Here is a 135601-nt window from a genome sequence, read left to right as displayed (position 1 = left end):
GGTCTAGGTGGGGGTGAGGTCTTCTTTCTCATTTTATATTCAGTTTCCTTTATGACATAATGCCGAACATACGTACATCTCTTCAATAAATATCTGTACTTCCTGAAAAACAAATGCAGAACATACAATTAATTTATAATAAAGACATACCATTTATGTAGTATCCAAGTTCACAAAGAAATGATTATTTAATTGTCACCGAAGTGTTAACAATATTTCAATTGGTTTCATTTGGTCTGCTTTAAAAATGTTACAACAAATTGTAATGAATTAATATTTGTAGGGGGACTACTTTTCATGAATTTCATGGCTGTGGAAATCCACAAAATGAGATCCAAATTAACAGTATAAAACAAGTAAAAATCTTTTACTGTATATTCAAAATCTGAAATCCACAATTTCAAATCCCCATGAAATAGGCTGTTATGGTCTAAACCATGAAATCTCATGGCTATGAAAATGGCATGTATTCAATTTCTTAAGTCATATGCCTTCGTGTGACATTGCATTCAGCTAAAGGCTTGCTGAGATTAGCAACAGCTGAAATAAGCTTTTATCTCCTGAAACATTTGTCAAATATTTCCCACTAAAATGATAATTAATTTAAAAGATACTTAAAAGTGACACGTAACAGGTGAAACAGATATGTCACATGAATTGTAATTTAATAAAGTTTGAACAAAATCAAGTTAAACCTGCTCTTGCATCAGGGTCCAAGATTATCCAACTAACACTGAAGATCAGTCAAAGACCTGAAGCTTTGCCATTGGTCATTTTCAAAGTTGAGCTCAAGAGTCAACCAGTCAGAAGCTCGAGATTTCAGACTGGTCTCCAATTTCAACTTTTTAACCTTGGACCCTGATGGCCAAATATGCATTATGTTTACAGCATCTCATTTGGATTATGAGCGTAACAAGTAGGTTAGCCACAAGACTGAAAATCAGAAACATTTCTTTTTTTAAATATCTTATTTTAATATATATACTTTCATAGGAGTCAAATTTTAAAGCAATTTTACTAGAGAACAGTTGTAAAATTATTATACTGGAAATAGAAAAAAGACTGGCTCAATTCAGTGTGACAATATGACTGAAAAATATACTATAGTCTAGGAACTAGTCTACATAAAAAGCTAAACACTGTATAAAGACACTTTTTTTCTACACACTTCATATTAACACACACCTTCATCACCTTAACATTCATTTTTAGTATTTTTACATAAGGAACAGTGTGATAAATAACTTTCACTGCATAGAAATCAAAGACAAATATCAAAAGGGAATGCCACGCACCAAAAATGCAGCCTCTCCAAAACGAAACCCACAGCACGCAGACGTGCACACCACAAACACACACACAAACACACGCGCGCGCACACACAAAGCCAACACATGAGGACAAAACGAACAAACAAAGGAACACAGTTGGGCACCGACTTGGAACGGTCGGTGGTAAAAACATCACTGGGGAGCTTAAACCGGTTTATGGTGCGCACCCAACCTCACTCTTACCCACACCATGTTCCAAAGACACGGGACAGTGTAAATAAAAGTAATCCCCTCCAGGTGAATCTCTAACACACGTAAAGGAAACGAAAAAGGCATGGTATGTAAAACACAAAAATGCTCGTGTATAAATATATGAAAAGCAAACCTTTAGAACCAAAAACATATGTACTCAATGCCTTTTCAGAAGACAGAGCAACAAGAGAAAACCCTTAAGGGCCCGACGAAACAGGCCAGACGACAGATATCAAAACAGTTCAGTCCTGGTTTGAAACAGCATCTGGAAACATATTGGATTTATTACATAATGTAAATTCTGCATATTAGAGCAGTGTTGACATTCCAACTGCAACATTACATTTGCATTATTGACGTTTTGCAGTTCTCGTTGCAGTCAACTGGAAATTTATCATTAACAGTTTTAACCCTTGGACTGCTAAATTTCTGAAATGGACTAGTCCATCATTCGATTTGGGCAATACCATTTATTATTTGAAAGGGTATTCACTGAAAGTTTACCAACTGAATAGCGAACAGTGCAGACCATGATCAGCCTGCATGGATGTGCAGGCTGATCTTGGTCTGCACTGGTCGCAAAGGCAGAATCACTCGCCGCCAGCAAGCTAAAGTTTAATACCAAGAGCTGTTTATTAGACTGCTCACTTGTCTATTCAATTATTTCTATGTCAAACAAGGGCCATAACTTTAATCAAAGTCTGACAAGACTAATATGACTTAAGTTATTTTATTACAAATAAGAATATTATGATGGCAATGATAATAAACAACTTGCATGCAAAACTTTATCTCGAATTTCTAAGGAAGTAGGAGGGCCATGATGGCTCCTTTATTGCTCTCCTGACTCTAATGGGTACACACTTTCTTGGTAGAGGACCTCTACACAATCCTTTATGCAAAATATCAAAGCTCTAAGTCGTCTTAAGGATTTACACTTCATTTAAATATAATTAAATGTAAAACAAATGACCAACATGGGAAGGGCCAATGATGACCCCTGGGGCAAGATTTGAACTGACTTGGTACAGGACTTGACACTGCAACATACCAATCATCATCATCACCATCATCACCATGAAAATTATCATCATCATAATCATCATCATACATGTACTGCTGTCAGATAAATATGCATGCACATTCCATACATGTGTGTATGCGCATTTAACAACTGACATGCAAGAATTTCAAAGTCTTCAAATTAAGAAATATTTGTAGAATACTAAGTAGCTAGATCTATGCACCAGTTCATAGAAATACATATGTACCACTACATGAGTAACTATGCTGCCAATGAAACTACTCTTTACACAAATACACAACTCTGGGCATAAAAAAAGCCAAACTGCTGGAAAATCTTTAACAGAATTCGAGAAAAACAATTAAAACAATTAAAACAAACAGTCTGCGCAAAATCCGGACCCCTAGCTCAGAGGTCAAGGTCACAATTGGAGGTCAAAGGTCAACAGGGCTTTTTTCCTGTCCGGTCCATAACTCTCCCATCCACGAAGGGATTTTAATATTACTTGGCACAAATGTTCCCCATGATGAGACAACGTGTCATGCGCAAAACCTAGACCCCTAGCTTAAAGGTCAAGGTCACAATTGGAGGTCAAAGGTCAACAGGGCTTTTTTCCTGTCCGGTCCATAACTCTTCCATCCATGAAGGGATTTTAATATTACTTGGCACAAATGTACCTCATAATAAGACGATGTGTCATGCACAACTTTCAGACCCCTAGCTCAAAGGTCAAGGTCACACTTAGCAGTCAAATGTTAACATAGCATGAACAGGGTCTGTTTCGTGTCCGGTCCATAACTCTGACATTCATTAAGGGATTTTAATATTACTTGGCACAAATGTTCCCCATGATGAGACGACGTGACATGCGCAAATCCCGGACCCTTAGCTGAAAGGTCAAGGTCACAGTTGGAGGTCAAAGGTCAATATGGTTTTTCCTGTCCGATCCAGAACTCTGTCATCCATCAAGGGATTACAATATTACTTGGCATAAATGTTCCCCATGATGAGATGACGTGTCATGCGCAACACCCAGTACCCTAGCTTAAAATTCAAGGTCACACGTTGAGATCAAAGGTCAGTAGGATTTTTTTCCTGTCCAGTCTATAACTTTGTCATGCAAAACAGAATTTAGATATCAGTTGGCAAAAATATTCCCCTGGATGAGACAACATGCTATGCGCAAAACCCAGGCCAGGGTCTAATGTCAAGGTCACACTTAAGTGACCAAAGATCAGACACAAGAATGACTTTGTCTGGAGCATTTCTTCTTCATGCATGGAGGGATTTTGATGTAACTTGGACCAAATGTTCACCACCATGAGGCACCCTTGTTTTTAGAATTACGTCCCTTTGTTATTACTATAAATAGATTTTATTGTAACTTTTTTATTTCTGGCCGTAGAGAAAAATCGAGACCACTTTTCTGTGGTACAGCATGCATGTTACATCCAATTTTTAGGTGTATTTTGACCTATCTCTACCTGGTTAAGAGTTTCTTGTGGACTTATATTATATAGATCTTTTTATTTTTTATTTAAGATTAATTTCCCTTTGTTGGTACTATAAATAACTTATATGATAACTTTTTAGAATCTGCAAAAACATTTCAATATGAAAACAACTGTGGGTTTTTATATATGCACATTTTAATCCAAGCGTGTTGTTATAACATATTGTATATACATGTATAGTACAATATTGTTTATACATCATTGACAGATTCAGTTCATTATGTTATACTGCAGTAGAGAAAATTAGGTGCCTTCCAGTAGGGGACTTTGTATTGCGTGGCAATACTTCATTCACTTGTTTACACTGTCCCGTGTCTTTGGAACATGGTGGGTGTAAGAGTGAGGTTGGGTGCGCACCATAAACCGGTTTAAGCTCCCCAGTGGTGTTTTTACCACTGACCGTTCCAAGGCGGTGCCACACTGTGTTCCTTTGTTTGTTCGTTTTGTCCTCATGTGTTGGCTTTGTTTGTGTGTGTGTGTGTGTGTGTGTGTGTGGTGTGCACGTCTGCGTGCTGTGGGTTTCGTTTTGGAGAGGCTGCGTTTTTGGTGCGTGGCATTCCCGGTTTGATATTTGTCTTTGTTTTCTATGTAGTGAAAGTTATTTATCACACTGTTCCTAAAGGAAAAAATGCTAAAAATAAATGTTAAGGTGATGAAGGTGTGTGTTAATATGAAGTTTGTAGCAAAAAATGCCTTTATACAGTGTTTAGCTTTTTATGTAGACTAGTTCCTAGACTATAGTATATTTTTCAGTCATATTTTCACACTGAATTGAGCCAGTCATTTTTCTATTTCCAGTATAATAATTTTACAACTGTTCTCTAGGAAAATCACCAGAGTAAAATTGCTTTAAAATTTGACTCCTATGAAAGTATATATATTAAAATAAGATATTTAAAAAAAAGAAATGTTTCTGATTTTCAGTCTTGTGGAACACAATGCATATTTGGCCATCAGGGTCCAAGGTTAAAAAGTTGAAATTGGAGACCAGTCTGAAATCGCGAACTTCTGATTGGTTGACTCTTGAGCTCAACTTTGAAAATGACCAATGGCAAAGCTTCAGGTCTTTGACTGGTCTTCAGTGTAAGTTGGATTATCTTGGATCCTGATGATAGCAAGAGCAGTTTTGACTTGATTTTGTTCAAACTTTATTAAATTACAATTCATGTGACATATCTGTTTCACCAGTTACGTGTCACTTTTAAGTATCTTTTAAATTAATTATCATTATAGAGGGAAATATTTAACAAATGTTTCAGGAGATAAAAGCTTATTTCAGCTGTTGTTAATCTCAGCAAGCCTTTAGCTGAATGCAATGTCACAATAAAGGCATATGACTTAAAAAATTGAATACATGTCATTTTCATATCCACGAGATTTCATGGTTTAGACCATAACAGCCTATTTCATGGGGATTTGAAATTGTGGATTTCAGATTTTGAATATACAGTAAAAGAATTTTACTTGTTTATATTGTTAATTTGGATCTCATTTTATGGATTTCCACAGCCATTAAATTCATGAAAAATAGTCCCCCTACAAATATTAATTCATTACAGTTTCCAAGAAAACAATTTGTTGTAACATTTTTAAAGCAGACCAAATGAAACCATTTGAAATATTAGAGAGTTTGAGATTTCAACCTTCGCCTTCCCCTTCAACGTCTCTCATATATATTTTGGGTAAAACGTCACCGATATGCGTGCATTTTATTTATATCCGACGTTGCTACTAAAGTTTTCCATGTTATATCAAGTAAGTCTAAGACTTCTCTTTATTACTATGTGAAATAAAAAGCTTTGTTTCAGGATTTCTACTTATTAAGTTATTCGATTATCCATAAGTATAATTAGACTAGATTTGATGCGGAACACTATCAATAAGTATAAGAATAATGAAGTTTTGTATTGCTAATAATTTTAACTAAATACATTGAATTGAACCTGAAAGTATGAAGTTATCAACTGATTTTGAGAAGCATTGAGATTTTGTTTAATCTTTAACTTATACGGCATATTTGTGTCCCCAGGCGGTATCGATTATACTAGATTGGCCTTTTTGTCGTATGAAGTGATTTTTTGAACGTCCGAAGATGTGATATACGAAAGTCAAAACTTCAGTCTTTTTTTAACTACTCTGTCCACATACTAGGCACCAAAGACTGAAATCTGGATGGAGGTACATGGCATGACAGTCATTTTACTTGAAAAATAAATAATAACGCGCGATTATCATTTGGTGGAACATTTATTTTCACTACCAGATAAAAAACAATCCGTTTCTGTCTGACACTTTATACCACTGTGATGCGAGAAGTTTCCTGTATCAGACGTATGGGATAACTCCATTCTTTACATGCACGGACCCAGAGCCTGGCAGAGGGCCATTGTGGGTTAATCCCCCTTTGATTCTTATATTTTACAAAGAAAATCTGTCTTGAAACACGGTATGACCCCGCCCCCACCCCTTAAAATGGGTGACCCCCTGTTTAAAGTTGGTGTCTCCCTAACCGAAATTCCTCGATTTGCACATGCTTTACTTATAAAAATAGTATATTCAAACAAATACATGTATATGCCCATATGTTATTTTGTGCGACAATTTCCGTCTCCGCCTAACATTTCTTGATTGTTTCGCTAGACACATGGTGACTTAGCAAGATTATATTGTGCTGTCAGGGAGTTTGGCATTATACAGAGTCATTTAGAGCGTCATGATGCCAACACGTATAATATCACGTGACTATCTTACATTTGTTTTAATTCGCTTGTTAAATGTGTCCATAACATATGTATATTAGCTCATGTTATCAACATAGGTTAGATTTTCATCAGGTACATTGTTTATGAGCGTTTACAAGTAAAACGCGTCTTTTAAGTAATTTTAAACTTTTGTGTTTGCTTTATCGCATATATTTAACTTAATTTCAGTATTCGACAAATGCATTTGTAACAGTCGGTGTTGCATGTTTTTGTTTGAAAAATATTAATTGTATACTGTCATCATTTTACAAAAAATCTAAATGTTTGGAGCAACACCAACGAGTTTTAACATTGTTCAAATTGTTTCGCTTTTTATCGTAATCGCACTAATATCCATGTGATAATTATACTAATAGAAATGTTTTATTTAATTTTCATTTTTAAAACCTCTTGTAAAATCCCCGCACTTCTGGACAATTTGTATCAAAATGCACGAAAAAAAAAGAAACGATCATAATTACGGATAAATTGAATAGGCGGATTAAAAAAAGTAAGGTCCATTTTAAACATTGAAATCTCAAGGAATTTTTATCGAACTTCAACTTCATACGTTAACTTCGCAAGAAACGTTGAAGGGGAAGGCGAAGGTTGAAATCTCAAACTCTCTATTGTTAACACTTCGGTGACAATTAAATAATCATTTCTTTGTGAACTTGGATACTACATAAATGGTATGTCTTAATTATAAATTAATTGTTTGTTCTGCATTTGTTTTTCAGGAAGTACAGATAATTATTGAAGAGATGTACGTATGCTCGGCTGTATGTCATAAAGGAAACTGAATATAAAATGAGAAAGAATACCTCACCCCCACCTAGACCTCCCGCCCCTAAGGTAGGTGGTGGCGGCATGAGCTTCAGCTTTAAAGCTCTTGAAGAGGAGGACGAAGAAGAGCTCACATTCGTAACGGGACGAAAGTTTGACAAGCAAGTGCATGAGGAAAAGGAGCGACATGCACGTTCTTTGGAAAGGGAAAGGTAAATGTCAAAATCTCCTGAAACCAGGCCAACTATAGAGGAGCACATGGAAAAATCTCCATCCATAAAAAGTCAGAATTCCTTTGAAAAACTTAAAGACTTCAAAGATAAAATTCAATCAGAATCCAAAAAAAGAAAAATGAATTTTTTACTGATTCTACAGTAAGTAGTCCAGCTACAAATGAAAATCAAAGGGTAACTGTTATAAAAGAGAAAACTCTTCCTCTTGGAAATATGCCAGAAACAGTGAGGGGTGAGGTGGAAAGCTTTGAAGAGTCTGGATAATTTGAGAGTGTAAATGAACAAGATACTAATGATGATACAGACTAAGTCAGATGAAAAAGATGATTCAGCTCCTTTCGCTGATGCAGAGCCTGGTGACCATTTAGAAATCAATGAAGAATACTAGTATTTTAAACCAACTGAAGAAGATTTTTCAGATCTTCCCGATGTTGTGCCAATGGTGAGACAAAGAAAACGCTTCCAAAAACATAGAAAAATAAAACCAGTTGTTCCAGTTGCACCAGTGTCAATGGTAAAACTTAGTCAGAAAGTACCAGAAGATGAAACTGTTCCTGATAAGTTAGCTTCTGCCCAGAATCAAAATGATAAAAAAGATGAAGTAAATTCTGACAACAGGGCAGAGTCGGGGATAAATATCCATGGAACAAACGTTCAAATGAAGTCAGTTTTTGGAGGTGTTATCATTCTCTTCCTATTTTTTATTATTCCTTTGCCGTCCTATTTAAGTGGAATGGTTATTGGGATGGTTTTGATTTCGGCTGGCTGGATGCTGTATCTTTGGGTGAACAGACCAGCCAAACCAAGGGAGCCTATTCCAGAGGATCCACCTCTTGACAAGTTGCCTCCCATGCCTGCACCAGAAATGAAGGAGCACAAAGGAGAGGATTGTGTTTACAACGTTAGCATAATAATTTATGTAAAGTGTTGAGAAACTGTCAACCAACAAAAAGTTCAGCTAATTTCATCCATTTTATATTGAGGTTACAGACTCTAGAAAAAAATCTGTTTATATACCACAACTACGATGTTTTTGGATGTCAAGCATTTTTTGTTTAAGCTCTCCTAAATGATTTGAAAAGCTTGTGCACGTAATACAATTTTTCTTGCATTTGTAATAAAAGTCATTTCTAGTGTATGTCGCTGCTACATCTTGGAACATTAATGTCTTGGTCATTCTAATTCTAAAGCTTGATAAAAATCAATAAATTATTCTTAGTTTGTTAGCCAAAAAGAAAAGAAAAGAGAGTTAACTTATATTTACTATAATTTAGAACCCTAGCTCGTCTAAATGCCAGTCAAACTTATGCTTAAAGATGCTTCTGGACAGAGTCCATATCAAGTTTACCACTGCTAGTGTCTTTTCAGTTTAAATTTCCATGGTATTTTAACCCATGAATACAGCCTTTTTGCCTCCTATGTATAGTCTTGTTATATTGTTTTGACTGTATGTTTTGAAGAGATATCACCAGCAACCAGTTATATAGAACATTTGCAATGACATGTGGTTGTTTTGTAAAATGTTTTAGGAAAAGTTGTGGCATTTACATGGTACAGTTACAGCATTTTGAGCTTGACTACTGTAAAATCATTAAATTTTGTGGGCATGAAATTTCGTGGTTTTGGTCAAAACGGCAATTTCGTGGGAATATGAATTCGTGGATTTCAACTTTTGAACTTAAAATGAATGGGAATTTTACTTGTTCGTTGGGATTAAATTTCGTGGATTGACTCAACCACGAAATCCACGAAAATTAGCCCCCCACGAATATTAATGATTTCACAGTATATGAAGTAAATGGAGAGCTGTCTTAATATAAAGCTTATCCACCTCTACATGTGCATCAGCATCTTCATGCACTCTTAATTTATTCCTTGAATTACTGAATGGATTAGCTTCCATCATCACCCACAATAGATGATACAAATGTCATAACTGATGCATCAATATTTCATGAATTATGCCCTCTTTTCACTTTAGGTTTAATGATGTTCATTCATTTTTTCTCTTGTTATTACTGAATGGATTTGATTCATACTTAAATAGTTGTTCCACATCACCAATTGTATCAATCTAGACAGGGTCCAAACCTTTGGCACCAGTTCTTAGCTCAACTGTTCGAAGGATAGGTAGAGCTATTGGATTTACTTTTGTGTTGGCATCCTTGTGGGTGTCAGTGTCCTAATTTGGTTATTACAAAAGTTTTTGTATGTAAGCTGGTAGCTCACTACCCGCTAATAGGAATGGATTGAAACTTCACATACTTGTCCACTGTGATTAACTGATATGCATTGTACACAGGCTCCATAACTCTGTTTCACATATTCACAAAATTGTGCCCCATTTTGGACTTTAATATTCATTCAATTGACAAGGCTGTTCAGTAGTAAAGCGTTGCTGGCCTCTAACAGCTCTTGTTATTTTTAAAATTTGTAAGAAAAAATGCTGCCTTCCTAGTCAGATTTTAAACCATATAGTATGATCATTGTTTTACATAAACTTGTAGCAGTGAAATCTATATAAATAGAGTTAAATAAAAACAAAATATATCAGTCAAACAAAAATTATGTTTTAAAAACAGTCACTGACTGATTGTAAGTCTTGAGTAAAAACAAACTGTATTTACACCGAAACTTGACCATACTTCATGTTGTATTTTACAGGGTTGGATGAAAGAAATTCTAGATTATCAGCCAGAGACTTACTCAATCAACAACACACATTCTGTTTAAGTTCACTTGGATGTCAGAACTCTTAGATTACGCAGACCTAAGGTCAATATGCCAAGACGTGCTATGTTGGATGAGCCAAGCAGCAACCCGCAGTTCATTCATCAAAGGCATTATATTGTTGGAAGTAAAGTGCTATTGCTCCCATCAGGACTTGTGAAAAAAAGACTTTGGAGCAAAAAGTATCCTCTTTGTGTAGGCCTTGCAAATGATGGCAAGAAGCAGAATGTAAAGCCAGAGACCAGTTCTGTATCTGGCAGTAATGGGAACCAGTCAGCAGGAAAATTGAGTACCAATAATAGTGCTGATTCAGTCCAAGGATTTGAAATGTCAATTAACAGAAGTGCGATTCTTCTGTTCTATTCTTGTTTGCAAGAACTTGTCGTGAAAAAGAACAATGGTATAGACGTCTTGTAGCTACTACTAATGGAACGCCATTGAAAAATCACATTCGAGAGGTTAAAAGATTAATAGAAAGTTCTAAATCTTCCAGTTATAAGCGTTCAAGTAGCACAGATAGTTTAAGACACAAACGTCAAAACTCATCAGATTCAATATCATCTATCAGCACTACAGCATCTAATGTTAAAGACTCTGGTGAAACAGATCTCAAGAACTTTGTGATGTATATGTTCAGGTTAATTCCCCGTGATAAAGACAGCAGTCTCCCTTCAAGTCCTGTCCATGGTGTTAGCGGAAAGGAAAAAGACATGAAACATAGTGATTCAAAATCAAGTATTGCGGGAAGCCCTGGCTGAAAGGGTGTTGTTTGTGAACAAGCTTTACTACCCTCTTCATGCAAGATGTTTCTGGGATTTCCTTGGGGACCAGTATTGGGCCAACAAAGTCAAGGAAAACTTGCAGAAAAAGCTGTCTAAAATTCATGTAAGTAAGTTATAGCTAAGTTACTGCACTTGGGGCATTATAGTCTTGTTCATGCAGTAGCAATATTAATAAACAACCTTCTAAATTAGATCAAAGGGGAATGTCTCTTTTGTTAGTCCATCCCAAGACCTCTGGACAAAAATCTTTATTTTCAGTTAAAACTCAAATGTAATGAAAAATTATATTGAAATACATTCACATCCCTGTAAGCGTGGTAACGGCAAGGTTTATTATATATTATTATTATTTATTTTGTTTTGTCTGTCAGCGTGTCTGTCAGACTTTCTGACACAAAAATTTAAAACTTCTGATGGGATTTAAACCAAACTTTGTAGCGATGCTCAGTACCATGTCTAATTTTGCATTAATTGCCCTTAAAATGCATTTTGGTGAAGTCATACCCGCTACAAGGTCATTTTTGCTACTGATAGTAATAGTCTATTTTTAGCTCAACTACTTAAAGAATAGGTAGAGTCAGAGCTATTGGACGCACCCATGCGTCGGTGTCCGCGTCGGCGTCCAGATTTGGTTAAGCTTTTAGCTCGACTATACGAAGTATGGAGAGCTATCCTACTAGACCTGGCGCCGGCGTCCTTCCGCGTCCGCACTTTGGTTAAAGTTTTGATGCACTTTCTCTTTTTGTTACTACTCGATGGATTTACTTCGAACTTAAAATAATTGTTCCTCATCGTCACCCACATCATATGGCACAAGGTTCATAACTCTGGCACCAATATTTCATGAATTATCCCCCCTTTTTACTTAGAATTTCAGGTTAAAGTTTTGGTGCACTTTCACTTTATTTCAGTTATTACAAAATGGATTTGATTCAAACTTAAAATAGTTGTTCAACATCATCACTCACATCATATGACACAAGGACCATAACTCTTGCACCAGAATTTCATGAATTATCCCCCCTTTTTACTTAGAATTTCAGGTTAAGTTTTGGTGCACTTTCACTCTATCTCAGTTATTACTAAATTGATTTGATTCAGACTTAAAATAGTTGTTCAGCATCATCACTCACATCATATGACACAAGGGGCATAACTCTTGCACCAGTATTTCATGAATTATTCCCCTTTTTACTTAGAATTTCAGGTTAAAGTTTTGATGAATTTTCACTATATCTCAGTTGTTACTGAATGGATTTGATTCAAACTTAAAATAGTTGTTCCACCTTATTACCCACATCAAATGACACAAGGTCCATAACTCTGGCACCAGTTTTTTGCTCACCTGTCACGGAGTGACAAGGTGAGCTTTTGTTTTCGCTTTTCATCCGTCATCCGTAAACTTTTACTTAAAACAACATCTCCTCATAAACCGCTAGGCCAGTTTCATCCAAACTTCACAGGAATGATCCTTGTATGGCCCCCTTTCAAATTGTTCAAAGAATTGAATTCCTTGCAGAACTCTGGTTGCCATGGCAACTGAAAGGAAAAACTTTAAAAATCTTTTTGTCCAAAACCACAGGGCCTAGGGCTTTGATATCTGATGTATAGCATCATTTAGTAGTCCTCTACAAAGATTATACAAATTATCCCCCTAGGGTCAAATATGGCTCCGCCCCGGGGGTCACATGGTTTATATAGACTTATATAGGGAAAACTTTGAAAATCTTCTTTTATAAAACCACATGGCCTAGGGCTTTGATATTTGGTATGTAGCATCATCTAGTGATCCTCTACCAAGATTGTTCAAATTATCCCCCTGGGGTCAAATATGGCCCCGCCCCGGGGGTCACATGGTTTATATAGATTTATATAGGGAAAACTTTGAAAATCTTCTTGTACAATACCACATGGCCTAGGGCTTTGATATCTGGTATGTAGCATCACCCATTGAGGTTGGTAATTGATCTAGAAAAATAAAATGTAAGTTTCAAATATATATGCCTTTAAGTAATAGCTGTATGTACTTGCATGCAAAACTTTAACCAGGATTTTGTAAGTCGAAAAGGGGGCATAATTTGGCGAAAATCAGGTCAGAGTTATCGGACTTGATGCTATCAGCTAGTTTTATAACCCCGAAGACACATGTGAAGTTTCAATTCAATATCTGTATTAGTTTTGGAGATAGTAACTTGCATGTAAAACTTTAACCAGGATTTTCTAAGTCCAAAAGGGGGCATAATTTGCCCAAAATACATGTCAGAGCTATGGGACTTGACCCAGTGAGGTTGGTAATTGATCTAGAAAAATAAAAAGTAAGGTTCACATATATATGCCTTTAAGTAATAGGTGTATGTACTTGCATGCAAAACTTTAACCAGGATTTTGTAAGTCCAAAAGGAGACATAATTTGGCCAAAATCAGGTCAGAGTTATGGGACTTGATGCTATCAGCCAGTTTTATAACTCCAAAGACACATGTGAAGTTTCAATTCAGAATCTGCGTTAGTTTTGGAAATAGTAACTTGCATGTAAAACTTTAACCAGGATTTTCTAAGTCCAAAAGGGGGCATAATTTGTCTAAAATACATGTCAGAGTTATGGGACTTGATCCAGTAAGGTTGGTAATTGATCTAGAAAAAGAAAAAATAAGTTTCAAATCTGTATGCCTTTTAGTAATAGCTGTATGTTCTTGCACGCAAAACATTAACAAGGATTTTCTAAGTCCAAAAGGGGGCATAATTTGGCCAAATGCAGGCCAGAGTTATGGGACTTGATGCTATCAACTAGTTTTATAACCCCGAAGACACATGTGAAGTTTCAATTCAATATCTGCATTAGTTTTCGAGATAGTAACTTGCATGTAAAACTTTAACCAGGATTTTCTAAGTCCAAAAGGGGGCATAATTTGCTCAAAATACATGTCAGAGTTATGGAACTTGACCCAAGTAGGTTGGTAATTGACCTAGAAAAATAAAAAATAAATTTCAAAGCTATATCTCTTTAAATGATAGCTGTATGTACTTGCATGCAAAACTTTAACGAAGGTGTGACGCCGACACCGACGCCGACGCCGACGCCAGGGTGAGTATTTATTTATTTTATTTTGTTGGGTTTAACGTCGCACCGACACAATTATAGGTCATATGGCGACTTTGATGGTGGAGGAAAACCCCAGGTGCCCCTTCGTGCATTATTTCATCACGAGCGGGCACCTGAGTAGAACCACCGACCTTCCGTAAGCCAGCTGGATGGCTTCCTCACATGAAGAATTCTACGCCCCAAGTGAGGCTCGAACCCACATCGATGAGGGGCAAGTGATTTCAAGTCAACGACCTTAACCACTCGGTCACGGAGGGCCCGCCAGGGTGAGTAGAATAGCTAGACTATTCTTCGAATAGTCGAGCTAAAAACCATTTAAATGTATTTCTATTTTTAGCTCACCTGTCACGAAGTGACAAGGTGAGCTATTGTGACCGCTTGATGTCCGTCGTGCGTCGTCCGTCGTTCGTCGTGTGTCGTCCGTCAACAATTTCTAAAAAAATCATCTTCTTGAAAACTACTGGGCAGAATTACACCAAACTTCACAGGAATGATCCTTGGGTGGCCCCCTTTCAAAGAATTGAATTCCATGCAGAACTCTGGTTGCCATGGCAACCGAAAGGAAAAAACTTTAAAAATCTTCTTGTCCAAAACCACAGGGCCTAGGGCTTTGATATCTGGTGTGTAGCATCATCTAGTGGTCCTCTACCAAAATTGTTCAAAATATCCCCCTAGGGTCAAATATGGGCCCGCCCCGGGGGTCACACGGTTTATATAGACTTATATATGGAAAAATTTGAAAATCTTCTTGTACAAAACCACATGGCCTAGGGCTTTGATATTTGGTATGTAGCATCATCTAGTGGTCCTCTACCAAGATTGTTCAAATTATCCCCCTAGGATCAAATATGGCCCGGCCCGGGGTCACATGGTTTATATAGACATATAGGGAAAACTTTGAAAATCTTCTTGCACAAAACCACATGACCTAGGGCTTTGATATCTGGTTTGTAGCATCATCTAGTAGTCCTTTACCAAGGTTGCTCAAATTATCCCCCTAGGGTCAAATATGGCCCCGCCCCGGGGGTCCCAAATTTTACATAGACTTTTATAGGAAAAAAAGTTTAAAAACCTTCTTGTCTGAAACCACAACACTTAGACCTTTGATACTTGTTTTGTAGCATTGCCTTATAGTCCTCAACCAAAATTGTTCAAAGTGTACCCCTTTGGTGAAAACAGGCCCTGCCCTTGGGGTCCCAAGTTTTGTATAGACTTATATAGGAAAAAGCTTTTAAAATCTTCTTGTCTGAAACCATACGACCTAGGCTTTTGATATTTGGTATGATGCATTGTCTAGTAGTCCTCTACCAAAATTATTCTAATTATGCTCCTGGGATTAAAAGAGGCCCGGCCCTGGGGTCACTTAGTTATTATGTGAGTTATGTAGGAAAAATACTTAAAAAATCATCTGATTGTATTTCCAAGACTGTTTAATTATAATTACCTGATGACCCCAAGTAATATGATGTCACTTGACTGTGACCTTGACCTACTGACCTACTTTCTTGTTTTTTTTAAGATACAGCCTTGAAATTTTGATGACGTACACAGTTTTGCACAGAAATCGTAAAACTGAATTTCATTGACCATGAATGTGACCTACTGACTTTCTTAAGGTATAAGGCCCATAATAGAGTATCTCCTTTTTAGCTCACCAGAGCACAAAGTGCTCAGGGTGAGCTATTGTGATCGCTCACCGTCCGGCGTCCGTCCGTCCGTCCGTCCGTCCGTCCGTCGTCCGTCCGTCCGTCCACACTTTCCTTTAAACAACATCTCCTCCTAAACCAACAGGCCAATTTTGATGAAACTTCACAGGGATGTTCCTTGGATGGTCTTCTCTAAAAATTGTTCAAAGAATTGAATTCCATGCAGAACTCTGGTTGCCATGGCAACCGAAAGGAAAAACTTTAAAAATCTTCTTCTCAAAAACCAGAAGCCCTAGAGCTTAGATATTTGGTGTGAAGCATTGCCTAGTGGACCTCTACCAAGTTTGTTCAAATCATGACCCCGGGGTCAAAATTGACCCCGCCCCAGGGGTCACTTGATTTTACATAGAAAAATCTTCAAAAATCTTCTTCTCGAAAACCAGAAGCCCTAGACCTTAGATATTTGACATGTAGCATTGCCTAATGGACCTCTACTAAAGTTGTTCAAATCATGACCCCGGGGTCAAAATTGACCCCGCCCCAGGGGTCACTTGATTTTACATAGGAAAATCTTCAAAAATTTCTAAAAATAAAGCAGAAGGCCTAGGTCTTAGATATTTCACATGTAGCATTGCCTAGTGGACCTCTACAAAATTTGTTCAGATCAGACCCCCGGGGTCAAAATTGACCCCGCCCCAGGGGTCACTTGATTTTACATAGGAAAACCTTAAAAAATCTTCTTCTCAAAAAGTAGAAGCCCAAGAGCTTAGATATTTGACATGTAGCATTGCCTAGTGGACCTCTACTAAAGTTGTTCAAATCATGACCCCCGGGGTCAAAATTGACCCCGCCCTAGGGGTCGCTTGATTTTACATATGAAAATCTTCAAAAATTTTCTTAAAATAAACCAGAAGGCCTAGAGCTTAGATATTTCACATGTAGCATTGCCTAGTGGACCTCTACAACATTTATTCAAATCATGACCCCAGGGTCAAAATTGACCCCGCCCCAGGGGTCACTTGATTTTACATAGGAAAATCTTCAAAAAATTTCTAAAAATAAACCAAAAGGCCTAGGTCTTAGATATTTGACATGTAGCATTGCCTAGTGGACCTCTACAAAATTTCTTCAAATCATGACCCCCAGGGTCAAATTGGCCCTGCCCCATGGGGTTACTTGATTGTACATAGAAAAATCTTCAATATTTTCTAAAAATAAACCAGAAGGCCTAGAGCTTAGATATTCGACATGTAGCATTGCCTAGTGGACCTCTACAAAATTTGTTCAAATCTTGACCCCCCAGGGTCAAATTGACCCAGCCCCAGGGTTTACTTTATTGTACATTGGGAAATCTTCATAAATTTGCTTAAAATAAACCAGAAGGCCTAGATCTTAGATATTCGATGTGTAATATTGCCTAGTCGACTTCTACAAACTTTATTCAAATCATGACCCCCGGGGTAAAATTGGCCCCGCCCCAGGGGTTACTTGATTGTACATTGGAAAATTTTCCAAAAAATTTCTAAAAATCATCAGTTTGACATTTGAAACATATTACTCTGGTGAGCGATCCAGGGTCATCATGACCCTCTTGTTTGAAAAGTATTCAATTTCTACCATAAACCTACTTTGACTGCAATTTTCAGGGGGCGTAGGTTCAAGCCTCACTGGGACCAATTTTTTTTTTCCTTATTTTTCTTTTTTTCTAGTAAGTTTTTACTTCTTTCAAGACTTGTTATTGATTTATGGTACAAAAGTGGAAAATATTCATTGGATAAACGATTTGTTGCTGTTCAAAGTGAATTTACCTCTGAAATAGAAGGGGTAGAGTTAGACATCTTTAAAAATACTGAGTTACGTGTGGTAAAAGTTCTCTATTTTGCCTTCCTTCTTTAGATTACATATTGTGGAAGAAATGTAGGTAGGTTTAAATTCTGCCCCACAGTTTTTTTTGAATGAAGTGAGCAAAATTCAAAACAGACCCGCAGGAATCGACCTTATTTTTTCAATGTTGGAGATAGAATTCTGTCTCATTTAATCCGTTTATTTGAGGCACCCTAGAACAAATGATACTGACACTTCTTTTTTTTAGTTTCATAATTGTTTACCAATAGTTTGATGTTTCTTTCATAAAAAATAATGGCATAATGAATTCCCTGCAAACGTTTTGGATAAAGGCCGCCACTTTGAAATTTGTCTCTACTTGAGCTTGAGGAAATACCATAAATTAAACAAAAATTTTAAAAAACGACACGGTAAAAGTTTTTAAAAATTTGCAACAAAGTGCGAAGCACGGCCAACTCTAAGAATATACCAAGCAAATGCCATTTTTTAAACATTACTATTAGGGGCCTAATACCTTAATGTTTTATCAGTAGATTAACATTTGAAACATGTAGCTCATATTACTCAGGTGAGCGATCCAGGGTCATCATGACTCTCTTGTTAGCTTTAGCAGCCCCTTGAAGGGGCCATGTACCTACATTTGGACAAAATTGAGAGGACCTTTCAATGGTGATACAGACCAAGTTTGATGAGGAGTCATTTAAAGCTATTTGTTTTTTTAGTACTAGCGGCCCCTAAATGCGACCAAGCTCCCCAATTTTACCCAAATTTTAAATGTGAATGAGAACCTTAAAATGATGCTGCAGATAAAGTTTGATGAAGATCCATCATGCGGTTCATGAAAAGTTGTTTAAATGTGTTTTAAAACTCTAGAGGCCCCTAAAAAGGTCCAAGCATTCACATTTGATCAAAATTTTGAGAGGACCTTATAATGATGCTACAGATCTAATTTGAAGAAGTTCATGACAAGAATTCATTTAAAAGTTTTTTTTACTTTTAGCTCTAGTGGCCTCTGAAAGGGGCAATCGCACATATTTAAAACAAAAATGAAAGAGGATCTTATAATGAAGCTACTGGCCAAATTTGACGAATATCCATCAAGCAATTTATGAGAATAAGTCGTTTAAAGGTTTTCCTACTTTTAGCTCTAGCTGCCGCCTTAAAGGGGCCAATCAATGTTAGTAGAGGATCTTATAATGATGCTACAGACCAAATTTGACGAAGATCCAGATCCATCATGAGGTTCATGAGAAGAAGTTGCTTAAAAGTTTGCGTACGTTTAGCTCTAGCTGCCCCTGAAAGGGGCTAAGCACCCAAACTTGAAGGGGTGGGAAGGGATCCTATCGTGTTGCTACAGACCCAATTTAATGAAGATCCATTATGCAGTTCATTAAAAGAAGATGTTTGGAGTTTTTTCTACTTTTACCTCTAGAAGCCCCTAAATGGGACCAAGCGTTCCCATTTGAACAAAATTATTATAAGAGAAGCCTGGAATGATGTTACAGATAAAGTTTTACGAAGATCCATTAAGCTGTTCATGAGAAGTTAACTCAAGTTTTTTCAACTTTTACCTCTAGCGGCCCCTAAAAGAGGCAAAGCACCCCCTAATTTAACAAAATTGTGAGAGAACCTTGTAATGATGCTATAGATTAAATTTCATGAAGATCCATCAAGTGGTTCATGAGAAGAAGTCATTAAAGGGTTTTTCTATTTTTAGCTCTAGTAGCCCCTAAAAGAGTCCAAGCTAAAACATTTTAATTAACTTGATAGAGAATCATGCAAGGATGTTACTGACCACGTTTGGTGCAATTCTGACCTGTAGTTTCAGAGGAGATGACACCTTAAGAAAATTGTGGATGGACAGACTGACCCCAGACTGTGAACAATGACTATAGCTCATCTTCAGCTCTTTGAGAAAAAAGGACCATAAATCTTCTCCACCTTAGGCAGGTTGACCGAAACTTGCAGAAGGGGCATTTCCCTATAGCAGTTAACATTTATACCATGTTTATTTAAAAACTCAGATATACTTCAATTAATGGACAAGCCAAAACCTATATACTTCCATCTTTGGGTGGGGGGGGGGGGGGGATATACTTCAATTAATGGACAAGCCAAAACCTATATACTTCCATCTTTGGGGGGGGGGGGGGGGGGGGAATAGTAATAACGCTTCACTGAGATTGATCTCTAGTCTCAGTTTTATAACCTTAAACAGCACTCCTTCTTCTTGTTGCTTCATTTTCTTGATACTAAGACTTTCAAACATGAAATAAAACTGTTTTTTTTCTTCTTTTTGTTGGGTTTAATGTCACCTGGCTGATACAATTATAGTTCATATGGCAACTTTCCAGCTCTTGATCGTGGAGGAAGACCACAGCTTCCCCAGAGTGCATTATTTAAGGCACAAGCAAGCACATGGGTAGAAACATTGACCTTCCTTAGCCAGCTGGATGGCTTCCTCACATGGAAGAATTCTACTGCCCTAATCAAAGTCTTGAGCCCACAGCGCTGATGGGTAAATGATCCAAGTCAGTAACCTTAACCGCTCAGCCATGCAGGTCCCTTAACTCAATGTGTACTAATGTCTGCATTAATTTGTATAGATGATTGTGCATTCTATTGATTGCACATATTATGCAATAGTAACTAATCAACATTTTCATTTCACAATTGGGGATGGGGCATAGGTTCGAGTGTCTGACATTCTTTAAATGAATTTTAAAGATATTCCTAAGTAATAAATAACAAACCTTTCCAGAAAATCAACATTTATTATTTTGACAACTGTATCAATAATGACAATGAAATCTCACAAACATATCTTTGAAAGCTATACATTACTTGTCCCTGCATACAATACATAATTCACTGAATGTTTTAAACGTCACTTTTAATTTAACAGAATTTGTTACAGATTCATTACACATTGGTATGATGAAGATCCATCAAGCAATTTATGAGAAATCGTTTACAGGTTTTTCTACTTTTAGCTCTAGCGGCCCCCTTAAAGGGGCCAAACAATCTTAGTAGAGGATCTTATAATGATGCTACAGACCAAATTTGACGAAGATCCAGATCCTTCAGGAGGTTCATGAGAAGAAGTTACTTAAAAGTTTGCGTACTTTTAGCTCTAGCAGGCACTGAAAAGGGCTAAGCATCCCAATTTGAAGGGGTGGGAGAGGATCCTATCATGATGCTACAGACCCAATTTGATGAAGATCCACCATGCAGTTCGTTAGAAGAAGTTGTTTAAAGGTTTTACTATTTTTACCTCTAGAAGCAAGCGTCCCCATTTGAACAAAGTTACAAGAGGACCATGATGGTCCTGAATCGCTCATCTATCCCCACATGACCCAGTGTTGAACTGAGTATGACGTCGTTATTTCTACTATTTGACATAGTGACCTAGTTTTTGAGCACATGTGACCTAGATATCATCAAGATAAAAAATTTTGACCAATTTTCATGAAGATCCATTGAAAAATATGGCTTCTAGAGAGGTCACAAGGTTTTTCTATTATTTGACCTAATGACCTAGTTTTTGAAGGCACGTGACCCACTTTTAAACTTGACCTAGATATCATCAAGGTGAACATTCTCACCAATTTTCATGAAGATCTCGTGAAAAATATGGCCTCTAGAGAGGTCACAAGGTTTTTCTATTTCTCGACCTACTGACCTAGTTTTTGACCACACATGACCCAGTTTCGAACCTGACCTAGATATCATCAAGGTGAACATTCTGACCAATATTCATTAAGAACTCATGAAAAATATGGCCTCTAGAGAGGTCACAAGGTTTTTCTATTTTTAGATCTACTGACATAGTTTTTAACCCCATGTGACCCAGTTTCGAAATTGATCTAGATATCATCAAGGTAAACATTCTGACTAATTTTCATGAAGATCCATTGAAAAATATGGCCTCTAGAGAGGTCACAAGGTTTTTCTATTTTTAGACCTACTGACCTAGTTTTTGACCGCACGTGACCCAGTTTCGAACTTGACCTAGATATCATCAAGGTGAACATTCTGACCAATTTTCATGAAGATCCATTGAGAAATATGGCCTCTAGAGAGGTTACAACGTTTTTCTATTTTTAGACCTACTGACCTAGTTTTTGATCCCACATGACTTAGTATCGAACTTGACCTAGATATTATCAAGGTGAACATTCTGACCAATATTCATGAAGATCTCATGAAAAATATGGCCTCTAGAGAGGTTACAAGGTTTTTCTATTTTTAGATCTACTGACCTAGTTTTTGACCCCACGTGACCCAGTTTCGAACTTGACCTAGATATCATCAAGCTGAACATTCTGACCAATTTTCATGAAGATCCATTGAGAAATATGGCCTCTAGAGAGATCACAAGATTTTTCTATTTTTAGACCTAATGACCTAGTTTTTGACCCCACGTGACCCAGTTTCGAACTTGACCTAGATATCATCAAGGTGAACATTCTGACCAATATTCATGAAGATCTCATGAAAAATATGGCCTCTAGAGAGGTCACAAGGTTTTTCTATTTTTAGACCTACTGACCTAGTTTTTGACCCCACGTGACCCAGTTTCGAACTTGATCTAGATATCATCAAGGTAAACACTCTGATAAATTTTCATGAAGTTCTTGTGAAATGTATGGCCTCTAGAGAGGTCACAAGGTTTTTCTATTTTTAGACCTACTGACCTAGTTTTTGATGGCACGTGACCCAGTTTCGAACTTGACCTAGATATCATCAAGGTAAACATTCTGACCAACTTTCATAAAGATCCCATGAAAAATGTGACCTCTAGAGTGGTCACAAGCAAAAGTTTACGGACGGACGGACGCACGCACGCACGCACGCACGGACGGACGACGGACGCCGCGCGATCACAAAAGCTCACCTTGTCACTTTGTGACAGGTGAGCTAATAAAAGGAGCCTAGAATGATGCTACAGATAAAGTTTGACGAAGATCCATTAAGCTGTTCACGAGAAGGTATAAAGTTTTTCTACTTTGACCTCTAGTGGCCCCTAAAAGAGGCAAAGCACCCCAAATTTAACACAAGAGGGCCAAGATGGCCCTAGGTCTCTCACCTGAACAACACACCATAACAGTGTAAACATGTTTGACCTAGTGATTTCATGAATAAAATATTCTGACTAATTATCATTAAAATTGGAGCAAAAACATTGAGTATAAAAAAGATTTTCTTTGATTTGACCTAGTGACCTAGTTTTTGACCCAAGATGACCCATATTTGAACTTGACCTAGATTACATCAAGGCTACCATTCTGACCAAATTTCATGAAGATCAATTGAAAAATACAGCCTCTATCGCATACACAAGGTTTTCCTTTGATTTGGCCTAGTGACCCACTTTTTGAACCCAGATGACCCATATTCGAACTTGACCTAAATTTCATAAAGGCAATCATTCTGACCAAATTTCATGAAGATCAATTGAAAAATACAGCCTCTATCGCAAACACAAGGTTTTTCTTTGATTTGACCTAGTGACATACTTTTTGACCCCAGATGACCCATAATCAAACTCACCCTAGATTTTATCAAGGCAATCATTCTGACCAAATTTCATGAAGATCAATTGAAAAAAAAACAGCCTCTATCACATACACAAAGTTTTTCTTTGATTTGACCTATTGACTTTGTTTTTAACCCCAGAAGGCCCATATTCAAACCTGACCTAGATTTCATCAAGGCAATCGTTCTGACATAACTTCATGAAGATCAATTGAAAAAATTAGCCTCTATCGCATACACAAAGTTTTTCTTTCATTTGACCTTATGTCCTACTTTTTTACCCTAGATGACCCATATTCAAACTTGACTAAGATTTCATCAATGCAATCATTCTGACCAAATTTCATGAAGATCAATTGAAAAATACAGCCTCTATCGCATAAAGAAGGTTTTTCTTTGATTTGACATAGTGACCTAATTTTTGACCCCAGATGATCCATATTCAAATTTGACCCAGATTTCATCTAGGCAATCATTCTGACCAAAATTCGTGAAGATTAATTGAAAAATACAGCCTCAATCGCATACACAAGGTTTTTCTTTGATTTGACCTAGTGACCTATTTTTGAACCCAGATGACCCATTTTTGAACTCTGCATAGACTTCATCAGGATAATCATTCTGACCAAAACTCATGAAGATTAATTGAAAAATACAGCTTCTATCGCATACACAAGATTTTTCTTTGATTTGACCTAGTGATCTAGTTTTTGACCCCAGATGACCCATTTTCGAACTCGGCTAGATTTCACCAAGGTAACTATTCTGACCGAAAACTCATGAAGATAAATTGAAAAATACAGTCTCTATCGCATACACAGGATTTTTCTTTGATTTGACCTAGTGACCTAGTTTTTGATCCCAGATGACCCATTTTCGAACTCGGCCTAGAATTCATCAAGGTTATCATTCTGACCAAATTTCATGAAGGTCAGTTGAAAAATATAGCCTCTATCGCATAAACAAGCTGAATGTTGACAGACAGACAGACTGACGACAGACGCTGGACATCGAGCGATCAGAAAAACTGAGCATTGCTCAAGTGAGCTAAAAACTGGGAGAGAACCTTATAATGATGCTATAGATGATCCATCAAGCAGTTCATGAGAAGAAGTCATTAAAGGGTTTTTCTATTTTTAGGTCTGGTAGCCCCTTAAAGGGTCAAAGCTTAAACATTTTAATAAACTTGATAGAGAATCATGCCAGGATGCTACTGACCAAGTTTGGTGCAATTTTGACCAGATGTCGCCTGAAGGAAAGTGTGGACGGACAGACTGACCGCCGACTGTGAACGGTCACTATAGCTCACCCTCAGCACTTTGTGCCCGGGCGAGTAAAAAAGGACCATAAATCTTCTCCTTAGGCAAGTTGCAGGGGACATTTCCCGTAGCAGTTAACAGTACTACCATGTTTTATTCAAATACTCCAAACCATGTCTCCGATATACTGGAGGTGGGGATATTGATAATGTTTCATTGATCTCTAGTCTCAGTTTTATAACCTTAAACAGCACTCCTTCTTGTTGCTTCATTTTCTTGATACTAAGACTTTCAAACATGAAATAAAACTTTTTTTTCTTTTTGTTGGATTTAATGTCACCCGATTCAATCATAGTTCATATGGCAACTTTCCAGCTATTGATCGTGGAGGAAGACCCGGCCCAGTTTCGCAAAAAGGGCATTATTTAAGGCACAAGCAAGCACATGGGTAGAAACATTGACCTTCCTTAGCCAGCTGGATGGCTTCCTCACATGGAAGAATTCTACTGCCCTAATCAAGGTCTTGAGCCCACAGCCGTGAGGGGTTAATGATCCGAAGTCAGTGACCTCAACCGCTCAGTCATGGAGGCCCCTGAACTCAAATTGTATTAATGTCTGCATTAATTTGTATAGAAGATGACTGTGCATTCTATTGATTGCAAATATTATGCAAAAGTAACTGGTAAACATTTTTACTTCAAAATTAGGGATGGGGGCCGGCATAGGTTCGAGTGCCTGACATTATGTAAAATGAATTTTAAAGATATTCTTAAGTAATAAATAACAAACCTTTCCAGAAAGTCAACATTTATTATTTTGACAATTTTATCAATGGAAATCTCATAAACATATCTTTGAAATCTACACCTCACATATTTCCTGCATACAATACCTAAATCACTGAATGTTTAAAAGTCATTTTTGATTTAACAGAATTTGCTACATATTCATTACGCGTTGGTATGTACTAGTACATCTGTGAACAAGAGGACCATGATGGTCCTGAATCGCTCACCTATCCCCACATGACCCAGTGTTGAACTGAGTATGAAGTCGTTATTTCTATTATTTGTCATAGTGACCTAGGTTTTGAGCATATGTGACCTAGATATCATCAAGATAAAAAATTCTGACCAATTTTCATGAACTCCATTGAAAAATATGACCTCTAGAGAGGTCACAAGGTTTTTCTATTATTTGACCTAATGACCTAGTTTTTGAAGGTACGTGACCCACTTTTAAACCTGACCTAGATATCATCAAGGTGAACAATCTCACCGATTTTCATGAAGATCTCGTGAAAAATATGGCCTCTAGAGAGGTCACAAGGTTTTTCTATTTTTCAACCTACTGACCTAGTTTTTGACCGCACATGACCCAGTTACGAACTTGACCTAGATATCATCAAGCTGAACATTCTCATTAATTTTCATGAAGATCCATTGAGAAATATGGCCTCTAGAAAGGTCACAAGGTTTTTCTATTTTTAGACCTACTGACCTAGTTTTTGACCGCACGTGACCCAGTTTCGAATTTGATCTAGATATCATCAAGGTGAACATTCTGACCTACTTCCATGAAGATCTCTTGAAAAATATGGCCTCTAAAGAGGTCACAAGGTTTTTCTATTTTTAGATCTACTGACCTAGTTATTGACCGCACATGACCCAGTTTCGAACCTGACCTAGATATCATCAAGGTGAACATTCTGACCAATTTTCATAAAGATCCCGCGAAAAATATGGCCTCTAGAGAGGTCACAAATTTTTTTATTTTCAGACCTACTGACCTAGTTTTTGACCGCACGTGACCCAGTTTCAAACTTGAGCTAGAGATCATCAAGGTGAACATTCTGACCAATTTCTATGAAGATCCATTGAGAAATATGGCCTCTAGAGAGGTCACAAGGTTTTTCTATTTTTAGACCTACTGACCTAGTTTTTGACCCCACGTGACCCAGTTTCGAACTTGACCTAGATATCATCTAGGTTAACATTCTGACCAATATTCATGAAGATCTCTTGAAAAATATGGCCTCTAGAGAGGTCACAATGTTTTTCTATTTTTAGATCTACTGACCTAGTTTTTGACCCCACGTGACCCAGTTTCGAACTTGATCTAGATATCATCAAGATGAACAATCTGACTAATTTTCATGAAGATCCATTGAGAAATATGGCCTCTAGAGAGGTCACAAGGTTTTTCTATTTTTAGACCTACTGACCTAGTTTTTGACCCCACGTGACCCAGTTTCGAACTTGACCTAGATATCATCAAGGTGAACATTCTGACCAATATTCATGAAGATCTCTTGAAAAAAATAGCCTCTAGAGAGGTCACAAGGTTTTTCTATTTTTAGATCTACTGACCTAGTTTTTGACCCCACGTGACCCAGTTTCGAACTTGACCTAGATATCATCAAGATGAACATTCTGACCAATTTTCATGAAGATCCATTGAGAAATATGGCCTCTAGAGAGGTCACAAGGTTTTTCTATTTTTAGACCTACTGACCTAGTTTTTGACCCCACGTGAATCAGTTTCGAACTTGACCTAGATATCATCAAGGTGAACATTCTGACCAATTTTCATGAAGATCTCATGAAAAATATGGCCTCTAGAGAGGTCACAAGGTTTTTCTATTTTTAGATCTACTGACCTAGTTTTTGACCGCACGTGACCCAGTTTCGAACTTGACCTAGATATCATCAAGATGAACATTCTGACCAACTTTCATAAAGATCCCATGAAAAATGTGACCTCTAGAGTGGTCACAAGCAAAAGTTTACGGACTGACGGACGGACGGACGGACGGACGGACGACGGACGCCACGCGATCACAAAAGCTCACCTTGTCACTTTGTGACAGGTGAGCTAAAAATGCCAAAACATATTATATTCCAACAATCAAACATTTTTAAAGAATACTTCTAAATTGTCTGAAACATGAAATCTGTTCACACGAAGGTGTGTAATAAACTACAATGATTAAAACACTTTACCTTCTACTTGCTATTTTGTCAATAGCTAAAATACTACCGAGAGTACTCTTGCAATTTTTGAACAACATAATGGTAATAACACATCATAAATCGAGCAATGATATAATTTTGATTATTTTATTACCTCACCACATTTTTTAGAAGTCAGATATATCTAGAAAAAAAGTTGTGCTTTTATATGAATGAGTGTATACAGTTTAATTTTGGCATCAGAACAATGTTTTTTTTCTACTATTTGTCAAGTTCTTACCTCATTATCTGTTTCACTTGTTTGATTTTTAATCCCCCGCCACAAGTGGTGGGGGGTTATAGGAATGGTCTCCGTCCGTCCTTCCTTCTGTCCTTCCGTCTGTCCGTAACACTTTCGTGTCCGCTTCATATCTCCTAAACCCCTTGAAGGATTTTCATGAAACTTGGGTCAAATGATCACCTCATCAAGACGATGTGCAGAACCCATGAGTCAGCCTTGTCGGCTCAAGGTCAAGGTCACAACTCAAGGTCAAAGGTTTGAGCCTGCCATTTTGTGTCCGCTCTGTATCTCCTGAACCCCTTGAAGGAATTTTATAAAACTTGGGTCAAATGATCACCTCAAGACGATGTGCAGAACCCATGAGTCAGCCATGCCGGCTCAAGGTCAAAGTCACAACTTAGGGTCAAAGGTTTGAGCCTTCCATTTTGTGTCCGCTCTATATCTCCTAAACCCCTTGAAGGATTTTCATGAAACTTGGGTCAAATGATCACCTTATCAAGACGATGTGCAGAACCCACGAGTCAGCCATGCCGACTCAAGGTCACAACTTAGGGTCAAAGGTTTGAGCCTTCCATTTTGTGTCCGCTCTATATCTCCTAAACCTCTTAAAGGATTTTCATGAAACTTGGGTCAAATGATTATCTCATCAAGACGATGTGCAGAACCCATGAGTCAGCCTTGTCGGCTCAAGGTCAAGGTCACAACTCAAGGTCAAATGTTTGAGCCTTCCATTTTGTGTCCGCTCTGTATCTCCTAAACCCCTTGAAGGAATTTTATAAAACTTGGGTCAAATGATCACCTCATCAAGACGATGTGCAGAACCCATGAGTCAGTCATGCTGGCTCAAGGTCAAGGTCACAACTTAGGGTCAAAGGTTTGAGCCTTCCATTTTGTGTCCGCTCTATATCTCCTAAACCCCTTGACGGATTTTCATCAAACTTGGGTCAAACGATCACCTCATCAAGGCGATGCGCAGAACTTATGAGTTAGCCATGTCGGCTCAAGGTCAAGGTCACAACTGAAGGTCAAAGGTTTGAGCCTTCCATTTTGTGTCCGCTCTATATCTCCTAAACCCCTTGAAGGTATTTTATAAAACTTGGGTCAAATGATTACCTCATCAAAACAATGTGCAGAAATTATGAGTCAACCATGCCAGCTCAAGGTCAAGGTCACAACTAAGGGTCGAAGGTTTGAGCCTTCCATTTTGTGTCCGCTCTGTATCTCCTAAACCCCTTGAAGGATTTTCATCAAACTTGGGTCAAATGATCACCTCATCAAGAACTCATGAGTCAGCCATGTCAACTCAAGGTCAATGTCACAACTAAGGTCAAAGGTTTCAGCTCTGTATCTCCAAAACCCCTTGAAGGATTTTAATGAAACTTGGGTCAAATGATCACCTCATCAAGACGTTGTGCAGAATTCATGAGTCAGCCATGTCAGTTCAAGGTCAAGGTCACAGCTAAAATAAATAGTTTACCCTTTCACTATCCATAGCAGTGGCAGGGGATTTAGCTGTCTTTCAGACTGCCTTGTTCATAACTAGAATGAGGTCAACAATGAATAAAGTTATATGACAGTATACTTTGATTATTAAGTTCTGATTTGTCATCAACAATATAATCTTTTACGTGTATGCTAGCTAAAATTTAAAGTAGATGGCTCTGAAGGCACTGTATTTCTCACATGACCTAGTTCTTCCCCAAGACAACCTAGTATCTAATTTGATATAGAGTCCAATAAAACAAACATTCTGACCATGTTTTATGTAAATCAGGATGATCATTAACCAAGTTTTTAAATGATTTGGCCTAAGAACTACTTTTGACCTACGACAACTTTATCTTAATTTTAACCTTTAGCCCGCCAGTGGCAAGTGATATTGTCTTTGCCACCAGTGCAGACCAAGATCAGCCTGCACATCCGCGTGCAGGCTGATCATGGTATGCACAGTTTGCTATTCAGTCAGTAAATTTTCGGTGAACACCCCTTTGAATAATAAATGGTATTGCCCATCATTCATCTAGAAATTTAGCAGGCTAAGGGTTAAACAGACAATCATTTTGACTCATGATATCAGGTAGAAAATATGGCCTCTTGAGTGTTAACAAGTTTTCTAGATTTGATCCAATGACCTAGTTCCTGAACTTAGATGATCCACTTTCAAACTTGACCTATAGATTTAATGGTGGCAAACATTCGGTTGAATTTTTATGAAGATCAAGCACAAGATGTGGCCTTTAAAAAGTTAATAATTTGAATTAATGACCCAATTTCTAAACTTTGATGATCAAGTTTCAACTTCATCTAGATTTCATAGAGGCAATCATTAGAGTTTAGAGTGGTAAAAAATTGTTTCTATTACGTTACATAGGTACCTATTTTTTTTTTACCTTAGATACCTCAGTTTCAAATTTGACCCAGATTTAAGAGACAAATATTCTGACAAAGTTTTATGACGACCGTCACTTAGAAAATGTGGCCTCTAAAGTGTTATACATTTGTAATAGTTTTTTTATAGTTTGACCTTGTCACACAGTTTAAGACCTACTCAGGTACCAGTAACTTAGTTTTAAACTGAACCGAGACTTCATAACTGCAAAACTTGTAACAAAGATTTATGATAATCAAGTAGAAAATATTGCCTCTACAGTGTTAACATTACTTTTCTATGATTTGATATAAAGATCTACTTTTTGACCTTTGGCAGTTAACTTAGATTTCATGGAGACAAAATTCTAAAAAAGTTTTATGAAGATCAGGTAGAAAATGTGGCCTCAAAAAGTTAACAAAAATTATCTATGTTTTAACCTGTTCACCTAGTTTTGGACCCTAGATGATTGTTTCAAACACATGCAAAATTATACTGTGGGAAATATTCTGACCATGTTTCATAAAGATTGGGCAAAAACTGTGATCTCTAGAGAGATTTAACCATTATCATGCTGGACACAATTGATTCTGCCTTTGCGACCAGTGTAGATCAAGATTTGCACTGTTCGCCATTCAGTCAGTATCTTTTTGGTAAACACCTCTTTTAACGGTTAATGGTACTGTCCAAATTGACAAATGGACAAGTTCATTATAGAAATTTAGCAGGGTAAGGGTTAACAGTAATCTGTTGCTGACATACGACAAACAACATAAAGCAGACACAGGAGTATCACAATAAAAGTACTTCGAGTATTTTCAAACATATCTATAAACAAATTGAGGACTAGATCTTTTGATCAATTTATAATTAGGATATAAATCTTAGAAATACACACCAAAGTATGAAACCTCCACTTCTTTAATTAAGCCACAAAAATTGGGCTCTGAAAGTTTCAAAGGAAAACATCCTCAGATTTTTTTTTTATTTACTTGAAAAATGACTGAATAAGGGTTCTTTGTTGCTTTTTATTCAATAAAAATAAATCATGTACTTTCTATACTGAAATGCAATATGATGCTGTGAGAGTGAATACCTTTTAAACTGTATTAAGAGGGCCAGCATGGACCTCAGTTGCTCACCTAAACACTTGTAAATTTTCAACATTACTCAATCAAGGTGGTGTAAACAGTTTGTTAATTTTGAACTACAATATATCATCAACTTATACATTCCACATAGCATAATAACACCGCACAATGAAAGCAACATCAGTACAATGTACACCAAATTCCATTTAATACTGTGAGTTACTAAAGCAGCTTTAAAAGGCAAATTATATAAAGTTAGTAACGCCCAACTGTTCTTATTCAAAAACAGAATTGAAATGTGATTGAAATTGTTGCAGTACTGCTCTCCATATATTTCGTATATCTGAGCTAATAAAATGACCAAGTGACATAGTTTTTGACCCCCAGATGACCCAGTTTTAAACTAGATGTGTGTCCATAGGACACAGGTGGCCCCACTCCTGCCACTGTAACATGGTTTAATGACTCAGGTTAAACAATTTTAAAGATGTTTGCAACACAAACTGTTAAGAACCTTATGTGTATTTTTCACTTAGTTGGCCATAACTCTGGCCGAGTAAAATCCTAAAGAGAACACTTCATAGGCTATAAAACAATCCTCTAATGTTTTATGATTCTAGGTCAAGTACATTTTAACATACATGTTTCACAAACTTTTTTTTTTAAGTAAGTCTGGACAAGAAGTCTGGTCTTGTGTAGTGAAATAATGACTGAAGGTAAAATATTTTCGGAGCTACGCGTGACAAAACATTAAAATGACAATTTTTTCCTAGGTCAGGGGCCATAACTCCTACAAGACTGAATGAATCCGGACGCGAAACCACAGGTGCACAACTGCACATGCTGACCAACATTCCTGTAAACTTTGGTAACTCTAGGTCAAATACTTTTGGAGCTACGCGCAACACAACATTAAAATGACCAATTTTTAACTAAGTCAGGGGCCATAACTCCTACAAGACTGAATGAATCTGGATTCAAAACCCCATGTGCACAACTGCACATGCTGGCCAACATTCCTGTAAACTTTGGTCAAATACTTTTGGAGCTACGCGCAACACAACATTAAAATGACCAATTTTTAACTAAGTCAGGAGCCATAACTCCTACAATACTGAATGAATCTGGACGCAAAACCCTAGGTGCACAACTGCACATGCTGACCAACATTCCTGTAAACTTTGGTGACTCTAGGTCAAATACTTTTGGAGCTACACGCGACATAACATTAAAATGACCAATTTTTTACTAAGTCAGGGGCCATAACTCCTACACGAGTGAATGAATCCGGACAGGAAACCCCAGGTGCACAACTACACATGCTGACCAAAATTCCTGTAAAGTTTTGTGACTCTACGTCAAATACTTTTGGAGCTAGGCGCGACACAACATTCTCGGAAGGACAGACAGACGGAAGGACAGACGGACAAGAGCAAATCTGTAGGCCCCCATCACTCATATTTCAGAGACTAACATTCTGAAAAAAGTTCATGTTAATCACGTATAAAATATGGCCTTTAGAATATCCTAACTTTTACCTTAATTGGTGAACTAATAACATTCAAGACATTTCTCATACATACTTTAACAACTATACAGAAAAAGTCTATTTTCTGATTATTTCATGTAAAAATATGACATTAACATTAACAAATAACAAAAGAGAAATCAGATAGTATGCAATATAATACCTCATCCCAAAATCAACAACAAGAGGACCATGATGGTCCTGAATCGCTCACCTCTTCCCACATGACCCAGTTTTGAGTATGACGTCGTTTTTTCTATTATTTGACATAGTGACCTAGTTTTTGAGCTCATGTGACCCAGTTTTGAACTTGACCTAGAAATTATCAAGATAAAAATTCTGACCAATTTTCATGAAGATCCATTGAAAAATACGGTCTCTATAGAGGTCACAAGGTTTTTCTATTATTTGACCTATGGACCTAGTTTTCGAAGGTACGTGACCCTGTTTTGAACTTTACCTAGATATCATCAAGGTGAACATTCTCACTAATTTTCATGAAGATCTCATGAAAAATATGGCCTCTAGAGAGGTCACAAGGTTTTTCTATTTTCATACCTACTGACCTAGTTTTTGACCGCACGTGACCCAGTTTCAAAACTGACCTAGATACTATCAAGGTGAACATTCAGATCAATTTTCATGAAGATCCATTGAAAAATATGGCCTCTAGAGAGGTCACAAGGTTTTTCTAATTTTAGACTTACTGACCTAGTTTTTGACCGCAGTTGACCCAGTTTCAAACTTGACCTAGACATCATCAAGATGAACATTCAGACCAACTTTCATACAGATCCCATGAAAAGTTTGGCCTCTAGAGAGGTCACAAGGTTTTTTTATTATTTGACCTACTGACCTAGTTTTTTAAGGCACGTGACCCAGTATCAAACTTGACCTAGATATCATAAAGGTGAACATTCTGACCAATTTTCATGAAGATCCATTCAAGGGTATGGCCTCTAGAGAGGTCACAAGGTTTTTCTATTTTAAGACCTACTGACCTAGTTTTTGATCGCAGTTGACCCAGTTTCAAACTTGACCTATATATCATCAAGATAAACATTCAGACCAACTTTCATACAGATCCCATGAAAAATATGGCCTCTAGAGAGGTCACAACGTTTTTTCATTATTTGACCTACTGACCTACTTTTTGTAGGCACGTGACCCACTTTCAAACTTGACCTAGATATCATCAAGATGAACATTCAGACCAACTTATATACAGATCCCATGAAAAATATGGCCTCTAGAGAGGTCACAAGGTTTTTCTATTATTTGACCTACTGACCTAGTTTTTGATGGCACGTGACCCACTTTCAAACTTGACCTAGATATCATCAAGGTGAACATTCCGACCAATTTTCATAAAGATGTTGTGAAATATATGGCCTCTAGAGAGGTCACAAGGTTTTTCTATTTTTAGACCTACTGACCTAGTTTTTGATGGCACGTGACCCAGTTTCGAACTTGACCTAGACATCATCAAGATGAACACTCTGACCAACTTTCATAAAGATCCCATGAAAAATGTGACCTCTAGAGTGGTCACAAGCAAAATTTTACGGACAGACGCACGGACGGACGACAGACACCACGCGATCACAAAAGCTCACCTTGTCACTTTGTGACAGGTGAGCTAACAAAAACAACAAACAAATAACAGAATCAAATGCATGTATATATAATATTTATTATTAAATAACATTTAACTCATAAAATAAATGTGTTTTTAAAGGCTTCCTTTAACCAAGAGCTATAAATAAAAAAAACAACAATATCCTACCCACACAAATATACTCAGCTTTGTTTTTGCAAAGCATTCTGACTTACTTGGAACATATAAACATGTATCATATTATTTAAGTTTAAGCCTATTTAACAATTTGCAGTTTCTCGTCCTTTCCAGTTATAAACAATGTCAGAAACTCAATGCCAATAAATACCAATTTTCAAGCTGTTTTGGATACAGATATATACAGTACTAGATAAATGGACACAGCTTAAATAATTGATGACTCATGCCTGGTTTCATCAGTATTAAGGTAGTTATGCACATTTGGATCTATTTTTAAAGTCTGATTTTTCAAAACTTTAGAATATATTTAGAAAATCCAGCAATTAAAAAGATAGGGTCATGTACTTGATTGTTTTTTATAGACTTGATTTAAAAAGAGTGGACCTCAAACAAGTTTTTATAATGGGAGTCTATGGGAAAATCACAATTTTGATGATCTTTCCACAAGTATAATTTTTTCTACCACAGTTGTAAATTAACATATGGGCTGTCATCAGGTGAACAAAATGTATAGTGTGCTTGCTTTTGAGAGATTGCCCATGATTAAAGATGAACATTTTAATATCATATTTATCTTCAGAAGGATAGTAAGGCTTTATTCTATGTTACCTGGATAAACAACATTAAGCTATCACTTTCAGTTCATCAAACATGCAGAACTACCTTAAACACTGAACTGCAGAAGAGAAATGAAAAATATTCAGTATCTACGAAAGATTCAAAAACCTGTGGATTTCAGTACTGGTAATACAGAAATAAATTACGTATAAAAAGGATCTGATTTCTACAAAAATACATAAAATGATATGAATCAACAAGAGGGTCATGATGACCCTGGATCGCTCACCTGAGTAATATGAGCTACATGTTTCAAATGTCAAACTGATGATAAAATATTAAGAAAGTCAGCAGGTCACATTCATGGTCAATGAAATTCAGTTTTACGATTTGTGTGCAAAACTGTGTAAGTCATCAATATTTCAAGGCTTTATCTTAAAAAACAAGAAAGTAGGTCTTTAGGTCAAGGTCACAATCAAGTGACATCATATTACTTGGGGTCATCAGGTAATTATAATTAAATAGTGTTGGAAATAGGATCAGATGATTTTTAAGAAATTTTCCTATATAACTCACATAATAACTCAGTGACCCAAAGGCAAGGCCTCTTTAAACCCCAGGGGCATAATTTGAATAATTTTGGTAGAGGACTTCTAGACAATGCATCATACCAAATATCAAAAGCCTAGGTTGTATGGTTTCTGACGAGAAGATTTTTAAAGCTTTTTCCTATGTAAGTCTATATAAAACTTGGGACCCCTAGGGCAGGGCCTCGTTTCACCCCAGGGGTACAATTTGAACAATTTTGGTTGAGGACCATAAGACAATGCTACAAGCCAAATATCAAAGGTCTAAAAGTTGTGGTTTCAGATAAGAAGATTTTTAAACTTTTTTTCCTATATAAGTCTATGTAAAACTTGCAACCCCAGGGGCGGGGCCATATTTGATCCTAGGTGGACAATTTGGACAATCTTGGTAGAGGACCACTAGATGATGCTACATACCAAATATCAAAGCCCTAGGCCTTGTGGTTTTGGACAAGAAGATTTTCAAAGTTTTCTGTATATATAACTCTATATAAACCAGGTGACCCCCGGGGCAGGGCCATATTTGACCCTAGGGGGATAATTTGAACAGTTTGGTAGAGGACCACTAGATGATGCTACATACCAAATATCAAAGCCCTAGGACTTGTGGTTGTGTACAAGAAGATTTTCAAAGTTTTCCCTATATAACTCTATATAAACCATGTGACCCCCGGGGCAGGGCCATATTTGACCCTTGGGGGATAATTTGAACAATCTTGGTAGAGGACCACTAGATGATGCTACATACCAAATATCAAAGCCCTAGGCCTTGTGGTTTTGTACAAGAAGATTTTCAAAGTTTTCCCTATATAAGTCTATATAAACCATGTGACACCCGGGGAGGGGCCATATTTGACCCTAGGGGGATAATTTGAACAATTTTGGTAGAGGACCACTAGATGATGCTACACACCAGATATCAAAGCCCTAGGCCATGTGGTTTTGGACAAGAAGATTTTTCAAAGTTTTCCCTATATAACGCTATATAAACCATGTGACCCCTGGGGCGGGGCCATATTTGACCCTAGGGGGATAATTTGAATAATTTTGGTAGAGGACCACTAGATGATGCTACAAACCAGATAACAAAGCCCTAGGCCATGTGGTTTTGGACAAGAAGATTTTCAAAGTTTTCCCTATATAACACTATATAAACCATGTGACCCCCGGGGCAGGGCCATATTTGACCCTAGGGGAATAATTTGAACAATCTTGGTAGAGGACCAATAGATGATGCTACATACCAAATATCAAAGCCCTAGGCCTTGTGGTTTTGTACAAGAAGATTTTCAAAGTTTTCCCTATATAAGTCTATATAAACCACGTGACCCCCGGGGCAGGGCCATATTTGACCCTAGGGGGATAATTTGAACAATTTTGGTAGAGGACCACTAGATGATGCTACATACCAAATATCAAAGCCCTAGGACTTGTGGTTGTGTACAAGAAGATTTTCAAAGTTTTCCCTATATAACTCTATATAAACCATGTGACCCCCGGGGCAGGGCCATATTTGACCCTTGGGGGATAATTTGAACAATCTTGGTAGAGGACCACTAGATGATGCTACATACCAAATATCAAAGCCCTAGGCCTTGTGGTTTTGTACAAGAAGATTTTCAAAGTTTTCCCTATATAAGTCTATATAAACCATGTGACACCCGGGGAGGGGCCATATTTGACCCTACGGGGATAATTTGAACAATTTTGGTAGAGGACTACTAGATGATGCTACACACAAGATATCAAAGCCCTAGGCCATGTGGTTTTGGACAAGAAGATTTTTCAAAGTTTTCCCTATATAACGCTATATAAACCATGTGACCCCTGGGGCGGGGCCATATTTGACCCTAGGGGGATAATTTAAATCATCTTGGTAGAGGACCAATAGATGATGCTACATACCAAATATCAAAGCCCTAGGCCATGTGGTTTTGTACAAGAAGATTTTCAAAGTTTTCCGTATATAACTCTATATAAACCGTGTGACCCCCGGGGCGGGACATATTTGACCCTAGGGGGATAATTTAAACAATCTTGGTAGAGGACCACTAGATGATGCTACATAACAAATATCAAAGCCCTAGGCCATGTGGTTTTGTACAAGAAGATTTTCAAAGTTTTCACTATATAACACTTTATAAACCATGTGACCCCCGGGGCAGGGCCATATTTGACCCTAGGGGGATAATTTGAACAATCTTGGTAGAGGACCACTAGATGATGCTACACACCAGATATCAAAGCCCTAGGCCATGTGGTTTTGTACAAGAAGATTTTCAAAGTTTTCCCTATATAATTCTATATAAACCATGATTGTGACCCCCGGGGCCGGGCCATATTTGACCCTAGGGGAATAATTTGAACAAACTTGGTTGAGGACCACCAGATGATGCTACATTCCAAATATCAAAGCCCTAGGCCATGTGGTTCTGTACAAGAAGATTTTCAAAGTTTTCCCTATATAACACTATATAAATCATGTGACCCCCGGGGCGGGGCCATATTTGACCCTAGGGGGATAATTTGAACATTTTGGTAGAAGACCACTAGATGATGCTACCCACCAGATATCATAGCCCTAGGCCCTGTGGATTTGGACAAGAAGATTTTTAAAGTTTTTCCTTTCGGTTGCCATGGCAACCAGAGTTCTGCATGGAATTCAATTCTTTGAACAATTTTAAAAGGGGGCCACCCAGGGATCATTCCTGTGAAGTTTGGTGTAATTCTGCCCAGTGGTTTTCAAGAAGATTTTTTTAGGAAATGTTGACGGACAGACGACGCATGCCGGACATTGAGTGGTCACAATAGCTCACCATGAGCTTTTGGCTCAGGTGAGCTAAAAAGTAAAAAGAAAACTTCCTTTTTGATAAACAAGCCTGATCATTTTATGTCAATGGGTCAAAAAGTGTCAGCAAAATTATTATGATGTTATAATACTTCAACCAATGTAAGGCAGACTAGAGGTCTCAAGTCTGTATGTGACAACAGGAAAAGTCATCAGTATATGTTACTACATGGTACGGGAGTGTAAACAGAAGGTAGATGGTATGGGAATGTAAACAGAAGGTAGATGTGCAGGATATGTAACCTATCTATCTGTACTGTCAGGAGTCATTCTGTTAGGAGCGCATGCCTGATTTGTGAAAGGAAATATTGAAATACTACTGTGAAAGTTCCCAGTAGGTAGTGAGACAGTGAAATAAAAGCAAATTGCATGCTAGGTGTAAAATTAAGATTGAAACGAGAGTTTAAAAGCATTAAAAACATTTCCTGATAACCAGATAGTTCAATTCTGTGATAGTTTGCATGAAAAAGAGTCCAAGCTAAGCATGGTGGCATTGTGATGAGGCTGTGTTGTTGCCTGTTGTACTGACTTTACTGATGTATTTGTTCTCAAATGGTATGGGGTTTATAAATAGAAGACAGAATAACACGAAGTAGGACATGCTACTTGATAAAAAGGGATTGTAACTGGAGTGTGAATAATAAATTTGTAAAACAAGGGACAAAATGACTATGTATTTACTTATTATACAACGGATATAATCAAGAAAGAACAGAATGATGCAACCCTTGGCTACATAAAAATATATAAGGCCAGCTTTGATCAAACTGGTCCCAAAAGTACACTATTACAATTAGCAATTTTGACAAGACATGGAAGACCAAGCCTATACTTATTGCACAATAAAGTACACAAGCTACAATATACATAAAACTCCTATTAACCTTTATTGATGCTAGCCTTACATTATAAAAACTTATTGGCTACACTAAATGTGTTTCCCATAACATACTCAAAGAATTACCCTTAGTATGAAAAGACCAAAATCAAATTGTTTTTACTGAAACATATTTAATACTTTTTTTTGTTGGGTTAAATGTCGCACCAACACAAGTATAGGTTATATGGCCCCTTTCCAGCTTTGATGGTGGAGGAAGACCCCGGATGCCTCTCCGTGCAATATTTCATCACAAGCGGGCACCTGGGTAGAACCACCGACCTTCTGTAAGCCAGCTGGATGGCTTCCTCACATGAAGAATTCAACGCCCCGTGTGAGGCTCGAACCCACATTGGTGTGGGGCAAGTGACTGTAAGTCAGGGACCTTAACCACTCGGCCACGGAGGCCCCTATTTAATACTATGTCCTCAGTTTTCATAGATGAATGATAACACATTCAAACAATACTACACTTTGTATACCATAAACAAACAACAAATAAGCATTAAACAAAATAAATATGAATAATGCTACAAAATTACAATGGAAAAATATTTATCAGTATAGCAAAATACAGGATATGACAAATATAATACAGTTTTTTTTTTCATTTAAAAGGTTTACCATCACACCCACATGATCACTGCTAATATTGTTACTTTCTAGCCTTTTATGGAGAAAAAAAACCCAGGTGTCCCTTTATGCAATACTTCAGGCATGGGTGGGCACTAAGGTGGAACCACTGACCTTCCATAACTAGCTGTATGGCTTTCTCACATGAAGAAGTTTTTCAAACTCACTGTGGTTTTGAACCCACAGCTGTAAGGGGCAAGTGAATCAAGCTTTTATGCTAGAGGAAGAATATGGTTGCCCTTACAGCATTATTTAACACATGGGTAGGCACATAAATAACAACCTTATGAAACATTCAGGAACAACATATAAACACAAGGCCTGAGCAAGCAAACTAAGGCATTAATATGTCTGTGTAACTGAACATACTTTACCCTAGCTGTCTGTCAGAATGATTTGTTTTTTTACATACTGACTCTGTTAAGTATTCAAGAAGCATATGCTATTCTGTAGGGCATTTTGCAAACAAACTTCATTAAAGATCAATTAAACATTTCACAAAAATTTGTCTAAATAACATTTCCATTTAACGTTAGGGCAGTTCTATTGTATCAAGTGAAAATTCTTGATAGCCATACATTGCTATGCGTAATTTTGAAGATTGAAATGCAATATATCAGAAATATTTGAGCAACTAATTTTTCTGCTTTGAGAAAAAATATCTATTTTCAAAAAAAAAAAAAAAAAAAAAAAAAAAAAAAAATGAACATAACAAAACTTTAAGCAGTCTCTAACACACAAGTAAATAAATTCAAATAAATTAAATTAACTAATGATAAATATATATCTCTTAACATTTCAAAAAAAAATATGCACCACAGCAAATGTTTATCACATATCAAAAATTTATACAAATTATTGCGAGCCTGATCTGTGAGTAGCCATGATTTTATGTAAAGTACACTTTTTCTTTACTCATGCATTTACAATACTGTGAAATCATTAATATTTGTGGGGGACTAATTTTGTGGATTTCGTGGTTGAGTCAATATACGAAATTTAATCCCAAAGAACAAATAAAATTCAAATTCATTTTGTTCTAAAGTTGAAATCCACGAATTCACATCCCCACGTAATTGCTGATTTGACCAAAACCACAAAATTTCATGCACACGAATTTAAAACTTTTGTAACTTTCAAAATCAAATGGTGAACAACTTTGTTCCTTTCAAAATCAAATGGGGGATAACTTTTAACGACTGAAACATATCTTTTTTGTCAGTTTCACTGCATTTTAAGCAAAATAAAACTAGAGTTGTCACAGGAGTGAGGAATTATACCCCCACAATATAGCCTTGTCACAGAATTAAGCCAATGTTAAAGCCGAACTTGCTTGACCTCTGACCTACTGACCTCAAAATCAATACAGGTCATCTGCTGGTCATGATCAACCTCCCTATTAAGTTTCATGATCCTCGGCCCAAGCGTTCTCAAGTTACTGTCTGGAAAATGTTTAAATGTTCTGGGTCACTTTGACCCTTTGGAACTCAAAATTGATAAGGGTCATCTGCTGGTCATAACCAATCTCACTATAAAGTTTCGTGATCCTAGTCCAAAGTATTCTAAGTTATTGTCCGAAAACCATTTTAAATGTTCCAGGTCACTGTGACCTTGACCTGTGACCTACTGACCTCAAAATCCTAAGGGGTCATCTGCTGGTCATAACCAAACTCCTTATCAATTTTCATGATCCTAGGCACAAGCGTTCTCAAGTTATCATCCGGAAACTGTTTATCTGTTTCGTGTCATTGTGACCTTGACCTTTGACCTTCTAACTTCAAAGTCGAACCTGACATGTATTTTATCATGTTACACCCGTGTACAAAAAATTATGATCCTAGATCAAAGAGTTCTCAAGTTATCAACCAGAAACCGTATAACTGTTACGAGTCACTGTGACCTTGACCTTTGACCTACCAACCCCAAAGTTGAACCTGACCTGTATTTTATCATGTTACACCTGTGTACAAAAAATCATGATCCTAGACACAAGCATTCTCAAGTTATCATCCGGAAACCGTTAACTGTTCCGAGTCACTGTGACCTTGACCTTTGACCTACTAACCCCGAAGTCGAACCTGACCTGTATTTTCTGATGTTATACCTGTGTACCAAAAATTATTTAAATCGGTCATGCCTTTCATGAGTTATCGTCCGGAAACCATGAAAACCAACGGACCGACCGACAAGCTCACTCCTATATACCCCCCTCAAACTTCGTTTTGTGGGGGTATAATGAACTTGAATGTTGAATATTGTATAAAATGCTTATTCAAATTCAGAAGTCATTCTCGGAATGTGGTACATCTGTAGTGGCAGCGTCAACTTCAACACCAGGCATTAGAATAGGAATTACAAGGTCATCCATGTTTGGCATCACAAACACATGCTGAAAAATGTAAACGTTTGTACATTTCTTGGTTTAAATTTCACTTCAAAAGTATTTAATAGGGAAAATTTGGCCTACATCTCCAGACTAAAAGTGAAATACTGACCATACCATGAGGTCTGGTGTTGCTAAAACTATATTACAATTAGAATGTTTAAGGTACAAGTTCTGACTTTCTTTAAATCAATAATAAAATCAAGAAATCTTTCTTTTAACCCTTATCATGGTGACAAGACTGATTCTGCCTCTGTTGAACAGTGTAGATCATGATCAGCCTGCACATCTGTGCAGTCTGATCATAATCTGCACTGTTCGCCATTCAGTCAGTATCTTTTTGGTAAACACCCCTTTTAACGGTTAACTGTACTGTCCAAATTGAAAGATGGACAAGTTCATTATATGAAATTTAGCAGGGTAAAGGCTAGAACACTAAAGTATCTTTACTATTGTACAGAAAGCCAAGATACAAACCTGAAACTCCATAGCCAGTTTTTTCTCAATCCAGTCTGTAATATGACTCATTGTTACCTCCCTTTCACCAACCTTTGGTTTAGCAACTAGCCATAGCTGTGGATTACCACGGAAACCATACCTAACAAACAGAAGGCCAATGACATACTACATTTTGTTACAACAGTAATTCAGTAGAGTATTGACATATTTCAAAGGATTAAGAGTTGCAAAAACATTTTACCCGATAGAACTTAAAAGGACTAGACTTCAGATAAAATGATACAAAAACATTTCAGTATAGTTTGTCACAAATCAAAATCTTATATTTTTAGTAGGATTGTGACAATGCTATAAAGACCATTTAAATTCTAACTATATTACATCAATTCTTTTACTGTGTTTCTAATGCTTTTGAATGTTTTCTACATACTTACACACTTAGTCTAGATGTTTTTTAAACAGATACTACTAAAAGCTCCCCAGATTACCTCGTCTTTTAATTTTACATGTTAAATTTTTCTATCATAAATAAATATTGTCCAAAGTGCACCAAATTATCTTATGTTCAGGTTCAGTAAAACTAATGGAAGTGTCTTCTAAATTTCAAAAATTTCGACATAAATCTGGCGGCATGCTTCTCTCACTTTGTCTACAAAAAAATAGTCAAACAGTAGACAGATTCAAGAATACTGAATGAGTTATACATAATGCTGATGTAATGTATAAAATTCTAACATGGCTCAACTCATCTGCCAGTTAAACAAAGAAGAAGGTCAAGCTCTGTATATTCTGCGATAAACAACTGTTAATGCACAGAACCATACAAGACCATTATACTGCATGACATCCAGTTCATCATTACACAGTTAAATGAAGCCCAGCATAATTTTCATCAAGGAATTTCAGTGAGCAGGGAAGAATGGAAACAATCAAGGCCTTCTTGTCATTTATCGTCTTATCTACCACGGCGCATCATTCAGATGCTTAAATATTAAATCATCCTGAACTCTGAACTGCGATAAATCAGTCAATGAACTACTCGAAGGCCTAGTTTATTTTTTTAAATCTAAACTGTCTTCCTCAACATCAGCTCAGGCACCTCTTGTCATAGAGCTAGAACCACAAATTTTCTGAAGTAGAAGATTTCAGCCATTCAAAGATAAGAAGCTTTCATAGTCACTAAGCCATGCAGTCCTCCTTAAATTATATCTAAGTCAGCTGGATTGCAATTTGTTACAAGTAAGGAATTCTACACCATTAGGAGAAATGAACCAATACTGTTGAGCAAAAAGTGACTAACATCCTACCATTTTCACCAGTCAGACCCATAGAAAAGTTTATTTATTTAAGGATGACCTGATTGGCCTTAATTTTAACTACTTACAAAACACATTGAACATGTAAAACCTGAGTGACTTGTAATATGACTAAGCAATATTTTTCATCATAAATTATGATAAAGTATTGCTTATGTATCATTCTTGTCCTCGTCTAGCCATGCATTAGGCAATCTGGCATTCTGCACTTCATAATTACTTTATTTCATTTGTGCATCTACTGGTGGATACAGGACACCATAGTACAAAGTTATACTGCTGTGAAGTCATTACATTTTGTTGGCATGTACTTAAATGGTTTTTCCTAAGACAGCTATTTGGTGAGGGCTTCTATTTGTTTGTATTAAATTTTGTGAACTGACACAACCACAAATTCGAATTAGTTCCACACAAAATTTATGATTTTACAGCAATAGCTCGCCATCTCCTGTAAGAATACATACCACAGTCTATCTGATGGTGGAGGTGGTATATTCACAGCAAGTGTTCCACTCAGCTTCTGTACCTCCACAGTGAGAATGAGAGGTGTGTTGGAGACCCCTGTCATTGCTTTCTTGATGTATTTGTTCTCTGTTGCACTTTGGAAATATTTAGATGCAGCAATCTTGTTGATATACTTCATAATTTTCTTACCAGTTCCACCAGACTGACCTGATCTGTAAATTCAATTATTTATACAATTAAAGCTGTTTGTAAAACTTACCAGTGGGCTATAGTGGCCCTAAGTTGTTTTCCTTAAATTGATTTTTTGATCTTGAATATATGTATGACCCTCTGAATCATATTATGGTAACAACTGTGTTTAGTATAAAAAACATAAATCAGGTCATGTGCCCGCATTTGAACAACAAGAGCATCGCCTTGCGGGTGCTGACGCTCATCTGATTTTTTTTGTGTAATAGAAATATTGTCCTACCCATGATTTTCTAAGTCTAAAAAGGGCCATCATTCTTGCAAAAAGCAGGATAGAGTTATGTTTCTTGATGTACAGTGTCCACTTATGATGGTGAAAAACTGTTGCAAGTTTTAAAGCAATAGCTTTGATAGTTTATGAGAAAAGTTGACTTAAACATAATACTCAACCAAGAAAATGATTTTCTAAGTCCAAAAGGGGCAATAATTATTGCAAAAAGCAGGATGGAGTTATGTTGCTTGCTGTACAGGGTCAGCTTATGATGGTGAACAAGTGTTGCAAGTTTCAAAGCAATAGCTTTGATAGTTTAAGAGAAAAAGTTGACCTAAACATAAAACTTAACCAAGAAATCTGATATTTTCTAAGTCCAAAAGGGGCCATAAATCTTGCAAAAAGCAGGACGGAGTTATGTTTCTTGCTGTACAGGGTCAACTTATGATGGTGAACAAGTGTTGCAAGTTTTAAAGCAATAGCTTTGATAGTTTAGGATAAAAGCTGACCTAAACATAAAACTTAACCAAGAAAACTGATTTTCTAAGTCCAAAAGGGGCAATATATCTTGCAAAAAGCAAGATGGAGTTATGTTTCTTGATGTACAGGGTCTGCTTATGATGGTGAACAAGTATTCCAAGTTTCAAAGCAATAGCTTTGATAGTTTAGGAGAAAAGCTGACCTAAACATAAAACTTAACAAGGCAACGCCGACGCCGACAACCACTCAAGTGATGACAATAACACATCATTTTTTTTTAAAAAATCAGATGAGCTAAAAATAAGAGGCCTAAATACTTGGATGCTACTAGGGGTGTAACAATACATCGAAATATCGATGCATTGCGATACTGAGTGTCCCCGATGGTATGAATCGATAGAAAAGTCACGATCCAATAACAATTGCCCATAGTTCCTTCAACAATCGAGTTTCGAAATTTTAGTAAATACAGAAATAATTAATAATTTATAAACCAAGATACAGAGCCAGCTTTCATTTGCACCTCGGAAAATGTTTACGTCTCCCATTACAATAATTACCCTCATGGAATTAAAATACCATAAAGGACTGAGAAGTCTGGGAGATAATCAATAAATTTAGTTTCTTAGAAACTTTGATTATATTTAAATAACATGTCAATCTTAAATGAGAAAAAGTACTATGGACATGGAGAAAGTAGGCTACTTGTATGATATAGCAAACTGTTCGGTAGGACCCTTCATTTAGTGCTGGTACACCTTAGTCCGATCCGTCAATTTTCGTCTTTTTCGATGCTTTGGGTTATTTAACATGTTGACATTCGCAACAAAATGGCTGATTCGTTTGAGCATACCGTGCATTGGTTTATTGTTTTACTTATTGTTTCAAAGCCAAGGAAGGCAAGAAATAGAAAAAAATGTTAACAATATTTATGTTAGGTTTATTTCTGTCCATTTGGCATTTCAGTTATACAAACATCTCAATGTGTATTATCAGCAATTATAAACAGTGCCGTGTCTTACACTGTGTAATAATTCCAGTTGGTAGTTTTACTGTATAAAACATGGTGGCCAATAACTATTGCAATAGTATCGCCATAGTAACCTGCAATAGAATAGTATCGCAATAGTTTTTCAGCAATATCAATAGTATTGCAATTGTCAAAATTGGCCTCAATAGTCACCCCTAGACGCTACAGACTAAATTTAATGAAAATCCGCCAGATTAAGTCATTTTAAGATATTTTTACTTTAGCTAAGATGTCCTCTTAAATGCCCAGGTGCCAAGATTTAATAATAAGAGGACCATGATGGTCCTGAATCGCTCACCTGTTCCCACATGACCCAGTTTTGAGTATGACGTCGTTTTTTCTATTATTTGACATAATGACCTAGTTTTTGAGCTCATGTGACCCAGTTTTGAACTTGACCTAGACATTATCAAAATAAAAATTCTGACCAATTTTCGTGAAGATCTATTGAAAATATGGTCTCTAGAGAGGTCACAAGGTTTTCCTATTATTTGACCTATTCACCTAGTTTTTTAAGGCACGTGACCCAGTTTCAAACTTGACCTAGATATCATCAAGGTGAACATTCTGACTAATTTTCATGAAGATCCATTCAAGGGTATGGCCTCTAGAGAGGTCACAAGGTTTTTCTATTTTAAGACCTACTGACCTAGTTTTTGATCACAGTTGACCCAGTTTCTAACTTGACCTATATATCATCAAGATAAACATTCAGACCAACTTTCATACAGATCCCATGAAAAATATGGCCTCTAGAGAGGTCACAACTTTTTTTCATTATTTTACCCTACTGACATACTTTTTGATGGCACGTGACCCACTTTCGAACTTGACCTAGATATCATCAAGATGAACATTCTGACCAATTTATATGGAGATCCATTCACAAGTATGGCCTCTAGAGAGGTCACAAGGTTTTTCTATTTTTAGACCTACTGACCTAGTTTTTCACCGCACATGACCCTGTTTTGAACCTGACCTAGATATCATCAAGATGAACATTCAGACCAACTTTCATACAGATCCCATGAAAAATATGACCTCTAGAGAGGTCACAAGGTTTTTCTATTATTTGAACTACTGACCTAGTTTTTGATGGCATGTGACCCACTTTCGAACTTGACCTAGATATCATCAAGGTGAACATACTGACCAATTTTCATGAAGATATCATGAAATATATGGCCTCTAGAGAGGTCACAAGGTTTTTCTATTTTTAGACCTACTGACCTAGTTTTTGACCGCACGTGACCCAGTTTCGAACTTGACCTAGATATGATCAAGGTGAACATTCTGACCAATTTTTATGAAGATCCATTCATAAGTATGGCCTCTAGAGAGGTCACAAGGTTTTTCTATTTTTAGACCTACTGACCTAGTTTTTGACTGCACGTGACCCAGTTTCGAACTTGACCTAGATATCATCAAGATGAACATTCAGACCAACTTTCATACAGATCCCATGAAAAATATGGCCTTTAGAGAGGTCACAAGATTTTTCTATTATTTGACCTACTGACCTAGTTTTTGATGCCACGTAACCCAGTTTCGAACTTGACCTAGATATCATCAAGGTGAACATACTGACCAATTTTCATGAAGATCTTGTGAAATATATGGCCTCTAGAGAGGTCACAAGGTTTTTCTATTTTTAGACCTACTGACCTAGTTTTTGACCGCACGTAACCCAGTTTCGAACTTGACCTAGATATCATCAAGGGGAACATTCTGACCAATTTTTATAAAGATCCCATGAAAAATGTGACCTCTAGAGTGGTCACAAGCAAAAGTTTACGCACGCACGCACGCATGGACGGACGCACAACGGATGCTGCGCCATCACAAAAGCTCACCTTGTCACTTTGTGACAGGTGAGCTAAAAATTAAGAGGATTTATAAGAATGCTACAGACCAAGTTTGAGGAAGAGTGATTAAGCACTTCATGGAAAGAAGTTCTTTAAAGGTTTTACTATTTTCAGCTTTAGCAGCCACTAAAAGGCCCTCCCGCTCCCGCAGTGTACACCCATTAATATAATTTTGAAGAGGACCTTATAATGATGCTATAGACCAAGTTTGATGAAAACCAATTGTACGGATCATGAGAAGTTCTTTATAAGTTCTTTCTATTTTTAGCTCTAGCGGCCCCTAAAAGGAGCAAGAACCCATTGAATAAATCTGGGAGAAGACCTTGCAGCAATGCAACATACCAAAGGTGATGAAGATCCATCAAGCTATTCATGAGAAGAAATCTTTCAAAGGATCTTCTATTTTCAGCTCTAGCCATTCCCTAAAAGGAGCCAACTGCCCTCATTGAACAAACTTAAAACAGGACCTTGCCAGGATGCTAGAGGCTAAGTTTGGTGTAATTCTTTCTTTATTTCTTTATTTATTTGCATTTAAGGCCACCGGCCCATACACAATAGTATAATACAAGCATAAATAATAAAATATGTGTATGTTGTCATGACAAAATGTTCAGGTAAAGGTATATGGTAATACAAAACTAAATAATTAAACAAAACGTAAGTGATGACAAGATGTTACATCTAAACAAAATTACATGACATTATAAATATACACTGTGCTAGGTCACATTGCATACCTAATAATTTAAAGTTACGATATTATTTCAGAGCGTAATTTCATGGCATAATATATAAACTGTGAAAGGTTACGCAGTAACAAGCAATTCTTGCTAGACATTAAAACATTAAATTTGTGTATAGTTGGATGGCGCCAAAACTTATCAGGTATATATCTTATGCGAATTATCTCATAAAGTGGACATTCCAGCAGGAAATGAAACTCGTTCTCAATAACATGATCACAATGAATGCAAAAACGGGTTTCTTTTGATAAGCCCATATATCTACCTTTTTCAATCATTAATTGATGAGATGATGTTCTAAAAGACACAATACTACGTCGGAATTTAACAATATCTATGTGTTCAAGGTAATCTTCAAAAACAAATCTTTGCTTAAACCCTTTATATAATACCAGTTTCTTATTGTTAACCATTTCAACGTTCCAAATTTGTAAATATTGATCTTTTAATCTAGTTGTATATTGTTTTAAGAATACATTTGGATTATCTATTGCTTGTTTCTCCCATATATATCCAAAGCCATTACTATACAAATTATTTCTCAATGTAGTAACCCAGTTTTTATAACCAAGATGGTCCCAGTGTTTAAGCATATTGTAACATTTCTTAACATATCTATCTTCAGGCATATTAACAATACGAATCCAAAATTTTATACATCTCTTTGAAGCCCATATATACATAGGAAATCTGGCACAATCACCTAAAACAGCAGCATTGCAAGCATACAATGGTGCATTCATATACCTTTTACAAGCATATACATGAACACGTTCTATACAATCCCTGACTTCTAAGCCCCAAAGTTCTGAACCGTATAGTAAAACCGGAGATATCTTAGCATCAAAAATCTTAAAGAAAGTTTTATAAGACATTGGTAACAAATTATACATACTCTTTAAAAGGGATACGAGCACTTTTTTTGCTTTAAGTGCCATATGTTCAGACATTTTATACAATGACAATCTGCAGGTAAAATTTAAACCAACATAACTAAAAGCATTTACAGTTTCTATGGTCTGGCCATCATACATCCAGTTTTCATTTTTTGATAAAGTACCACCATTTTTGAATACAACAATTTTAGTTTTGTCAACATTAACCTTTAATTTCCACTCTAAACAGTACTGATGTAAGACATTAAGTTGCCTCTGTAATCCATTAACAGTATCAGCTACTAGGGCCACATCATCAGCAAACAGCAACAAGAAAATTTCAACATCATTTGGTAAAAGTTGTATGCCATGAATTCCACTACTTCTGATTACATTATCTAACTCATTTATAAATAGACAAAATAAAATTGGACTAAGTTTACAACCTTGTCTTAAACCAAGGGGGCAATCGAATGTTGCAGTTGATGATGCATTACTTCTTACACATGCTTTTACAGAATGATAAATACTTACAATTGATTTCAACAGATTACCCTTTATACCATTTTGAATCAATGCTGTTTATAATTTTGATCTATGAACAGAGTCAAATGCCTTTTTAAAGTCAACAAAGGCCACATACAACTTTTTACACCTCATACTTAGGTATTTACTAATTATAGAATATAAAACAAAACCATTATCAATAGTAGAGTATCCAGAGCGAAAACCAGCCTGTGCTTCGGTGATTATTTTAAATGCATTACAGTAAAAAGTTACTCGTGTAGTCAATATACTTATATACACTTTACTAAAAATATCAACAAGAGCAATTCCTCTATAATTATCAGGATTATCAATGTTACCTTTTTTATGCAAAGGAATTATTATAGACTTAGTCCAAGTTGATGGGAAGTGACCAGATCTATATATTTTATTAAAAAGTTTCCTTATATATGGTAATAAGATTTCTATTCCATAAATAAAATGTTCTGCTATAAGATTGCCTGCCGAAGCTTTATTTGGATTAAGAGATTTAACTGCTTCAATAATTTCATCATCAGTTATATCGTTATTAAACAGTATATCTTCTACTTCATTCATAGTTATATTTTCAACAAATATCTCTGCATTTACATCATTTTCTTCTGGATCACAGCTAAACACTTGTTTGAAATGTTCAAACCACTGACTAGAAGTAATATTCGGAGTATGACTCCCACTGCCTACATTACTCCTGAGCTTATTCCAAAACAATTTAGAATTTTTGACAGAAGCTTCAAGTTCATATAGACACTGATTTTTATACATTTTTTTCTTTTCTTTACATAATGCTTTATATTGTTTTTTACAGCCCATGTATAAATTAAGGTCATTAATGCTTCTACTAGTGCGGAATTTTCTTAGAAGCTTATTCATTTTGAGTTTCAATTCACTGCAATCTTTGTCATACCAAGTATTTTTGAAAGACATTCTATTCGAAGATTTACCCTTTCTCCTTTTAAAAGGATCGCTACAAGCTAGTATAGCTTTTTCAAAATTCAAAACAATGTCATCTATATCAGCATCTTCATCAATTTGCAAGTCTATTGCGTCAAACATACCGCTGATTGCATTTTCACGAAGAACATTTTTAAAATGCTCACTATTTTCTGTGTTTATACTTATTCTTATATCTACATTTGAACTTTCATGGCTTGTATTCACATCTTGAAAATCTGGGTATACATATTCATTCACTCTTAAAAATAAACAAATAGGTAAATGATCACTTTCAGACCGAGATGCTATTGAAAAATTACAAACTTTGTCAAAAATATTCCTTGAACAAATATAATAATCTACTACACTGCATCCAAGATGACCAACATAGGTAAAATCGCCTCTTTTTGCATCCTCTCCTAATCTACCATTTATTATAAATAGTGCATAGGATTTACAAAACGAAATTAAATCTCGTCCAAACTTATTTACAACATTATCAGAATTTTTTCTTGGTATTTCTATATCATCGTCAAGAATTTCAAGATACTCCTGCATTTCTGGGATCTGTTTATCAATTTATGTAATTCTACCCAGTATTTTCAGAGAGATAATGTTTATGTAAATTGTGGATGCCCGACTCTGGACGCGGACTCTGGATCATCCACCTATACTAACAGTGCATCAGGTAATCATCCTATGAAATTTGAACATTTTGAGATCAACCGTTCTATTGTTATCTATCAGACAATACTGTAAATTATCTCAACAGACCGACAATGTTTCTTCAAAGAGGGGCATAAAGTTGAAAAAGGTCCTACTACCACTTTTACAAACTTTTAGAATGGTGTGTAGTTTATATTTGGATTCTGCAAAAAAGCCAGTATCCATGAGAAACCATGTCACAGATTAAGATGGATTAAACAGTCGACATTTTCTAAATTTTCTGAACTAAGGCAAAGACAAACAGTATCATTAACTAACAACTTTCTTTCCTTAGTCTGGATGGATGACAAAAAGTCATGTCAGAAACCAAGTGAAAACTGTAAGCTGCAAATGAGAGGTGATGACAGAGACACATTTTTACTATTGCAATATGACTCATATTTCTGACAGTACTGACACTCGCTAGTGTTAGACCACTGCAATTGCTGACAGCATGTAATTTGTTATCTAATCATTATTTCTGAACAGTTTACACATTCACAGTTGCTCGAGTACAAGTTTGAACGAACTAATAGTATCGTGGTCTATTTTTTAAAAAGTTTTTATACTTAAAAAGTCAATTCATAACACATTAAGTACTGTAAAAGAAATATGCTTTTGTGTAGACTAGCGAAAACATTGAAAGTTTAGGAAACTATTGCTGATAGTTAATAGATCAAAGTTTTCATTATTGATATATTCTATCAGGACATTGCCATCCATAAACAGTGTTATCTATTGTTACACCTCAATGTACCACTGAACCTTGAGATACACAACATACCCATCATCAGCAAGGTTAGTTGGTTCATCCTCCTCATCTGTAGAAGATTCAGCACTGTCTTCCTCCTCACTGTCTGTTATGGCTGACCTGAAATGGAATGGTTAAAACTTGTCTTTGACCTTTACCCTAATAAACCTTACGAGGTCAAGATGACTTTGTTATTTTGAATTTTGTCCATGTATGGTCCTAATATTGATAAAACTGTTTTTCATTATAAACATATCACTGTAGTCCTTACCTCGAACTTTGACCTACTGACAAAGAATATTATAATATATGTGAAAATAATGCTAGAGCCATATTACCCAAAAGTAGGTGCCAATGTTTGAAAATAATCATATCAATTTAATCTTAGCCTGCTGATTGCAAGTGATTCTGCCTTAAAAAGTTTGCGATCAGCCAAAGACACCAAGATCAGCCTGATCTGCACTGTTCACTATTCGGTCAGTACACCCCTTTGATAAACAAGTGGTACTGCCAAAATTGAATGATGGACCAATCCAATATAGAAATTTAGCAGGGTAAAGGTTAAATAACATTTTATCCTACAATTCCTGTTTTTTTTTTCTCTCCATTATTTCATGATTTAATTTTTGTTAATTTATCTGTAAGACAACAAAGAGACTGAAGCAGACAGTAACTGATATACCTTTTAGTCTTTTTACTTTCAGTGTTAGATGCTGCCGGGCTTTTCAGCTTTAGCAGGTTCACTTTGGTCTCTATCGTCATTTTGAACTTTCCGCTGTAAGTGACATCTACGTCAATCCAGAAACCATTCTCGTCAAGGTATGGTTTATTTGCACGGCGTATCACAGGAACCTCGGATCCGAGAGAGATCTCACCGATCTGTAATTCTTCAATGAAATATGGAATCTGAAATAAACATTACACTAATAAATAAACTAGAAATTAAAATATAGTATGTTTTCATCACATTTTCAAACAAGAGCACCACCTTGTGGGTGCAGACGCTCATCTGATTTTTTTTGTCTATGTATAATAGAAATATTGACCTACCCATGATTTTCTTAGTCCAAAAGGGGCCATAATTCTCGCAAAAAGCAATGCAGAGTTACGGTACTTGCTGTGCAGTGTCAGTTTTTAATGGCGACTAAATGCTCCAAGTTTTAAAACAATAGCTTTGACCGTAAAGGAGAAAAATTGACCTAAACGCAAAACTTAACCAAGAAATCCGATATTTTCTAAGTCTAAAAGGGGCCATAATTCTTGCAAAAAAAAGGTTGGAGTTATGTTTCTTGCTGTATAATGTCAGCTTTTGATGGTGAACAAGTGTTGCAAGTTTTAAAGTAATAGCTTTAATAGTTTAGGAGAAAAGTTGACATAAACGCAAAACTTAACCAAGAAATCCGATATTTTCTAAGTCTAAAAGGGGCCATAATTCTTGCAAAAAGCAGGCTGGAGTTATGTTTCTTACTGTACAATGTCAGCTTTTGATGGTGAACAAGAGTTGCAAGTTTTAAAGTAATAGCTTTAATAGTTTAGGAGAAAAGTTGACATAAACGCAAAACTTAACCAAGAAATCTGATATTTTCTAAGTCCAAAAGGGGCCATAATTCTTGCAAAAAGCAGGTTGGAGTTACGGTTCTTGCTGTACAGAGTCAGCTTTTGATGGTAAACAAGTATTGCAAGTTTGATAGCAATAGCTTTGATAGTTTAGGAGAAAAGCTGACCTAAACATAAAACTTAACCAGGCAACGCCGACCAAGTGATGACAATAACTCATTTTTTTCCTCAAAAAATCAAATGAGCTAAAAATAAATTTATTTATTTATTTATTTGGGTTTTACGGCGCATCAACACAGTATAGGTTATATGGCGCCAAAAAGGACTACAAATTTTGGTTTCACATCTCATTTACATCGAAATAAAAACATGAGGTATGGAAGAGTTAAAAATAAAAGACAAGATTGAATTCAATCAACTTATCATTTTATAATAAGAATTGTAACATGACCAGCAAATAACCTACATACACATAGAAGAAAATCAATCCACGGTTACTTTGCGATAACCCATGCATGTGCAAAGGGTTGTTTTGGCCATTCTGCCCCTGCGTGCAATTCTTTTTATGAATGGAAGTCACATGACGTATGTAAATCGTAATATCCGCAAACAACTACAACAACAACAAAGTTCGGATGCAAAATGGCACAAACAACTAATCTGTTGCTTACAGGAACAATCTGCGAGATTCGCCGTGGTTTTGGGGACTAGAGTGTAATTGATGAAAGGTTTGATGGCCATGTATACACAATATGTGCTGCAATCCTTAAGCAATGGGGAGAATACATGGAGGAAATGTCAACAGCCAAATCCGGGTATGTAGCATGAAGTGTAGGTCATGTCGTAAAAAGTAGTTACCATTTTTCCTAACACTGTTGTTGCAAGTATGTTGTGTTAGAATTGAAATAACAAGTTCCCAATTGTGGTTTATCATAGAATAACCAGAGATTTTTGTTCTTATGCGAAACAATATATCACTCAGGCCTATGGCCTTCGTGATATATTCTTACGCATAAGAACTCAAAACACGGGTTATTGTACGATAAACCACACATGGGAACTTATTATTTCTTAACTAAAATAACCCAAACAATGGTTTCAATGCTGAATAAAAAGTGTTGTTTTTAGAGTTCACATGCCAGTGCCGTAGCCAGACATAAATTTTAACCGAGGCAATCTAGGGGGATCCGGGGGCATGCCCCCCGGATTTTCCCCAGAACGTCTCTGGTGTGTTCTAAAGCACTCTCAAACTGTTTTATATCACAGTGAAATCGTCCTTTTAGCCCTATATTTCACAGTTATGTTCATATTTTAAGAAAAAATATATTTATAACAAGGCTAATTGAGGATTTAACCTATTCTAATATGGTCTCGGATACAATCATTTTTGTAATTGAAAGGCAATAAAATCAGAAAACCACCAGTAAAGACATACAACATGCTATTTTTCAGTATACTAGTAGTTTATTAGTTTATAACCAAGGAGTGGGGACTGTGTCCGTGTTGGGGTCGGTGTCAAGTGGTTTCCTACTAGAAAATTTTAAAATAAAGGTATGAAAATCAAATGGTAGCCTCTGGTGCATTTTTGGTCTGAATTTTAAGGTATGGGAGGGGGTTCCCTTTCATTCTAGTGGTGGTCAGTGGGTTCTCTTCCTGGAAAATTTTGAAATACAGATACGAAATGGTGGCCTATGGTGCATTGTTTGGTCTAAATGTGAGGTACTGTAGGAGAATCCTCTCAAGTTAGTGGGGTCAGGGGGCTCTCCCCATGGAAGAAATGAAATACAGGTATAAAATGGTGGCCTCTGGTGCCTTTTTTGGTCTCATTTTTAAGGTACGGGAGAGGGTTCACCCTCGTTTTCAGGGGGCTTTTCCCCTGAAATATTTTGAAAATTCAGTATGAAATAGTGGCCTCTGGTGCGTTTTTGGATTTAAATTTGATAATAATAATAAATAATTGGGTTCGACTTTGATGAGTAGCTCACTTCTCAGCAAACTTTGGGGAGAGGGCATGGACAAGGCTATCAATATGGCTGTTAGGATTTCTACTCACCTTGCCTCAATGATGTCATGAGGCAGATTATATTATGTTATATTCTCGTGATATTAATATACTTTTATGAACTTTTATAACTGAAATTTTCATCAGTGTGAAAGGCCTACTTTTCACTCTTTTTTTTTTTTTTTGCTCCTCAAATTCTGACCGAGGCAACTGCCTCGGTTTGCCTCAGTGTGGCTACGGCGCTGCATGCAGTAGAATTACATCACAAGAGTGCATCTGTGTACACAGATCAGTGTGAAATATAAAGCTATATATCTGAACACACTGAAAAACTTATCTTATTCAGTAAAAACAGTTGAAGAGTTTGGCAGAGGGTCTGTTTTCTGTGAATTTATTATTACATCCATCCAGTAGTTTAAGAGGCAAAGAAGTAGCCCCGCCTCTGGCAGCCATGTTTTTTTTAACAAAAAAAAAAAAAATATTTGAATGAATTTGTTAGAGGGTCACTCAAGGTACATAGCTATGAATTTATTTTGCAATCTAATCAGCAGTTTCAAAGAAGATTTTCTAACTTTTCTATACAAAGTAAAACTAGCCCTACCCCTTGATGTCATGTTATAAACTAATGACTTGAAGGAATTAAGTACCGTACATGGTCAAACAAGGATCATTTCTGTGCAATTACTTTCAAGAGGAGCCAGCAGTTTCAGGGTAAGATTTTTAAAAAATTTCCTTTTGGTTGCCATGACAACCAGAATTCTGCATGGATGACTTTAAAGATTTGGAAGAATCTGAAAGATAACCACCCAAGGAATATTCATTCTAAGTTTGGTCTAAATTTGATTGGTGATAGGCAGAAGAAATTATGGATGATGAAAGACAGACAACGGACACTGAATGATGCTAAAAGCTCAAAATGAGCACTCTGTGCTCAGGTGAGCTAAAAATCGTAAAAATGGAGCCACGAAAAGTTGAAACATTTCAACAACTAAAAATGAAAGCCGATTTATCATTTGCCACTTTAAAATCCTGCAGGATGACTTGCTTTCAAAGAGTTTGTCAAGCCAAGATTTTCAATACATGCCTAAGTAATATGCATTACAGATAACTGAACTGGAAGACATGAAACAAGTTTTCATGTCTTGCCTAAAGCTGTTGTTTCACAGACAGATTGAATGTTCTATGAATCAGCTTAACTACTAAATCACTATGCAAATATAGATGATATCTATATACAATCTGAATGTTTCCATACTGATGGCAAATTGCTGATTAATGCCTGTCTGTTCTAATATTATAGGCCATATTTCAGAAGTCCTTCTAATATTACCATGAAACAAATTGCCATATCATTGAATGGACATGATTATTGAAATGTTTTCTTTAGTTGGGTTTTAAGTAACATGGCAACAGGAGGAAGCTCCCAAAGGCCTTTTGCAAGCCAGCCGGATTGCTTCCTCACACTCTGAGCAGAACTCAATCATGTAGATGTGAGGGGCAAGTGATGTGAAGTTAGTGACCTTAACCACTTGACCATGAAGTTCCCTGCTAGAATGTAAACAAGAGCTGTCAGTGGACAGCGCGCTCGACTATTCTCAGTGCTTGATAGTCTAATATAAGCAATGAGTAAAACTTTAACATTACAATAAGCATATTCTAAGTCGAAAAGGGGCCATAATTCAGTCAAAATGCTTAATTGAGTTGCCTCCTCCTTTTTACAGACTGGGGTCATGATGGTAAACAAGTATGCAAAATATGAAAGCAATATCTCAATGGACTTTGAAAATATTTGGGGTAGTACGCAAACTTTAACATTTATTCTAAGTCGAAAAGGGGCCATAATTCAGTCAAAATGCTTGATAGAGTTGCCTCCTCCTTTTTACAGACTGGGGTCATGATGGTAAAAAAGTATGCAAAATATGAAAGCAATATCTCAATGGACTTTGAAAATATATGGGGTGGTACGCAAACTTTTACATTTATTCTAAGTCGAAAAGGGGCCATAATTCAGTCAAAATGCTTGAAAGAGTTGCCTCTTCCTTTTTACAGACTGGGGTCATGATGGTAAACAAGTATGCAAAATATGAAAGCAATATCTCAATGGACTTTGAAATATTTGGGGTGGTAAGCAAACTTTAAAATTTGTGTGACGCTCACGCCGATGCTGGGGCGAGTAGGATAGCTCCCCTATTCTTCGAACAGTCGAGCTAAAAAGCACTGATAAAATCTCAGCTAAATCTCTCAAACTAAATGCCTTGGTTCAAACCAACAGATTGAACAGTATAAAATTTAATGTTAACCTTTACCATGCTAATAGACTGGTCTAACATATTTGGACAATACCATTTATTATTTGAAGGGATGTTCACCGAAAATTTACTGACTCAATAGCAAACAGTGCAGACCATGATCAGCCTGCACATCCGTACAGGCTGATCTTGGTCTGCACTGGTCGCAAAGGCAGAATCACTCACCGCCAGAAGGCTAAAGGTTAATTAATAGGCCAAACCTTTTTTCAGTTATTAGTAACAAGCACTGACCTGATGGCCCAAGTCCAGAACTGTAATAATTTTATGAAGTTTTTCATGCAATCATTTAATTATTTATGAGCTTAATGAATCCAAAATGAAAGGTATTCTGACAAATACTGATGTTTATGGACTAAGGCGTAAAAAAAATTGTTTGTTTCCGGTATCCCGACCTACCCTAAATTTTTGGCTTGACCCCAAATGTTTTTATGGCCTTGGAGAATATTTTTTCCAAATTTTTAACAAAAAGTTGTAAAACTGCACTTTTTATGCTTTAAATATGGTCAGTGATGTTAGAAATCAACTTACTGATGCTCTAAAGGTACAACCGCATTATTTGTATTCATTTTTCTACACAAAAATAATTTCCGAAAAGTCTCACTTAATAAAACAAGAGGGCCATGAAGGCCCTGTATCGCTCACCTGACCTATTGACCTAAAGATTATCAAGATTAACATTCTGACCAAGTTTCATTAAGATATGGTCATGAATGTGGTCTCTGAAGTGTTAACTAGCCTTTCCTCTGATTTGACACGGTGACCTAGTTTTTGACTCCACATGACCCAGATTCAAACTTGACCTAAAGATCATCAAGAATAACATTCTAAGTTTCATGAAGATACAGTCATAAATATGGCCTCTAGCGTGTTAACAAGCATTTCCTTTGATTTGGCCTAGTGACCTAGTTTTTGACCCCACCTGACCCAGATTTAAACTTGACCTATAGCTCATCAAGATCAACATTCTGACCAAGTTTCATTAAGATATAATGTGGCCTCTACAGTGTTAACTAGCTTTTCTTTTGATTTGACCTGGTGACCTAGTTTTTGATCCTACATGACCCAGATTCAAACTGGATCTTGAGACCATCAAGATAAACATTCTGACCACAATTCATGAAGATGCAGTCATAAATGTGGCCTCTACAGTGTTAACAAGCTTTTTTGATTTGACCTGGTGACCTAGTTTTTGACCCCAGATGATCCAATATCAAACTCGTCCAAGATTTTATTGAGGGTAACATTCTGACCAAGTTTTATTAAGATTGGGCCAAAATTGTGACCTCTAGAGTGTTAACAAGCTTTTCCTTTGATTTGACCTGGTGACCTAGTTTTTGATCCCAGATGACCCAATATCGAACTCGTCTAAGATTTTATTGAGAGTAACATTCTGAACAAGTTTCATTATGATTGGGCCAAAACTGTGACCTCTAGAGTGTTAATAAGCTTTTCCTTTGATTTGACCTGGTGACCTAGTTTTTGAACCCAGATGACCCAATATCAAACTCGTCCAAGATTTTATTGAGGGTAACATTCAGACCAAGTTTCATTAAGATTGGGCCAAAATTGTGACCTCTAGAGTGTTAACAGTCAAATTGTTGACGACGGACGACTGACAGACAGCCCGACGACGACAGACAACGGACACAGTGTGATCACAAAAGCTCACCTTTGAGCACTTCGTGCTCAGGTGAGCTAAAAAAAATCGAAAAAAAAAAAAATTCCAACCTACCTGCCCTAATTTTTTTTAGCATGTTACTGGAAACAAACATTTTTTTTAGGCCTAATAATAAAGATACAAATTTATCATTTTACTTATACAAATGTTACATCATCATAACATTAATGTATTTAGATTGCCAACTTCTCATTTATACCTCACAGACATTAAATATGAACATTGACTGAGGGATTTCCATTAGCTACGATCTGATCTATCGGAGATGCCTGTCAGCGTGCATGTATATAGAAATGGCTGCACGAAATGTCATTTTGTACAACGACAGCTAAAAGCAATTGATCAGCACTATATAAGATTGAGTTTAAGACTAATGGTTGAACTAATCAATAACATTGTTATTTTGTCACTGCTTAATTACTGCTAAACCTTAAGATGAAAACTAATGTCAATAAAAATCAATGATCGCTACAATATATAAATGATATTTCAGCATTTATGTTGTTTATATTTTATAGTTACTGCAGACCAGATATTTTTTGCATCACTTTCATTTCATGATTTGATTAACATGCTGAACCCCTTTGGATTGTACTGTTTTATACACAAGTCACCAGTTGCACTGTTTAACAAGGCCATCACCTGAAAGTGTCTCGCCCACAGATTTAGCTTTGACTCATGTAGTAGGTGCAAAATTAGTTTTAAAACCCAGATCTTCGGAATATTCAATGCTAAGGCTGATTTCTTCAAGGTCAATGTCACTAGGGGGCCAGAACTCACTGCTGGGATGTACAAAGATTTTTTGAACCATCCTACAAGGTTTCAAAGCAATATAATTATGTATCGGTTTTTGAGACATTGTAACTTTTGTGAATTTTCAAAGGCCTCAAAAAAATCTTACATATGCTTATTTCTTCAAGGTCAAGGTCACTAGGGGGCCATGACTCACCATGGGGGTGTAAAATGAGTTTTTGAACCATCCTACAAGGTTTCAAAGCAATATAATTATGTAACGGTTTTTGAGACATTGTAAGTTCTTTTGTGGATTTTTAACAGCATAAAAAAACAAGAGCTGTTACTAATGGTGACAAATGCCCCTGCAGCGCCTTGACCTTTGACCTGGTGACCTTGATCTTTGACCCCAAAGTCAATAGGGGTCGTGTACTCAATAAGTACTATCAGCATGCATACATGTGATACGTCCTGGATTGTCCCAGAAATTACATACTTGTCCCGGTGTCCCGGACAGTCTTGAAATGTCCCAGAAAAATTAAAATAATCCCCCAAAAAACTTGTTTTTTTGTCTACAAGTTGTTGAATTTTACACAATAAACAGTCCCCGCTGTCACATTGTTTATTCCTAATCAGTTTCATGCCCTTGAGTGGGACACGTGTTGATAAAGTCCGCTTTGATCACGCGACGATCTTTTGATGACACTGATTAAGTTACAGTCAGTTATTATGATGACCCTGATTAAGAACTGACAGGATTATGCAATCAATAACTGTTTTATGGTACTTAAATTAGGAAGAATAGTCATAAATCTCGTTGTTTTTAGCACGCTGGCGGTAAAGCTACATGTAGCCTGTATGGAAGAGATTATTGAAAATGGTCAATTAAACGATAATTATTTTAAAAGGTTGTAATAATTTAAGATCAAGATCGATTGTCACACATATTCTAAATTAAAATATTGAATGCCTTTGCCGACCGACCCATGGAAATTGACACGACTCCAAATATTTTATATTGGCGATTTTATTTACAAGATATATTTTATTCCTTTAGGGATTCAATTTAATTATTAGATAAATGTTTAAGCTTTAGAATGATACCAAATTAGCTAGAATCTAAATCACGATGACCAGGTGGATTCTTCGTATATAGTAAGTCTCCTAATTCTGTTCACCTCGGGAACGCAATAAATTCACATGCCGAACTATAGATGTGTATTACCCATACATGTATTTACCTCCCTTGGAAAGTTAGACGACATTTACAGCAAATTAAAATATTGTAAGCGAGTGAACAATGTTTATCTCGCAAAACTATATGTAATATTACGATATTTTTTGCATGAAACAGACGAATACCAATGTCACGATGTATGTCCCGGACAAAAGGTAAAAATCCTGGAAATTTTTACTCAGAATCTCGGAAACGTTCTGAAAAATTATGGCATGTATGCAGCATGTGAAGTTTGAAGGTCCTGGGTGCAGTGGTTTGCGAGTAAAGTGCCTTCATGCAAAAAGTTAACATTGGCCCCTGTGACCTTGACCTTTGACCTGGTGACCCCAAAGTCAGTAGGGGTCGTGTACTCAATAAGTACTATCAGCATGTGAAGTTTGAAGGTCCTGGGTGCAGTGGTTCGCGAGAAAAGTGCCTTCATGCAAAAAAGTTAACGTTGGCCCCTGTGACCTTGACCTTTGACCTGGTGACCCCAAAGTCAGTAGGGGTCGTGTACTCAATAAGTACTATCAGCATGTGAAGTTTGAAGGTCCTGGGTGCAGTGGTTCGCGAGAAAAGTGCCTTCATGCAAAAAAGTTAACGTTGGCCCCTGTGACCTTGATCTTTGACCTGGTGACCCCAAAGTCAGTAGGGGTCGTGAACTCAATAAGTACTATCAGCACGTGAAGTTTGAAGGTCCTGGGTGCAGTGGTTTGCGAGTGAAGTGCCTTCATGCAAAAAGTTAACGTTGTGACGAACGAATGAACGAATGAACGAACTAACGAACGGATGGACAGCTGAAAATTAATATGCCTCCCTTTGGGGGCATAAAAAAATATATACAAGAGCTGTCACTATTGGTGACAAATGGCCCCAAAGTAGGCCCAAGAATGCGACATTGTATGCGGAAAAAAACACATATCATTTTGTGACCTTGACCTAGACCTAAGAGAACTGGGTCATAAGCGTGACACACCTTCTCAATATGGTTAACATTTGTGTCAAATTATTTTCAATCCCTTGATAAATGGCAGAGTTATGGACCAGACAAGAAACACCTTTGACATCTAAGTGTGACCTTGACCTTGGAGCTAGGGGTCTTAGTCTTGTGCTTGACACCTCATCTCATTATAGGAATCATTTATGCCAAGTAATTTCAAAATCCCTTCATCAATGGCAGAGTTATGGACCGGACAAGGAACAGACCATGTTAACATTTGATCTCCAAGTGTGACCTTGACCTTGGAGCTAGGGGTCTGGGTCTTGAACATGACACGTCATCTTGTTATGAGGAATATTTATGCCAAGTAATTTCATAATCCCTTCATCAATGGTAGAGTTATGGACCGGACACGAAATATACCATGTTCACCTTTGACTTCTAAGTGTGACCTTGACCTTGGAGCTAGGGGTCTAGGTCTTGCGCATGACAAGTCAACTCATTATGGTAAACATTTATGCCATGTTATTTCAAAATCCCTTCATGGATGGCAGAGTTATGGACCAGACACAAAACAGACCATGTTAACCTTTGACCTCTAAGTGTGACTTTGACCTTCCAGCTAGGAATCTGGGTCTTGCGCATGACATGTCGTCTCATTATGGTGAACATTTACGCCAAGTGATTTCAAAATCCCTTGATGGATAAAACAGTTACAGCCCGGACAAGAATTTACCGGACTCACACATGGACGGACAGTGTGATTTTAATATGCCCAAAAAATCTTTAAAAAATGCTAATTTCTTCAAGGTCAAGGTCACTAGGGGGCCAGGCGCACAACAGGGGTATAAAATGTGTTTATGAACCATCTTCAAAGGTTTCATAGCAATATATGTTTATATATATAAGTTTTTGAGATATTGTCATTTTTGTGAATTTTCAAAGGCGTGAAAACAATCTAAAAAATGCTAATTTTTTCAAGGTCACTAACTAGGGGGCCAGGACTCACCATTGGGGTGTAAAATGAGTTTCTGAACAATCCTACAAGGTTTCAAAGCAACATATGTAATTGATTTTGAGAAATTGTCATTTTTGTGAATTTTCAAAGATGTCAAAAAATCTAAACAAGAGCACCGCCTATGGGTGCCATCGCTCATTTGCAAACTTGTGCTGGTCAGTACGACATTGTAAGAAAAAAGTTATAGTTCAGAATAGTACAAAAAGGGCCATAATTCTAACAAAATGCAGGTTAGAGTTATGGTTCTTGGCCTGCATAATCATCTAATGATGATAAACAAGTGTGATAAGTGTTACAGCTGTAGTTCTTATAGCTTTTGAAAAAAGGTGGACCTAAACAAAAATTTTAACCCAGAAACACAAATTTTTTAAGTACAAAAAGGGACATAATTCTGACAAAATGCACATCCGAGTTATGGTTCTTGGTCTACACAGTCAACTAATGATGATAAACAAGTGTGCAAAGTTTCAAAGCTGTAGCTCTTATAGTTTTTAACTAGAAATGTGTCACAGACACGGATGCCCCCGCAACATGAGAAAGGTAGTGTATGTAGTGAAAATTGGCTAAGTTCAACCAAGTAGGGCTGTCATTGATAGAAACGATATCGATGTATCAACAATATTTTTTGGTCGATCGATTATTGATTCCCATTTTTAAAAATCGATATTTTACACAGAGAAAAAAAACTATCCAGATAAACACTCAGACCCTCTAAAACAACTTTTCTGCCTGCAAAAATGCGCCCTTAGTAACGGAAGTTGTCAATAAAGGTCATGTCTAAACTTGTACCGTAGCATTCTTTTCCAACTAGTCGGCACTACCTGTATGTGGAAATACATAAATACAAATAAAACACATGAAAAGCAGGCAATTAAACTAAAAATAACATTAACAAGAAGGTATATAGCATGTACATGAACAAATAGGTTGTTACTCTAACTTAATAATCGATATATCGATGTATCGTCGATATCTGTCTTCCGATATATCGGTATCGTCGATATGACAAAGACCCAATCAATGACAGCCCTACAACCAAGGACTGTGATCTTGATCTTTGAGCTAGTGAAATGGTTTTGTGCTTGACACATCGTCTATCCATGCTTACAATTTGTGTCAAATTATTTTGAAATCGGACCATGCATGTTAGAGTTATGGACTGGACACGAAGACCACATTATCAGTATATATGTAGTGAAAATTGGCTAAAGTCAACCAAGGACTGTGACCTTGACCTTTGAGCTAGTGAACTGGTTGTTGCGCATGACACATTGTCTATCCATGCTTATCATTTGTGTCAGGGGTAACACTATATGCCCCCCCCCCCATTTTATAGCGGGGGCATAAAAAAGACGGACCTAAACAAAAATTTTAACCAAGAAACTCAAATTTTTCTAAGTACAAAAAGGGCCATAATGTTTACACAAGAGGGCCATGATGGCCCTATATCGCTCACCTGAGTACCACTGCTCTTAATGATAAGATCAAGTTTTGACATAGATCACACAGGCATACACATTAAATATTATCAGGATAAATATTTTCTTGTAACAGTCCCTTTTGACCTATGGGTCATATACTAGTCAGGGCCAATCTCCATACCAAGTTTGAGGGTCCTAGGCTCAAATGCTGCATTTTTGTACTAGCATGACTATTCCTTACCCTGGAAGACTTAAATAACATTTAAAACCAATCTCATTAGATGCTGCTGAGGTATATTCATTTACATAAAATAAAGGGAGGTTATTTGTCATAAATTCAGTCAAAAGTTATCTACCCTGATTGTCCGAGTCCATCTGATGGCATAAATGACATTTCAAATCAGTATCTTCATTGGTTACTGAGATACACCCATTTTAATTTGAAACAAAGTGAGGTAATTTGACATAAAATCAGTCCATAGTTATCTACCCTGATTGTCTCAGTCCAACTGATGACAATAATGAAATTTCAAATGAGTCCTATAAATACTTACTGAGATAAATCCATTTTTATTAAAATCAGGGGTGGTAATCATGCATTGGTATATGCATGTAGAAGATACAGAGTACAAGCCTTTACAACAATATATTAGAAAAGTAAGTAAAAGTAGAAATTTATTACCATGGAAGACATAAATAACGTTGCAAACCAATCTCATTAGAAGCTGCTAGGTATATTCATTTACATAAAAGATAAAGGGAGGTAATTTGTCATAAATTCAGTCAATATGTATCTTCACTGATTGCCCAAGTCCATCTGATGGCATAAATGAAATTTCAGATCAGTATCTTCATTAGTTACGGAGATATACTCATTTTAATTTGAAATAAAGGGAGGTAATTTGACATAATATCAGTTTATAGTTATCTACCCCGATTGTCTGAGTCCAACTAATGACAATAATGAAATTTCAAATGAGTCCTATAAGTACTTACTGATAAAATCCATTTTGATTAAAATCAGGGGAGGTAATCAGATATAAAATAACTCGAGAACCTATGACTGGATCTGACAGATTCATCATGGAATCCAAGATTTATTGTTATTGAAGACATTTTGCAAGTTTGTATCAAATCAAACCATAAACGAAGTCTCTATACGGCTGCAAAAGCCAAAATAGCAAATTTTGGACCTTTAAGGGACCATAACTCTGGAACCCATGATGGGATCTGGCCAGTTTTCAAAAGGAACCGAGATATTATGCCAATACAAGTGCAAGTTTGATTAAAGTCGATTGTAAAATGTTGTCTCTATCGTGTTCACAAGCAAAAAAATAGCAAATTTTGGCCCTTTAAGGGGCCATAACTCTTGAACCCATGATGGGATCTGGCCAGTTTTCGAAAGGAACCAAGATATTATGCCAATACAAATTGTGTGCAAGTTTTATTAAAGCTGATAGCAAAATGTGGTCTCTATCATGTTCACAAGCCAAAAATGGCAAATTTTGGTCCTTTAAGGGGCCAAAACTCTGGAACCCATGACGAGATTTGGCCAGTTTTCTAAAGGAACCGAAATATTATGCCAATACATGTTGTGTGAAAGTTTGATTAAAGTTGATTATAAAATGTTGTCTCTATCGTGTTCACAAGCCAAAAATAGCAAATTTTGGGGCCATAACTCTGGAACCCATGATGGGATCTGGCCAGTTTTCGAAAGGAATCGAGATATTATGCTCATACAAGTGGAGTGCAAGTTTGATTAAAATCAAATACAAAATGTGGTCTCTATCGTGTTCACAAGGAAATTGTGGATGGATGGACAGACAACGGATGAAAGGCAATCACAAAAGCTCACCCTGTCACTATATGACAGGTGAGCTAAAAATGCAAATCAGAGTTATGGTTCGTGGTCTACTAAGTCATCTAATGATGACAAACAAGTTTGCAAAGTTTCAAAGCTGTAGTTCTTATGGTTTATGAGAAAAAGTGGACCTAAACAAAAATTTTACCCAATGCTGGCACCGACGATCAAGTGAAGACAATACCTCGTAATTTTTTTTCAAAAATCAGACAAGCTAAAAATGATAATTTCTCCAAGGTCAAGGTCACTACGGGGCCAGGACTCACTATGGAGCTGTAAAATGAGTTTCTGAACCAACCTACAAGGTTTAAAACAAATATATGCGGTGGTTTTTGAGTTATTCCCAACTGCTGACGCTGTCACCGCCACTGCCTCTGAAATTTGGATCGCTTAGTCTTGCTTCCAATAAAAGTGGGCAAGACAAAAATATTTGTGACAAGAGGGTCATGATGACCCTGAACTGCTCACCTGAGTAATATGAGCTACATGTTTCAAATGTCAAACTGATGATTTTTAGAAATTTTTTTGAAAGATTTTCCGATGTACAATCAAGTAACCCCTGGGGCAGGGCCAATTTTACCCCGCGGGTCATGATTTGAACAAAGTTTGTATAAGTCTACTAGGAAATATTACATATCAAATATCTAAGATCTAGGTCTTCTGGTTTATTTTAAGCAAATTTATGAAGATTTCTCTAGGTACAATCAAGTAACCCCTGGGCTGGGTCAATTTGACCCTGGGGGGTCAAGATTTGAACAAATTTTGTAGAGGTCCAGTAGGCAATGCAACATGTCAAATATCTAAGCTCTAAGCCTTCTGGTTTATTTTCAATAAATTTTGAAGATTTTTCTATGTACAATCAAGTAACCCCATGGGGTGGGGTCAATTTGACCCCGGGGGTCATGATTTGAACAAATTTTGTAGAAGTCTACTAGGCAATGCTACATGTCAAATATCTAAGATCTAGGGTTTCTGGTTTATTTTTAGATTTTTTTTGAAGATTTTCCTATGTAAAATCAAGTGACCCCTGGGGCGGGGTCAATTTTGACCCCGGGGGATATGATTTGAACAAATTTTGTAGAGGTCCACTAGGCAATGCTACAAATGAAATATCTAAACCCTAGGCCTTCTGGTTTATTTTTAGAAAATTTTTGAAGATTTTTCTATGTAAAATCAAGTGACCCCTGGGGCGGGGTCAATTTTGACCCCGGGGTCATGATTTGAACAACTTTAGTAGAGGTCCACTAGGCAATGCTACACGTCAAATATCTAAGCTCTAGGGCTTCTGGTTTTTGAGAAAGAAGATTTTTTAAGATTTTCCTATGTAAAATCAAGTGACCCCTGGGGCGGGGTCATGATTTAAACAAATTTTGTAGAGGTCCACTAGACAATGCTACATGTGAAAATCTTAAGCTCTAGGCCTTCTGGTTTATTTTTAGAAATTTTTTGAAGATTTCCTATGTAAAATCAAGTGACCCCTGGGGCGGGGTCAATTTTGACCCCGGGGTTATGATTTGAACAAACTTGGTAGAGGTCCACTAGGCAATGCTTCACACCAAATATCTAAGCTCTAGGGCTTCTGGTTTTTTGAGAAGAAGATTTTTTAAGTTTTTCCATTCGGTTGCCATGGCAACCACAGTTCTGCATGGAATTCAGTTCTTTGAACAGTTTTGAAAGGGGGCCACCCAAGGATCATTCCTGTGAAGTTTGGTGTAATTCTGCCCAGTGATTTTCAAGAAGAAGATTTTTTTACAAATTGTTGACGCACGACGCACGATGGACATCAAGCGGTCACAATAGCTCATCTTGTCACTTCGTGACAGTTGAGCAAAAAATAAACATAAATTTGCAATTATTGTCAAATCTTGTGGCTTAGAGTTTTTGTCACCATATGAACAATACAGGTACAAGTTTTATCATCATTTGAAAAGCTGTTCAAAGGTTTCCCATGTTTCATTTCTAACAATCTCTTTTAGCAGTAGAGTTAAAACATTTGAATAGAGGTCAGCTTTAATGTAAGCACCCAGTTTATTTAAGATCTATCAAAGCATTCATGAAAGCATCGTTCTTTTAGTTCTGGAGGTAACTCTGTACAGTAGAACAAAAGCAAAAGTTTTGTGGAAATCCACAGAATCATTAACAGGAAACTTATGTTCTGAAGCTTCTTTTGTGCAGATGAACATAAAACTTTTGACAACATGAGTGATGTCTGAGTGAAAATCTATGCTATACACCAAGTTTAAAGGTATGCTCGACCAAAGTTTCATATCTGAAACTACATGTATGAAAACTTACTACAGACCCAAATTTCACATCTGAAAATATGAAAACTAAATACTACATAGTTTCCAGTTTATGTAAACATAAAATTAACAAAGTAATATGTATTAACAGTACTATGCATTATGTTTAATACATGTATAGCAAAATACTGTATAAATGTGAACAGGAAGTTTTTTTTTTAACGGATGACTGTCACTGCCTAGTATTTAATCATGAATGTAGCTCTACATGCACTACAAATTTATATATTTAGCACAGTTTTTCTACATTGAAGACAAAATAATCTAGTAAATGGTCATTGAATATCTTATTTAACAAATACTTTTTCTAATTTTAGTCTTGGTAGTCTCACTCTGTTACTCTGGACCTGTCAAAATCAAAGACTTTTTCATTCTCCATATTCAGACATGATCTTTAATGTCTCTCATGTGAAATGCAAAATACATAATACATAACGATTCCTGCAACAGCTGCATGATTTGCATATAAATTATTACTATAATAATCAATCTTTACAATTTTTCCCAAAAATTTGGATATGTGTGTCATATGTAATTGAGATAAAATCAATGTGATGAAGCATTTAATACTCTAGATAAATGCATCAATCAATTTTATACTTTGTTTTTGCTTCAATTACTTGGCTTAAAAGCCTTAAGGCACTGCGCATATAATTAACAATTTTGTTATGTATCTAGGGAACATTTCAAAATGTAATATACTGTATCTCAATATTTTAACTTTTATTCCTGAACATGCTGAATGATACATGTCTATAGTTTCAGATTATGGAGTCCATTCAACTTATAATTAATAAATATAAGGGATGGCAACGAATATTCGAATATTCGTTCATGACATGAATATTCGAATACTATTTCACTATTCGAATATTCGGAAAAAAATATAAAATCATAAGAAATAAATAAAAACCAAATGCAAGAACCAGTATGTTCGTTTATCTAATTTACCAAAATTCGCTTTCATAGTAAATATGTGCAAAAATGGCTTCCGTCGCTGTCAGACGTGTCACTTTGTATATTAGCATGCCGATATTGTACATCGCTGTGGTGATGACAACCTACCCTGTGGTAAGTACCGCTTATTGCTTACCTTTAGAAATTTTATTAGTCCCCAATTGATGTAAATCCGTTACAAATCGCCTTGTTTTCGGTAGGTGTGAACCGCATATAATTAAAAATCGTCAGAAAGCACTTGAACTAATGACTTGGATTTCAATCAAAGTCGATTCAAGATGTATTTCAGTAAAGAAAAATGCCGAAAAGTGTTGTAAACAAGTCAAAGGTGATGAATATTATTTTTTATGTAAAACGGATTCCTCTTGATAATAAATGCATTTCGTATGGAAAAAAATAGTAGAATCTACTAAATATTAAGACAAAGGGTAAAGTTAAGCAAAAAAGATCTTTTATAAGACTCCCCCACCCCCACGTCTTAATTTTACACCCCATTTAATCGAAAATATTGTTCATGCTATTACGTGAATCTACTGTCAAAGTGCAAGCAATGCCGCCTGTCTTTTTAAAGTATTTCACGCGATCATCCAATAAGAAGTCGGCTATGTGTAATATGTGTGGAGAGAACCTTACTTACGGGAGGGCTACATCCCTGTAAAAACGTGTAAAAATAAGTAAAACCTATATAGATTATATGTAGATGGAGGTAAATAACAAATATTTTATATTCAAAAAGATGAACAAGCGTTGAGAACGATAAGTTAGTCTTAATTCATCAATGTCTAAATTACTTCCGGTGTAAACGAAAGTAGAATTAATGCAGATCGCTGCTAAGGGTACGATAAATTCATAAGGTTTTGAGTTGATCTGTTGATCACCGAATATTCGTTCGGAAGGCTGACCGAATATTCGAATACCAAAATTGCTATTCGTTGCCATCCCAAAAAATATGTATATTTATATGTCAGAATTTCACTTTTAAAGACAGTGCTAGGGGGTTTGAGGGGTGTTTTCTCATCAAACTCAAGTCTGCTATTACTTAGCACTCTATGCTTCCATACAGATCAGCTTACACAACAGCAGTCTTTAAGTGCCTTGTAGCTACCACAAAAGCCACCCTGTACTTTGCACTGTTGTTGTTGTTGTTATAGATTTGTTTAATATGCTTAATTTTTTCTGATAGAGTACTTTCAAAAAGGCGAATGCTCTCCATACTGCTTCATTTGAATGGAATTGGTGACTGATATGTAATATTCGGGTAAATGTTTGGTCAAATCCATCCATGAACAAAAGCTTGATACAGGACCATTCAGTGTTGATGGGTAGATGGACAGACAATGAGCCATCATAGCAGCCTACCCTGAGCACTATGTGCTCAGTTGAGCTAAAAATAGAAATGATTGCTAATCTAAGAGCTGTCGGAGGACAGCAACATTTGACTATTCAACAGCCTTGTCAATTGAATGAATATTAATGTCAAAAAAGGGGCAAAATTTTGTAAAAATGCAAAACAGTGTTATGGAACCAGTACAGTGCATATTAGATTATGACAGTGGACGTGTGTGAAGTTTCAAATCATTCCCATTTGTGGGTATTGAGATACCAGATTACATAATATATCCTTAACAAAAAATTTCTAAGTCAAAAAAGGGGCATAATTTTGTAAAAATGCAAAGCAGAGTTATGGAACCTGTGCACTGCATGTCAGATCATGACAGTGAACAAGTGTGTGAAGGTTCAATCCATTCCCATTAGTGGGTACTGAGATACCAGCTTACATACAAAACCTTAACCAAAAATTTCAAAGTCAAAAATGGGGCACAATTTTGTAAAAAAGCAAAACAGAGTTATGGAACTTGTGCATTGTATGTACGTTTATCACAGTGAAAAATTGTGTGAAGTTTCAATCCATTCCCACAAGTGGTTATTGACATACCAGCTTACATACAACAAGAGCTGTCACGGGAGACAGCGCGCTGGACTATTTTGATGCTGGATAGTGAAACTGGGCATATTTGATGAAGCTGGAGGTGTCACTGGAGTGTTTAATGACTCCAATGTGGACGAAGATATTGGATAATAGCTTGAGTCTGTGTCAAAAGTATTAAGTAAAATAAGGATCAAGTGTATCAAAACATTAAATAAGTATAATTCTAAGCAAAAAGGGGGCATAAATCATGAACTATTGGTGCAAGAGTGATGCACCTTGTGTCACATTGAATCAAATTATTTTTGTAATAACTGAGATATAGTGAAAATGCATCAAAAATAACCTTTAATTCTAAGTAAAAGGGGGCACAATTCATGAAAAATTGGTGCCAGAGTTATGGCCCTTGTGTCATATGATGTGGGTGATAAGGTGGAACAACTATTTTAAGTTTGAATCAATCCATTCAGTAACAACTGAGATATAGTGAAAGTGCATCAAAACTTTAACCCGAATTTCTAAGTAAAAAGGGGAATAATTCATGAAATACTGGTGCAAGAGTTATGGCCCTTGTGTCATATGATGTGAGTGATGATGTTGAACAACTATTTAAAGTTTGAATCAAATCAATTTAGTAATAATTGAGATTGAGTGAAAGTGCACCAAAACTTTAACCTGAAATTCTAAGTAAAAAGGGGGATAATTCATGAAATACTGGTGCAAGAGTTATGGTCCTTGTGTCATATGATGTGAATGATGATGTTGAATATTTGACCCCAGGGAAATAATCTGAAAAATCTTGGTAGAGGACCACTAGATTTTGCTTCATACCAAATATCAAAGCCCTAGGCCCTATGGTTTTGGACAAGAAGATCAGAAACCGTTTAACTGTTCCTGGCCAATGTGACCTTGACCTTTGACCTAATGACCTCAAAATCAATAGGGGTCATCTGCTGGTCATAGCCAACCTAACTATCAATTTTCCTGATACTAGGCCCAAGCATTCTTGAGCTATTGCCTGGAAACCATTTTACTGTTCCTGGTCACTGTGACCTTGACCTTTGACATACTGACCTCAAAATCAATAGGGGTCATCTGCTGGTCATGACCAACCTCCCTATCAACTTTCGTGACCCTAGGCCTAAGTGTTCTTGAGTATCATCCGGAAACCGTTTTAATGTTCAGGGTCACTGTGACCTTGACCTTTAACATACTGACCTCAAAATCAATAGGGGTCATCTGCTGGTCATTAACAACCTCTCTATCAACTTTCATGATCCTAGGCCCAAGTGTTCTTGAGTTCTCATCCGGAAACCATTTTACTATTCAGGGTCACTGTGACCTTGACCTTTGACATACAGACCCGACCTCAAAATCAATAGGGGTCATCTGCTGGTGATCAAGGTAAGGGGGTGACCAGGTGTGGGTGAACAACTTTACATGTTTACAATTAATGTTCATTGAAAAGAATGAAAGAAATTTAATGAAATTCTACCAAATGGAAGTGTGTTATGTACAAATATGTGGATTTTTATACAAATAAAGGGCAATAACTCTTAATTTACTAAACAAATCTGAACGAAATTGTGTGTACACAACCAAATTATGGTGACCTAAAGTCTGTTTAAGTTTCATAGTTCTAGGTCAAATATATCAAAAATTATGATGCAGAAACTGCTATATCTATAGTACCCTATATAGTTAACACTAGAAACTTCTAAGGGCCATACATAGTGGTGAACATGTATATTAAGTTTTATATAAATATTCCCAACCATTTCCTAGATATGGCTCCGTACGGACGGACGGAAAGACGGACGGAAGGACAACGCCAAAACTTTATCCCTCCGACTTTTGTCGTGGGATAATAATAATCATATATAATAAACCTTGCCGTTAATACCACGCTTACAGGGTTGTGAATGTCTTTCAATATAATTTTTCATTACATTTGTTTTAACTGAAAATAAAGATTTTTGTCCAGAGGTCTTGGACTAACAAAAGAGACAATTCCCTTTGATCTAACTTAGAAGGTTGTTTATTGATATTACTATTGCATGAACAAGACTATAATGCCCCAAGTGCAGTAACTTAGCTATAATTTACTTACATGAATTTTAGACAGCTTTTTCTGCAATTTTTCCTTGACTTTGTTGGCCCAATACTGGTCCCCAAGGAAATCCCAGAAACATCTTGCAAGAAGAGCATTAAGGGGAAGTAAAACTGGTTCACAAACAACACCCTTTGAGCCAGGGCTTCCAGCAATACTTGATTTTGAATCACTATGTTTCATGTCTTTATCCTTTCCGCTAACGCCATGGACAGGACTTGAAGGGAGACTGCTGTCTTTATCACGGGGAATTAACCTGGACATATACATCACAAAGTTCTTGAGATCTGTTTCACCAGAGTCGTCAACATTAGATGCTGTAGTGCTGATAGATGAAATTGAATCTGATGAGTTTTGACTTTTGTGTCTTAAACTATCTGTGCTACTTGAACGCTTATAACTGGAAGATTTAGAACTTTCTATTAATCTTTTAACCTCTCGAATGTGATTTTTCAATGGCGTTCCATTAGTAGCAGCTACAAGACGTCTATACCATTGTTCTTTTTCACGGCAAGTTCTTGCAAACAAGAATAGAACAGAAGAATCGCACTTCTGTTCATTGACCATTTCAAATCCTTGGACTGAATCAGCACTATTACTGGTACTCAATTTTCCTGCTGACTGGTTCCCATTACTGCCAGATACAGAACTGGTCTCTGGCTTTACACTCTGCTTCTTGCCATCATTTGCAAGAGCTATACAAAGAGGATATTTTTTGCTCCAAAGTCTTTTTTTCACAAGTCCTGATGGCAGCAACAGCACTTTACTTCCAACAATATCATAATGCCTTTGATGAATGAACTGCGGGTTGCTGCTTGGCTCATCCCACATAGCACGTCTTGGCATATTGACCTTAGGTCTGCGTAGTCTAAGGGTTGTGCCATCCAAATGAACGTAAACGGAATGTGTGTTGTTGATTGAGTAAGTCTCTGGCTGATAATCTAGAATTTCATTCATCCAACCCTGTAAAATACAACATGAAGTATGGTCAAGTTTCGGTGTAAATATAGTTTTTTTTTTTACTCAAGACTTACAATCAGTCAGTGACTGTTTTTAAAACATAATTTTTGTTTCACTCACATATTTTGTTTTTATTTAACTCTATTTATATAGATTTTCTTTCTACAAGTTTATGTAAAACAATGATCATACTATATGGTTTAAAATCTGACTAGGAAGGCAGCATTTTTTCTTACTTATTTTAAAAATAACAAGAGCTGTTGGAGGCCAGCAACGATTGACTACTGAACAGCCTTGTCAATTGAATGAATATTAAAGAAATTCTAAGTGAAAAGAGGACATAAGTCATGAAATACTGGTACAACAGTTATGACCCTTGTGTCATCTAATGTGGGTGATGATGGAAGCAAATCCATTCACTAATACAAGGAAAGTGCATGAAGATTCAGGTGGATAAGATTTATGTTTTTTAAGACAGATCTCCATCTACTTCATATAGTCAAGCTCAAAATGCTGTAACTGTACCATGTAAATGCCACAACTTTTCCTAAAACATTTTATACAACAACCTGGTTACCAGATGTCATCGCAAATATTTCTATACAACTGGTTGCTAGTGATATCTTTTCAATACATACAGTCAACATAATATAACAAGACTATGCATATGAGGCAAAAAGGCTCTATTCATCAGTTGAAATTATATAAACACTGCAAATATTTACAACGTATTTAAGTTGAAAAGATCTGGTGATGGTAAAAGTGATATAGACTCTGTCCAGAAGCATCTTTTAGCATAGGCTTGACTGGCATTTAGAAGAGCTAGTGCTATTTTGGTAGCAAACTAAGAATAATTCATCGATTTTTATCAAGCAAACAAGCTTTTCCCTATAAAATTAGAATGACCAAGACATAAATGTTGACTTCCAAGATGTAGCAGCCACACACACTAGAAATGATTTTTAATACAAATGCAAGAAAAATTGTATTACCTTCACAAGCTTATCGAATCATTTAGCAGAGCTTAAACAAAAAATGCTTGACATCCAAAAACATCGTAGTTGTGGTATATAAACAGATTGTTTTCTAAAGAGTCAGTAACCTCAATATAAAATGGATTGAATTAGTTAAACTTTTTATTGGTTGACAGTTTGTCAAGACTTTACATAAATTATTATGCTTACCTTGTAAACACAATCCTCTCCTTTGGGTTCCTTCATTTCTGGTACCAGCATGGGAGGCAACTTGTCAAGAGGAGGATCCTCTGGAATAGGCTCCCTTGGTTTGGCTGGTTTGTTCACCCAAAGATACAGCATCCAGCCAGCCGAACTTAAAACCATCCCAATAACCATTCCACTTAAATAGGACGGCAAAGGAATAATAAAAAATAGGAAGAGAATGATAACACCTCCAAAAACTGACTTCATTTGAACTTTTGTTCCATGGATATTTATCCCGGACTCTGCATTGATGTCAGAATTTACTTCGTCTTTTTTATCATTTTGATTCTGGGCAGAAGCTAACTTACTGGGAACAATTTCATCTTCTGGTACTTTCTGACTAAGTTTTACCATCGACACTGGTGCAACTGGAACAACTGGTTTTATTTTTCTATGTTTTTGGAAGCGTTTTCTTTGTCTCACCATTGGCACAACACCGGGAAGATCTGAAAAATCTTCTTCAGTTGATTTAAAATATTCTTCATTGATTTCTAAATGGTCATCAAGCTCTGCATCAGCGAAGGGAGCTGAATCATCTTTTTCATCTGACTTAGTCTCAAAGAAATCTGTATCATCATTAGTATCTTGTTCATTCACACTCTCAAATTCTCCAGACTCTTCAAAGCTTTCCACCTCACCCCTCACTGTTTCTGGCATATTTCCAAGTGGAAGAGTTTTCTCTTTTATAACAGTTACCCTTTGCTTATCTTTAGTAGCTGGACTACTTACTGTAGAATCAGTAAACATTTCATCTTTCTTCTTTTGGATTTCTGATTGAATTTTATCTTTAAAGTCTTTAAGTTTTTCAAAGGAATTCTGACTTTTTATGGATGGAGATTTTTCCATGTGCTCCTCTATAGTTGGCCTGGTTTCAGGAGATTTTGACACTGACCTTTCCCTTTCCAGAGAACGTGCATGTCGCTCCTTTTCCTCATGCACTTGCTTGTCAAACTTTCGTCCCGTTACGAATGTGAGCTCTTCTTCATCCTCCTCTTCAAGAGCTTTAAAGCTGAAGCTCATGCTGCCACCACCTACCTTAGGGGCGGGAGGTCTAGGTGGGGGTGAGGTCTTCTTGCTCATTTTGTATTCAGTTTCCTTTATGACATAATGCTGAACATACATACATCTCTTCACTTCCTGAAAAACAATGCAGAACATACAATTAATTTATAATAAAGACATACCATTTATGTAGTCTCCAAGTTCACAAAGAAATGATAATTGTCACCGAAGTGTTAACAATAGTTCAATGGGTTTCATTTGGTATTCTTTAAAAATGTTACAACAAATTGTTTTCTTGGAAACTGTAATGAATTAATATTTGTAGGGGACTACTTTTCATGAATTTCATGGCTGTGGAAATCCACAAAATCAGATCCAAATTAACAATAAACAAGTAAAATTCTTTCACTTTATATTCAAAATCTGAAATCCACAATTTCAAATCCCCATGAAATAGGCTGTTATGGTCTAAACCATGAAATCTCATGGCCATGAAAATGACATGTATTCAATTTTTTAAGTCATATGCCTTCATGTGACATTGCATTCAGCTAAAAGCTTGTTGAGATTAGCAACAGCTGAAATAAGCTTTTATCTCCTGAAACATTTAGTCAAATATTTCCCTCTAAAATGATAATTAATTTAAAAGATACTTAAAAGTGTAACACAAATTAAACTGGTGAAACAGATATTATGTCACATGAATTGTAATTTAATAAAGTTTGAACAAAATCAGGTCAAAACTGCTCTTGCTATCATCAGGGTCCAAGATTATCCAACTAACACTGAAGACCAGTCAAAGACCGAAGCTCTGCCATTGGTCATTTTCGAAGTTGAGCTCAAGAGTCAACTAATCAGAAGCTTGAGATTTCAGACTGGTCTCCAATTTCAACTTTTTAACCTTGGACCCTGATGGCCAAATATGCATTGTGTTTACAGCATCTCATTTGAAATATGAGTGTAAGAAGTAGGTTAGCCACAAGACTGAAAATCAGAAACATTTCTTTTTTTTAAATACATGGGCACAGGAGCGAGTTTAACTTTGGGGGGGGGGGGGGGGGGGCCAAACCTTTTTGACCGGCAGTTTGTAGGGGGGGGGGGGGGTGTGTGTTAGCGGCAAGGTGTCCTCGGTGCATTATTCATGACAAAGCCTCAAAGCCTTGTACAAGATCAACTGGGCCATAGGCCCCTCAAACAGTTTTGTTTTAGCAACCATTGAGTTATTCTGATGATACACATACGACTAGGCACTGAACTGTCTTAATCAGTCATATTATGTATTGTTCTAATTAAGTGTGCCATTTTTTTACATTCTTCTGTTGAAGACTTTTGTTGGACATACAATCAATTAGCACTGCATTTGTCTAATTGTGGTATAAAGTTGTGGAAATATCATTTCCCTTGAATGGACAATGAAAAACAAAAAAATACATTACGTTTACATGCGTAAACAGGCTTAATAGTTAAGCCTACATTGATTTTGCAGACGCTCAAACCGTAACTGTAGTGATTGCGCTCAATGATATATTATTTTTATAAAATGTAAACAATTCTTGGCGTGGCGCGTACAGATCTCAGTACTCACACTATGGAAAGAGACATTTTTAGTCAGAATACAAGGGAAGGCCAAATGCAAATCAGAAATCAGGTTGAAAAGAATTATATGATGCTAAGTAAATGTTATATTAGACTACAATTTATATCTCTTTTCCAAAATATTTGGGAGGCCAAACTATACTTTGCCCCCCACCCTCTCCTAGCTTTGGGGGGGGGAGGGCCTGGCCCCCCCCCCCCTCTGCTCCTACGCCTATGAAATACAGTATATTATTTTAATATATATACTTTCATAGGGGTCAAATTTTAAAGCCATTTTACTCTGGTGATTTTCCCAGAGAACAGTTGTAAATTATTATACTGGAAATAGAAAAAAGACTGGCTCAATTCAGTGTGAAAAATATGACTGAAAAATATACTATAGTCTAGGAACTAGTCTACATAAAAAGCTAAACACTGTATAAAGACACTTTTTGCTACAAACATCATATTAACACACACCTTCATCACCATAACATTTATTTTTAGTATTTTTACTCAAGGAACAGTGTGATAAATAACCTTCAGCATCTGGAAACATATTGGATTTATTACATAATGTAAATTCTGCATATTAAAGCAAAGTGTTGACATTCCAATTGCAACATTACATTTGCATTATTGACATTTTGCAGTTCTCGTTGCAGTCACCTAGAAATTTATCATTAACAGTTTTAACCCTTAGACTGCTAAATTTCTGAAATGGACTAGTCCATCATTCGATTTGGGCAATACCATTTATTATTTGAAAGGGTATTCACTGAAAATTTACCAACTGAATAGCGAACAGTGCAGACCATGATCAGCCTGCACGGATCGCAAAGGCAGAATCACTCGCCGCCAGAGCTGTTTATTAGACTGCTCACTTGTCTATTAAACTATTTCTATGTAAAACAAGGGCCATAACTTTAATAAAAGTCTGACAAGACTAATATGACTTATGTTACAAATAAGAATATTATGATGGCAATGATAATAAACAACTTGCATGCAAAACTTTCTCAAATTTCTAAGGAAGTAGAAGGGCCATGATGGCCCTTTTATTGCTCTCCTGACTCTAAGTGGTACACAATTTCTTGGTAGTGGACCTCTACACAATGCTATACGCAAAATATCTAAGCTCTAAGTCGTCTTAAGGATTTAATATATAAACTTCTCATTAAATATAATTCAATGTAAAACAAGTGACCAACATGTAAAGGGCCAATGATGACCCCTGGGGCAAGATTTGAACTAACTTGGTACAGGACTTGACAATGCAACATACCAATCATCATCATCACCATCATCACCATGAAAATTATCATCATCATAATCATCATCATACATGTACTGCTGTCAGATAAATATTCATGCACATTCCATACATGTGTGTATGCTCATTTAACAACTGACATGCAAGAATTTCAAAGTCTTCCAAATTAAGAAATATTTGTAGAATACTAAGTAGCTAGATCTATGCACCAGTTCATAGAAATACATATGTACCACTACATGAGTAACTATGCTGCCAATGAAACTACTCTTTACACAAATACACAACTCTGGGCATAAAAAATCCAAACAGATGGAAAATCTTTAACAAAATTCCAGTAAAACAATTTTAAAACAAACAGTCCTATACCAGAATGCTTAACTCCGGTGGCTGAAATTCCAGTTCAGCCTTGAAAAGTTCTAACCACAATTAATCAATGTGATGCGGTCAATTTCAATGCATGATGTCATTATTATAAGACTGTCGGGGATGACAAAGCAAATTAAAGAGACTTTCCTCAAGTTCTCTGTATGTCATTTTACCAATACCAGTTCTTTGATTCATCTTGATATTTTATAATGCGATAATATTACATTATGTATTATGTCCTTAGTTACCAAATAAGGACTTCTTATGGAAATTGTCTGGGAAATAAGGCAAGTCTATGAGAAACCAATCAACTGTAGCACTTGACTTTTTGATGTTTACTTCTAGAAAGGTGAGTTCTGCCATAAAATATCTCTGGGAAACAGAGGCCTTTCTTTAATTTGCTAGACAAATTACAGTAGAGTAACACAACACTTGAAATTCTATCTACAATATAAAATTTGTATCCCTTACCTTACAATTAAATGTATCTCACCTGGGACTTCTACTAAATATTTCTTTCTCAACTTATCATAACTTTTTTTTGTAATTTAAGTAACATACTAGAAAAAAAAATATCTCCAGTATAACAGGATATATCTTTGTGTTGTTTTATCTAATTGTGTTTACAGGATGTCGATATTTTTACTTGGAAAACAATCTTAACAGTGATATATAAAAGAATTATGTTCATTTTTTGTATTTAAACAAGTTTAAATTATGCATGCCTTAATACAGTGCTATTATTCTGGCCTTTCAGTTTTTGTTTGTTTGATTTGGGTTTAACGCCATTTTTGCAACAGTAATTCAGTTATGTAACGGCATGCAGTTAATCTAACCAGTGTTCCTGTGTTCTGTACCAGTACCTTCACAAGTAACTGCCAACTTCCCCACTTGAATCAGACTCAGATTCAGCGGTTGAGGACAAATGACATCAGACACAACGTCTTTTATCAAATCTTCAAAGAGAACATACGTCCCGCCCAGGGATCAAACTCATGGCCCCACGATCCACATATCTGCACTCTCCCTATTCAGCTGAGCGTGTGGGCTTATGGCCTTTCAGAGGTATAATGCACTCATCGCACTAATCTAAGCTTTTGTTTTGATATCAGATAGCAACTAAATAGAAAGTTACTATGATACTAAATTTTGGGTTATAAAAGTTATAAAAGGGCAAAATAAGTTGCAATATATTGAAATATTAGTTAAAACAATCTTTGTTCAAACAATGGCATTCAAGTGACAAAAACTCCACCAAAACTAATTCAAACAGAACAAGGCAGTCTGAAAGACAGCTATATCCCCTGCCACTGTTATGGATAGTGAAAGGGTTGATGGTACTGGGTGGAACCATTAAACATTCGAGTTGTGACCTTGATATTAAGCTGGCAGAGGTGAATTTTGAATTCTGCACATTGTCTTGATAAGGGGAATATTACAGCCAAGTCATATTAAAATCCTTCAAGGGGTTTACGAGATACAGAGCAGACATAAAATGGAAGGCTCAAACCTTTGACCTTGAGTTGTGACCTTGACCTGAGCCAACATGGCTGACTCATGGGTTCTGTACATCAACTTGATGAGGTGATCAATTGACCCAAGTTTCATGAAAATACTTCAAGGGGTTTAGGAGATACAGAGCTGACACAAAATGGAAGGCTCAAACATTTGACCCCGAATTGTTACCTTGACCTTAAGCCGACATGGCTGACTCATGAATTCTGCACATCGTCTTGATGAGATGATCATTTGACCCAAGTTTCTTGAAATTCCTTCAAGGGGTTTAGGAGATACAGAGCGGACACAAAATGGAAGGCTCAAACATTTGACCCAGAGTTGTGACCTTGACCTTGAGCTGACATGGTTGACTCAAGAGTTCTGCATATTGTCTTGATAAGGTGATCATTTGACCCAAGTTTCATGAAAATCTTTCAAGGGGTTTAGAAGATACAGAGCGGACACAAAATGGAAGGCTCAAACCTTTGACCTTGACCTTAAACTGACACGGCTGACTCGTAAGTTCTGCACATTGTCTTGATGAGGTGATCATTTGACCTAAGTTTCATGAAAATCCTTCAAGGGTTTTAGGAGATATAGAGCGGACACAAAATTGAAGGCTCAAACCTTTGACCTCGAGTTGTGACCTTGACCTTGAGCCAACATGGCTGGCTCATGAGTTATGCACATCATTTAGCCCAAGTTTCACGATTATCCTTCAAGTGGTTTAGGAGATACAGGATGGACAAGAAAAGGAAGGCTGAAACCTGAGCCGACATGGCTGACTCACGGGTTTTGCACATCGTCTTGATGAGGTGATCATTTGACCCAAGTTTCATGATAATCCTTGAAGGGGATTAGGAGATCTATACAGAACAGACACGAAATGTAAGGCTCAAACCTTTGACCTTGAGTTGTGACCTTGACCTTGAGCCGACATGGCTGACTCATAGGTTCTGCACATCATCTTGATAAGGTGATCATTTGACCCAAACTTCATGAAAATCCTTCAAGGGGTTTAAGAGATACAGAGCGTACATGAAATGTTACGGATGGAAGGATGGATGGACGGAGACCATTCCTACATCCACTACCACTTGTGGCTGGGGATTAAAAAAAAGTGAGATGAAACTCAGTGAAAATCTGATAAATTCCTAATAGTAGTTTTAGAATAGTCCCTAAAACGACTCTAAGGATGGCAAATACTAAATCTTTTTGATATTAAAATCATCTGCCGTAATGATAAAGTCCAGAATATTCCTAGTTTGATCATTTCTACATCTTATAAGCAAAGTTACATCTTGAAAAAAGTAATTGTCACATAGACACTCAATAAACTGATAATCATTGTGTCTCTCATTGTGATGGGAATCATGGTATTCCCAGTCAATATCCATCATATTAAAGTCCCCACTAATAAGTTTGTTTGTTCGTTTGTTTTGGGTTTAACGCCGTTTTCAACAGTATTTCGGTCATGTAACGGCGGGCAGTTAACCTAACCAGTGTTCCTGGATTCTGTATCAGTACAAACCTGTTCTCCGCAAGTAACTGACAACTTCCCCCCATGAATCAGAGGTGGAGGACTAATGATTTCAGACACAATGTTGTTTATCAAATAGTCACGGAGAACATACGCCCCACCCAAGGATCGAACTCACGACCCCCAATCCGTAGACCAACGCTCTACCTACTGAGCTAAGCGGGCGGGTCCACTAATAAGTAGAGTTCCACTTATTCTGGATGCTTGATTTATCATAAAGTTTATTGTTTTGAAAGCTTCATCATCTTCAGGACTCTAAAAGCAGCCAACAACTACAGTCTTATCCTGAACTATCGAGTCACACCAAGATGTGTCATCATACATGGAATTTAACTGTAAAATTTGATAAAATGTCAAGATCTGATTTTGCATGTACAATCACACCTCTCCCAGTATCACTGCTAGAAAATACAGTATAATTATCTATATTTACACAACTATAAAAAGGTTGAAAATGTTTGGTAGACTCACCGAGATCAAAGTAAAATCACAAAAGGAACTGTAAATGGCACTATGACTTTCAACGATGTGACTGGTGTCCTGATATATTGACTCGCTTTCCAGAGATCAAAGTTAACAGTATCATTAACAAAGCAAGTCTATAGAGTTTCAGATCCCTTACCTATCAAGTCTGAGTGTAGAGGTACAGATCTAAACCTTTCGACAAGCCTACTTTCAAGGTGTACAGACATCTTTTTTCAAAATATTGTGGGCTGTTTACATTTTTGGTTGCGGGTTTATCCCGCTACCAAAGTTAAGTGTATTTTTAACAATCATATAGCATCTTTATTTGATTCCAAATTACATCCAAAGGATGTTCATGTGCTACACAAAGTAGTCCCATTCATGAACAATGCGGATGAATTATCAATGATCAAGCAGTTCTTATTCAACCTCTATCCATTCACACTGACCATTTAGATTATACATGATCTATCAAAGATAAGGTATTCCAGCTTATTGTTACATCACTGACTTCCAGCTGTCAATTTAGATAAATTCATGTAAGGTCAGGCAGAGTTAATCTTAGACATTAGGCATATTTGTATTTGATTCTTATACATGTATATTTATAGACTGGAATTTTAACAGAAAATAAATCTAGCAAAACCCGCAACCATCAGACATCTCAAGGCTTTGATTATTTCTGCTGTAAGTTAAATATAAAATAAGATTTATTCAATATCCACAAAAAACTTGAATCTAAATTGTTCATCCCATTGTTTACATTTTCTTTCGAAATGCAAACAACAAAGGAACACCGAATAGGTATTCTGTTCCATGCTAATTAATTTCTGCAAACTGATATAAGATAAACTGGTGTATCAAATCCTTAAAAGAAGAAAAACCTGAATAATTTGATAAAAATAAAGTACGATATGCACAGGCATGAACTTAAACTGGAGTACATAGAAGCGACTGTCACATATCCTTAATGTCATTACCATCAACCAAATATAGCGTAACTTGCATTTTTTCTCAAAATATTCCCCTGCATGCTCAATACACTTTCAATGGCCTTTACAGCTGTACAATTTCAGCATTCTGTAATTTGAGATACTTCTCACATTTGCCCACTGTAGACGTTTACGATGTCTTGTACATATTGTTATCACTGCAACTTTCCCGTCATTTTGGGATTTAATTTCTAAGCCAATAAACGTCCCATAGAAAATCAGCGATGCCACTTACAAACTAGCATCCACAAAACATTCTGATGCCTATCAACATGTTGCAACCTCTTCTAGAGTATGTGGAGGATTCTACATAGAATCTGAGGACTTTCCGAGGTGCCTACGACCTTCCATTTTTACATGCTGTGTTTGATCACTTGTATGCATCATAAAACTAATGATATCAATAATTTGAAATTTGGCAACGTGACTTCAGAATGATTTATGCTAATCAATGTTCATATGAACGTTCAGGGAAATTGTTGGACAATATAGCTTGTGACAGCAGTTGGAAGATAGATAAAAAAATATCGGTGTGCCTCTTCGTAGTTATGGGTTGGGCCGCTCATATGTATCAGACCTAAATAAAAACTCAAAAATTATATTTTTTGGCAAAATTATCTCTTGATAAAAATCATTTATAGTTTCTTGATCATTGACAAAATGTGTGCAAAATAATTGGAATCTGACGTCAATTGATCAAAATCATTTATTCCAAGAGTCTATGATCTGTTGAGACAACTTGTCAGTTAAATCTTCCCTTTTATCTCATAAAATTTTGTACATCGAATGCTGCAAGTAATACTTGAAAGGGGTGTTAAGCAGGATCACAGTAGACAGACAGACAGTACAAACAAGAGCACCGCCTTGCGGGTGCTGATGCTCATCTGATTTTTTTTGTATAATAGAAATATTGTCCTACCCATGATTTTCTAAGTCTAAAAAGGGCCATCACTCTTGCAAAAAGCAGGATAGAGTTATGTTTCTTAATGTACAGTGTCCACTTATGATGGTGAAAAACTGTTGCAAGTTTTAAAGCAGTAGCTTTGATAGTTTATGAGAAAAGTTGACTTAAACATAATATTCAACCAAGAAAATGATTTTTCTAAGTCCAAAAGGGGCAATAATTATTGCAAAAAGCAGGATGGAGTTATGTTGCTTGCTGTACAGGGTCAGCTTATGATGGTGAACAAGAGTTGCAAGTTTAAAAGCAATAGCTTTGATAGTTTAAGAGAAAAAGTTGACCTAAACATAAAACTTAACCAAGAAATCTGATATTTTCTAAGTCCAAAAGGGGCCATAAATCTTGCAAAAAGCAGGATGGAGTTATGTTTCTTGCTGTACAGGGTCAGCTTATGATGGTGAACAAGTGTTGCAAGTTTTAAAGGAATAGCTTTGATAGTTTAGGATAAAAGCTGACCTAAACATAAAACTTAACCAAGAAAACTGATTTTCTAAGTCCAAAAGGGGCAATAATTCTTGCAAAAAGCAAGATGGAGTTATGTTTCTTGATGTACAGGGTCTGCTTATGATGGTGAACAAGTATTCCAAGTTTCAAAGCAAAAGCTTTGATAGTTTAGGAGAAAAGTTGACCTAAACATAAAACTTAACCAAGAAATCTGATATTTTCTAAGTACAAAAGGGGCCATAAATCTTGCAAAAAGCAAGATGGAGTTATGTTTCTTGCTATACAGGGTCAGCTTATGATGGTGAACAAGTATTCCAAGTTTCAAAGCAATAGCTTTGATAGTTTAGGAGAAAAGCTGACCTAAACATAAAACTTAACCAGGCAACGCCGACGCAGACGCCGACGCCGACAACCGCTCAAGTGATGACAATAACTCATCATTTTTTTTCAAAAAATCAGATGAGCTAAAAACAACTGATGTTTCAGTCTAGAATAATAAAGGTAAATATAAATTCTAGTTACCATCGCTTTGTGAAACACAAGCTAGATGTATAGCTTTTGAGCTATTTTAATAACAGTCTGCAGTTAAAACCAATTATACCTTACCTACATTGAATGATACACATAGGGCCAATTCATTTCACTCAACCCAGGGCACGCTGGTCACGTGGGCGACTAGATAAAAAAAACCTCGCCGGTTTATTAATAAACAAACGTTTAAGCGTACGCCGTCCACGTGAATTGCAAATACAAAAAATAAATTTCCAATTTATTATGATTTTCTCTTGTGGCCTCTTCCAAATAAGTTAGCAAATAGTTCTTGCAGTATATTTCTACATTTACTGGTATTATATCCCAAATTTCCAAATGTTTACCCGATTTTATATTGCGAAAATATATGATTTGCCGCTTTGCCTATCTCGCAAGACTGGTGCACATCGGCGTACGCTGGACAGACCGGGGAAGTGCCTGCAAGCCAAACGAACACCTAGCCGGTTGCACACGCAAAAGTTAGTCCAAATAATTGTACTCGAGAGTTGAATATCGTTATATTATTTTGACTTGTCGATATCCGCCTCCGAGTACAAACCAGAAAAGGTAAAGAATGTGGTAGCACTGTCCTCTTCTTTGCGTAAGTAACACCCAATGGAATCCGTTGGGCGGGAATTATGTTATAATAATGCAACGGATAAAAAAGAAATACATACATAGAAAGCCTGTAATTTTTCCTTTTCAATGATGTATATATTACCGAGATTTCTTGAGAAAAATTCAAACTATGGCAGTTAAAAAAAAGCCAAGGTTTAACACAAGTCGAGGGCTGAGCGCGAAACTATTGTAACTGTATATGAATAAAGAACAAGATACAATAGTTTCGCGCTCAGCCCACGAAGTGTACTACATATTGGAAAATGGCCGATCACCGGTAAACGAAGCGTTTTCATTGGTCACGCCTCCGACCGCCATTACATGAAGACGATTGAAACATTAGAGGTTTAAATTTTTTACAACAGAAAATCTTGATAAATATGTCCTGTTCTTATGTTTTTTATTTACTATTTATGATTTAAAACAACAGGTAAGCAGTTAGGGCTAAAGAAAAATCGTGACTACAGATAAATCGTAATTTCAATTGACCACAGTTTCCACCACAGTTTTGATTGTTTCTGGTTGAGACCTCTAGGTAGACAACGTAAAATATCAAAATGTAAAATCGGTCTGCCCGAGGTCTCATTATTTAGACTAACGCAAAAGTGAAACGAATTGGCCCAATCTGAAGTTATATTAGCATAAGGCCTATATAAGGCCTATAACCTTTAGTCAATATATTATACACTCAATTCGTTTGTTAAATCAATAGTGAAGAACAGACATGCTGCTTACTCCTGAGTGCGTTTATTTCCGTCTTTTCAACACTGTACAGAATCAGATCAATGTCAGATGCTTGTCTTCATACGCTTCTCTTTTATCAAAGAATTTAATTTCTAACAACATCTCATATACTCAGGTACAACTGTAATGTTATAGTCTCTAACCATATTTTAGAACAAAAATTACCTTAGACTTTCTCAAAAAACTGGCGCATCCTGTGTGTTCTCTCTGTGGAAGTCCCACTTCCTGTTTCAGTTTCATCAACTAATGAAGTAAATAATATTGACCAATGAGAAAACCATACGTATTTCAATTATTCGAGAACTTTTAATATAATTCGCGCACACTGTTCTTATCATACAATTACTTCTGAACTTCATTTATATTTCAATGCTATATTTTGTTTTGATATCAAGTAAATGAATGAAAACGAAAGTTTATTAATTTCCCCAATCACGATTCCGCTTTTTATTCTGTTCGTTCCTACGATTACAAACCAAAACAAGCATGGCTGACAAAGGAGAAACGAAAACACATCACTATAAATTTTATGTCGATTACAGTTAAATTGTAACATATGCCCACAAAGAAATTGAACTAACGCAAAATGAAGTTATACCACTATCGATTTGCTTTGATCATATTCGGTGTTCTGTGGTCTTTCATCGAAAATTCGTTGTCCGAAGAGGTATAGTAAGCGGATGTCTTTTAGGGACCATCTCAAAATAGGTCTTTTTCTTCTCTAGTTAAGAATAAGTCAGAAAAAGTATAAAGCTTGATGAAATTTTTCAAGTTCTCACCACAAGATTAAATAACAGTTGTATATTTTGGGCAATATACGGTTATAGTCTCCTCTTTACAGAATGAACAAAATTAACAATTTAAGTGAGTTAAAGAATAGGCAGTGGCTACGATTACGGTACCGTAATTCTAGCCTCCAATTCTAGGATTACAGAAGTTCCGTATTCCTAAACAACCCTATGAGGATAGGCTAGGATTACGGAAGTATTTAATAGGCATCAAATATATGTTGGGACATGCATAAATGATGTTGTAAATTTACTTATTTCACTTAAAGTTAAAATAGCAATTTTTCTTGCATGTATGATTTCGTGTTACCGATCCCCCATTTTGGGTTAGTATAATCTTAAACGATATATTAATGGCAGCATGCGGAAATATTATAGAATTGTCTATGTTTCGTATATATATCTGCAATTTTTTCAAAACTGTACAAATTTCTTACTAACGTATCATTCCCTGTTGTGTTTGTAGTAGTGCTCATCAGAAGTTGGTATTAATGCAGACTATGTACACGCATCAAGCCAACACAAGTAGTCTTTAATAACATACGATATGGTTATAGTTGACATGTAAAACGAAAAAAAATGTGGTTGCCTGTGATATGTTTTATGTGTATATGATCTATGTTAATTGGCAGTTAAATACACATTTATAAACACTTCAAGTGTATTTTAGTAGGTCTTTTCTTCTATATAGCTTAATATTAAGAAAGCATTAGTAGATGCAAAATGGCGGATCGATAACACAAAATAATATGACAGGCATGAAAATTTGCTATTTTAAGTGAAAATAAGTAAGTTTATAACATCATTTATGCATGTCCTTACATATATTTGATGCCTCTTAAATACTTCCGTAATCCTAGCCTATCCTCATAGGGTTGTCTAGGAATATGGAACTTCCGTAATCCTAGAATAGGAGGCTAGAATTACGGTACCGTAATCGTAGCCACTGCCTAAAAAATATGTTGATTTAGTTACCCGTCTGACTGTTACTCATAATTTTAACATGTCCGAAACATTGCGGAATGATAGTAATTTCACATGGGAAAATGATTATATTTTACTCTGACTTTATCATAGACTCCCTGTGTAAAATTTCAAACTTTAACATCAAAGTATTAAATCCATATAATATTTCAGTGCCCAGGCACTTTGGAATTATGGCCTTTGAATTACTGAAAAACGCTTCTAAGGTCTTGGGCACATAAATCATCCCAAAAGGACCACTATACTACTAAATTATTAGTAGTATAGGAGTCCTTTTGGGGTATAGGAGTCCTTTTTGGGTCCTTTATGTGTATGCGCTCTAAGTCCAATCTTCAGTGAGTCAACAGTATATAAAGACTGGCTTACTATTTAGATGATTGGGCAGTTGTTGGAGACATGCGCTTTTCTCAAAAGCAGCTCTAGTTAATATTATTTTAGGAGTTAGTAGGCTGAAGGACACATTGGCCTCAAAATGGAAAACCAGGTTCTTGATCAGTGACTGGATGACATCTTTAGTTTTATGGCATATTAAGTGAAGGCCACAGTGGCATTGGGGCTACAAAAGTACATGAAACTGGATCTACAGCAGTCAGTCTTCATAGATGAAAGATTACCCATATTTAACCAAATGTTTTGCTTATTATATGACTCTTTCATTTTGTATTTGTATAGCATGGTGCAGGCTCCCTGACAGTACATAATGAAGTTCTTTTCATATCAACAATCAATGGAAAGTTTCATGCTGTCAGCAAACAAACAGGAAAAACCTTATGGTCTTTAGATGAAGGTAGGATTCTTTGCAGTCATTTGTTTTTCTTGTATTAATAGTTGATATTTAATACATTATTTTAGCCATTCGCTCCTGCAGTATTCTTGTTATGTGTACATGTTTTTCATTAAAAGTGGTGTCTCTATTACTTCTTTCTTTTGATTTAGTTTTGTGTGAGGCTTCTGTTCTCTTCATTTTTGTCACTCATTGATGTATTTGAGAACAGACTATAAAAAATAAAAAAATGCAAATTTTAGGTGAGTAATGGAGGAGGTGGGGTGGGTAGGAAATGGGGTGCTATGTGTTAGCTGAGTTCCCCAGTATTTATCATACTGACTCCACAAGCATCTGTAGAGGGTCACTAACAAACCTAATAATTGTTTTTTTTTTACTGACCACTTAGTGTGTTTAAGCTGAATCCAACATGAAAGTCTGTTGACTCTTGTCAGAAATAAAGAGCAGAGTTCGACACTAACTGATTTTAACAGGGTGCCCAAAGGAATCTCTACATTTTAAATCTTGGGGTCCTCCTCAGACTTGGGGATCCCACTTAATGTGATATATAAAAACAACAGCAACAGGTTTTTTAAGACCATTTATTGAGAGTTTTGGTTTACATCAACTCATTAACATCAGTAATTGTAACATATAAGTGTCACTGATGTTGAGACCCTTGGCTTTGTCAAGCAGACATAGGCTCAAAATATCTGTGTGAGCCTCCCAGATTTTGTAATGTAATTGTCCATTTCTAAACAGGTAAGTTAGTTTTAGAAATGCAGACTTACCTAGCATCTGGATAGTTTTTTCACCTTGTGAAGTTCCAAGTATAGAGTTCTTAGCTTTAAACTGGGAAACTTTATTTTTGTGACTTTCTGACGCATTGTGGTTTTTTTTTTACTGTTTGAAATCTAAAGTTGACATATATCCTGTGGGAAATGGGCTCTCTTACTCGTATACTGAGCATAAACTTCATTTCCTTTCTTCCTTTGTCATACTGAAGCGAGTCAAATTGTTTTAATCAACTCCAAAAATCCGTGATCACGTTTTTGTTATACGTTCTTTGTGTCTGAAGTCTTTCTTAAAATGTTTTAACTTTTTGATGGGGGAGGTGAGGCGCAGCTCACCTTCACAAAGCTGCAAAATGTTTGATTTCAATGTCCAAAAAAATCACAAATTCTTATGACAAGTTTAATAGACGCTTTACATATATATTTTCAACTGTAATTAGCATAATAACTTACAATATTTTTCAAACAGGTATTTATCTTAATTTATCAATGGCCAAGATAAAAAGGTATTCAGGTGGAATCCCCAGTCTTAAGAAGTTGGTGTTCCTCCTCAAAATTTGGGATCCTCGGGCACCCGGGACACTGTTAGTGTCGAACCCTGAAGAGGTTATCATGTGACCACCTTTTAACCAATGAAAGTGCTAAAATCTTGTGGGAGGTAACAGAAATTGCGATTGTCACAGTATTTCATTTACCTCGTGTATAAGGATAGAGATACAAATGTATGTGCTTATTGGTTTAAAGCCATTTTCTGTCTAGTTTGCTTATGGTGGATAACAAAACCGTTTCTGTGAAATCGTTAATAGTGATGGTGGATTTCATGGGTGGATCATTATATGAAGTTAAATCCCAATGACCACTGAATGAGCCGCTCCATGAGAAAACCAGCATTGTGCGTTTGTGACCAACATAGTGCATTTGTGGCCAGCATGGATCCAGACCAGCCTGTGCATCCATGCAGTCAGGTCAGGATCAATGCTGTTCACTTTCAAAGCCTATTGCAATTAGAGAAACCATTAGCGAACAGCATGGATCCTGACCAGACTGCGCAGATGCGCAGGCTGGTCTGGATCCATGCTGGTCACAAACGCACTGTGTTGGTTTTCTCATGGTTCTGCTCAAATATACCATTTGTGTTATCTTTACAGTTTGAAAATTACAAATTCATGCTCCCACATACATGTAACTGCCTTTTTGGACTATTGGCAAACCAAGAAATTTCTTGACCCCAAAATAAATTGATTTTACTGTAATGCAGAGGTTTTGAGTTCAGTTCCTGGATGAGGCAGTGTTCTCTTTGATGATTTGGCAGACATTCTAACATTCACCATTGACTGAAGTGGGGATGCTGTCATTTATCTTAGTACACCTGTATTGGTGACTGAGGAATCCAGAAACACTGGTGTAGGTTAACTGACTGCTTTTGAAGCCTTATTTAGACCAACCAAAAATACATGCAGTTGCAAATGGAAGTCATAATAAATGAATATTATAACTTGTTTTTGTTTTGTTTTGTAGAGCCTGTAATTAAAGTTCCAACAGACGTTTCATCAGGGTGAGTGTAGAAACCTCAGGTGTTTTATGTCTTTTTTCATTAACTGTGGTAATACAATGCTTCTTAGACTAAAGGAGAGAAACTGTGGCAATATTATTGTATATAATTAACGCATCTTAGTGGCTGAAGTGTCAGTTTTCAGCTTTAAATGGTATTTGTTTTCAAAGTTAAATAATTCATTATTTCTGGTATTTCATTTGCATCAGAATAAACTTCTAATTGATCATTTCATGCATAGTTATTTGCGTAGCCCCAGGTGTGTTTTGAAAACATGATTGATCTGTCATGAAACAGTGAAAGAACCAGCTGTTTGTAGATAATTATCACATGCTGGCTATTACTGTGAAATCGCTAATATTCATGTACGACAAGATTTCCTGAATTTCAAGGTTGGGCTAATCCGTGTAAATAAAATATAATTAAATGTAGCAAATAATTTTTTTTCTGTTTTTAAAATTTGAATGCATTTATTTGTGCCTCCATAAAATTAAGAATTTAGCAGAAAATAAACAGAGTCTGTAAAATATTGAAAATATGCCTTGTTGTCAGATGTAGTGTAATGTAGGACAGACCGTGATGGTGTATTTTTTTCACTAATGTGGCTGGTGAAAAAGAAACAGTTTGTCGTGATATTGATTATTGCTGAAGAAATAATTATTTATTACACCAATTAATGGCTTCTTTATGAATACAAATCTATTATTATATTAAAAATTGCAGTCCTGACAGCAGCTGTCAAACCTATAAACAACAAAATCAGATATGATTATGATATTCACATATGAATTTGTTTTAGCCAAAGTTTTAAGTGTTATGGATAGGTAACATTCAGAAATGTTTTGAAAATTGAAAAGTATGTAACAAACATTCAGCAAATCAGTTGTTGACCTCATCGAGACAACATGCAGAGCACATAAACCAGGTCACTAGGTTCAGTGTGAAAGTCGCACTTTGATGCCAAAGATCAAAACCTAAACTGCCTGAAAACTAGCACCAGTTATTTACCTCATAAAGACAGAATACAGAATACCCATGCCACAAGGTCTAACATCCCTTGTATCAGAGTTTGTCTAGGGGTATTAATCGTCTTCAGTGATAGCTCTAGTATTGGTGATCATTGGCATATCAGAGATTTTCATGAAAAAGGTAGGGAATGCTTGTTTCTGCCTTTTTAATTTATTGTACTTTTCTGCATAATATAGAAGCACAGTTGTATAATTTAGGCAGTTTCCTGCCTTATTTTGAAGGTGGGAAGTTTGTATGTATAAGACAAATGTAAATAGAGAAAGCAGTGTTTTAAATTTGAACTCTGTTTGTCAGCATTTAAAACAAAAACTTCTGTATGCTTTAGGTACAGTTTCCTGCCAGATCCGAAGGATGGAAGTCTATATGCACTCAGTGATGGTAGGGAAGGGATTAAGAAACTGCCATTTACAATACCCGAACTTGTCACTGCCTCTCCTTGTAAAAGTTCAGAAGGAATTCTTTACACAGGTATTATACTGTTTGCTTCTTATTCTTGTATTATAAATGAGCCTGAACGTAGAATATTCTGTCATGTGAGGAAGCCATCCTGCTGACTTCTGGAAGGTTGGTGGTCCTATCCAGGTGCCCACACATGTTTGAAAATTTTGCTCAGAGGGGCGTCTGGGGGTCTTCCTTCACCACAAAAAACTGGAAAGTGGCAGACCATATGAGCAATGACTGTCAGCTTGTTATTAAACCCAACAAATTGAAATAGATCAAGTTATTTGAAACATTCACTATTTCAAACAATGGGTGAGAATCAGATTATGATAATGAAGCAGAACTACTACTGGCTAGCGACCACCAAATCCGGACGACCACCAAACTGGACAGTCCTGTAAATGCTTTTTTTTATCTTTAACCTTGATAATCTGTTTATGATCAAATGGATGCTGATTTTCAACAACACGGCAAAGTTACAACAGTTAAATTTAAGTATTTTACAAGAAATGCTACATTTCATTTCGTCTGCACTCACAAAGCATGTTTACATGTCGGGGGAATTCGGAAATGGCGCGATGCGCATGCGCAGTATTTCCATGAGGTCCCGCCATTAAATCTAAAGGTCCCATGCAAATTAGAGGTAAGCAGACGAGACGTTTAGTAAACACTTATATCGGGGATATACAGCTTTGATAATTTAGTGCATGACTTTCACACACCCTAAAACACATTTTCGTATCAAAATATTCACTTCGAAAAGTGAAATTTTAAAAGATTTGGTTGGTAGAGATACGATCAAATTTATAGATTCAAGAGAGATTCTTGGACTCAGACACTGTACGACTACTTTCCATTGGTTGAAAATAAAGTTTAATTCAATGGTGAATTAAAATTAAAAATAAAAGAAGTGGCAACTCGCTGTCCAGAAACATGGTACTGTTAGACCTTAAAATAACGTGATTCGGTGGCCCTTTATGCGGGCCTTGAAAAAGTACTTGACCTAATTTTAGAAGTAAACAAGTTAGCTCTTTAGTTAGGAGGAGAACCTAGCTTTGTTCACATGAAATTTCAACCACTAGATATATTTATTTCCCGAGTTATCGTGAAAAATATTCCAAAAGTGTCCGGTTGTAGGACTCTAGCCAGTAGTATGCTTGAATGACGAAAAATACAAATTATTAATAATCAGAGTTCTTATTGAAAATATAGCTCAGTAAAGACACAAATATACCTGTATACCATAATAGGGTTATTATAATAGTAGCTTGATCTGGGATGCTGTATTTGGCTCAAGTGGATTTTGCTAGTTTGGATCACAGGATGCACTGAATGTGATCCAACTTGGCAAATTGCAGGAGTCGAATACAAAACCCAATATCTAGCTACTGATATAGTGACCCTTTTATTATATGCCTCCACCTTTTTAGCTCACCTGAGCCAAAGGCTTATGGTGAGCTTCTGTGACCGCTCAATGTCCGTCGTGCGTTGTCCGTCTGTCAACATTTCCTAAAAAATATTCTTCTTAAAAACCCACTAGGCAGAATTACACCAAATGAATGATCCTTGGGTGGCCCCCTTTCAAAATTGTTCAAAGAATTGAATTCCATGCAGAACTCTGGTTGAAATGGCAACCGAAAGGAAAAACTTTAAAAATCGTCTTGTCCAAAACCACGGGGCCTAGGGCTTTGATATCTGGTGTGTAGCATCATCTAGTGGTCCTCTACCAAAATTGTTCAAATTATCCCCCTAGGGTCAAATATGGCCCCGCCCGGGGGGTCACATGGTTTATATAGACTTATATAGGGAAAACTTTGAAAATCCTCTTGTACAAAACCACATGGCCTAGGGCTTTGATATTTGGTATGTAGCATCATCTAGTGGTCCTCTACCAAGATTGTTCAAATTAGTTATTATGTGAGTTATATAGGAAAAATACTTAAAAAGTTACCAGATCCTGTTTCCAAGACTGTTTAATTATAATTACCTGATGACCCCAAGTAATATGATGTCACTTGACTGTGACCTTGACCTACTGACCTACTTTCTTGTTTTTTTAAGATACAGGCTTAAAATTTGATGACATACACAGTTTTGCACACAAATCGTAAAACTGAATTTCATTGACCATGAATGTGACCTACTGACTTTCTTAATATTTTATCATCAGTTTGACATTTGAAACATATAGCTCATAATTACTCAGGTGAGCGATCCAGGGTCATCATGACCCTCTTGTTGTTTGTTGTTTTGTTATGAAAGGAAATCTTCAATGTTTATCTGTGTTTAGAGATTTTTTCTACCTGTTTGTATTTACTTGTGAAATTCGAGCCATATATTTGACAGAATTTATATAAGGATATAATAAAAAAATATACCCACCATATTAAAATGTAAAACAAGTCATTAAATATCCCAGAACTGTTTTTTTTTTTTCAAACATAAATAATATGATGCATAGGTGGAGTTTGTAAACTTACGTTGAAACAAAAAAATGACCTCTTTATATTGCTGTTAGATGCATGATACTCCCAGTTGGATATAGGTTTATTTGTTGCAGCAGTAGCCAGATATAAGCAATCTTTGGTTGTGCTAATTTTGTTTTAAATTGGCTAGAGAAATCTTTATTAGACAACCTTTGAAGTTACTTGATTGTGCATAGAAAGATATTATGGAAATGTTTTTGAAACTAATGAACATTTTGAACATACTCTATTCATAAACCAATAGGTCACAAGCGTGATATCTGGATGGCCATAGACCCTCACACAGGAGCCAAACTACAAACGCTGACTCTAGATGGTGCCCAGAACACTTGTCCATCAACTAAAGAAAATACTCTCTTTATTGGTAGAACTGGTGAGATATGTATTTACTTTTATCAAACTCCAAACTCCATTCTTTCATTTGGTTAGTAGATATGGTTTTTTTTATGTTCCCCAAAGTGGAAGCATAAAGTCGCCACTTTGTCCATGTTTGTCAATTCTAGTGTCCGTCCGTCCCACAATTCTTGTCTGGAGTTTTTCACAGCAACCACCTGTTGGGATGTATCCAATAAAGTCCAGGAGTCAGGGCCAATGATTCACAGATCAAACCATAAATCTCATTACAAGGGCAAATACAGACATGATCAGCTTAATAAAAAATGATCATGTCAGTATAAATGTGTATTATGTCATCATGTACACAGGCCAAATTACAGATATAGGCATTAAAAAGAACAGAAATTCTGTCCTAAAGATATTAGCAACACTGAAAATAATCTTGATATGCATATCAGTTGAGAAAGACGAAAATTTTCTGGAACCATTTAGATATTTTGAAGTCAGCGACTATATACTTTTGGCCAGGGAGGCCCCCATTTTGATATGGCCGTTCAGCAATGCTTCCCGACGGTCAGTATGACGTCACATTATTTACAGTATTTTCAACTTACAAAACTTTACTTTGTTAAAAATGTTCATTTTTTTTAATTGAAACCACAACACTACTATATGATTTATGTTTTGTTTACATATGGTAAACACTATTTCAGTTGGTAGCATTTACAGTACACAAGATACATTTGTTTCAAGGTTTATAAAGCTTTTTGAAAGGAAATTAGTTAATATTAAGTTAACTTATCACAAGGATCATGATTCAAGTTTCTCAAGGGTTACAAATATTTCCCAGTATTTACAATTTTCAGGTTTTAACTTGTGAGTATTCAAATTTTGAGTACTACATGTAGGTTACTCAATATAGCCCCAGTTCAGAGTTCACTTTAGTGACATTTGATAGTGTTTCTATTGGTTCAGAGCACACTATACTTATATCTTTATATTTGTTTAAAGTTCACTATGGTGATGTTTCTTAGTCTTTGTATTGTTTCAGAGTACACTATAGTGATGTTCGATAGCAAGACAGGGACCAAAAGGTAATATTTATAAAACTTACCATAAATTTTCACCTTTAAGTCTCCTTTGGGTATGGCAGGTTTAACAATTTAATATGTACACTGTTTTGTGGTATTAATATTTCATTACCCTTTGATGGTGACTTACTTTGTTGGGACCATTCAGTATTTTTGGAAATTGGATATATTGAGTGTATCAGTTTGATAGTGCTTGGGTTAACAAATATAAAATCTGATACAAAGTAGTTACAGACACTGCCATTTCATGTCAAACCTTGTTACATGATTTTGCATTTGTATAAATTAAATTTCCTAATTTAAATCTATAGTTAATTTCCAAATTTTCCATTGGTCTAATAATGGTCACACGATGAAATGCTGCTCTGTGTATGTGGAGTGAAAAGCAAATTTACCTGGAAAGGTTGATATATTTTTTCCCAGGTGGATAAACATACATTCTCAGCCTTACTAAAAGGCAATAATTGCTTAATGTTTAGCCTGCTGGCTGCAAGTGATTCTGCCTTTACAACCAGTGCAGACCAAGATCAGCCTGCATGTCTCTGCAGGCTGATCATGGTCTGCACTGTTCGCTGTTCAGTCAGTAAATTTTCAGTGAACACCTCTTCGAGTAATAAATGGTACTGCCCAAATTGAATGATGGACTAGTCCATTTTAGAAATTTAGCAGTGTAAGGGTTAATACGAGAATGATATTTTCTGTCTTATTACAGGTGGAATGCTACTTACTTAGATTATTCCTCCCATGTGGCTCCAGATGTTCAAGATTATGGTTAGTTTTAATGTTTTCTTATACTCAATATTTGAGTAGAATCGTTGATCTTTCATACAACTTATAGCTGTATTTAGGGTGAGTTATTCATTGAAATCAGATTATATTGTTTACCTTTCTCAAGGGGCTTCAGTTGCAAAGAAGGTTGTCTTGAATCACCCAAGTGGCTTGCAGAAGGTCACTGGTTCTACCCAAATGCCCACTGTTCTCTAAAATAATACTCTAAAGGGACACCTGGGTACTTTTTAATTAGTTAGAACTAGAAAGTGGCCATTTGATATATATTTTTGTAACACTTTCTGCATGAAATAAAATTGAAAAAAAAAAGTGGGAATAAGAATTTGCCTACATTCCAACCCTATTGTTTTGGTCAAGTAACTCTTAATACAGGTATTTTTCTTTTGGATCCAAAATGAAGTATAAGTGAAGACGATATTTATTAATATAGACATAAGAAATGCTTTTTCAAAATAAATCATAGGTAAAGTCAGTTTTTATGTCGAACAATCTCAGTGCTTTGTTAAAAAAACATTCTTTTAAATTACACAAATGTGTTTCAGATATGCGACATTGTACTGCTAGTTCCAATGGTTTAGCCGTGACATTAGATAGTGTTACTGGGGACATACTGTGGCATACAGACTTTGACTCTCCAGTTGTCGCCATGTACAAACTACATGCAGAGGGCCTTCAGAAGATACCATTTACAACTTTTGCACCAGAAACTCTTGATCACCTCACAGGACAACTTTCTTCAACATTTTGGAAGAATAGGTTCCTAGAACATGGACAGAAAAAGATATTTTAGTATGTTCATATTGACTGATTTTCATATTTTATTCTTATTGAATAACATTTTGGAAGAATAGGTTCCTAGAACATGGACAGAAAAAGATATTTTAGTATGTTCATATTGACTGGTTTTCATATTTTATTCTTAGACTTATTGAATAATCAAGACTTCCATATGGTTAATTGTAAGATTCACCACCTTTCATGGCGCAGTCGCACAGGAATTGAAACAAGGGTGTTAGACCGAGTGGTTAAAGGGACTGGACACCAGAGTTTGGCTAAAAAAATTCTGTAAAATATAATGGACATTGGAACAAGAGTTTTTGTTTCTGAACTATCTTTAAAAAATGCAAAATAGAGAAAAGAAGCATGTCCAAGTAGGAAATTGAACCCAAGCCACTTCGGCAATAACTTTTCAATCTTCTTGACGAATTTGTATTCAATTTTTGTCATCACTTGAGCGGTTGTCGGCGTCGGCGTCTGCGTCGGCGTTGCCTGGTTAAGTTTTATGTTTAGGTCAGCTTTTCTCCTAAACTATCAAAGCTATTGCTTTGAAACTTGGAATACTTGTTCACCATCATAAGCTGACCCTGTATAGCAAGAAACATAACTCCATCCTGCTTTTTGCAAGATTTATTGCCCCTTTTGTACTTAGAAAATATCAGATTTCTTGGTTAAGTTTTATGTTTAGGTCAACTTTTCTCCTAAACTATCAAAGCTATTGCTTTGAAACTTGGAATACTTGTTCACCATCATAAGCAGACCCTGTACATCAAGAAACATAACTCCATCCTGCTTTTTGCAAGATTTATTGCCCCTTTTGGACTTAGAAACTCAGTTTTCTTGGTTAAGTTTTATGTTTAGGTCAGCTTTTATCCTAAACTGTCAAAGCTATTGCTTTAAAACTTGCAACACTTGTTCACCATCATAAGTTGACCCTGTACAGCAAGAAACATAACTCCATCCTGCTTTTTGCAAGATTTATGGCCCCTTTTGGACTTAGAAAATATCAGATTTCTTGGTTAAGTTTTATGTTTAGGTCAACTTTTTCTCTTAAACTATCAAAGCTATTGCTTTGAAACTTGCAACACTTGTTGACCATCATAAGCTGACCCTGTACAGCAAGCAACATAACTCCATCCGGCTTTTTGCAATAATTATTGCCCCTTTTGGTCTTAGAAAATCATTTTCTTGGTTGAGTATTATGTTTAAGTCAACTTTTCTCATAAACTATCAAAGCTATTGCTTTAAAACTTGCAACAGTTTTTCACCATCATAAGTGGACACTGAACATCAAGAAACATAACTCTATCCTGCTTTTTGCAAGAATGATGGCCCTTTTTAGACTTAGAAAATCATGGGTAGGACAATATTTCTATTACACAAAAAAAATCAGATGAGCGTCAGCACCCGCAAGGCGGTGCTCTTGTTATGATTAAGTTGGTTTACTTTCAGTATCCCGTTACAAACGCTTTTCAATTTTGAATGGAAAAATTAGCTGAAACAAATAATTCTCATGTTTCCGTAACATATAATCTGTCGGTAACTAAGTTTCAAGTCCTTCATAAGAAATATAGCAATAATTTCCTTATACCTAAACATTTTCTTTTATTTTTGTTGTCGTACGATCTGGAGGTAGGTGCCTTAAATATCCAAGTAGGTGAATGATGAGCCTTGTTAAATAAGACAATAAATCACATTGTTGGGTATTTTCATTCTTAAATGCTCATTTACATGTTGTGATATAAATTATGCTGATGTTTATTCTTTTGAATAGTGAGGTACTGGATGCCAAAAAAGAAAAAAAAGCGATTTCACATCATATTATTCAGTCGATCATGTGCACATTAACTGTTGTTTACTGCAGAATATAAAGAGAAGGTCTCTCTATTTTGTTTGACTGATGAACAAAATGAGCCATGTTATAATATAGAAAAGCAAATCTCTGACAGCCACAGATTACAGGAGGTTGCTTAGAAGTTTAAGATTTATAGGATTTTGTTTAACTTTTTTAGCTCACTAGAGCCAAAGGCTCAGGGTGAGCTATTCTGATCAGTCGTCGTTCGGCATCCGTCGTCCGTCATCCGTTGTCCGTAAACTTTTACTTTAAACGACATCTCCTCATTAACCGCTAGGCCAATTTCATCCAAACTTCACAGGAATGTTCCTTGGGTGAAGCTCTACAAATTTTTTTCAAAGAATTGAATTCCATGCAGAACTCTGGTTGCCATGGCAACCGAAAGGAAAAACTTAAAAAAATCTTCTTCTCAAAAACAAGAAGCCCTAGAGCTTAGATATTTGGTGTGAAGCATTGCCTAGTGGACCTCTATCAATTTTTTTCAAATCATGACCCCGGGGTCAAAATTGACCCCGCCCCAGGGGTCACTTGATTTTACATAGGAAAATCTTAAAAAATCTTCTTCTCAAAAACCAGAAACCCTAGAGCTTAGATATTTGACATGTAGCATTGCCTAGTGGACCTCTACTAAATTGTTCAAATCATGACCCCAGGGTCAAAACTGACCCTGCCCCAGGGGTCACTTGATTTTACATAGGAAAATCTTCAAACATTTTCTAAAAATAGACCAGAAGGCCTAGAGCTTAGATATTTGACATGTAGCATTGCCTAGTGGACCTCTACAAAATTTGTTCAAACATGACCCCCCGGGGTCAAAATTGACCCCGCCCCAGGGGTCACTTGATTTTACATAGGGAAATCTTCAAAATTTTTCTAAAAATAAACCAGAAGGCCTAGAGCTTACATATTTCACATGTAGCATTGCCTAGTGGACCTCTACAAAATTTGTTCAAATCATGAACCCCGGGGTCAAAATTGACCCCGCCCAAGAGGTCACTTGATTTTACATAGGAAAATCTTCAAAATTTTTCTAAAAATAAACCAGAAGGCCTAGATCTTAGATATTTGACATGTAGCATTGCCTAGTAGACTTCTACAAAATTTGTTCAAATCATGACCTCCGGGCCCCATGGGGTTACTTGATTGTACATAGAAAAATCTTCAAAATTTTCTAAAAATAAACCAGAAGGCCTAGAGCTTAGATATTTGACATGTAGCATTGCCTAGTGGACCTCTACAAAATTTGTTCAAATCATGACCCCCGGGGTCAAAATTGACCCCACCCCAGGGATCACTTGATTTTACATAGGAAAATCTTCAAAAATTTTCTCAAAATAAACCAGAAGGCCTACAGCCTAGATATTTCACGTGTAGCATTGCCTAGTGGACCTCTACAAAATTTGTTCAAATTATGACCCCCGGGGTCAAAATTGACCCCGCCTCAGGGGTCACTTGATTTTACATAGGAAAATCTTCAAAAAATTTCTAAAAATAAACCAGAAGGCCTAGATCTTAGATATTTGACATGTAGCATTGCCTAGTAGACTTCTACAAAATTTGTTCAAATCATGACCCCCGGGGTCAAATTGACCCCGCCCCATGGGGTTACTTGATTGTACATAGAAAAATCTTCAAAATTTTCTAAAAATAAACTAGAAGGCCTAGAGCTTAGATATTTGACATGTAGCATTGCCTAGTGGACCTCTACAAAAGTTGTTCAAATCTTGACCCCCCCCCCAGGGTCAAATTGACCCAGCCCCAGGGGTTATTTGATTGTACATAGGGAAATCTTCATAAATTTGCTAAAAATAAACCAGAAGGCCTAGATCTTAGATATTTGATATGTTACATTGCCTAGTAGACTTCTACAAACTTTGTTCAAATCATGACCCCCAGGGTAAAATTGGCCCTGCCCCAGGGGTTACTTGATTGTACATCAGAAAATCTTCCAAAAAATTTCTAAAAATCATCAGTTTGACATTTGAAACATGTAGCTCATATTACTCTGGTGAGCGATCCAGGGTCATCATGACCCTCTTGTTTTAAAAAATGACCTCTCCGGTCAGACATGATTACATTTATCACAATTTATTGTATTTTCTGAGCAAGTAAGGTAGGATATTTTTTATGCCCCCACTTCGGTGGGTGCATATAGATTTGCCCTTGGCCGTCCGTCCGTCCTTCCGAGAATGTTGTGTTGCGCCTAGCTCCAAACGTGTTTGACCTAGAGTCACAAAACTTTACAGGAATGTTTGTCAGCATGTGTAGTTGTGCACCTGGGGTTTCGCGTCCGAATTCATTCAGTCGTGTAGAAGTTATGGCCCCTGACTTAGTAAAAAATCGGTCATTTTAATGTTGTGTCGCGCGTAACTCCAAAAGTATTTGACCTGGAGTCACCAAAGTTTACAGGAATGTTGGTCAGCATGTGTAGTTGTGCACCTTGGGTTTCGCGTCCAGATTCATTCAGTCGTGTAGGAGTTATGGCCCCTGACTTAGTTAAAAATTGGTCGTTTTAATGTTGTGTCGCGCGTAGCTCCAAAAGTATTTGACCTAGAGTCACTTAAGTTTACAGGAATGTTGGTCAGCATGTGCAGTTGTGCACCTGGGGTTTCGTGTCCGGATTCATTCAGTCATGTAGGAGTTATGGCCGCTGACTTAGTTAAAAATTGGTCATTTTTATGTTGTGTCCCGCGTAGCTCCAAAAGTATTTGACCTAGAGTCACCAAAGTTTACGGGAATGTTGGTCAGCATGTGCAGTTATGCACCTGGGGTTTCGCGTCTGGATTCTTTCAGTATTGTAGGAGTTATGCCCCTGACCTAGGAAAAAATTGTCATTTTAATGTTGTGTCGCGCATATTGTTTTCCCAAAGTTGATCTGTGTCCTTTGTCATGTAGTGGGGGCATCTGTGTCCCATGGACACATTTTTAGTTTTAAGCTTTTATTTGATTTTCAGTCCTACATTGTACGTTGGGGAGTACGAACATGGGAGTTTTGCAACAGGATCATATGTAGATGAAAAAACTGTCACAGTTTCAGTAAGTCCTTGTTTTTTTACTAATTTTACTGAATCAGTAACTAAAAAAGTTAGCTGTATTACCATTATGACCTTTATTTTATTGGTATCCTAGCAGTAAATGCTGGCAACCATTCATTCACCATGTTTTAATGTTCCAGTTTGAAAAAAATAGGTTGCTTTATGTTTTAGTTCTTTTGGGGGAAATGGAAATTAGTGCCCAATCAATAAGGATTGTGAATAAAAATGTACCTTGTTTACCCAAACTCTTGTTTTCACTGAAACTTAATCAAACTTGTATGAAATAAGTAAATATTAGGATTTTTTTTGGTCAGTAGGTCAAAGATCAAAATGAATAAGCTTCTACAATTTTCATTGAATATTTTCATATTATATCTACAGACAGAATATATGGGTAAATTTGTTATAACAGACATAGGTTGTGACATTTTGGCACAACTTTTTATATTATATGAGCTATTAAGCTTAGTTCATTACTGTAACCAGATTATATGTTTAATTTATAGCCCAGGGAAGGAGGAATACCTCAGCTAGAGGGACCAAAGGGCACTGTAGTAGACAAACCACCTCTAAAGCAACCACCTCAAACACATGAAGAGAAAATACGGGCTCATACTGTTAGAAGGAAAGATGCTGTACTATTATTAGGTATTGGATTTATATATAGATATAGAAAAATGAATGTTGTTTGTCCATGTTAATTGTTATCCTGTTTCATTTTGCCTGCTTCGGTGAGGACTGTTAATACAAATAATATGGAATTTGATTCATATTGCTATTAAGGGTGTCAGTAAATTGACTACATTTAAAAGCTTTTAGGTATTTAGAACAAACTTCTTTTATATTTCTTTTTTACAGGCTATCATGAAGTTCCAGAAGAAGATCAAAACAGAATTACTCCAGCATTTCAGATAACAGATAGATCAGAAACCACAGATAAAATTATTCCACCTAGACACAAGTCACCTGACCATAATTCCTCACCTAAACCAAAGTTTCCTCCACCACTGGAGAAGGGGGAGAGTACTCAAGGGCAGACAAATGATACTACAGCAGACAATGGATTGTTGAAACAGGCTATGGAATATCTGAATGTAGATTTGAAGTTCCTCACAATTGTCATTCTGCTAATATCAATAGGGGCTGTAGTAGTTATATACCCAAGGGTAAGATTCTTCAGCAGTTTTCATACAATTTATTTTAGTTTATTGTAAAGAAAGCTAGAAATTTGTACAGTTGTGTGACAATTGTTGTCTGTGGGTAGGGTTTGTTTTCTCGGGTAGAGGCAGTTGTAAATTTATTGTTACTGAACAAGTGGTGTGGGAGACATATTAATTTACTCATGTCTGTTTGTCTGTGAGTGTGTGTGTGTGTGTGTGTGTGTGTGTGTCTGTCACAAAGCTTGTCCACACTTTTAAGTCGAACATTCCTCATCCGATCTTCACCAAACTTGAACAAAATGTGTTTGACCATAAGACCTCGGCCAAGTTCGATAACTAGCGAAATCCGCCCAGGCACTTTTGAATTATGGCCCTTGAATAACTGATTGAGTCCACTTGTCCAAGCCGTCTAACTGGGTCCATTCATCTAAGCCATCTAGAGAAACTAGACATTTTTCATAGGGGCAGTTGTGGGAGACATGCGCTTTTCTCAAAAGCATCTCTAGTTTTATTTGATAATCTAATTTGTCGTAAAAATAACATGGGCTTGGTACCCTGGTACCCTGACATAATTTGAATTTGGTTACTCAGTCTTGTCCCTCCTGTCTTTAGTACCTTGTCACAGCACTTAAGTATTTTCGACAGGTTTAATTTTGAAAACTTAAGAATAAAATCCATTCGGTTTAATTTCCTGTAAAGTTGTTATATTATTAATATCTGGCAATGTTTAATCTACTTTTAGGTTTTCATTTTGTAGAAGAACTGTGAAACTATAAATGTCTGTAGTGGACTTATTTTCAAGGATTTCATGGTTGCATGAGTCAAAATAAGAATTAAATACCCATTGATTTTTTTTTTCAAAACTTGCAGTCCATGAATTTAAATCCTCAAGAAATAGTTTGGACAAAATCATGAAATTAACTGATTTCATAATCTGACAGTTATAAAAGTGTCAAAATAAGAGATTTCATTATGTGAAGATATTTAATAATTTTGATAGAATTGATCCTTAAATATCTTTCTGTTATGTTATAGTCTGTGGATGAGGAGTCGTACAAGAAAATATTACGTAAGATTGAGGAACACCAGCAAAATGGACAAACACAGAAATCTGCCCAGACTTCCTTCAATGAGAGAGACAGGTCCTCTTCTGATCTGCAGTATGATGGTATAGTAGTCTGTCATTATATGTTAATAATAAGGCACATCATTTGTTAGGGACAAAAATTATGAAAAGCTGATGCAGGATGTCTGGAGAGAGTGAAAGTTATAAAAATCACACATTTGATTTTACTTACGGTACTTCATTTTGAAACAAGAGGAAGTGACAGTGAGAAAATGAAAAGTTCTTAGAATAGTTATTATGCCAAAGTTTTGGACCTACAGTGGTCAAACTTCATAAAATGATAATGGTTTCTGATCTGTAACAAAAGAATATTCAGGTCAAAGAGTGCTTTGGCTTTGCAGGATGATTGTCTGTAGTCAGTTCCTATTGTTTTTGAGGTTGACTGGTCAGAGGTCAAGGCCACAGTGTCATTAAGACAAAAAATCATTCCTTATCAGTAGCTGGAAATGATTGGATCAACAGCAATCAAATCTGATGATTGTTTATGGTGTGTGTAGGTGATCTCTAGTGTATTAGTTATCAGGAGGTCAGTCACAGTGATCGTAGACTATAAAAAGTTACAAGCATCAGGCTTACTAGCTTGATTGTCTATGGTCAGTTTATAACCCCAATTGTTTTGGGGGTCATCAGGCAGTAGTTCAAAGTCACAGTGTACTTGAGAATGAAAGTAACACGTCTAGATAATGATTGGAGCATATAAGTTATACAGGCTGCTCCTGTTATTTCATTATTTATCAGTCTTACAATTTAAATTTAAAGCCTGTATGTATTTAGATATAAATGTATTTCTACAACTGTTTCAGCTATTCCAGATGGCTATGTTCAAGTTGGAAAAATTTTGTATAATCCTAGAGAAGTTCTAGGCCATGGATGTGAAGGAACATTTGTTTATAGGTAAGTCTTGTAAATGTGTAGCAAGACGTCATGCGATAAAAAAGTATGTAATAATACACATTCAGGGTTTGCACTGACCATAACAAGTCATGGAAAATGATCTTTTTGTGGAAAAGTCATGGAATTTGAAAACTGCTGATTTTATCATGGAAAAAGTCAAGGAAGAGTTAAAAAGAACCTTGAATGTTTAAATATAAGGTTCCTTCTTAAAAGTTATAATTGAAGCCAAGGTGATGAGTATAATAAATAAGAACTGATTTAAAGCATAGAAAAAGAAAATTGATCAAATGCTGATAATGTCATCTTACAAAAACTTACAAAAAGAGATTTATGAATTTTAGCCTTAGATAGTTTTCAAGGGTGATCATTTAAATGACCCTTGTTTCAGGTAACTGGAAGCATTCATTTATTTGATTTTCATCTCTGTAAGCATTTAAAATATAATGGAAACTGAAAAATGTTGTTTAAGTCCCAGCAAACCGTGACATTACACTTTTAACACACTATTAAAGATCAATGTGCCTGTCATGTCACAGAACTGGTTTTATTCAAAGTTTTAAAGACAAGAAGGTAATAAAGAAATTTAAATTTAGTGTATTATACATTTGAGAAAGTTGAGTCAAATGAAAATATTTGGTTGCAGGGGTAAATTTGACCATCGTAGTGTAGCAGTAAAGAGGTTGTTGCCAGAGTGTTTCAGTTTTGCGGACAGAGAGGTGGAGCTGCTAAGGGAATCCGACCAACATCCTAATGTCATCAGATACTTCTGTATGGTAGGTTCTCTCTATAACCTCTATATTAAAAACTTACATAGTTATATTTATTTGATATATATTTAATAAGATTTTCATGTTTGCTGGGAAAGTTCAATATGGAGAATTTTTCATCGTTTAAGATCAGAAGTAATATTTTGTTGAGCCAATTGTTCAACTGGAGTTAATTGTGGGTGGAGGGGGTGTGAGGAAGGGGCGGGGCCTAGTCACTGAATGGGAAAGGTCTCTGCTTTCAAATAATTTGCTTTTCACCCTATGTTTGGATCATCATGTGAGGAATCTATCCAGCTGTTTTGAGGAAGGTTGTGGTTCTACACAAGTATTCACCTTGCCCTAAGGTAGTTCTGCATGTTTGGATCAGAATTTAGTCTACAATGTAGAATTTGATTAAATCTTAATTTTTCAAAACTTCAGAATATACTTAGAAAATTCAGCAAAGAAAAAGGATAAGGTTGTGTGCTTGATTTTTTGCTAGACTGATTTGAAAAATTTGTTCCTTACGCAATTTTTCATAATTGGAGTCTATGGGAAAATCTTAACTTTCATAACATTTTCGCAAATAGAAAATTTTCTACAATGTAGATTTTAATCATACTTCTCACAGTTGTAAATAAACATATGGCCTATAAAGTGGTGAAATAAAATGAATTGGTCCATGTGCTTATTTTCAAGATATTTGACCATGATTAAAGTGAACCGAACATTTCACGCTAATTTTAAGACATTATTTTGAATTATTTAACATGTCAGATGTTTTAATAATGTACTGTAACTTTAGAGAGGTAGTAGCAGTGCAATTGTTATAAATTTACAAACAGATTGCTATTAATTCATAAAATGATTTTCATTTCTGTACAAGGAATCCAGGCTATATTCTACGTTTTCCGGATAAATAACATTATGCCATCACTTCCGGTTTATCAGACATGCAGAATTACCTTAAATATTCTTTGCAGTGTCACCTGGTATTTTCCTTAAACATTAAATGCTCAAAGGTCAACATAGGACTTGAACTTTTTCATTTATCACAGTCATTTGTCCCATCAGCATTTATTCAGTTGTCAGTGAAAACACTTTGTCTGCGTTTGTCCTTTAAACACATCAGACATAGCCTGAAGATTGTTCTATCTGTATTACAGGAAGCAGACAGTCAGTTCCGTTATATTGCGCTGGAATTATGTACAGCCACGTTAGCTAGTTATATAGATGGCAAGAGCAAATTGAACCTCGATCCAATAACAATATTATATCAAGCAATGTCAGGGCTAGCACATCTCCATTCATTAGATATTGGTGAGTGTACTTTTAAATTTGATGTACTCAGTACAGTATCTTCAACTAGTAATATAGACATTAAAATGAAGAGCAGGTAAGATACCTTGCTATGGAACCAAGCATCGTTAGTTTAGTTCCCCTTACCTGAAACTAAAATGACTTGTAATGGTTCTTTACATCTGTCACACTAAAGAATCAGAGAAGCTTGGAACTGGAGCATCATCTGTATCTTGCACTATCTTGAGTATCTTCCATTTTTAGTGTAGTAAAATATTCATACTTGTTCTAACTAATTTAGAAATATCAGGAAAATAAAATCACCATGAATATTCTCAATCTATAGTGATCTGTTAAAAGGAATTTTTCACCGAAATTATAAGAGAGGTAAGTTATGAAAGTTATATGGTTGCAGTTTATTCAGATGGAATTTGTTTAGATGATGTCATCATATGGGACATTTATTCATTTTTCATCTTTATATACCTTTACCTGTTTTCAGTACATAGAGACATAAAGCCACAGAATGTATTGATATCGCAGCCTGATTCTCGGGGCCAAGTGAGGGCTATGATCTCAGACTTTGGACTGTGCAAGAAGTTGGCTGCAGGACGGCTTTCATTCTCTCGTAGGTCAGGCGCTGCTGGTACAGAGGGCTGGATAGCACCAGAGATGTTGAATGAAGATCACAGAACAGTAAGTTCCTGCTTTTAAGTTATTGATGCCCTCATACAAAACAGTTTTTTGCTTTGTTATTATGCCCCCAGCATCTGCTGATGCGGGAGGCATATAGTGATTGTCCTGTCCGTCCGTCCATTCATCCGTCCGTCCGTTTGCCCATAGGAGGTTAATCAAATGGGACCGTTTCGTCTGGCATCAATACCCCTTACTAGAATGACTTCATACTAATGCAGATGTAACCTGTGACCATTCCTCATCTTCACACATCACCTGACCTCAGTTTGACCTTGACCACATTTTGGACTTTATATGAGCCATCTCTTGGTTAACCAAATGGGACCGTTTCGTCCAGCATCAATACCCCTTACAAGAAATGAATTGATACTAATACAGATGTAAACTGTGACCATTCCTCATCTTCAAACATCACCTGACCTCAGTTTGACCTTGATGCAAAATCTATCGACAAGGATGCCACTGGGGGCATCAAGCGTTTATTGAACACAGCTCCTTGTTGCACTTATCACAGGTTTAATACATGTGCGCATGAGAGATTTTATGGTCTTTGACTCTGTCTGTACCATAAAAGCTGAAACATTTCCACTGGACAATATCTCACTGACTGAAAATTCAGCAACAAATTTTGACACAAGCATTAAAAGTATTTGCTGAAGTTAAGATTTTGCTCATTTTCGAATTAGTGATAGTGTATCTTTAATTTAATATAAAAAGCTGTAAGGACCATAAGGTCCTTGCCTGGTATGTCTTGTAATACAGTTCTCATAGCTGTCCCTTTCTCTACTACTTAACGCAAATTGTTCAAGTGTTGAACTGACATGAAATGGCTGTATTGTGTAGGACATTAGGTAATCGTGTTTTTGTAATATACTCGTTTAAACGGTCCACTTTCCTTGAAAAATTGCTCATGTAGAAATCAATGAAGATAGCAAAATTCTGTTAACTTTTCATAAAAACAGCATTTATTCAAAACAGCTGGATTCTTTTATTTACAGTAAAGACTGCCTTAGCGACCCCATGCTTTCAGCGTCTTTCTGTCTACAACCACCTTTTTATTTCCTCCCGATCCATTTTACATTAAAATTGGCTTGTTTCTAGTGACTACTTGTCTGATGCCTACAGTGACCATGATTTCTTTGCCCCAAACCAAGACTTTGAACCTTTATAACAATTTTTTGACCCCTCGTCTCAAAGGGAGAAAACTTTTCCAATACAAATTATGGAGTGTGGTTCTTGATCTTAATAACTGCATCACCGTCTTATTGATGAAAATTAAGGGAAATAGACTGAAAGGTTATTTAAAATATTCCATGTTTTATCAGTGTTTAAAGGTTCTTAATAAAATGCTAACTAGAACATTTTTTATTTGCCTTATTCCAAGACCTCTCCTAATCAGATTGTGTGTAGAGACTCCCTGTCTACAATGACCTTTTGAAATTCTCCGAAGATTGGTCACTGTAGACACTCTTTTACTGTAATTATTACATATTGTTACACCTTTCAGACTTGTGCTGTGGATATATTCTCAGCGGGTTGTGCTTTATATTATGTGGTTACAAAAGGAAAACATCCATTTGGTGAGCCATTACGACGACAGGCTAATATTCTTGCTGGAGATTACAATTTAGACAGTCTTCCTCTAACTGACTGCTATGTTAGGAAACAGTTGATAGAGACAATGATTGACTTTGATCCTGACAGTCGTCCAACAGCTAAAGCTGTACTCAAACATCCTTTCTTCTGGAAAAAGGAAAGACAACTTGCATACTTCCAGGTAAGCATTTTAGACAGATTTGTTTGTGAAATATTGATGGATTATTTCAAGGAAAGACAACTTATGCACATCATGGTAAGCATTTTAGACACCTTTGTTGGTGAGAAAAGGCAGGTTCTTTATTTCATTGAATCAAAGAAAGGCAACTTGGATTGTTCTTTCATTTCAAGGAAAGACAGTGTGCATTTTGGCAAATTGATCTTCTTTCTACCAATAATAAACCAAAAAGAAATTGGTCTGCACTGTTGGCTATTCAGTAAGTAAATTTTCAGTTAACACCCATTCGAATAATAAGTGGTACTGCCCAAATTAAATGATGGACCAGTCCATTTTAGAAATATTGCAGGGCAAAGGCTAAGACATATTTAATTTTGTTGGTATAAAATCTATGATTTTGCATAATATGGCTATTTCATTGGGATATGAATTCACGGATTTCAGCATAGCAGGATTAAAGAATGGGAACTTTTTTCATGGTTTGGTGGGATTTAATTTTGTGAATTGATGCAGCCATTAAATCTATAAATAGTAGCCCCCTACGAATAGTAATGATTTCATTGTATTGTTGCTTCTGTCAAAACACTAACAAAAGTGACACAAATTCTCCATCTACAGTAAACAATAAAAAATACATGTAATGTTTTTAACATGAACATCTGATTTATCATGATGGTAAGAATTTTGTCATGTGATAAAATCAAAGTATGTTAATTATTTTCTTGCATAACATAGGACGTGAGTGATCGTATTGAGAAGGAATGCGAGGAAAGCGTAGTTGTAAAGAGACTGGAATGGGGAGGTGATCGCGTTGTGAAAGGTGATTGGCGCAGTCATATCTCAAAAGAATTACAGGATGGTAGGTCAATTATTTTGTTAAAGAAATTATATGTTAATGAAATGAAGCCCGCCCGCTTAGCTCAGTAGGTAAGAGCGTTGGTCTACGGATCACGGGGTCGTGAGTTCGATCCTCGGGTGGGGCGTATGTTCTCCGTGACTATTTGATAAACGACATTGTGTCTGACATCATTAGTCCTCCACCTCTGATTCATGTGGGGAAGTTGGCAGTTACTTGCGGAGAACAGGTTTGTACTGGTACAGAATCCAGGAAAACTGGTTAGGTTAACTGCCCGCAGTTACATAACTGAAATACTGTTGAAAAATGGCGTTAAACCCAAAACAAACAAACAAACAAATAATGAAATGAATAATTTGGTTGTTGATGTGTTAGGTGACTTGTAGTTAAATATAGGGCTTATTTTGACTGTCAGAAATTTTCCATTTTCAGTTTTTCATAGAGATAGTTTTGTGTAATTTCTTAAGTAAATTGCCTTCTAGGTTACAAAAAAGGTCATACTTTCTTTTTAATTTTCAAAATTTTTGCTTTAGGTGACTATAGTAATATTGTCAACAAGAAATTACATTAAATGTAAAAAAAAAAAAATGTTTCAGTAATATTTTATGGACTCGAGATGGTATGATGTACATATTTGTAGTGTTATGCACTTGTGTTTATTCTGCTTTTCAGATCTGAGGAAATTTCGAACATACAAAGGACAAAATGTCAGGGATCTTTTAAGAGCCATGAGAAACAAGGTATTTTTGATACGGGTGTTGATACGAAGTAACAGCTTAGTTTGTTAATAAAATCTTTGCATTGTATTTTGTGAGTGAAATTTTTGAAAAAAATAAAAGGTAGTAGTAAGTTTAATTTTACAATAAAATGAAATGTTAATGTATTTTGTATTGCAAATTAAATAAAGTAAGAACACAGTATAATAAAACTTAATTTGAGTGTCAAGTTGCATTTGTAACTAGAGATAATATGATAATTATAACACTCTTTAACGCTTGGTGTTAATAGATGTTTTGATGTCTGTGCAAAAGCTTAAACCTTTGTTTGGCTGTGTTGCCATGAACAATGTCAAATTCATCAGGACAATATAAGTATCATTTTAAAAATGTTGCATGCTGTATGGAAGTTAATGTAGGTAAAAAATATTGAGAGACTGGTCTGTTGTCATTCTGCACAGTTGGTAATTATGAACAATTTCATCTTTTTTTTTCTCACAGAAACATCATTACAGGGAGTTACCAGAGGCTGTAAAGAACTCGCTTGGTACAGTACCCGATCAGTTTGTTAAATATTTCACATCAAGATTTCCTCGTCTTCTCATTCATACGTACACTGCATTAGAATGTTGTGCTCATGAGCGCGTGTTCCAACAATATTATGATGACAGTAAACACACACCACTGCCAGAAGCTGCAGATGTCAGATGAATTAAGTGGGATGTTCAAAATTAAACAGTTTTGTCATAAGGCATTAGAGAAGAGGTTGATACTAAGTGTCATTGAATGGTGATACAATTTATATTTCTACCTGGCAAGATGTTGGAAGGTACTCAGCTGTTGTTGGGAACATGATTTGTGTCCAGTTTTGGTAACATACAAACATGTGATGTAGATTATAACAGTTTTGCATCTCTTATGGCTATTGGTGCTAATTAGTGGCCAATTATTGTATAAACAAATCTAAAAGTCTGTTGTGTGGAAGAGACGGATCAGTTACCTGTTACTCTGGGATTGTGAATGTATCTGTTGTTGAAATTGGACATTGAATTCTTCGTGTGAGGAAGCCATCCAGCTGGCTAACGGATGGTCGGTGGTTCTACCCAGGTGCCCGCTCATGATGAAATAATGCACGGAGGGGCACCTGGGGTCGTTCTCCACCATTAAAGCAAAAAAGAAAAAAAAATTGAAATGTGGACAAAGGTTGAAAATCGTGTACATTTACTGTCAGTGAGGATGGTTAAAGATTTCCAGGACAAGGAATTTAGATGATTTAAATTATGTCTGCCAGTAACAAATTGAGGGGTATACAGAACATAGTGTAAAAAAGGGAAGCAAAAAATATTTATGTTGCAAAATTGGTTACAAAAAAAAGTACATATTAAAATTTACCATAGGGATATTTTAATTTAATGTTTATTTTTGTCACGGAAGATTTTGCATGGATCGATGACCCAACTTTAACTATCACTACAGATAAGATCTTTTGAAGGGTTGGATTGTTTGTAAAAATAAAAGAATTACATAGAGTGTAAGATACTCCTCACATGTCTGCAAATCAAATGCGAAGTTCAAAAATAGAAATTTAGTTGTTGAAATTTTAAATATTGACGAACAGCTTGGTAGTTAGGTATTTATTTTTTTTACAGTTTTGATTTTTTTTTAGAATTCTTCCTAGATGTTGTTAACTCTTTTTTTTTTTCATTTGATAAAAATATATATAAATTGTATATTTTTTTTTACATATTTTTTTATCTTCTAGCCACACTTAGGGCTAATTTTTTATTCTATCTTGAGTCAGTTTAGCTGCCATTAGCTTATAGTTGTAAATAATGCCAAAGATTTTAACATTAAAGATTTAAATTCACTATTCTTGGAACAGTCTGTTTTATTTGTGTTATGTTTGACCTATTGCCTTATAAACTGTGTGAACAAAAAATAATAGTGGAGTGATTGACGTAACTGAACTTTAGAATAGCTTATATTTAGGAACAACTTCATTGAATACATATTTTGTGTGTAATTTTTGGGATATACAGCTTCTCGACGGATATGGTACACCACACAGAGAAACAGCTGTTTTATTATTTGCATGCAACACTTGAAAAGTAAGAAAAATGCAATATTCAGACTGGAAGCTCTTTCAAAGTTTGTTAAGTGTATGGTTTATCTTTGTCATTGTAGGAATGTGGTATTGTGATCGCCCTGTGTCCATTATCCGCTGTCAACGATTTTTTGCTGTTAACTTTCAAGAGGTCACAATTTTAGCCCAACCTTAATGGCACTATGTCAGAATAATACCCTGAATAAATTCTTGGACGAGTTTGTTATTGGATCATCTGGAGTCAAACACTAGGTCACCTATTAGGAAAACCTTGTTATCACTCTAGAGGCCGCATTTTCTACCTCATCTTGATGACATTTTGTCAGAATATCTTTCTCTATAAAATCTAGGATAAGTTCAGAACAGGGTTACCTCAGGTTACTGATTAGATCATAGAAAAACATTAATGACACTCGAGAGGCCATATTTTCTTTCGATCTTATCAAAACTTTGTCTGTTTTGTTTATCTCTATGAAATGTGGGCAAGTTTTAAAATAAGTTACCAGAGGTAGAAAGGGGGTGGGGGAGTCACTAGATTAAAATTATAGGAAAACCTTTGAAAGATTCTAGAGGCCACATTTAAACCCGCCCGCTTAGCTCAGTAGGTAGAGAGTCAGTCTACGGATCGTGGGGTCACGAGTTCGATCCTTGGGGGGGGTATGTTCTACATGACTATTTGATAAATGACATTGTGTCTGAAATCATTAGTCCTCCACTTCTGATTCATGTGGGGAAGTTGGCAGTTACTTGCGGAGAACAGGTTTGTACTGGTACAGAATCCAGGAACACTGGTTAGGTTAACTGCCCGCCGTTACATGACTGAAATACTGTTGAAACACGGCGTTAAACCAAAAACAATAAAAAAGAGGCCACATTTTATGTTTGATCTTGAGATGTTCAACTAGGTCACAAGGTCAAATCATTGAAAATCCATGTTAACACTAGAGGCCACATTTTCTGTTTAAACTTCTTAAACCTTGGTCAGAATGTTTGACTCTGTGAAATATATATATTAAGTTTAAAACTGGATTACATGAGGTCAGAAACTTGGTCACTTTGTCAAATCATGGCAAGACCTTTTTAACTCTATAGAGGCTGCATTTTCTTCTTAATCATCATAAATCTTGTCTGAATGTCTATCAAATTTAGGTCAGGTCTCAAACTGTGAAACACCAGTCACTATGTCAAATCTTACAGTCATTATTAACACTTTCTACTTTATATTTATGGGTCTTGATTGGAAAGTTTGTCTGTTTAAAGCAGCATGCCTTCAGATTTGGCTAAAAAATAATCTTTCTTTCAAATTGAAGTTTGGTCATATTATGAACATGAGAATATGAATTTTTGTTTCTTAGATATTTTATAAGTTCCAAATCAAGAAAAAAAGATGACCACGTCAGGAATCGAACCCAGGACCGCCGCGACAATAAAGACATTTTCCCGTTGTGGTAACCAGTAGCGCTATAGCTGCAGTGAATAATGACTTCGAAATATAGATATATATAATCGAGACAGTTTACATGGAGTAAAAGCATGACCAACACTTTTCTATTTTCATCGTACAAAGTAGTAAAAACAGCAAATTCTCATGTGTTTAGTAACATAAAGTTTGTCAGTTATTAAGATTTTAAGCCTTCTTAAGAAATATAGCATTTATTTCAAGATATCTAAAAAAAGTATTTTTATTTGTTGTTGAACAATCTGGAGGCATGCTGCTTTAATATCTATTATAAATTTGTAACTGGGTCAGTTGGAAAAAATCTAGGTCATTAGGTCAAATAATAGAAGAACTTGTTAATACTTTAGAGGCCATGTTTTCAGCTTCATCATCAAAATCGTTGTCAGAATGTCTGTATGAAATCTAGATCAAGTTCAAACGTTTGGTATTGGAGGTAAAATCATTGAAAAATATTGATGATCTACCTGATATATAAACGTGATCAAAATGTCTTCATTATATCTAGGTCAGATTTGAAATTAGATTATCTGGTGCAATAGCTAGCTCAGGTGAGCCATACAGGGTCTTCAGGGCCTTCTTGTTTGTTCAGAATGCATTAATTCATCAGGCTCAGCTCTTCTGAGATGGGTTAAAAGTCAGGACCCTAGGGTCTGATTGCTGGTATGTTATGTGTATTAAAGTCATGACTGTGCATTACATTAACTATGCATTTTTCAGCAGATTGATATGTTTTATATGGTTGAAACCTTACAAGAACGAAATGTAAATAGTTCTGCTCAAAATGAATAGGCATAATTTATGGAAACAAAAATATATTTTATTAAGTGTGGCTGTATATTGTATATATGAGTCTTCAAACTATGTAGTAGAAATTTGTTAAGATTATATAGAATTATGTGTGTACAATACAAAAAAGATGCGACATGTGGTCATCATGACACAAAATGGTTTTCTTAATGTTATTTATACATGTATATTTATGAGTTTATGTAAATGTTAAGTTTTTTATGCCTTTTTAAATCTTCTTCCTCCAGATTTACAGTTGATGTTAAATTATGAGTATTACTCAACTCTTAACATTCCATACATACCCAAATATTTACTTTAGGCAGCGGGGAAGGGGCTTAGGTCTTGTGACCTAGGTCATACACATTGCTGTTTGTAAATGTTAAGTTTCTACTCTGAAGAGAATATAAATGAGCCGTGCCTTGGGAAAACCAACATAGTGTCTTTGCGACCAGCATGGATCTATGCTGTTTGCTTTCAGAACCTATTGCAGTTAGAGAATCTGTTGCCGAACAGCATGGATCCTGACCAGACTGCGCAGATGCGTTGGTTTTCGCATGGCACGGCTCAAATAATTGATTACTTAGAAAAGAGCTTTTAACTTAGATGGTTATTAAATATGCATTTTTGTGCCCGCCATGAGTGGTGGGGGGCATATAGCTTTGGTCTTGTCCGTGCGTCCGTCTGTCCGAAGATCGTGACGCGCCTAGCTGAAAAAATATTGGATATAAATTGATGAAACCTTGCACGAGTCTTTATCATGATATGAACTTTGGCACTTCCTATTTTTCATCTGACTCCGCCCCTATTATTAGAGTTATGGCCCTGAAATAGTCAAAAATGCACATTTTCACCTTGTGACATGCCTAGCTCAAAAAGTATTTGATATAGATTCATGAAACCTTGCATGAGTCTTAATCATGGTATGAACTTGCGTACCTCCTATTTTTCATTTTGGTCTGCTCCCTATTTTTAGAGTTACGGCCCCTGAAATAGGCAAAAATGCCTATTTTCACCTTTTGACGCACCTAGCTCAAAAAGTATTTCATATAAATTGATTAAACCTTGTATGAGTCTTTGTCATGATATGAAGCTGCGCACCTATTTTTTGTCTCGCTCCACCCCCTATTTTCAGAGTTATGGCCCCTAAAATAGTCAAAAATGCGCATTTTCACCTTTTGATGCACCTAGCTCAAAAAGTATTTCATATAAATGGTTGAAAACTTGCATAAGTCTTTATCATGATACATATTTTTTGGCCGGCTCCACCCCCTGTTTTTAAAGTTATGGCCCCTGAAATATTAAAAAAAATGCACATTTTCACCAAATTATGTGCCTAGCTCAAAAGTATTTAATGTAAATTCATGAAACCTTGCTTGAGTCTGTATCATGATGTGACCTTTCACACTTTGCATTCTTCTTGAGAATCTTTGTTCTTATTACAGAGTTATGGCCCTTGAAACAGCCAAAATAGTGGACTTTTTTGTTAGCTCACCTGAGCCAAAGGCTCATGGTAAGCTTTTGTGACTGCTCAGTGTCCGCCATCAGTCGTCCGTCAACATTTTCTAAGAAAACCTTCTTCTTGGAAACCACTGGGCAGAATTACATCAAATTTCACAGGAATGATCCTTGGGTGGCCCCCTTTCAAAAATATTCAAAGAATTGAATTCCATGCAGAACTCTGGTTGCCATGGCAACCGAAAGGAAAAACTTAAAAAATCTTCTTGTCTAAAACCACAGGGCTTTGATATCTGGTGTGTAGCATCATCTAGTGGTCTAGTGGCACCAAGATTGTTGAAATTATCCCCCTGGGGTCAAATATGGCCCTGCCTCGGGGGTCCCAAGTTTTACATAGACTTATATAGGGAAAAAAGTTTAAAAATCTTCTTGTTTGAAACCACAAGACTTAGGCTTTTGATATTTGGTTTGTAGCATTGTCTTACGGTCCTCAACCAGAAGTGTTCAAAATGTACCCCTGGGGTGAAAAGAGGCCCTGCCCTGAGGGTCCCAAGTATATAGACTTATATGGGAAAAAAACTTTAAAAATCTTCTAGTCTAAAACCACATGACCTAGGCTTTTGATATTTGGTATGGTGCATTGTCTAGTAGTTCTCTGCCAAAATTGTTCAAATTATGCCCCTGGGGTTAAAAGAGGCCCTGCCCCGGGGTCATTTAGTTATTATACGAGTTATATAGGAAAAACTACTTAAAAAAAATATCTGATCCTATTTCCAAGACTGTTTAATTATAATTACCTGATGACCCCAAGTAATACGATGTCACTTGACTGTGACCTTGACCTGCTGACCTACTTTCTTGTTTTTTAAGATACAGCCTTTAAATTTGGATGTCATACACAGTTTTGCACTCTGATCGTAAAACTGAATTTCATTGACCATGAATATGACCTTCTGACTCTTAATATTTTAGCATCAGTTTGACATTTGAAACATGTAGCTCATATTACTCAGGTGAGCGATCCAGGGTCATCATGACCCTCTTGTTTGTGATGCTTATAGCTCAAAAATATATGGCCTAGAAAAATGAATCCTTTTCATAAAATGTTTGTTTAGGCTAAACCCCATTAACACTGCAAACATTTGAATTATTGCCCCTTCTTTGTGACAAATGTACCAATGGGGGGCACACCCTGTGTCCTACAGACACATTCTAGTTTTGAAATGTTTTGAAGAATTGAATGAAGCTTGTAACAAGCAGTGTAAGTTTGTTTTAAGACATTGACAATTTTAATAATTCCAGAAATCAAATAAATTAGTAAGGGTGTAGAAGTGCATTCTGTAGAAAAAGAAGTCATATATTTGACTAGAAACACATTTAGAAGCAAGCTTGACTGTTTTTATGCCAGGATTTTTTTCTATCCACCACTAGTCTCTTTGAAAAACAAGAGCTGTCCGTAAGACAGCCAAGCTCGACTATTCGAAATATTGTCACAGAAGCAGGAAATTATTACCCAAAATGTTAACTATCAAAAGAGTTTTAAGTTCGAAAGGGACATAATTTGACCAAAATGCATATCAGAGTTATGGGACTTGATGCTATCAACTAGTTTTATAACCTCGAAGAAACATGTTAAGTTTCAATTCAAGATCTGCATTAGTTTTGGGATAGTAACTTGCATGTAAAACTTGAACCAGAATTTTCTAAGTCCAAAAGGGGGCATAATTTGCTCAAAATACGTGTTAAGAGTTATGGAACTTGAAACAGAGAGGTTGGTAATTGACCTAGAAAAAGAATAAATAAGTTTCAAAGCTATATCCCTTTTGGTAATAGCTGTATGTACTGGCACGCAAAACTTTAACCAGGATTTCTAAGTCCAAAAGGGGGCATAATTTGTCCAAAATACATGTCAGAGTTATGGGACTTGATTCTATCAACTAGTTTTATAACCCCAAAGACACATGTGAAGTTTCAATTTAATATCTGTAGTAGTTTTGGAGATAGTAACTTGCATGTAAAACTTTAACCAGAATTTTCTAAGTCCAAAAGGGGGCATAATTTGCCCAAAATACATGTCAGAGTTATGGGACTTGACCCAGTGAGGTAGGTAATTGATCTAGAAAAAGAAAAAATAAGTTTCAAATCTATATGCCTTTCAGTAACAGCTGTATGTACTTGCACGCAAAACTTTAACCAGAATTTTCTAAGTCCAAAAGGGGGCATAATTTGGCCAAAATAAAGGTCAGAGTTATGGGACTTGGTGCTATCAACTAGTTTTATAACCCCGAAGACACATGTGAAGTTTAAATTCAATATCTGCATTAGTTTTGGAGATAGTAACTTGCATGTAAAACTTAAACCAGAATTTTCTAAGTCCAAAAGGGGGCATAATTTGCTCAAAATACATGTTAGAGTTATGGAACTTGACCCAGTGAGGTTGGTAATTGACATAGAAAAAGCATAAATAAATTTCAAAGCTATATGCCTTTACATGATAGCTGTATGTACTTGCATGCAAAAACTTAACCAAGGTGTGACGCCGACGCCGACGCCAGGGTGAGTAGAATAGCTAGACTATTCTTTGAATAGTCGAGCTAAAAATACCTAAGAAAGTCTCAATGATGATGAATTCATGTAATATTCATTGGAACCTTCTGTTTCTCAGTGTTATACAGTGTAAGTTCCGAAAACCGGACCTTCTGAAAACCGGAAACCTTTGAAAACCGCACGAAACTTAAGGTCCCGTTTTTTTCTGTTCTTATATTTTTAACCTCTGAAAACCGGAACTTCCGAATTCTGAAAAACAGACGATTTTTGAAGCACCGTTTATATTTTAACACTAAAATTGACTTCTGAAATCCGAACAGCAAAATATTTGCTGAATTAAAAGTGTCACCTGATAATCCAGAAACGCTGTCAACATGTTCTTTTATTTATTAGCGGTGCGCATTTATTTTGACACACTATATAATCACAATGATCATTTGATGCAAAAGTAAGGAAGTAATTAGCGATTATTTTCATTTGTATCATTTGTATGAAAACGTGATGAATTAAATATCTTATGTGTTAAAAACATTCTTAATGTTTGAACAAAAGAAAGATAGATGTTTTAAATGATTAGTTACATCGATTAAACTATGCATTTTCAACATTAATTAAAATTTAATGTTGACGAACTCGGGACTCCAAAGGTGGTAAAATGTAAGTGGAAAATGTTTGCGTAAATGCAATTATCAAAGTTCTGTTGTTTCTTTTTATGCCCCCGAAGGGAAGCGTATAGTTTTTGAACCGTCTGTCAGTTTGTCGGTCTGTCCGCAATTTTCGTGTCCGGTCCATATCTTTGTCATCGATGGATGAATTTTCAAATAACTTGGCATGAATGTGTACCATAGTAAGACGACATGCGGTGCGCAAGACCCAGGTCCGTAGCTCAAAGGTCAAGGTCACACTTAGACGTTAAAGGATAGTGCATTGATGGGCGTGTCCGGTCCATATCTTTGTCATCGATGGATGGATTTTAAAATAACTTGGCATGAATATGTACCACAGTAAGACGACGTGCAGTGCGCAAGACCCAGGTCCGTACCTCAAAGGTCAAGGTCACACTTAGACGTTAAAGGATAGTGCATTGATGGGCGTATCCAGTCCATATCTTTGTCATCGATGGATGGATTTTCAAATAACTTGGCATGAATGTGTACCACAGTAAGACGACGTGTCACACGCAAGACCCAGGTCCGTAGCTCAAAGGTCAAGGTCACACTTAGACGTTAAAGATCATTTTTCATGATAGTGCATTGATGGGCATGTCCGGTCCATATCTTTGTCATTCATGCATGGATTTTAAAATAACTATGCATGAATGTGTGACACAGTAAGACGATGTGTCGCGCGCAAGACCCAGCTCCATAGGTCAAAGGTCCTAAACTCTTAACATCGGCCATAACTATTCATTCAAAGTGCCATCGGGGGCATGTGTCATCCTACGGAGACAGCTCTTGTTATATTTGTTATTTATGTATTTATTATCCTTAATGTTTGTAAATAATTGATTAATTATCAATTAATTTATTAATTAATATGAAATTGTAAAATTAAAAAGGATAAAAAATCTCCTTCATCCTATGTGTAAGAAAACATAACTCTTGTGCACCACGTCCACTTTGCGTACAAACTTTCAAACTTCTGAATTCTGGAAACGTCCAAAAACCGAACTTTTAGGCTGGTCCGGAGGTCATTCGGTTTTCGGAAGTTACACTGTACCAATATGATATGCACAGATACATTTATGTTCATATAACTTCCTCTAGGAATTTGGAATCTCTTTGACAATTATTTCTGAAAGTAGTTCATATTGTCTGCTCTTTTAATTACGATGGTGTTAATACTAATGTAAACCTTTCACTTGACAGCAGCATATCACCTGTACTAGTTTTCTTGCAATGTGATATCCTGTATTTCTCATATTATATTAGAAAAATGTATATAGCTTTCTTTTTTTCTCTGTGCAATATCGTTGAAGGTAATTTGGCAATTGAATGGTATTGTGATACATGTCTTACTTTCATATCAGGAGTTGATGTTTGTTGTACAGTATAACCTATGTGAATGAAATTATGAAGATTATGTACCTCCTTACAAAATCACTGACATACTGATATTAAAAACATTGACAGGATTTAAGGTAGTTCTGCTTATTTATCCAGATAATGTACAATAAAATCTAGATTTGTTGCAATTGACAAAAGTCATTATATGAATTATTGGCAGTTCGGAACTAAATTTATTGAAATGGCAATTCATTTGGAGCGACAAAAAGTGGTCTTTATTGGGAGGTGGTCATTATTCACAGGTTAAAATATAATGTAAATGTTAAAATGGGAAACAAAACATGTGGTCTTTAGAGCCAGGTGGTATCTGTTCAGAGGTAGTCTTTAACACAGGTTTGACTGTACTACTGTTTTAAAAAAGATATGATATGCAAAATTCTGACATACATTTTTATGCCCCCCTTCGAAGAAGGAGGGGTATATTGTTTTGCAGATGTCGGTCAGTCAGTCTGTAGACCAATCCGTTTCCGGATGATAACTCGAGAACACTTCGGCCTAGAATCATGAAAGTTGATAGGGAGGTTGGTCGTCACCAGCAGATGACCCCTATTGATTTTGAGGTCATTATGTCAAAGATCAAGGTCACAGTGACCCGGAACAGTTGAACTGTTTCCGGATGATAACTCAGGATTGCTTGGGCCAAAGACCGTGAAAGTTGATAGGGAGGTTGGTCATCACCAGCAGATGAACCCTATTGATTTTGAGGTTAGTAGGTCAAAGGTCAAGGTCATGGTGATCTGGAACAGTGAAACGGTTTCTGGGTGTTAACTCAAGAATGCTTGGGCCTAGGATCAGGAAAATTGATAAGGAAATTGGTCATGACCAGCAGATGACCCCTATTGATTTTGAGGTCATTAGGTGAAAGTTGAAGGTCACATTGGCCAGGAACAGTAAAACGGTTTCTGGACGATACCTCGAGAACCCTTGGGCCAAGGGTCATGAAAGATGATAGAGAGGTTCATCATGACCAGCAGATGACCCCTATTGGTTTTGAGGTCAGTAGGTCGAAGTTCAAGGTGACAGTGACCCAGAACATTTAACCTTATCCAGACAATAACTTGAGAATGCTTGGGCCTAGGATCATGAAACTTGATAGGGAGGTTGGTCTTGACCAGTACATGACCCCTTTAAATTTTGAGGTCAGTAGGCCAAAGGTCAAGGTCACATTGACCCGGAACAGTTAAACCCTTTCCGGACAATACCTTGAGAATGCCTAGGGTCAGGAAACTAAATAGGGAAGTTGATCTTGACCAGCAGATGACCACTGTTGATTTTGAGGTCAGTAGGTCAGAGGTCAAGGTCACATTGAACCAGAACAGTAGAACTTCTGTTTACAGTGAGCAAATAATTTCTGTTCCTTGTAGGGCCGGGACAATTTCAAAATTTTGAAACCAGTTAATCATTTGTATGAAATCGATTGAAACGGTTAATCGGACGCCATATTGAAAATGCTCTTTTCTTTCCTGGTGACCATATCAAGGTATTTTCAGCAGCTGACTTCATTAGGAACTTGCGGACTTACTGTTTTCAAGCAGTTTGATAATTAATAAGTCATATTTTGGTGTATTTCAGTTTAAATATACCACAACAGGCGAATCTAAGACTATTGATTTTGTTGATTGATGTGTTTTAGCGGAAACATTCTGCAGGTCAATGTGCTGGTCAAAGAAATATGTAAAGATAAAGTACGATTCGTGATGTTTATTGTTTCAGAGCGATTAACGGTTTTGCAAAATTGAAACCAGTTTCACCTAGTAATCGAATCGGATCCGATTAACCAAGTAATCATCCCAGTCCTATTTCCTTGTGTAATTACTGAATGCATCAAGGGGGACATTTCGTGTTTGACGAGCTCTTCTTAACTGAGAATTTTTGGTTAAAGGTTTGATAAAGAAAAGGATCTCTGTTACTATTAAAGCTTTTGACTTGAAACTCAAAATAGTTATTTACTATCAAAGTCTACACCAGGGGACAAAATTACATAACTCTGATTTGAATTTTCACAGAGTTATGTCCCTTTTTAACTTGGATTTTTTTTACTGGCAAAGCTCTAATTCAGAGTCGAGCACTGAGAAAAGTTGAGCGCACTGTCTTACGGACAGCTATTGTTAAAAGATTGATTTTATCATAAAACTTATGGATTTGTTCTTTTTTCAATCATAACTAAATACCATGATCTGGAATGCATTCGATGCAGGCTATTATGGCAGTTGGTGGAAGGTATTGTGGTTTGCACTTTACAATTCTTCATTTATCAGAAACTGACCATCACCATAAATTGGATGTTTATGATAATATATTTCTATGTTTGTTTTTGTAATAAAATGCATGGAACAACCCGAATCTTGTGTTTTTCTTTAATCATTTAAAATCAAGAAAATTTGAGATAGAGAGTAATCTGCAGCTCAGTATATAAGATGTTGGTCAACGCAACTACTCATTTAAAGGGGAATGCGCCCCAATTTTTTTTTGCCGAATTTCATCCTGAAAATAATACTGCAAAAAAAAAAAATCAGGATATATGCGATTGTGATTTTACTTTGTTGCCATATTGTTCCAGTTTTACGATGCTCAGGTGAGTTTTTGTGATCACTCGATTTCCGGGGTCTGGCGTCTGTCTGTCAACATTTAGCTTGTGTATGCGATAGAGGCTGTTTTTTTTTCAACTGATCTTCATGAAATTTGGTCAGAATGATAACCTTGATGAAATCTAGGCCGAGTTCGAAAATGGGTCATCAGGGGTCAAAAACTAGATCACTAGGTCAAATCAAAGAAAAACCTTGTGTATGCGATAGAGACTGTATTTTTCAATTAATCTTCATGAAATTTGGTCAGAATGATTACCTTGATGAATTCTAGGCAAACTTCGAAAATGGGTCTTCTGGGTTCAAAAACTAGGTCACTAAGTCAAATCTAAGAAAAATCTTGTGTATGCGATAGAGGCTGTATTTTTCAATTGATCTTCATGAAATGTGATCAAAGTGAAAGCCTTGATCAAATCTAGATCAAGTTCGAATATGGGTCATCTGGGGTCATAAACTAGGTTACTAGGTCAAATAAAAAAAATATACTTGTTTGTACTCAAGATTTTTCCTCCAATTTTAATGATAATTGGTCAGAATATTTTTTTCCATGAAATCACTAGGTCAAACATGTTTACACTGTTATGGTGTTATGGTGTGTTTCTCAGGTTAGCGACCTAGGGCCATCTTGGCCCTCTTGTTTGTTATTGTGTCAGAAACATTGCCTCTGACATCACTTTTCAGGCAGCCCCCAGTTCAGAGTGCTCTTGGCATTTTTCCTTTTCTGCACTCTGAATGTCATATTAGTGAAAAGTACAAATTAACTGTTACTTTACATTCAGAAAATGCTACTCAATGGTATAAAATTCAGTGAAATGAGATTGACGCTTAAGGTGGAGTGCGACCTTTAAGATTCTTTTAGATAGATTTATGAAAAATTAACGGAAGAAAATTGAGGATATTTCTGATTGATTCCAGTTTTCTGTTTGGCTCTTATTTAAGCAACATTTTTTTGGTGCGCTGTCAAATTTGGCCACTAACAGTACTTTTTGGGCGTCATTTCTTGGCGTCATTTTCATTGTTTCTGTACGGTTTTCAGCATATCCCTATTTTAGCTGGAAGCGGACGCGAATGAAATTTATATATTTTTAAAGATTCAAAATTTCCTTTCCTGTGATATAAATTTTGTGAATGATCTATGACGTACCTTAAGATTATGACGCATTAAAGCGTCAGACTTATACAAAGCTTAACGTAGAGTTTAGCTGGAAAATTGTCCGTTTTTCAAGAATAACATTTTTTCTTGTCGAGGAATTTTGTTTAAATTTCAATCATAAATGCGCAAATATATTTACTTGCGTTTGATTAACAAAAAGTTGTATGTCACTGAATTCGTTTTTTCAGTACCATCGATTTTGTTTCCCCAACCCCGAGCTGAAATGCGACGTTATTTGGTGGTATTTTTAAAGTTACGCTAAAGTTTTGGACGATTCCGGAAAACTTGGAACCAGTTTTCGAAACTTTATCGTAAAAATATACGTTCAATGAAGGCATATACTGAAATAAAAAAACAACAACATCACATATACAGTAAATCGAATTATATATGAAAAATGAAGTACACACAATTTTGGCCCAATCTTAATGAATTTTGGTCAGAATGTAACCCTCAATAAAAGCTTAGACGAGTTAGATATTGTGTCATCTGGGTTCAAAAACTAGGTCACCAGGTCAAATCAAAGGAAAAGACTGTTAACACTGTAGAGGCCACATTTATGACTGTATCTTGAAACTTTGTCAGAATGTTAATCTTGATCATCTCAAGGTACAGTTTGAATCTGGGTCATGTAGAATAAAAAAACTAGGTCACCAGGTCAAATCAAAGGAAAAGTTTGTTTACACTGTAGAGGCCACATTTATGAACATATCTTAATGAAACTTAGTCAAAATGTTAATCTTGATGATCTATAGGTCAGGTGTGGTCAAAAACTAGATCACTAGGTCAAATCAAAGGAAAAGCATGTTAACACTCTAGAGGCCAAATTTATGACAATATCTTCATGAAACTTGGTCAGAATGTTAATCTTGATGATCTCAAGGTCCAGTTTGAATCTGGGTCATGTAGAATCAAAAACTAGGTCACCCTGTCAAATCAAAGGTAAAGCTAGTTAACACTTTAGAGGCCACATTTATGACCATATCTTAATGAAACTTAATGTTAATCTTTATGATCTATAGGACAGGTGGGTTCAAAAACTAGGTCAAATCAAAGGAAAAGCTTGTTAACACTCTGGAGGCCACATTTACGACTGTATCTTCATGAAACTTAGTCAGAATGTTAAACTTGATGATCTTTAGGTCAAGTTCGAATCTGGGTTAGGTCGGGTCAAACACTAGGTCATGGGGTCAAATCAAAGGAAAAGCTAGTTAACACTTTAAAGGCCACATTTATGACTATATCTTAATGAAACTTGGTCAGAATGTTAATCTTGATGATCTTTAGGTCACTAGGTCAAGTGAGGATTTGAGTTTATACCTAACTTTAGTGCTTAGTGCAGAAAGCTGGACTGACACCTAATTTAAGTTTACCTTAAGATTCGAGTTTAGACCTAATTTAGGGCTCAGGGCAGAAAGATGGAGACCTATCACGCACGAGTACGCACGTACGTAAGTGCTTCACGCATTTCCCACCAGCCATTTACCCCTGCTGCGGCCAACCGAAGCGTTTACACCTAACTTTAGTGCTTAGTGCAGAAAGATGAGAATATTTATACCTCACTTAAAGTTTAAGTTTTAGATTTGAGTTGAGACCTTACTTAAAGTTTACTTTTAGATTTGAGTTTAGACCTGATTTTAGATTTGAGTTTATACCTAATTTAAGTTTAGGTGAGGATTTGAGTTTATACCTAACTGTAGTGCTTAGTGCAGAAAGCTGGACTGACACCTAATTTAAGTTTAGCTTAAGATTTGAGTTTAGACCTAATTTTAGTGCTCAGGGCAGAAAGATAAAGACCTATCGCGCACGAGTACGTACGTACGTAGGACGGACGCGCGCGTTTCCCACCAGCCATTTACCCCTGCTGCGGCCAACCGAAGCGTTTACACCTAACTTTAGTGCTTAGTGCAGAAAGATGAGAATATTTATACCTCACTTAAAGTTTAAGTTTTAGATTTGAGTTGAGACCTTACTTAAAGTTTACTTTTAGATTTGAGTTTAGACCTGATTTTAGATTTGAGTTTATACCTAATTTAAGTTTAGGTGAGGATTTGAGTTTATACCTAACTGTAGTGCTTAGTGCAGAAAGCTGGACTGACACCTAATTTAAGTTTAGCTTAAGATTTGAGTTTAGACCTAATTTTAGTGCTCAGGGCAGAAAGATAAAGACCTATCGCGCACGAGTACGTACGTACGTAGGACGGACGCGCGCGTTTCCACCAGCCATTTACCCCTGCTGCGGCCAACCGAAGCGTTTACACCTAACTTTAGTGCTTAGTGCAGAAAGATGAGAATATTTATACCTCACTTAAAGTTTAAGTTTAAGATTTGAGTTGAGACCTTACTTAAAGTTTACTTTTAGATTTGAGTTTAGACCTGATTTTAGATTTGAGTTTATACCTAATTTAAGTTTAGGTGAGGATTTGAGTTTATACCTAACTGTAGTGCTTAGTGCAGAAAGCTGGACTGACACCTAATTTAAGTTTAGCTTAAGATTTGAGTTTAGACCTAATTTTAGTGCTCAGGGCAGAAAGATGAAGACCTATCGCGCACGAGTACGTACGTACGTAGGACGGACGCGTGCGTTTCCCACCAGCCATTTACCCCTGCTGCGGCCAACCGAAGCGTTTACACCTAACTTTAGTGCTTAGTGCAAAAAGATGAGAATATTTATACCTCACTTAAAGTTTAAGTTTTAGATTTGAGTTGAGACCTTACTTAAAGTTTACTTTTAGATTTGAGTTTAGACCTGATTTTAGATTTGAGTTTATACCTAATTTAAGTTTAGGTGAGGATTTGAGTTTATACCTAACTGTAGTGCTTAGTGCAGAAAGCTGGACTGACACCTAATTTAAGTTTAGCTTAAGATTTGAGTTTAGACCTAATTTTAGTGCTCAGGGCAGAAAGATGAAGACCTATCGCGCACGAGTACGTACGTACGTAGGACGGACGCGCGCATTTCCCACCAGCCATTTACCCCTGCTGCGGCCAACCGAAGCGTTTACACCTAACTTTAGTGCTTAGTGCAGAAAGATGAGAATATTTATACCTCACTTAAAGTTTAAGTTTTAGATTTGAGTTGAGACCTTACTTAAAGTTTACTTTTAGATTTGAGTTTAGACCTGATTTTAGATTTGAGTTTATACCTAATTTAAGTTTAGGTGAGGATCTGAGTTTATACCTAACTGTAGTGCTTAGTGCAGAAAGCTGGACTGACACCTAATTTAAGTTTAGCTTAAGATTTGAGTTTAGACCTAATTTTAGTGCTCAGGGCAGAAAGATGAAGGCTTATCGCGCACGAGTACGTACGTACGTAAGACGGTCGCGCGCGTTTCCCACCAGCCATTTACCCCTGCTGCGGCCAACCGAAGCGTTTACACCTAACTTTAGTGCTTAGTGCAGAAAGATGAGAAACTTTATACCTCACTTAAAGTTTAAGTTTTAGATCTGAGTTGAGACCTTACTTAAGGTTTACTTTTAGATTTGAGTTTAGACCTAATTTTAGATTTGAGTTTATACCTAATTTAAGTTTAGGTGAGGATCTGAGTTTATACCTAACTGTAGTGCTTAGTGCAGAAAGCTGGACTGACACCTAATTTAAGTTTAGCTTAAGATTTGAGTTTAGACCTAATTTTAGTGCTCAGGGCAGAAAGTTGAAAACCTATCGCGCACGAGTACGTACGTACGTAGGACGGACGTGCGCGTTTCCCACCAGCCATTTACCCCTGCTGCGGCCAACCGAAGCGTTTACACTTAACTTTAGTGCTTAGTGCAGAAAGATGAGAAACTTTATACCTCACTTAAAGTTTAAGTTTTAGATCTGAGTTGAGACCTTACTTAAGGTTTACTTTTAGATTTGAGTTTAGACCTAATTTTAGATTTGAGTTTATACCTAATTTAAGTTTAGGTGAGGATTTGAGTTTATACCTAACTTTAGTGCTTAGTGCAGACAGCTGAGTTGACACCTAATTTAAGTTTAGCTTAAGATTTGAGTTTAGACCTAATTTTAGTGCTCAGGGCAGAAAGATGAAGGCTTATCGCGCACGAGTACGTACGTACGTAAGACGGTCGCGCGCGTTTCCCACCAGCCATTTACCCCTGCTGCGGCCAACCGAAGCGTTTACACCTAACTTTAGTGCTTAGTGCAGAAAGATGAGAAACTTTATACCTCACTTAAAGTTTAAGTTTTAGATCTGAGTTGAGACCTTACTTAAAGTTTACTTTTAGATTTGAGTTTAGACCTGATTTTAGATTTGAGTTTAAACCTAATTTAAGTTTAGGTGAGGATCTGAGTTTATACCTAACTGTAGTGCTTAGTGCAGAAAGCTGGACTGACACCTAATTTAAGTTTAGCTTAAGATTTGAGTTTAGACCTAATTTTAGTGCTCAGGGCAGAAAGATGAAGACCTATCGCGCACGAGTACGTATGTACGTAGGACGGACGCGCGCGTTTCCCACCAGCCATTTACCCCTGCTGCGGCCAACCGAAGCGTTTACACCTAACTTTAGTGCTTAGTGCAGAAAGATGAGAATATTTATACCTCACTTAAAGTTTAAGTTTTAGATTTGAGTTGAGACCTTACTTAAAGTTTACTTTTAGGTTTGAGTTTAGACCTGATTTTAGATTTGAGTTTATACCTAATTTAAGTTTAGGTGAGGATTTGAGTTTATACCTAACTGTAGTGCTTAGTGCAGAAAGCTGGACTGACACCTAATATAAGTTTAGCTTAAGATTTGAGTTTAGACCTAATCTTAGTGCTCAGGACAGAAAGATGAAGACCTATCGCGCACGAGTACGTACGTACGTAGGACGGACGTGCGCGTTTCCCACCAGCTATTTACCCCTGCTGCGGCCAACCGAAGCGTTTACACCTAACTTTAGTGCTTAGTGCAGAAAGATGACAATATTTATACCTCACTTAAAGTTTAAGTTTTAGATTTGAGTTGAGACCTTACTTAAAGTTTACTTTTAGATTTGAGTTTAGACCTGATTTTAGATTTGAGTTTATACCTAATTTAAGTTTAGGTGAGGATCTGAGTTTATACCTAACTGTAGGTTATAACACACTAAATAGTTTTTGTTGTTTATTCTATATGAAATTGACCTATTTCCAATGGCCGCAGCACACATCAGGACCCATTTTAAATGTCTTTTACTTATATTTTCTTGAAGAATATTGTCAGTGCTAACTCAAAATCAAAAGAAAAGTGAGGGTCATGTTTGATGCAAGAAAAATAATTTCTGTCAAAGAGACAAACTGCTGAATCAGCTAAAAAATGAGACCCCAAATTATACTGGTGGTGTATGATCTAAGTTGCCATGAAAAATTGTGTCATGTTATTTCATTATGAAAATGCTACCTACATGTCAAGCATAGGTCTGTCATGTGATTTTTGCAAAAACCTAATTTAAGTTTAGCTTAAGATTTGAGTTTAGACCTAATTTTAGTGCCCAAGGCACTAATTTAAGTTTAGGTGAGTATTTGTGTTTTGATCTGACTTATTTTTCCATGACACCCCAAGACTATCCGAAGACACCCCGCGTGCGAGTACGTATGTACGTAAGACGGACGCGCGCGTTTCCGACTTAAGTGCTCATGTTTGAAATTATGAGGCAAAATAGGCCAAGTTGCACACCTCCTGCCTAAGATCTCTACCACAATGACCTTAATATATTGTATATTTCTATAGCATGCAATTGTGGCAAGAACAGTATCTTATTGTTATAATTTACATGTACTTAAATGAATCTGGATTGGTGTGTGCCCTTATACCGACTTTTGATCAATACCTTAGGTAAGTTTTAGACCCGACCGTCTCTAAGGAGCTAGAATATTCAATTACATTTTACTTTTTCGCAGAAATTCTTAGTTTAATAAACATCATAAATAACCAATTGAATATATGTGCGTTGGAAATACAACTACATGTTTTATTTAGAAAACATACCCAGGCCAA

General features: G+C 36.2%; 2 protein-coding genes and 1 long non-coding RNA gene across 3 annotated transcripts; 1 reads left to right on the top strand and 2 right to left on the bottom strand.

Annotated features, from left to right (window-relative positions):
- Window positions 1–25518: 25518 nt before the first annotated feature.
- On the bottom strand, window positions 25519–89731 carry LOC123564633 (testis-expressed protein 2-like). Its single transcript, XM_045358354.2, has 8 exons — window positions 89664–89731; window positions 77452–78624; window positions 75308–76270; window positions 53959–54182; window positions 53310–53396; window positions 44885–45097; window positions 43123–43243; window positions 25519–42651 (listed from the first exon to the last, which is right to left on the bottom strand). Exons 2-8 carry the CDS (start codon window positions 78607–78609, stop codon window positions 42541–42543), a joined length of 2877 nt encoding a protein of 958 aa, XP_045214289.2. The 5' UTR covers window positions 78610–78624; window positions 89664–89731; the 3' UTR covers window positions 25519–42540.
- Window positions 89732–89979: 248 nt separating this feature from the next.
- LOC123564632 (serine/threonine-protein kinase/endoribonuclease IRE1-like) lies at window positions 89980–117347 on the top strand. Its single transcript, XM_045358353.2, has 20 exons — window positions 89980–90165; window positions 91943–92057; window positions 94346–94382; window positions 95734–95876; window positions 98580–98708; window positions 99723–99765; window positions 100475–100533; window positions 101094–101340; window positions 106138–106219; window positions 106725–106866; window positions 107077–107384; window positions 108414–108546; window positions 109308–109398; window positions 110042–110171; window positions 111311–111464; window positions 111946–112139; window positions 113647–113916; window positions 114649–114772; window positions 115442–115509; window positions 115987–117347. Exons 1-20 carry the CDS (start codon window positions 90085–90087, stop codon window positions 116194–116196), a joined length of 2760 nt encoding a protein of 919 aa, XP_045214288.2. The 5' UTR covers window positions 89980–90084; the 3' UTR covers window positions 116197–117347.
- Window positions 117348–133330: 15983 nt separating this feature from the next.
- LOC128555288 (uncharacterized) lies at window positions 133331–133895 on the bottom strand. The gene is made up of 2 exons (XR_008369949.1): window positions 133644–133895; window positions 133331–133608 (listed from the first exon to the last, which is right to left on the bottom strand). It is a non-coding gene; the product is annotated as an uncharacterized LOC128555288 (long non-coding RNA).
- Between the last annotated feature and the right edge of the window lie 1706 nt (window positions 133896–135601).

The sequence above is a fragment of the Mercenaria mercenaria genome, chromosome 2 (assembly GCF_021730395.1).
Source record: "Mercenaria mercenaria strain notata chromosome 2, MADL_Memer_1, whole genome shotgun sequence".
Classification (NCBI taxonomy): Eukaryota; Metazoa; Mollusca; class Bivalvia; order Venerida; family Veneridae; genus Mercenaria; species Mercenaria mercenaria.
The sequence above is the reverse complement of the archived record's forward strand: the minus strand, read 5'-3'. Positions and strand labels throughout refer to the sequence as shown.

What these genes read in the sequence shown, in the direction of transcription:
- LOC123564632 (XM_045358353.2), top strand. Translation starts at nt 90,085, where the DNA reads ATGAAGTTATACCACTATCGATTTGCTTTGATCATATTCGGTGTTCTG. An exon ending in CCAACAGACGTTTCATCAGG is followed by an intron (nt 94,383 to 95,733) that starts GTGAGTGTAGAA and finishes TGTATGCTTTAG; the next exon opens with GTACAGTTTCCTGCCAGATC. An exon ending in TAGTAGTTATATACCCAAGG is followed by an intron (nt 107,385 to 108,413) that starts GTAAGATTCTTC and finishes GTTATGTTATAG; the next exon opens with TCTGTGGATGAGGAGTCGTA.
- LOC123564633 (XM_045358354.2), bottom strand. Translation starts at nt 78,609, where the DNA reads ATGTATGTTCAGCATTATGTCATAAAGGAAACTGAATACAAAATGAGC. An exon ending in AAAAGCTGTCTAAAATTCAT is followed by an intron (nt 54,183 to 75,307) that starts GTAAGTAAATTA and finishes TGTTTATTTCAG; the next exon opens with ATTCCATATTTCATTGAAGA. An exon ending in AACTGGCTATGGAGTTTCAG is followed by an intron (nt 42,652 to 43,122) that starts GTTTGTATCTTG and finishes TACATTTTTCAG; the next exon opens with CATGTGTTTGTGATGCCAAA.